This window comes from Adelges cooleyi, unplaced genomic scaffold (genome assembly GCF_023614345.1).
Source record: "Adelges cooleyi isolate 19-005CV unplaced genomic scaffold, UGA_ACOO_1.1 ACOO_flye_CR_arks_rails_tigmint_CR_PRNA_106, whole genome shotgun sequence".
Classification (NCBI taxonomy): Eukaryota; Metazoa; Arthropoda; class Insecta; order Hemiptera; family Adelgidae; genus Adelges; species Adelges cooleyi.
In genome coordinates, this window is record NW_026095759.1 from 117,018 (window position 1) to 230,625 (window position 113,608).

The window sequence follows — 113,608 nt, forward strand, 5'->3', positions numbered from 1 at the left end:
ACAACATTTTTTGTTAAATATTGCCTATCCTTTGTCCCTTAATAAATAGCACTTTTTGTTCTCCTTAATAATAAGTCAGTAAAATAATCTTTATCTTAAGTATGATTCATATAACATCAAGTATATATTGGTATTACAGTATATAAAAGTATTACAGTAATGGCGTAGAATGTACTTTTAAAATTATTTTCTTATTAGTTTTTATTTATTTGGAAGTATAGTTATCGGATTCTAATAAATATTTTTCTACGTTTTAGATACATACTAGACTACGTACCTTCATTCTAATTTTTAAAACTTAAGTCTAGTAATAAATAAATTATGTTTCCATTTCCATTCATTCTAGGGGAATAGATCAGTGATTGCTTTTTTAGTTTTTTACTTTATTATATTTCTTCAATATCCCAAACTTGTTATGATTTATTTCGTTTATTTTTCTATATTATCTACTGTACTTTGAAGTTGAATTTTAAAGGGAATGGTTGAAGGTTGGACCTTCCAAAATATTACCTTGGCTTTCTGATGAGTTGTGGTAAAAAAAATGTAAAGTGGGTCTAGAGAAAAAAAATGAGTAAAGAAAAATGAATTAAAGTGTAATACTTTCTCAGTTAGACATCAAAGCTAAAAATCTTTTACAGCATAAACCAACACAGCAAAAATTTAGCATTGTGTGGGTGAGACAGCGATTTTTTTGGAGATAGCTGTAAAACTTGCACAGTTTGAACCAACCTCAGCAGCTGAAGTTACGGTACAGTTTTCTTAAAAACGTTTTATTTACTGTGTTTTAATTTCTAATATTAGAGTTGGCAAATATTAGGGTTTTTTTTTTTTGTTGAAAACCCCCCAACTGTATTGATTTTTTTGGGTATACCTACATAAATTCATATTTTTTGTTAACTATCAAACATTTAAAGTGTTGAACAAAAGAAAACTAACGATTTCGTCAACTCTACTATTACATTCTTTAATATAAAATATTGGAACGACTGCGATTAATTAGTGTAGTGTTGCAAATCAATACTTCTTACCTAACCTTTATTGCTATATTTATATTATTCTGTATACAAGAGTAATCGAATACGCTTCATGTTTGTACACAAGTTAACTGAACTCGAGACCAACGAATTGTTACATAATACCCAAAGTGCAATCGCGAATGGCGCACCCCCCCAAATGACACCCCAAAATGTATACATTCTCTCCCCGTCCCCCTCGATATTGTACCATAGCGTTTCACACCTGGCTTTTACAAACAAACAATATGGCACGGATAATGTAACGTTTAAAAATAACATCTAAAAAAAAAATATTTATGTATAATATTACAATATATTATAGTAGAGACCGACCGAGTAAAAAGACAACAAAGAATGACGGTAAACGATGATGGTTGTTTTGTTTATTTTGTTAGGTACACAATTTGACCGCGTCAACACCTACATTGAAGAAACGTACATATTATATACATTGTTGTTGAAGCGATTCTGGTGACATATTAATAAAACATTAGGTAAAAAAATAAAAAGAAGGTAATTGCAGGGGTGAATAAGTTAGCAGAAACCGAAGGTATTCTGGGAATTGACTGGAGGGCTGTTATTATTATTATTATTATTATTATTATTAAAGTACATCATTGTAGTTTCTGTTAGGTCGGCACAAGTGTTTCCTTAGCCAATCGCGAATTCCAGGTAGATTCCTAAGCCGTCATCACTTAAGAGACAAAAGACGCTTTTTAATTAAATGTTTTATCATCATCGTCAATGGATTAAAGTTCAAGTCAAGTAAAAGCTTAACAAGAATTTACCAGTGCTTTTATTAATAACATTTTTAATTGTTATTATTCTTTTTCCCCTCGACCGTCTTTGGAAATAATATAATAATCGATTTATATTACTTGCACGTATCAACTAAGCCATTTCCGGTGGCTTACCTGGTTGCCCGTCCACCGGGATTTCAGCATTTTCCCAGAAGGATCCTGTCAGTTATTATCTATGGCGTTCGCGTAGGGCTGTCCAGTATAGTTTATAATTTAAGTTAAATTGGTAAGATAATCATTTTCTCCGGAAATCGATTTACCACGAAACCCGAACTTATCTAAAAGTAATTATTGTGTTCGGTAAGATTGTTTTAAATTAATTGTATACCGTTTATTAATTCATGGAAACCGATGTCTGGACAATTATATACTAGGTATATTATACGGGCAAAGGAAAGTTTATGAGAGTGACTTTTTTAAAAAAAAAAAATCTAATTACCAACTGCCGGAAGTAGACAAATCCACTTTTATTAATTTTGCTGTTATCTTCTTTTTGTATTAAGCACACAAATCGACGGACCAAATAACTAAAAATAGTGCACAGGAATGACTGAAGACACAGAATGATTATATTTGTTAAAAAGTGATGAAAAAAAACAACAAGATAAGTTATTTGAGACTATTTTTCCCTTTATATTAAAAAAAAGGGTCGTGTTAACAAATTGTTAATAAGAATGTTTTCCGTAGAATAAAGGTGTATGACCTTTATTTAGTTTTTTTGTATTTCTGAAAAATTATAAAAAAAAGTAGACTTGTCCGTTTCTGCAGTTAGAGATTTAATTAGTGTTTAATCTTTAATTAAACCTTTGAACGCTTTATAAATGGTAAATTGTACAGAGTTGGCAATAATCCGGGGGTTTTTTTTTCGAAGAAGTTTTCTGCTCAATTAAGTCCATACTTTTAGGTTAGTATCAAACATTTACCCGGCTTAAACAACGAAAACCCAGTGGTTGCTTTTGCTAACTTTGAAATTTACCTACTACTTATTAGTAGTATGATTTTGCATGAATAAACATTAAGGGAGGCGAACTTCCGGTAAACCCCTTTTGTTTGTGCTATAAACGGGCCTTCAAATTAGCTCTCGACAGCACAAAATATCTCTAGGGAGATATACATATAATTACAAGTTACAACAGAATCACGGCCTATTCTCGGTTTAACTGTTTTCATCCAATAGAACTTAAATAAAGTACCCTTTGCAGAATATCAATAACTAACACAACATTAAAAGTATAATTTGTTTACATATTCAGTGTATTTATTAGACGATCCGTACACGAGGTAAAAATATCAAACCTTAAAATTAAGGAGTATTTTTTTATAAGGTTTTTTTTTATAATTTATCTGTTGGGAGAGGGGAATGGGGGTTAAATAAATCGTTAATCGATTATTTAATAAGGTAATATTTTAATAATATTAACTTTGTATTTCAATTGAATGCAATCTGTTTTTAAGGAGTTTTGTATAGGCAATATTTAAGAAAGTAAGAGGTTTTTATAAAATAATATGTCAACCGTGTCAATTAATTAATCGGTTAGTTTGTATAAGTTTTGAGGTGTTAATATTATTTTTTTTTTTCTACGAATAAGAGCCATTTTGGTTTATTTTAGACCACAAAGCCAGATAAAATGTCGACTACATAGGATGGTCCAATTTCAATTCTGCGAAGATATTCGAGTTTTTTGGCTACTTTACTATGGTATGTAGGAAGCCGGTTTACATTTAAAAATTTCAGTTTCTTGCAATTAAACGAATTAAACCTGCAATTTGATCAATATTAAAACCCAATTTTTTCATAAAAAAAAAAACAAAAAAATCAAACCAACCGCATGCAATCCTCTTAGTACGTTATTCGTCTCTTTTTAGTTATTAATAGCTATTCGACTAAATTTGGCTTAACTCTACCCTCCACGTCTCATCACTACGTACATTATATTAATCGTAATAAAGATAAAACTAACTTTGTAGGTGGATTTTCTAAATTAATAATCGTGAATGATAATAAAAATTCTTTCTGTTGTTCGTGTCTACCTTGTGTGTTTTTTTTATCAAACACTAAACACTTATTATAGTAATACTATGTTTTTTTTTAAAATTACACATAAATGAAGTATTGTACAATATTACAACATAGTTGCTTACAGTGAAAATATTTAATTGAAAAAAATCATAAAAATAGAGAAAAACTTGGACTTTTTGGGGGGTGCAAAATTCCTATGGCGTCCCCTCTCTATTTAATGCCAAAACCAATATTAGATTTAGTCGCTGTTCAAAGAACTTGGGCGAAAAAAATATAAACCGTAACAAATTTGAAATGATCATTATTGATTTTTTTCACGACTAAAATGTCGTGGGCGCGTTGGCCCAGAGCAGTGCTGAGGAATTCTACAGCGCGTTCTCCTCGTGGACGGCTTAAACTGTCTTTGGAAAAGGTCGAACAAACTATATTGTAAAAAAAAAAATAAAATAAAAATCAGAGTGCTGCGACAGTGTGCGTGGGCGAGTGGGCGATGTTCTTGTAAAAAACGTTTGGACGGAAAATAAACGACGTGGCACGATTACTGACAGGTAGGTATCACTGCTCGGACAAGGAACAATAACAATTAATCCGAAGATCAAGACGCCCTCGCGTCACGCTCGGGACACACGCCTAATGGTAATCCGGAATGGTTCCCCCTCTTTTTTTTTTTTTTGGTTTTGAATCGAACATTTACAAATGACCGGTGTAGGCATATAATACAGGGTGGTCAACGTGAGTTGTCCGTGTTAAATTTTAAACTTAAGTAACAGCTTTAAAAGTAATTCTCCAAAACTGGCGGTCGACCAGTCAAAATGTTCGGCAAGTTGGTTTTTAATCCAAACAAATTAAACAGGTAAATAGCGGGTAATTATTTTAACGTCCTACGCGCCGTCAATTTTACTCTTAAAATAATTGCAATTTTTTGTTTTTTATTTTTGAAAACATTTTTGTTCGTGTGTAACTACAATAATTAGACAATATTCAATTGTTTAACTCCACACTCCACCCTTCCTCCTAATCTAAAATTAAGACTATTCGTTAAAAACCAGCCAACATTTTCAGTAAATTATTCTTAAATAAAAAAGTTTATAAAATATGTACGTTGCCCTTTAAGTTTCAAAAGTCGATAAAGCCTTAGAAAATACTATAAAAGATAAACATGTTAATATTGTTTACCATAATTGTAATATAATACCATAAACAAACATTTTTTCAAAAAGAAAATCTATAACATTTCAATAATTTAACACTGTATATACGTCACCATTTGAGTTCATGTAACTCTGAAAAAAAAAAAAAAAAAAAAAGATGACAATTTGATTACTATTGTCTGAAATTATAAAATAAAATATACTAAAGTTTCTGGACAAAAAGAAAATCTTCAAAATTGCGATAATTTTTAAGAGAAAAATCACTGTCTTACGTTAGATCGATCACCCTGTATAGTACTTTCTTCCCATGGAGAAGACCGCGGTAAACCTTTACAACACTCACACCGCACTGTAATGATAATATTTTGCTCGTGCTTTAAACTAAAACGGTACCAGCAAGCGCAATGCAGTCCAACTACGGTTTCTTTTATTTTTTTTCTTTAGTGGGCGGAACTACTTCCTATTTCTTTTTTTTCCCTTCTTTATTTATCTAAAGACCGATCGCCTAAATAGTGTGTGCCGGACGTTTTGGACGGGTACTACTTTGTACTATCACATGTCGGCCTGTCAGATTTTCCTCGGGACCTCTTGACTTAATGCTGTACACACACTCGATTGAATTACCTACACTTTTAGCTTCGATGCGGAGCTGAGAGGGTTATTGGTTTTACAGTAATGTGTTTTTATTTATTTTTTTTTTTTTGTGTCCAAACCCACGTTAACCTTTTATCTACCCGCCCGGTTCCTTCATAATATAGCATTTGTATGTGTCATGAACTGTGTATAAAAAGTGCTTTATAAGGTCAAATGCAAAAAAAAAACGTTCATTCCCTGTAAAACCGACAAAAACTTCTCAAAAAAATATGTAAAATTGTTTTAACTGACCGAACGCTATTACTGAAATAAAAATGTTCTAAATTTAATTATTTTAATAGTACTTAAGCTGTTCAGTTAAAAATAAAAAACTCCTTACCTCCCCCCACCGCTTCCTGGAAGGAGTAGTCGCTTTTTATTTATTACATTTCATTCGTGTAGTTTTTGGACTCAACGTCTCAAAACTAGACTGAAGAGATGCTAGTGTTCTCCTAAAATGTACAGTTTTTTTTAAAAAATCTGTAGTCAGACTAGAAACCACCCAAAAACTGGCGTTAATTAATTCTGGTAGATTTTTTAATTTTGTGTTTAAACTCACAAGTTGCTATAATTTTTTCACCACTGGACAGATTTTTGTTTGTTGGGTCTCTAGGTAAGAAACTGCGTTAACTAGACTGAAAGTGGATCTAATGTAGTCCTATAACATGTAAAAAACATATGTACATAGTTAATAGGTACTTATCTCTGCGTAAATGATTTATACCTATATGATATAACTATTAAATATTTACATATTTAATAGTTTTTATAACTACAGACTACAGTTTCTTGTTCCATCCGGGTTCCACGATGTTAACACTTTCGTGTAAAATAAATACCAAAAACCCGCGTATTTCGCCGACCCCCAAACCGCTCGGTTCCCTGTTGCTGGCTTTTTTCAAAAGAAATGTCCACTCTACTCGATAGATAACCTAGAGTTTAAAAATAAAATTACATTTTATTACAAACAATAGACGCGCTGTTTGTCGTTTGCGGTAAAAGCCTTTGGGCATAAAAATACGAGTACATACTAGTAACTTTCACTTAACGAGTAGGGCTTTTTGTCATATAAAAAGATTCGGTCATAAATAACTAATGCGAGTAGTAAACTCGAAGGGATTGTTGTTATATGGGCTTTGTGTCGCTCTTTTATACGAGTATATTATTATTTTGCATGCATGCCCAAGTGAATTGCCTTCGGTACGTTTTGACGCATTTAAACTTTAAACCGATTTATCTCATAAATCATTGGGGGTTTTTGGTGAAAAAATATTCATGCCACCAAACGGCGGTACACAAAAGGGACTGTGGCTACTATTTTCTGATTAGTTTCTTGAACTTAAAAGAAAAAATAAACTGTTTTTATTTTGGGTGGCGGCCAGATGCGGTTTGATTTAGGTCGCCGTCGGTGTATGATTGACGTTTTATTCGAAAACGTAAAACAGTTGCTAAAAGTTCAAGTCCAATCAACGGGCCATTCATCTGGGAAAAATCCAGCGATGCAGTAATTTTGTTTTCACTTACATTTCAAACTTTTCTAGTTCATCAGAATGTATACAGACAATCCCGCCTCTGAATGGGAGTAGGAGGGTGTGGATTCGCCATCCTTTTAAAAGAATAATATTTTGGAGCATTTTTCATAGTAATTCTAAATGGAACGCTGTGAACGAACCGATCTCTTTTTTAATTTACTTGTTATAAACTTGCATGTCAGGACTTTTGATGTTGATGTTTATTTGCTAAAAATAAGCTCTATCCGTTGTTTTACCGAATAAAAACGCATAGCGATGACAGCAAAACAATATTTTAATAATAACTTTAAAACCATTATTTTAATTTTTTAGTACAATCTATTTATAGTCGAGTTATATTTCACTTGAGTCCTGTCGTTTACGCTAGATCTTAGATTATTCTGAATTTTCTTTGCCTATAAATGTATCCATCAAAAAGGTCATGTATGTAGGTATTGTACCCATCACATTTTTTTTAAGTCTTAATTTATTGTACAAAAATATAGTTTATTATTTTGTTTTTATTTTTAAGTATTGCATGTTATGTTTACTTAATTCTGCTATAGACTAATATAATACATTTTTCTAGGCCTGAGTTATGATTCTACTGCACTAGAGAGGGTTGTTAGGGCATGTCTTCAGTTGTGTGTTTCAAATTCTACCATTTATTATATGAAGTGACAAGAGCCAAAAGGGTACAAGTGTTTTTGTTGTTTTCAAAAACAAGTATTTGATCATACACAGGGTGATTCTTTTATCACGGGCCACTCAATATCTCATAGAGTTTAATAAGAAATTACATTTTTTTTTTTTATATTGTTTTTGTACAATGTGATCTCAATTTTTTACAACTTGTTTTGTTTTTACTCCCCTCCCAACTTAGTTTTTTTAATAGCAACTTTTGAAACTTATATAGTAACGCATACATTTCATTAACTTTTTAAATTGAGAATAATGTACTAAACATTTTGACTGGTCGAAAGCCAGTTTCGGATAACTATTTTTGAAGTTATTGAAGTTTCAAGTTCATGGCAGGAGGAAAGGTGGAGTTAGTATTATTTTTATCTGCACGCATTTCCCAACCGCACTTTCCCTCCCACCATAACATTTAAACTTTATACACTATGCGACATTGAGTGGTCTATGATAAAAAAATCACCTTGTATTTGCCAATGAGACATCTCTATTTGCATTGTTTTTTCATAATTTCTCATCTTGTGTTGCCGGAGAAAACTAATGGACATTTTAAACATCATTTTCATTTTGCTTTTCTGTAAAATATTGTATTAAGTTAGTATAAGTTATTATACTTTTACAGATCTCACTACTGTAAAATGTCAATTACAGATAAAAAGTTATTGGGGCAAAACTCGTTTGATTAACATAAGGCCCAGTCAAGTTTAAATTACTTTTTTGATTGACAGCGTGTATAGGTTCGTTTTAAGTACGAAAAGGGACTCGAGTGTTTATAATGCAAGCTAATTAATAGTAGTGCATAACATAACAACCATACTGCTGTTATACCATACCACTACCAAGGGTGGACCTGCCGACGATGGCCTTTGCTGCGTGGAGTAGGCAGCTTTTGTGATAACTCGCCGGTCCGTATAAGGGTGGCATCATCATCCCAAGATGGGTGAGCGGTTCGTTTGTCGCCGCCGCCACCGCAGTCGTCCGGGGCGTATATTAGTACTATAGGGGTGCGAACGCGCGTTGCTCACGACAGAGGTCGTTGCGGCTCGGGCGGCTGGCCGTTCACCACCGCCGTTCACCCCGCGGCCGCCGTCCGCCGTCCGCCACACGGTACACGCATACTCCGGTTCACGGTTACCGCCGCCGCCGCCTCCGCCGGTCGTCAGCGGGAAACCGTGATCTTGTTCGCACCGCCACCGCCGGCACGGACGCCCCCTACCCGATCGTCCTTCGTCCTGTTGGTAGGCCCATGTACAGAGTGCGTGCGGCGGCGGCGGCTTGGTTGATGAGCGGGAGGGGAGGGCGAGGGGGCAAGAGGACGCTATCGACGTTTTGCCGCCGCCGCCGTAGCTGCCAGTTTGGCGTGCCGTGTGTCCGTAAGCGTACACACTGTCTGTCGGTACGCTGCGCGGATTTAAAGGCGCGTTATATTTTTTTTTTTTTGATTTGATTTTTTTTTTACAATTTATTGCGTTTGACAATTTAGTAATAGCGTAGTAGGATTTTCGTGTAAAAATTACATTAATTATTATTATAAGTAGAAAAACTTTTTGTACCAGAGTTTTACCGCGGACGACAATGTCGGGATAATATTCGTTTCGATTCGGCGGTTAGGGCTCGGAGTGCATAATATTAATATTTTATCGCTATTTAAACGGCGGTTGTCCGCTCAACGCGGTTATAGAGCGAGTGTTTTCCGGGTAAAACACACCACAAGACGTTTTCCATCGGTGATGCGACGCCGGCTGCGGTGACGGGACCGCCGGTGAGTTTTTGGTGATTTCCAAAGTGCGGGGACGGCCCGCGACCGACAATGTAAAGGATAACATGTCCCCCGACAGTTGTTGTGTGAAGGTAAGATATTTTTTGTAGTTTTTCTTAAGAAAATAGTCGGCCAAAACATTGTGTAGACGTTGGAAATAAGTTTTGTGTTTTGTGTCTAAAAATATTTCCGTTAAATGCCAAACAGCAGATGTCGTTTCCCCCCTGTCATCCTGATGAACTTTATCTGTTTACCGTTGAAAAACACCTTCAATTTTTTTCCCGGTAATCAGTTCTGTTTCGGCTAAAGTATTTTTCAAGTGACCGTTTGGCTGATAATTTTTTTGTTGAAAGTTAAAATCCAATTTTAGTCGTACTCCGACCACCTTTTACCCGGCTAACCCGTTCTGGTGCAATGTGTGCAGGTCGACTGGACAATACAAATCTGTCTTGCTGTTTATACGGACTTAGAAACCCGAGAAGTGTACTTGCCCGTGCACTTGCGTCGCCTTCTATTGTCCAAACCCTCTTGTCTCGTCGGCGTACCTGCACCACTATAACCTGCACTTGTCTTCGCCATTTAAAAACGTGCGGCGTTGTTCGAGCACGCTTTTGACCGTCTCTAGCAAGTGTGTGTGTGTGTGTGTATGTAATACAATACAATGACGATGATTGGGTAAAAATAATATGCACCCGGCGGAGGGCTGGACTGGGCTGGGGACGATCCCCCCATATTTTTTCGTTGCCACAAGGGTGAACGGGCTCTGTATTTTTACACACACCCTTTTCAAAAGGCATCGCGGCCTTTTCAAAGTTCAAACCGATCGGGGGGGGGGGTGAATGATTTCAACGGTGGATCCGTTTCGACACTACAATCGATAGATATATGTAAAAGATTTAGCCTACGATCGTGTGTCGAGTCCACCGTTAAGCACAGATACAACCCTTGGCAAAAACCTAATATTCATAGATACAACCCTTGGCCAGGGAACAGCAGGGCAACAGGGACACGTGCGACCCTCCCCCTTTGCCCCCAGAAATCCTTGTATTAAACCTGTGCTTGACTTGGGAAAAAATAGTAGAGGTACTCTAGCTAATTTTTAAACAGTAGCGTCCCTAGCATTTCAATACAGCTTACATTATAAAATTTAAATTGAACAATTTTATAAAAATAGGTAAGCTTAAATAACAACCCCTCCCAAACTCCCGTGCATTAAAATACTATATTGTTATAATCTTTTAGGTGTTTAGAACGGCGTTTTCGCCAGCCGTCGAGTGGTATAATGTTGTTTAAAAGCGTACTTAAGAACGTATTACTTACTCGAGGGCAAAGAAGTTAAGCGTGAGAGTAAATAACCCTGTTAGTATTACACACACACACATAGGCCTGTAGGGTAGTATATATACTGTATAATATTAACTTCCGCTCGACGTTGTAGGATCAAGTACACTACTCGACACGTGTGAATTTTGAAAATTTCCGTTGGTTTTTTTTTCGAACAAAATATTTTTAAACGGTTTCTCCGAATTAAACGACAAAAAAAACAGTCGTTTGCAAGACGCGGGCAATGCGCCCCAACAGTATAATAATATAATATAGTGGAACCAATAACGAACAAACGGTGCATATGGGGAAACATCTGGCTTCAAGACAGTAGCGGGTGTTGTGTGTTGATTTAGTGCCTTACCCGAAACCGCGTTCTTCGCAGACTAACGTGTATACTGTATTGGAGAGTATATTATGCATGTGTGTACATTTAGTATAATATGTAAAACCGACCAGTGTCGGTGTAATCCGCAGAACTTGGGACCGCCGTAAAGTTCAGACAAAACAAATATTGTCATAATAATACTGTATTATATATTGTATGTTATGCCGAAGTCAAAATGTAGTACTTAGTCGGTCACCCGATTTTGCTAAAACGCCAACGACCGAAAAATCGGGTTTAAATATAATTTTGTTTAAAAATTAAAAAAACCTTATCGAAAACCGAAAGACGATCAGCTTTTAACCTAAACTAACCTAAGAGAGGAGGAGAAAGAACAATAAACATAACCATACAATGTAGGCCCTCATTTTAATATATCTAATAATGTTATGGTGTTTGACCCAAATGTCCAACCGAGAAACGCCCAATCCCAAAAATGTCTAAATTCACATTTATTTCACAATGATTGAAATACATTTTTACAGTTATGGTAATCGCCTAACAGTTTTTTTGTCTAAATTTCTGTCATTACATAATTGGTTTAATCCGCCTCTTAAAACACAAGTTAGTCTTTATTTTGGATTATTTTTGCAACCAAATTAAAAAATTCGGTTGACAGATTCATTTTGAGAACCTATGAGTCCATTCGTTAAAGTCGTTCATTCGCTATGTCTATGGAAATTTTTGGATTTGGACAGTTTTAGAGTTTTGGCGTTTCACAATATTATTAAAATTTGTTTCAAGCATTAATATATTATTGTTATTATAGTGTTTATTAACATGTCATAACATTTTAAACATACATCATAATATGTATGAAAATATATAACCCAACCAATTTTTATTGATATATCTGCATGGAGTGTGGATACTCTTAACTGAGTTTACTCAGTTACCAGTAGATATTTTTATTTAAAAAACATTGTCTATTGTTATGCTTAAAAGGGCAACACTATATTTATTCAAATCAATTTATGTAAACTCATGATTTTTTTTGACAACTTTAACTTTAATTCCTTTGTATAATATTTCAATTAAAATGTAATCTTATTCGCCTTGTACCTTGTAATAATTTATTCAATCCAACTTAAACCAAGTCTATGTGAATAATTAAGTCGTCTTGCATAGCCAAGTATTTTTCTTTTAGTAATATAATTACAAAAAGTCTTCTCATTTCTATTTTGACATGTTGCATGCTCAATGGTGGTTACAATCGCATGACAGGGAGTCGAGGATGTTTCTTATAGTGCAGGCAATGCTATTGTTTCAATAGTTTTAATGTCGTTGTTAAAGTTTCACTCGAATTCTCAGCCGAACAATCCCAACGGCCAATTCTCTTTGTGGTTTCGGCTCCGGGCGCTAATGGCGTTATTTAGTTATTAATCTCGGTTTGATTAAAACAGTAGCGCGCTTTGAACCCATTAAACCGACCAGAACAAAAGGTAGTCTAAGTTTCACACAAAATCCATCTCTCAAGCCTTTCCCACCGAGAAACACATTCGATTTGCGGGTGGTTTCACATTGATGTAGGTAATAAAATAAAATAAACTTTTTTTGGCCATTACACATTTTTTCGATGATGTATTAACTATAAAAGTTTTCAAACGTATTATTCTTTGTCATTTTTTTTTTTGTTTTTTTTTTGGCATCTATCCAGAAGCGGTTTTCAAAAATATTATACAGCGATAACAGGTAGAGGTGTACACCGTTTAAATTTATAACGGGCCGCATATTATATTATACCATTAAACCCTTATGACGACCCCAAGTTTTTTTTTTGTACCACAAAGGCCTTCACCCCCCCCCCCCCCGGTTGCCTTTGCGAATTTAGAATATTATAATTTATTTGTTCTCATATTGCATGAAAATAGTATTTATTCGAAATCGGTTGGGTTTATCTATACCAAGTTTTGTGTTTTTCTCATAAGTCGTTAACAAAAAAAAAAATAATAAAAAATCCAACGGCTTTTGTACGAAAATCGATCGAACGACCGAGCACACGAAAGAGTGGTATTGTACAAAAAAAAAAAAATAAATAATAAATATCAAATTCATGCGAATCTTTTCTGTTTGAGTATTTGTGTGTAATATATATGTATATGTTTTGTGTCGAGTCCAACAAGCGAAACTTAAGTACATGCCAACCGATGTGTATCTTAACGGGTCGGATCACGCGAGACGTGTTTCTCGTGTCGTGAAAATGTATTAGGTATTATTATTATTATTTTCATATAATTATTGTTATCGTCGAGTCGAAACAACTTGTAAGGCAAGACGACGGACACGCGTTAACACCGAGAAACGGTTATTATTATTTTCACCGGACCTCCGTACAAATATAATTGTTAAAAAAAAAAATCCTTACCCTATGCACGCGTTGTTGTTTTGGGTAATAATAATTGTGTTAATTTTCGAGGTTTAGGGGGTACTCGAGGCCAGTATGAGTAATTGTAATTTTATTAACGGTCTCCTTCGGGAAGAATCCACTTAAAAAGTCTCTAGGGTCGTGGTTCAGTGGTTTTTCCAAATTTAATCACGAAGGGGGGGGGGGGACGAGAAAATCCCTTAACTTTTATTGGAAAATAGAAATAATACGAATCAGACGTTTTCGAAGTGGTTATTTAATTAAATTATTTTTTATAAAAATGTCACATTGCTTATGCTGTTTACGGAGAGTGACACGGGATAGCCTTCCCGACAGTTTGGCCTTGTCGTTTAAACTATAGTTTAGCGTATAAAAGCGAAACGTTTACCGTTTAGATAAGAAATGAAAAGAAGACACAAGGTTACATTGCAGAGATTGAGAGTCGGCTGTCCGGTTGTTTTACATACTTATCTACGTGGCTTTAGCTGACAGACGTTTTAACAAGACTAATATGTTTGCGAATCCGGGGTCTACGGTATCCTAAAAATAAAAATAAAGAAGTCTACCCTAGATTGTCCCTTATCTAGAAATTTCCAAATGGGCGCCCTTAACCAAAACCTTTCGAGCTATGTATCTTGGCCGAGGTCCTACTTTCAAAGACCTATCCAGTTTGGTGTCGTTTGAGAAGATTTTGTTGAAAAAACGAATATAAGCATTGACTTCTAATTGAAGCCTATAAATAAGTAAAAATAAATACTCAAATGGTTTTAAGACTTTTTTTTTGTGGATCTTTTCGGTTCCCCGTTTGAGTAGAGAGTTTTTCCCAATATATTTTAATTGTCCCGAAAGTTTCTATTTTAAAGTTTTATTTTTTAATAAAAAGATAGTTAGAAAGGAAAAACTTACCCGGTAAATAGGAACTGTTAGAACTCTTTGGATCTTTTATCGGCGTCATGGGAATAAAATAATCGGTCACATTTGTACAGGGTTGGAGAAAAAAACATACTTTTGGACTTTTCCGTTGACCTTTGTTTTGTAGCCCTAGTTTGACCTTACCGTGCCCGCAATTGAGATTACATAGCATAGGCAAAAATATAAATTATTCTATAAAACCGTTTCTGAATATTTTATTTCAAGGCGGTATAACCTTTTTTTTTCTACCAAGCTCGACCACCATACGTGTCGGTTAACCTTTCGCGCAAAGGTCTTCTGTTATAATATTTTTCAAACCCGTCGGCATTAATAGTAACTCTTTGGTGGACAAACGCCGTCGAGGAGGACTCCACAATGCTTCTTTCAGGTGCACATGATAATAACAATGATAATAAATTGTTGTTTTCACGACATAAAAGTAAAGAAGTAAAAAAAAAACCCCGACAGCTCTATCCGAATGCTCAAGTCCGATGTTGACAATAGATGTATGTAGATAAGTTTTTTTTTTTTTTTTATACATAATAATTATTTTCTTCTTCCCGCGACGCGTTTATACTTACCGGTCCGTGGTGCTTGTCTTGTGTATGTGTGCGCGGGTGGTCTTCGCCCCCGGTCGCCTTGTCCGGGTCGAGGATTTGATACGGTATGTAGTACGTTGTACACACTGTGTGTACACTCTGTATAATAACAATATAATAATAATTATTATCGTTCACCGTGCATAATATAATATACACATTAAGATAATATGATTATCATCGTCGTCGTCGAAGGGAAACCGTACATCGCGCGGGGGCGATATCCATCAATATTATTATTATTGTCCGATGGGCAAAATGTGTTGTTGGACCGCAAACGTAGATCTTAAAAAAAAAAAAAAATACCTTTGGGGAAAAAATCAAATCTTCCTGTTAACGTGTGCATTCTGTCCGAATATCCGCCGACACCAAGTCAGTCACGCCGTCACGTTGCACGTGGGTCAGGCCAGTGTGTATAATTTGAATGTTGTAGAGCGGTTTTCACTGAACTTGACCGCCGGCTGCGGTGTGTGTAGGACGCGTGTGCACCGTTTAAACATAGACACTATACAAACGAGGTGCTCGTTTCCTATATTATATTGTACTATTGCGCCTTAGATGTTTTTGTAAAGACCGGACGGAAGGACTCGACCGGCACTTCTATTCGACCCCTAGACCCGATGAGGTCTACAAAAAAAAAAAAAAAAAAATGAATAATCTGTGCCCGTCTGAAAAGGTGTCGGTGGAAGTGATACAAAGCGGCAGCAGCGAGCGAGCGGGCTGAAAGATCAGATGAAAATGGAGATTAGATTATGGAACAAACGGCAAAACTATATGTATTATTATAAGTATAGTACAATAGAGTAGAAGAAACGCGAGAACGTCGAGATGAACTCGCAGTGTTGTTAGATAAGATATTAAAGTGTGCACAAGAAGAAGTGATGCAGAGAGTCCCGCAGCGGGGAGGGAACAACGATAGCTGGTGCGAGCTGACATATTTTTGGGCGTGTAAAAGAAAAGAAAATTTAACATCCAAGAAGGAACCCGTGGCAAGAGTTATATGGAGAGCAAAAGGTAGGACGGGCGGTTCTTATTTGGGAGACACGGCAAGGCGTGTAGAGTGGATAGAGGAAACGACGGCCGACAGAGCGGATGAAGGGGATAAGATTGACCGACCCTACTATGTTCTATGTATGCGTTGCACAAGGAGTTAGCTTTTTATAAAAAAAGAACCATACATTTGTTGTTTTTACATTCGTTCGTGTTTGTTCTTTTTTTTTCCCACGTTGTCAAATAAAATATACGTAAAAATCTTTTTTTTCCTTTTCAAGTCCCTTCCAAAACTAAGTCTCGTCCCTCGAGATTGTTCTCGATTCCCGGACCCTTCCTGGTCGTCTTACGTTAAATCGTATCATGTTAAATATGGACCCTAGACGGACGACGTCGAAACAGAAGTCGGTAATGCTGTTTGTTTTATGATTGGGACGTCCTTAATCCGGATTACTTATGTTCGATCAATGAACATGGACAATATATGACCTAAAAATGTCAATAAAAAAAACTGATCTTAATATATTGTAAAGAAAGCAACAATATATGAAAAAAATGTTAAACTTAAAGCACATACTTATTAAAACATATTACACGAAACATTTAAAACAATAAATTAAAAAGTGGTAAAGACCAAAAGAGTATAAATAACTTTTGCAAAATTGTACAGAAGAGCAAAACAAAAATTATATTTTCATGGACGATGCTCATTAGTTTTCTTCAAAATATTTTTTCGAAAATTAATGAACAATTATTATAAATAAAATACAGATCGAAATATTGTAATATTGTATGATCAAAAACTTATTTTTTAAAGAATTTTCACTTGTATCATTGAAATGTCTTATTTTATAAAAATATACTTAATTGGGTTATGGATTTTCGTTATGATAGGAAAATGTTGATGATATTTTCAAATCGTGTTTTGGCTGGAGATTAAGATGATCAGAAATCATTAAAATATGGAATGAAATTAATATAAATCAATAATATTGTTTACAAAAGGTCGGCTTAGCGAAATCTTTCCAGGGTTTTTTTTTTGCTTTCAAATACTATGATCCAGTTTTCTATATTTTAATAATTACCAAACTTTTTGACGTCATTAATATTGTTTTGCTGTATGCACGAGAAGGCCATTCGTTTTATTCTGACTCAAATCTTGTGCGTTGAAATAAAATAATATACTTTAAAAATATGTCTAGATTTGAGGAACTGATTTTAATTTTTAGACAAAGTACATAAATGTAAAGTCGTTACGTTTCAAGCTACCCAAAAAATCACTCTTCTACTTATGTTTCAGGCCGAGAGCTGTAGTTGAAAGTGTGAGATTCATATCGATGATAGATAGGTGGTCTTGTAGTTTATTTGTGTGGTCAAGTGAATCACCCTGTATAATTTTTAACGTGCAGTGTCTTTTACAACATAATACCCGGACAGTATGAAACCGACGCGAGGAGGAGTTGTAAGCGTCACGATCGTCCTCAACCGGTCAACCGTGTATATAAATATATGTATAATAATAATATGTATACATACATCATGTTATTATTATTACTATGTACATTTGTGTGTAATATAGGGTCGTTGCAGGGTGTGCGCCGGATTATGCACAGGAAACGCATTCAGCGGATCGACCGATCGATAAATTTAAAGCGTACCTACATAAGTACGTGACGGGTACATTTCGGAGAAGATAAAAATAAAAAATAAAATACCCTAAAGACTCTTTTCTGGATCGTGTGTCACCGTCGACGTTTAGTTATTCCTAGCGCGAACCTCCAATGGTTTCTGAATCCCTTCATTGTTTGTACACGGAACTGACTCTGCTGTAGGGTTTTCTAAAGCCTTTCAATGTCAGTTATGCCAGTCCCCTCCAGTTTTTAGTACGGTTTAATATAACACACGGTATTGCAGGGCGATCAGACTTATCACATATGATCAAAAACCATGGTTAGGCTAGGTTATGTTAGGTCGGGTTAAAGGGCGAGGCGAAAATTATTAAAAAAAAAACATTTGCAGAGATCTAATATTTAAAGATAACAGTGAAGCGACCCCGAAGGGAAGGAGTATCCGAAAGAAAAAATAAAGGTCGGGTTAAAATGATAATTAGGAAAGGATTTGTTTACAACACAATATTAATTCTAGATTTCTCATAGAATCTAGATTCAAAGCGAATTTATTTAGGTTAGGTATACGAATTACTGAATTTGTCATTGATGTTACTAAGCAGGGTAATTATTTTCAAATGCTCTAATCAATGGTGGGACAATTGCCTCGGTCTAGGATCGTCTTTGATGCTGATAATGATATATGTTTCTAATAAAATACAAACAAATTAATGAAACATTGCAAAATAAATGCAGACGGATAAATTACAAATTGTCACTCATTTGTTTGCTTCACTTCAAATGTTCCATTGGACTATTTATATTACATTTTCCCCGGGGCTGTTTTTTTTATTGGTATTTTGACCGATTACCGTTATTCGCCAATGTATATTTCAAAATATGAACGATGATGACAGTCGAAGAAAATATGTTAAACATATTTTTGTCAAACCTATCATGGTGGGTATGTAATATATTATTATAATACAGCCGAACATTATCGGCTCTTTTATAACGCTTCTGCAGCTCTGAGCATACATATGTCGTTGAAATATTACAAATCGTTGGGTTTTTCCTTGCCTCGTTGGTTTTGGGTGTTTGTGTGTATGTGTTTTTTTTTGGTTTCCCATCAAACTCTCCCCTCGGTTTGCGTATGTGGGTGTGTATTTTTAAGCCTCTGGTAAACCGGGAATTCTTCAATAACGGCCGATGACGCCATAGGAGGACCGTCGCCCGAGGGATATTAGTGTACAAAATCAATAACCCGGTGGTCGGTCACCCCCTCCCCCCTTTCTGGTTTGTGTGTGTGTGTAAATTTTGTAATAAGTGTAAAACGTGCAAAAACGCGGCAGGGAGGTCCGTAACGAGATCTGCCGTGCGGCGAGCGAGCACTCTCAGCTCAAAAGAAGGGTCCTTTGTAGTAGAAGGAGGGTTCGGCCCCTGTATAGGACGTTTTGTTTCTTCGCAAGTTATTAATATAGATATATATATATATATATAAATGTATTAACCGAAAAACGAGTAATCGAAAAACCGCTGTGAAACGTGACGAACACACGGCGGGTGTACAACTTGCCCAAAAGTATGACCCCTAGGGCAACACAAGTAATTGTATCGTGGCTTAAACTTTAATTCGGTCGAAATGCCCAAAACAGCCCAAACGGTGGTAAGTACGTTTCGATATTGTTTTTGTACACACACCGCAAATGCAATATATATATATTTTGCTAAACCCAGTACGACTGTAAATTAAATGTAACACCGTCTACCCTTGCAGTCTGAACGTCTCCCGGTGTTTTGGCACTGCTGGTGGTTGATTAAAAAACGGCTTAGCGCTTACCCTGCCGCCGACGGCAAAATTCGGAACACCTTTTTCCCAAAAGGCAAAAGCTACCAAAAAACCCTCAGAATTCGTCTCGACCTAATGAAATTCTTTTTCGCTGGTTCCCGGAAGTAACAAAATTAATAATGAAAAACGTACTCTAATGGGTTTGGTTTATTTAGTTATCCTAATGTGTATAATATGACATGATGAAAAAATACTCAAGTCATACCTACGCTAAGACCGGAGTTTTTTATTTAAATTTTATACTTAAGGATATGTTAAAAAACAATAAAACACATCCCGTTTGTACAACCAACCTAACTTTTCAAGCAGTCCAGGAGAAACGTCTAGAGTAGCTTTCCTTATTTATAGCTTCGATGCGGAACTTAGAAGATATTTTTATTACAATGATGTTTTTTTATTTTTGTGTCTAGACACACAACAATATCTTTCAAACCGTTTATCTCGGTTCCTTCAACTAGCAAGTGTATAAACCACAAATCGCGTCTAAAAGGTACTGTTGATCATACTATTTAAAAAAAACATAGACATATCTTAACAAACCAAAAGTTATTATTTTAGTTCATGACCTCTGTTAGGTCGGTTTGGACAATTCTTGCTCTACTAGAGGAGACAAGAGTTGCTATATCCTGGGAAAGTGGTTTATGGTGCGATGGTTTCCCGTTGCCTTCCGCACCAGTCGGGTGGTGGCTATTTCTCTCTCCAGACGGTTGCCCGCCCAACTAGGGAAACGGCCAGCGACCGAGATTCGAACCAAAAGTATAACATCAAAAACCCTTTCAACTAAAATGGCGTTAAAACATTTTAAATTTCCTCAAAATTCTACAGCCAACCTTTATTTTTTATTAGACATACCAAAAAAAAAAAAAAAACACACTCTTTGGTATTAGAAAAATATTTTCATTATGTTATAGATTTGCCTATTGCATCAAAGATGTATTAGAAGAGACAGACGATCAACTTTAATACTAAAAATACAATTTTAAACACATTACGGATTTTACAATGCTTTTATCAGTAATTAATATTTATACCTTATACAACAGACAACATAATCCAACCTAACCTAATCAAAGCGTATATTTGAAATTGATATTTCACTTTATTTGATTTCTGAAATTCAGCCGCCTTAAAACAATATAAGTGAAGTTACAAATATTAAAATATTTGAATTATCTAAATGGTAAATAAAACTTGTTAAAATTTCACTGTATTAGAAAAATGTAATTAGGCATAAACAAGTATTTTAGTTTCAGTCGTAGTAAAATACATAATGTCTTGGAAACTTATTACCTAAATAATGCTTTACTTAAACAATATATTTAAACACTATCAAACGTGAGAACTAAAATAACAAATATATTTTTATTTATAATTAAATATAGATCCTAATAGTAATTTAAAATTAGTTTTTTAGTTTTTTTCATTTGGACAAATTAAAATAGCAAATAAAAACGTTTTCAAATACATTTTCAGTTGCCAACTCAAGTATATTTTGAATAAATATAAATAAATAAATGCTGTTTTTTGTACGATTACATAATAATTTAGCATTTTTCGTTGTAAAAAAATCTTGGTTGTCACTCATGTATTAAAAAATTCAAAACTATTTAGGTAACAAATATTTTGAAACAATCAAAACCATAATAATATGATAAGTACATAATAGTAAACAAAAAATGTGTATGTTTAAATAAATTATGTATATTGAGAATATACTGTTAAAAAAACAACAGTTGTTTAGTCATTTAAATTCATTGATCTACATTGACTACAAATGTATCGTTATTGAACCCATAAAGTTGTTAGTGCTAGTTTTTGAATCTGTGGCGTGGTATTTTCATAACTCGCCTCGACACCGACCTTTTTTGAGCTCAGGTAACTTTGAAAGGTTTTTAGTAAGCCAATATTGTTACAGTAAACACAGCAGTTTCTCTCCTGCCTCGTTTTAATATATATATATATATATATATATATATAGCTGGTAAATTCCAGAACATTGTTCGCTTTGATGGTAATGGGATCCGGGAGTGCCGGGAAATCGGGTTTTTGGGGTTGGTCCCCGAATCCTATTACGTATCGACAATGTCCTTTTAAAGGGAAAACAGGATAAGCCGTTTTTTTTTATTACTATTACTGGTGTGTGCACTTTGGTGTGGTTGTTCGCGGCAATTTCTGGAAAACCTTTATGAATTAGTTAACTCGCGTTACTTATGAGTTATGTATACATACATATCATGTACCGCGTGTGCAGTGTGTACACATAATATAGGTACTGCTGCCGAACACAATAAACGTTGAGTATAAAAGCCTTTCCGAAAATCGAAATGTTACCTCTTTCCCTGGCTTGTTACTCCCACGGGTTTTCTTTCTCGCTCTACACAAGTTTACACTGATACCGCCCAAAATTTCTAGACGGGGCTTAACTCGGCGGTAGGTCCTCCACCGATGGTCGGGGGTGTGTGTGTGTGTGTGTACCTACATGATATAATATTATTATGTCGTTCCAGGTAAACAATGACACGAAACATACCCTCTCCTCACCCCCCCCCCTCGCCGTTTTCACGTATACCATTAACGATATTACCATATATATTGCGCCACAATGGTTTAATGTTACACGAAGAGCGGTCACATCTCGTTAGTCGTTTCGATTTTACCGGGGGCAACGTTTTAGTGCATTAAAAATAGTAGGTATATAATATATACAATAAAAAAAAAAAAAAACAAAAAATAATAATATTATCCCGTTCGCTGGGCTTTTGTCCTCGACAGTTTGTGTATGGTACTTCATCGCAGCAACGGTTTTAATGGGTTTTTTTTTCTTCTTATAGTGGAAACACAATACAAACGGATATGGGTTTTTAAAAAGTAGTTTGGGAGTTGCGCCAACAACGGGAAAACCGAAAGTATATACGCGTGTAAAGGACCATAGGATCGCCTTGAAAGAAAGTACCTTTCATTTTGTGTTCATACTACTCGATTTCTCTAGGTTTGGAGTTCAGACCCATTTCAGTTTTTTCAGGCATACTACACTTTGGTATAGGCCCAATAAAACCCTTTTAGTTTTGGATAAATACCAAATATCTGCAAGAATAATGTCAAAATTGAAGAAAAAAAATGGCACCGTAATTCTGGTCTAACTTGATGTTCCTTAACGATCCGTGATTTGTAATTTTTAGGCTCGGTTTTAATAAATTAAAGCTTTTCGAGCTTTAGTATTGTAGGGCCACATTATTTGAGGGTCCTGTGTGGGACAAGGTGAGATTAAAACAGTTTGTGATTATAAGTCAACAATAATAATAGTATTGTCAAACCAAAGTGAGTAAATACTCAAGTTTATTTGTTTCCATTAGTGTGATTTAGTTGGATAGATATTTTAAGAGATTGGTTTTGTCGAGTAATCTTAAACCGTGTTTTTATTGTTTGAAAGAAGAAAAAAAACATTTAGATATTGGAAACAGACTAAGTGATGCTCTCTTCCGATGGTTAAGTTAGGTTAGGTGAAAAAGCCGACCGTTAGTGTTATTAAGAAAAAAAACGATTAAGAGGGGAGAAATAGCAGAGGTAGTATGAGGGAGATAATGGATTAAGATGGATTTTGAGCATTTTGTAAGACGGAAGATAAATCTAATGAGGGGAGATAAACCGAAGAAAAAGTGAGCGAGTGGATGTTATATTAAAATATAATCGCATTAAGATGTGTGCAGGAAAGAAATTAATGGCGACGAACAGATGATGAATAGGACAACTGGGTTCTGTACATGTTTTATTATAAAATATATATATATATATATATTACATTTATATATTTTAATTAACTTAGCTCCGTTATAAAAAAAATAAAATAAAAAATATGCTGCTGTTTCTTTTCTTTTTGATTACCCCTGGAGATAAGTAAAATTTATTACACAAGTATGGTCCATGTTAATAATTAAAACGCACCGCCGTTCCGATCGCCGAGGGCGTCGTTTAAAACTTTTGCTCTCATAATAATTAAGCCGAGTGGGGATGATGAAAATCGTCAAAAAGTTTGCTTATATTCTGGCGAAACAAAGTTGTTTTTTCAAATGAAAATCAACAATTAATATGGCCCAAAGGACCTAACCTATATCTATTTATACGGGCTTCGAAGCGAATCGGTAAATCATTATTAAAAATCGTTACAGGGGCAATAATAATAATATATTTGGTCGAACTTCGGTTTAATTTCCAGTATTCAAGTCTAAAAAAATACATTAAAAAAAAGGAGAAACCGAGAAAAAATATCTCATCTTTTTGACATGGATATGTCTTATGGGCTTCATTCTGAAAATAAAGTTAATAGTATCCACACCTCATGCAGATACATCAAGCTGCAGGGTATATAAGGATATATGCGCTTTCTTTGTTTTATCTTTAGATATACACAGTGTGATAAAAACGTTTTCAAGAAAACTGAGTATACTCAGCTACCAATAGATGATATATAGCATACAATATGATACATTTTTTATGAGAGGAAACGGTTAATGATTTTTTACAGGATTGCCACAAACTCTTAAATTCTTAAAGTCTAAAAGTAAGACAATTCCAGTGTGATATTTATTTTGGCGAAGAATCTTTAAGACTCTCTCTCTCTGTCTCTCAAAAAAAAAAAAAACATCTCACGCAGTAAAATTAGTTCCTCGAATTTGAAACAAGTAATGACACTAAGCTTTATAAATCCAGTATATATTTTTTCCCAGTAGTCTCTCGCTGTAAGTGGTGTTTGATAAAACCCGACAGCTGAAAAATTCATTCAATAGGCTTTTCGACGATTGGCAGTGACTACAGAGTAGAGTAAAAGCTTAACCAACCAACGATATTGAATCTTTTAATATCCTTAACGATAATCGTCTCGGGCGACGTCGCCGGCAAAGGGGTTTTTCTCTCAAAGGAAAAGAAATCAAAGACCGTTTTTTCCGAATCGACGTCAAACGGTTGTCGGTTTAAAAAGTAAGTAACCGTTCCCGGAAATCCCGGTAAAAATATTATTCCCGAAAATCACATAGGTTTACCGCCGGGCTTTAATATTTTTTCTGCCGGTGACAGATCAAATACATAAAAACATTTTCAGATATTAAATTTGAAAACTGTACCCAAAAAAATAATGAAAGTTAAAAGAAAAAATATCCCATTCATTTTTGGCGTAAGGGTTGGGTTTTGACGGTATACGGCCCATGTAGAGAACCGTTTTACCATAAAATTGAAAGTTTTAAAAATCACGTTATTTTGAGCTTATTTGAAGTGATTTGATCTCATTACCAGACTATTCTTATCATATATCTCTTATCAATTGATTTATCCTTATCAATCTCTATTTTTATTACTGTCATTTCTTTTATACAGAATTCAACATAAAACTTAAACATTAGTAACAAAACATGACTAAAACTAATACAATTTAAATTTTAAGAGAAGAAATTATCAAACGAAACATAATATAACAGATTAAACATAATTATTGAGCAAGAATCTTGGCTAGGGAATCATAAAAAAAATAAAAATTACTCAATTTATTGCAATTAGAAAAAAGCCTTTGGAGAGGAGTATGCATAGTGCATACTATATTCTTGTTTTTTGAGTTGAAATGTAAAAGAATAGTGGGGATCTGGTATGTTGTGTAGGGACATTAAAAGGTATTTGAACTAATAGCTCAGGGCAATCTGTATAATTATTTGATAACTTACAAATAAACTTGACATCATTAATAAACCTTCTTTTGGCAAGCTAATCCAATTTTACCTCAACCGCTAAGTCCTCTATTCTTGTATCCAGTTTCCCCAACTTGAACCTTAACATATACAAAAACCGGTTTTGCGTTTTGTCCAGATCTTGCCCATTTTGATAAGGACACCATATGACCGATCCATATTCAATAATTGATCTAACAAAGGAACAATGTGGCATTTTTAAGCACTAAAGGTCATTAAACTCCAAACATTCTAAAAGCTTTATTTTTATGTAAGAAATATGAGAAACGATATTTAACGCAACACCATCAATATTGTAAATAAAAACTGGTGTTTCTTTACGTAATTTGGCAGCATTTAAGGTTGTACTGATGCGCGTGCCGTATTTTGGTTGTTTCAGATTGGACGTTGGCCGTTTGGGCGTTGCTAGACGAGGATCGTTTTAACGACATTACCATAGCGAGAGAGAAATAGAATGAAGACTGCACGAATGTCTTGGGGCGCCGTGCTCGCGGCGGCGGCCCTGACGGCGGCTTTGCGGACGCTCGGTGCCGGTTGCGACGGCGGCACGCTGGCGCCGCACATGCACCACAACATAGCGATACTGCCCAGCGACGTGTACCCCGGGTTCGGCATCAAGCAGTTCACCAGCGACAACAAGTACGCGTACTTCCGGCTACTGGAAACGGGTTACTCGCAGTTCTTCTCCGTGCTCAAGGACGGGCTGCTGATGACCACCACGGACCTGGGGCTGCTGGTCAAGCGCCCGGTCAGCCTGGTCGTGCTGGAAGAGTCGCCCAACACGACCATCACGCACAACATGCAGGTGTTCGTGCTGGAGAAACGGGAGATGCTGCGGTTCTCGGACGACGCGTACCCCGACGGCAAGGTCATGGAGAACCGGCCGCCGGGCACGGGCGTCAAAGGCGTGCCCGTGCTGCACGCTTTCGGCGAAGGCGTGGCCGGGCTGCCCATACGGTACGCCATCGTGGACGGCAACGACGACGGCGCGTTCACGCTCAAGACGGCCGAGAATATCGCCGGCAACATCACCAACAAGTCGTACTACAAGGGCGTGCACCTGGTCACCAAGCGGCCGCTGGACCGCGAACAGAAGCCGTCGTACGACCTGATCGTGCAGGCGGCCGACGGTAGCGGCATCGACAAGGCGTACACCAAGATCCACGTGCAAGTGCTGGACGTCAACGACAACGACCCGGTGTTCTTGCAGACGCTGTACCGGATCAACGTGGACGCGTTCAACCTGGGCCTGGACAACGGGTCGGCAGAGGCAGCCGGACCGGGACGGTACTCGAACGTCGGCCGCGTCGAAGCCACCGACGCGGACGGCGACCACGTGGCGTACAGGCTGTCCGCGCCCAGCTCCGTCGTGGTGGTGGTGCCGCAGACGGGCGAGCTGCTGGTGTCCGACGACGTGCTCAGGGCCCACGAGTACTTCGAGTGTCAGGTGACGGTGAACGCGCACGACCTGCGCACGCCGTCCCGCATGGCCGTCGAACCGGCCACCGTGTGGATACAGTACAACTTCGTGGTGCTCGACGACGACATACTCATGCAGGACTTCAACGTGTACGACGACGCCGGCGACCATCGGATCTACAAGCGGCGCGTCACCCGGGCGGTGAGGCCGACCAAGAGGATCGAGTTCACCGAGACGGACGGCGAACAGGAGGGCCGCAGCGTGTTCCCGCTGGAGAAGGAGACGGAAAAGGAGACGTTCAAGATCCGGGACGAGAACCCGTGGGTGACGGTCGAGCCCAACGGCGCGGTCCGGGTCAAGAAGAAGTGGGACTACGAAGAGCTGGGACCGGAAAAGACCATCGACTTTTGGGTGACCATCACCAACGCCGACGTGGGAGGTATGTTGTATATTATTATTGGTTTTTTTTTTAAATTCAATTTTGCATCATTCGAATTCACTAAAACAACCGTCTTCTCTGACATTGACAATATTACTACATATAGGATGATAGACAACTGTCTTGGAATCTATTGGACAATTTCTTAGGTTGATTGCCATTCAAACAGCTTGGTGAGAACCCAAAATAGGGCACGAGTGACTTTTATAGAGCTTTACGTGATTGTAGAAGACAAGAAAGTGCCACTCTCTAGTTTTAGACATTAAATGTGAGAAAAGAGGATTGTAGAAGCCGGGAAAGAATGGTTTCTCCGCCGTAGAAATCCAATACCAGCCGGTAGAGAGTCTGAAGCCAATTGTTAATCATTCGCTGTTTATCAATGCAAACAAAATTAATGAGACTAAACCCCATAAAAGGAAAAACCAGTTATGAACTCTATGGATGTGAGTGTTGAAAGAAGAAAGGCAAATGGTAGAAGCCGAAACGAGAATGTTGAGATGGGTGTGTGGAATGATTAGTTTAGACGGAATAAGAAAAAATCATCTTAATAGTTTGTGGACACCGTGAGATGCGAATTTTTTGGATCAGAGTACAAAAGTGTTAGAAGTTAAACTGGAACAATGAAAGGAGTGGAAACTAGAAAAAATGGTTTCACAATAATTAGGTCTAAAATAGAATGTACATTGACTTTAAAGTTTGTATTAGAAAAGGAATGGATATTTCAATCTGATATAGACAGAGACAGATAAAAAAAAGAAAGCTTCGAAAAGAAAAATAGGCAATACAACTTTGAGGACGACTTAGGGCAATGCACAGGTTGTAGCTGATCGTTATAACATTTAAGATTATTGTATCGAAACACAGTTATAGTGCTGAGAAAGAAATAGTAGAATGTCAAATGAATGATTGCAATGTGGCATAGAACAATAATATTAGACAATTTGAGAACATTTCTGATAAGTACTTTAAAACTTCTAAGAGCATATATTACCTCTGTCCTATGTAGTATTATTGCAGGTGTTTTTGTTCTCAAACGGTGCTTTTAATATACTAACAGTGTTATATAATATACTAAGCGAGGTGTAGGATACGTTTCTGCCATAGTTAAGTAACCATAGTCTTAAGACAACCGGTCAAGGACCTTAATACAAATAAAAGTATTATTTTACCGACCATAATGTAGAATATTAATTTTGAGTTAGGGTTTTGGGTTTTCAACACTCCGAGCTTTTGGTGAGCACATCTACAAGAGGAGTGTGACCAACCGGGTAACGCGCGGGTCGGGACACAACAGTTGGCCACACTGACCTACGCAGCTGTTTTGGGAATTACGGGTAAATCTCTTTTGGTCTGTGAACGGTCTCAAGAAATGGATATCCGTGATCATCAAGGCGATTAAGATCAACTGCCGTGTCCCAAAGTTTGGCAGAATACCGTTAACCGTCGTCTAAAAAAATAGTATTATGATAACTATAATGTGGCTCACTCGTTTTGGGCGTGAATAATTTACGGTTAAAAAAAAAAAAAACCACCGTTCCAAACGTGTTGAACTCCTCTCAATTTGTGTTTTAATTTACACTAATTGTACAACGCAATTAGTGGTGTTGTGTGTGTACTTTGTATACGTTTTGATTAGTGTGTTTTCGGGGCCGTCCCGGGATAATTAATCGATAATAATTAAGAGGCATACATATGTATGTAGGTATGTATATATTGCACACCCACCTTTGTTTGTTGCGTTCGTGAATATAGATAGTGTTAATAACTAATACATCCAAGCCGGTATATTATGGGCGAGTGATAGCGGCGTACAAGTTGTTGTAGAAAAATAGTTGTACATAAAATTATAACGAGACACGCCGGCGACAGTAAACGGCAATGGTTTTTTTCTTTCTTTCTTAAATTCTCATCAGTCATCTTAATCGAATTATTAAACAACATAACGGTAGTCCGTCGACCGGTGTTTCGATATTTTTTATCACTATCGTTTGTGTACATAAAAATAATTATCGTTAAAAAATTCATTTACAATCGATTGTTTCCGGCTTGACCGTTTTAAACGGCGGTCCGTGACACTGTACGTTTTTTTTTTTTATTGCTATTAATAATAGTAAAACGACGTCGGATTCGAATAATAATAACAATAATTGTTCTTCTTAAAATACACCAAAAAGAGTTATTTTTATTATGGGCGTGAGAACCGTCGGGGCGGCTTACACTCTCATTTTGTATTCTTAACGCGATTATACGGATATAGCAATATAAATTTGAATACCGTAGGATAGGCGCCAATGAACACAATTGGCTGGATTATAATATTATAGCGTCGTCGGCATGCCAACCAATCTCAACGACGGGGTCCTGTATTATGTGTTTAGGTTACATATTGACTTTTCCCCTCAAGACACAGCCCCCCCCCCAAGACTTAAGATTTTCCCATCGTCTTATCTCTGTTCGGTCGTGCGAGCTGGGACGACAACAATATAAATAATAATAATAATAATAATAATGCGATACAAGTTTTCGCAACTGGCGTGCGAAATACACCACAGCTTGGAATATTTTCCTTGTACAAAACATGATTGCGCTTGGCGTTATGGGCGGTGTGCTTAAGATTAATAAAACTTGTGCTATAGCTGCCGATTTATTGCTTTCAATAAAATGATTGCATACGGTATTTCCTTACTACGGAAAATACACTTTGGGTCGGGTTCAAAAAAAAAAAACCGATTACAGCTGTTGTCCGCATTGGAAAAATCATTTCGTCGTTAAGAGGTTTCGCGCCCAAAGCCAAACGGAATGGGAAAAATGTGAATAAAAAAAAAAAAAAAAATGTATATGTAGTTTTATAACTCTTTTGAAAGTTTTCCCCTTTGTGTGTGTGTGTGCGCGTCGATTCTATTGAAACCCTTTCAGCGAACGTCTTAACGTCGTAAAAAGGATTTTCTATTTCGAGAGCTGTCTGCAAAGAAGCAGTGCACCTGAGCCCTTCTATCTGTACTCTTTGTACACGGGTTTATGTCGGCCAAGATAAAACATATTCGGTTTCCGTGTGTAATATGTATTATAAAATACAATTTCGATAAATCCCCCATCGATTTCATCTTTGCCGGACGTGTCCACGGCACTATGACTAATCGGACCGGCCGTCGGTCAAGCGGATCGGTCGACAAAGCCGGACCACGTTTGCCGTGTAACTGTGCAGGAATGACGACGGGGCCAAGAAGTAGAAGACGATTACTTAAGAGAGGTGGACGAACCTCTCAGCTGCTGCTGCTGCTGCTGCTGCTGTGTAAGACACACTAAAAAACAAACCGTTCGAATGACTATTTTTTTTTTTGTTTTTTTCATCCGGTCATCGTACCGGCCGGCAATGACAAACTTGACCGCCGTTTACTTAGTAGACTTGGTACACCTGCAATTTGCAAAAATTCAAACGGTAGATATCGGTTAGGTTTCAGGGTGTATGGATATGGATCAATGTTCAAAACTACACGGTCGTCGGACCTGAGTGATTGTGTTTTTTTTTTGTTCTTTTTCTTTAAGTCTTTAATTCCCGGTTCGGGGAGAAGTCTTCTTCTGCGCATCACTGTATCTCGGATGGACGCGGCTGATTAATCGGCAAGACGTCTATTGTCTAACGACGGTGTTCGTCTTATTAGCCGGCTAGTCGGGCCGGCAAGTATGAAATGGATCCTAATCCGTAGATGTCAACAATTTTTTAGGTTACTCAAACTCGGACGGTGGAAATAATCACCGAAAATAGACATTTGAGACTTTTTTTTTTGCCACATTGATTTCTGTGGTTCCTAAGGGCCAATAAGGGTTCTACCTAAGACGATTAGGTTTCGAAATATGACGTTGAACTGTACGGGCATCAGCCTTGGGTCTGTTAAAAACCGAAAACCGAAGAAAACATTAACAGTGTGCGGCGCCCGTTACTTTAATTGGCCGAGACAAACACCATCATCAGTCATCACGTGTGAATAACAATAATTAAACGTCAATAAGCGGTTTCGGTGTAGTGTAGACGTCCGGCCGACAACGCTTGCCAGGTACTAAGAAATTAATAATAATAATAATAGTTGATAGCCGAAGATAATAACCTCGCCCAGTCGATTATGCCAGTCCGCAAGCCGGTTGGCGTTTGTCCATAAAATATGAACAGAACGCCATAAGTTCACAAATTCGGTTAACTCGTGCTGGCTAAATAAAAAATAATCACTACACTCGGTAATCTTGACCTTCCTGGGTCAAAGGACTTGTATTAATATCCTCTTCTGTCGGTTGCAGTGAAAAAAATGTACAACGGGAACTAATAGTTTTATTAGAAAAAATGCAATAATTTAATATTACAATTGGGACTCAGTTTAATTAAGTAACATACCGTACTGTTTGTCTCGAGGATTTTTTTTTTTTGTAATCACCCTACAAATTATAATAGTACCTAGCAAACTGTTTTGCGATAAATAACGACCGTGCAACCAAAAAGGAGGGCAAACGATTTATAAAAAAAAATAATAGGCTCGTCAATTGCAGACCCGGACAGTTTTTATTGAAAAACTTGTATAAACCATAACTTCAAAATAATGAATCATTTGAAGGTATTTTATTTTTAAAGTATCAAATCATTGATTACTTATAATAGTTAGTTTTTAGAACTTCAAATAATAATAAAATAGTTTTCTATTTTGGCTATTATTATTATCTTCTAATTAATTTAAAAAAAAAACGAGTTTTTAGTTACTAATCCACGTTTTATTTAAATAAAAAATATTCGAGTTTTTTTTTTGTTTAAATCAACTGTTTATTTGCTATTTAAATTAGTTTCATTAAAAAAATTAAAACTGGTATTACAATCACTTTTTTAAATTAAAAAATGTCCATTATAAAAAGCTGTTCTAAGGCAACTTTTCTTTTAAATAATTATTCTAATTTCAATTAAAATAACCGTCGTTTGTTAATTTACTTGGAAACAGTTGTTTTTGTTTATTAGTTTGTCGGGCTGAAATCCTCTGCTTTTGCTTACACGTCTACTGTATAGAGGACTATATTATTCTTGTTCAATAATAATCAATTCATTTCTCGACACCATTGGACACAGATTTGTTTTCTTGTTTGTTCTCCAAACTAGTTGTCCTTTGTAACCGACAATTATTCGGCTAATAATAATATATTCGAGTAAGACGTCCGAGTGTAGAGTTGTTATTATTATTTCACTGGGCGTTGTGATCACACCAATCGTGCTTCTGATCATCGATCAAAAATTGACCCGGATACAGATATTTTGTTCGGTTTAAATATTACGATATTATTATACCTAGTCTCGAAGTCAGAATGAAATAAAACAGATTTCGCGTTCGGTGTGTGTCGGAAGGAGTTATACAAGCAGCGGACTAGGGAATGACCTTAAATATCATACTTAAGCCTAGTGTGGTGTGATGATTAGCTTTTGAGATCTGTAGATCGCCGGTAGAATATCGTCGCGAACAAAGCGAGTGAGACAGAAAGAGACAGTGTTTCTGGAATAAAAACATTATACCTTTTGGAATCCGGTGTCTATATGATGTGATAGTATCTTATATTATCTCAACCTAAACCGTGTACTGTGTAGACTGCAGCAGTAGGATGTGACTCGCGGATGTGAATGATAAATTGTTGTACTTCTATATTATTATTATTATTATTATTATTATGTGTTCTTCTAGGCCACCGACGGTATACGACCATTATTGTTATCATTGTGCGACCGTCTAATTATTTCATGTCGGTTTTCTCTCTCATTGTATTCCACGCTTTGCCCATAATCGGCAACTGGGTCGCGATGATGAACACCGCCCGAGTTAACAAACTACAATGCATAATGGTATAGTAGTAATAATATTATAAACGCGCCGTGTACCAAATTCAATATACTGATAATAAATAACAACAATAATAGCAGGTATAAATGTAATATTATTATTATTTACCTACCTGAGCGCCCCCCCCAAACGCCCATGAGAAAAACCGACGCCCCTGCCGTCCTCGGTCGGCTTAAAACAATAATAAATTCAATATTGTAATTTTGTAAACGTGTAAACCAATATAAATAAACAATAGATCCTTCGATCGCCCCCGTACAGGCTTTAATTTCATTATTCCATGTACGAATCACCGACGCATAAGCACACGTTTAATAAAATTACCATTTTGAATTAAGTATTATTTTATTTTGGTAGGTCAAAATTGGCCGGGTTTTTCAATTTTTAACTCTGACTCGCTATGAATTGAGTTCAGGTTTTCGGTTTTAACATGATTTCGTTATTAAGCTGGATAACATCATTGCGAATATCTCGGTACGCTCTTATTATTGAATTAGGTATTAATAAGGAACAGTCGATAAGAAATGAGTAATTAAACATCTACGATTGCTTATTTTACCAGATATTTTGTGTGATGAAAGGGAGGGAGGGAGAACACAGTGATGATATAATAATATTATACATTTGAATTACTTGATTATCCCCATTCAAAAACTTCATCGTTCGGACTTGAAATTAATTCCAGCATTCAACTAGATTAAAAAACACAGTATTTTCGCGAAATGTGTGTTGTTTTATTAGTCTTATTAGTAACTTGGCGGTTTATTTTGATTAAATTTAAATAATTCATCTTTCATGTTGACTTTAATTTATTTTGCAAAACTTATAATTTTTGTTTACAAGTGTAATAAAATATAGTTTGATATTTTGATGTTTTCAAGAGACCTTATAACGAGAATTACAAACTAAACCTAAACAAATGAACTCTATGAAGCGTATGTTTTCAGTTCTACTTTCAGGCTCAAGTAGGTTTTTCGTCACGTCCATCTCAACATTTTCATTTCAGCTACTTTCATTTTATGGAAGGATCTCTAGACGGCAACTTTCCGTCTCACAATAGCTTTGATGCCTCTTTCCGCCCTATTCAATCACAGTTTCTTCTCGCCAAATTTTCCTCCTCCTCCAGTAGGATAGATGGTTCCAAATATTTCAATTTCTCTACTCTCTATACAGTTTAAGATCTTCCCGACTTTTTCAATTCTCATAAATATACACCACGAGGCGTCTGGTCAAATAGACATTTCTGAGTACTAGATTTAATGGTTTATCTTTCTTATTGACCGAGCCGCGTCCAAACGGCACTAAAGTGTACACTGTAAGTATACTATAAATGTACCGTGAAGCGTCATTTTATTTTGGCTATAAAAAAATCATCCGACGCCGCCATTTTCCGCCTACGAAATTACCGCAATTTTCTTCGAGTGTGTGTATTTAGTTCTTATCGTTGTATATAAGCAGCGTGTGTGTGTTTGGGGTTGTTGGAGAATTCTCCAAGACAAACTTTTGCCTCCCCTTCGTGAACCGTATTTGTGTGTATAGTGTATATATATATTGTCTACCCTTCCTCTTTTCGATGAGTTTCGTCGGTAAATATTTATTCGGCAAAACGATTCACGCATTTGAACACATTTGTATTATGTGCATAAAAGAGCGAGGAAAAATGGCAACAAAAGGGCGGCCTCTGGCGGCAAAGAGTGACGAAGAGGAAGTGGCCGAGCATTTTTTTTCGGGCCGGCATGTGTATAGTGTACAGACTTTGAAAAAAAGAATAATAACAATAATAACTGAATCTCTCCAGCCGCCGTCGACGACCTTTGCAAAGGGTGGAAAATAGCGTGCAATGTAAGTCTGTGTGCACGTTATTATTATTTTTTTTATGCACATTATTGTCGAGGCGGAAAAATTGTTCCCTCGGTAAAGAAAAAAAGGAAATAATATAATTCCTACCCCGGTATATATTTCTTTAATGCAATTTTGTTTTTTTTTATAATTGGACAATGTTTTCCGACCCTTCCGTCGTGCACGGAACACATATCCAAGTTGACAATTACAAAATAACAAAAAGAGAACAAACGTCATCGTGCTGGAAAATAACTACTACACCGTTTTGGCGATTTTACCAGGGTCATACTTTTTTTTTGCTCGCCAGCAGAGTTAGAATAGAAAACTTTTTAATTGCCATCCGCTATTGTTAACCTAACCTAACCGAAAATTGTGTCCTACACCGAACAGAAACTTAGACCAAAGCGGTATATATCATTTTCGTTTTACTATTTATTATTGACACTAATGACGTTGACGTGAGATCTTCCTAGTGAATAGGTACTTTGTTCACTCGGTTTGTCGCTATGGTAAGTAAGCCCATGTTGAACGGTTAGGCTTGGCTCTGTTAATTAAAAACGTTTCATACAAGTGAAAATATTTTTAAAATAAAATCCATTTTTTTTTCTCATCTCTAAATAGATATATGGTCATAATTTAATTAAATAATAATATTATAAAAAAACGAATCACGCAATAATCGAAATAAAAAGATAATATTTTATTCGAATAAATAATTTTATTAAAATAATTTAGTGCAAAATATAAATACAAAATATTCACTCGAATAAATGGAATAATTTATAGTTTTATTCAATCGACTAAAATGCCCAATTCTGTCATTAACCGCACTATAATGACTAAAACATGAGTGCATTCATAATTATACCTTTAAAAGCTAATACAAATTAATCTAAAAATAACTTTCCACAATCGAAACGTATTTCGAAGTGGTTCTCTTAAGTTGTCGATTTTTTATTTTCAATAAACAACAATTGTATTAAGTCATGTTCGTTAAGTTTGTACTTTTGTTTACCTAGTGCTTTAAAAAAAAAAATAATATGTAGACAACCAAATGTCTATTTTTTTTAATTTTTTTTTACATGACTGTTGTTTGATAAACATGTAAAATTAGAATCGTTGAACAGAATTCAAAGTTTTCTTATTCAAAAAAAAAAATTACCTTATCCGTCACCATTTCTTTGTTCACTCCACTCATACTTTTAGAGTGTCTTAATATCCCAATACCGTGATCTTGAACTTGTGTCGAACTACTATTTTTTTTCCTGCCTTCAATCAACAAGTAACCCAAACTATCTATATCGGTTGTTATCTCTATGTTTAGCTGCTAATTTTTAATTTTATAATTAAAATTATTTTATACGATATTATTATATCATCGCAGTTTCTGCTTTGATCTGGTTGCTCTCTGTGGTCTCTTTGAACAATAAATTTTGTGGTGTAGCAACAGGGTCGGGGTTTGTGAAACGCGAGCTTCGGAATATTTGAATATTTATGTGGATAGTAGTGTACGCCTGACAGACGACGGAAACGAATACAATGTTGCTTTTATAGTCGGAATGATAATAAAAAAATAAAAGAAACACTGCACCGAATCTATACAGTTTTCTTGTTAAAGTTCTGGCGCTTTTTATTTATTATTCAACGGTTTCTGCGTACCGAGATGGGTTCTCCACTCGGCTTTTGACGTTTTTCCCGGTAAGACATAAAGCTATATTGTCGTGCACAACCGACGACCATCTAAATAGTCCTTCACTGTTGTCGGAGCGTCTTAATTGAGAGACAGAGTGAGGGTCGCGTTTGTCAGCGGTGTATATTTAAGGAAGTGGCTTAGGGGGCGGAAGTACTCCCCGAAATTTCTGGAAATATGAGTGTTAATTATGAATTATAGTGCAGCTTGGCACTTATTCGAATTTGGTAAATAAAATATGTTAGCCTTCTCCGAAATAAAATCCTTCACTGCTACTTTGCTGGGCTTGAAATTGAGAATAATTTGTTGAAAACATTGGCTGGTTTTGGATTATTACTTTTAAATAACATTAGCTAAAGTTTCTCCAGAAAGAAAATCTACAAAATTGCATATTTTATTTTAAGAGAAGAAACTACGCGTCGTGTCCATAATGAATCACCGCGTGTACCTACACTGGCCGTGTCTATGTGTACCACCTATATGTACGATAATATTTAAATAACTACCAAGATGTGTAATTTCATTTAATCAGCGACCGAAACGCGTTTTAGATCTGATCTGTTAGCGCCCAGCGAAGAAGATGAATTATATAATAATATTTTCATCCGCGGTGTCGACAACGGCGATGGCCGCATTTTTTCGAACACTATAATTACCAGATTTTCCCCTTCCCCTCCCTGATAAAAATGATATAACTTATTCCACCACTACCGAAAAGAATATACTTATTCTTATTATACGTTATACTTAACGTATACAAAACCGTGGCAGTCGGTCACACGCGATTGTGTGCGATGACCACCGGCCTAACCAAAAACACATACGTTCACATCATCGCAATGATAACCATCGCCAGGAATAATCATATAATACAATAATTGACGTGGGAAAACGTCACTATATTATTGTTATTACAGTTATTACTATATATGTAATACATACGCACGGCCGGTTTTTATTTTTCTACCATCATTATGGTTGTTACTCTTGTGACCCGATCGAGACAACAGACCACCGCACTGGACTCGACTCGTCGACCATAGGTAAGGTCGTGCCCGACAACCCATACCTTATGGGTCTATGATGGAATAAAAGGGTTAGGCGTAATGAGTCGTTTTTAAATAAAGGTTTCGGGGTTAAAACCAAATTTGGCCATTGGCGAGTCGAACAGTTAATAACACATCGACTAAACTAGTTACTTTTAAAAATACTATATCCAGTCAGTTTAAATCGACGATGGCTAAGTACTGTTACCTACCTAAAAATTTAATCTTTTTCCTGGATTACCGTCCGGGCAACATTTATTTGTGGTAAACACCACATTTTCTATTAAATTATTTGTTTGTAATAACTTAATATTTAACTAGGTTACTTTTAATTTTAATTTTAAAAAAGAGATCTTTAACATAAATAAGATGTTTAGCTTTTTTATTAATTAACTCGACTTGAACTAGTTTTAAAAATGTAATACTTTGTCAAAACAGCTTTGGACAAAACACTGGTCGATTTATTGTAAAAGCGAAGGGACGTTGCCGTTACAACTAGCACAACACCTCTGGAATTATAAAGCATATGTTTTGCAACGAGTAGTTCATTATTAATTGTTTGCAAATCTATTTTAAATCAGCTTGCTCTTCTCCTTATCAATCAACATTATTGTGTTTGCGTGATACCTCTCATCTGTTTGTCCTCCCTCATCGATCGACATTATCATCTCCGATCATTTAATTGTTTTCTTATATTCCTTCCCTTTGTATTATGTTAATTCCGTGTTCGCTTCGTGTTGATAACAATTACTTATTATTTATAATATTATAAAAACCTATGGGGGCTACGATGAAAAAACAGAACCCGTTTCTCTCAGCGACTGAAGCACAATACCTTCGACGATTTCATCGTAGTGTATCGCATTGTAGTTGTGTACTCCGGTAAATATTATTTGTTTGGAAAAAAATAATAACCTTATAAAGACCGTATAATATAATATAATATAATATATAGTGCGGTGCAGTATTGTTGAGATTGATGTGTATCGCGCAAGGGCGTACGCATGAAGTGCGCTTGTGTGAGTAGATTATATTTGTATTATTATATTATTATTCTTTCTTTTAAACGGCTTTATCTCGGTTTCTAAAGACCCGTTCTTTAGGTACGCCCCCGCCCACCTTTGCCCTAAGTCCTTCGTTCCCCGTTTAGAATCGACGATGGAGTTTTCTTTTTTTTTATGAACTAGTACAATTTTGGATTTCTTTGTTTTTTTTTCCACAGCGGCAAATTCATTACAGCCGAGCACTGCGGTAGATTTTAATCCCGTTCGGGTACGATGTGTACACTAAATCGACATAGCCATCGGTCAATATGAAAACATTATAATAGACTCTCCGGGGTCGGTGTTCGCACAACACAATAATAATGTATAATGGATATTTGCCCGAAAAACGGACAGATGTTGCGTAGGGGTCTATACTGTATTATATTGTACCGTGCCAAACGCTTTTTAACGCTTCGTGTAATATGTGAATCATCCATCCTAGTCGTGGCCTGTCACTTCCTCGCCCCAAGTACCGTTTTCGAGGGTTCTTGCCGGCAAAATGGCGATGGTTTTTGTGTACACCGTGGATTTGCTGCCACGTGCCCCGACGGTCTGTTCCTATCATATATTAAATATACATATATAATAGATACAATACAGAAGCGCACACGTATATTAAATATGCTGCTGCTCAATTTCCATATTATATTATGATGGCGGATAGGTCAAAGATATACAGCGGCTTTGAAATGTAAATCGCGTACCTACTCCTTGTGGTCTAAAGTCAAGCCCGCTGGGCCGCAGCCTGTCGTCACTTTGACATTGACTTATTTAAAGTATTTCCAATTTTGACGGGTTTACTCGAGAAGGAGGTCGGATTACAATAGCCTTGCATCGTCTCTATTCTGCATAACAATATGTTACCGGAAAAACTTGCATAACCTAATATAATATCGTTATTCAATATATTATAAGTATCCTGAAAAATGTATGTAAAAATGAAAAAGGATATGTATCGAGAAATACAAACGAGTGTTAAGGTCACTGAGGTGGCAAAAACCAGGTTTTTTTTTAACCAACCCAGAAAAAATGTTTGGGTATGCATAATCCGAATAAATACAATTTATTTCATCGAGTAAATAGCATAAATACTAAACATTTACTAGGGTTTTTCTTACAAACTCTGTAAGGATGTGTGAGATGAAAAGGCAGATTTTCGAAGGATAGTTTTAGGCGTTCATCTCCATAGTTGCTAACATCATCTGATGTAACTCAAGTAAATGAGAAAGGGCATGTAAGTGAGTGGTATAAGTTGGAGAAAAATAGCAGGATAATAATTAGGTCTAAAAACTGAATATTTTGCGTTCAAGACCCGCAATAAGAATGTATAAAAAAGGATGTAGAGAATCTGTTAGAGAGCGATTGGGATTAGTTATGTTATGCAATTGAGACGGAAAAAGAAAATGTGAAGACTGGAATCAAGTGTGGTTGCGGATGAGTAGAAACTAGACAACAGAAGTGTAGTTTTTAACAGAAGGTGCCATTTAGGATATGTTGCATGGAGTGATGCCTATAGTTCTGTGCAGAGAACAGATTAAGATGGGATGGGAATGTCGAGAGAAGAGATACAAATAAAGCAGGCAAGAGAGAATAGTGTAGATGGATGGATAATATAAATAAAGACGGGCAAATGTGTGAAGTCAATGACAGAAAAATAGAATTTAATATGTTAATTACGGTTAAACGTCATTAATGCGTATCCTCGCTATAATTCGCTGAAGGTTTTTTTTTTTAAATTGTATTTATTTATTATTCTTTTTCGACGGGTTCTATGAATATTCATTGTGGGTTGAACTTTTTAAATATTTAATGGCCCCTTAATTATCAAACAGTATTCCGTGATTGATCCGTTAGATTATAATATTATTATTTTAATATATTATAATGTAATAAACCGTTAAATTAATCAGTATACCACACGACTCGCCGTTATAGTTGACTATAATTTAAGGCGTTGTAAAAAAAAAAAAATAATAAAAAAAAATGACTGCAGTTTTTTTTTGTTTTCTTCCCCTCTGCGATCGTGCCTTTTTGACGCTGCGAAGCCCCAACGAGTGTGTATTGTGTAACAATATATATATAGTAGTTATTACTTATTAATAAGTAATAATATGCGCAAGAGCTATTATAACTGGAGAAAAAAATTTCAACAAAAAAAAAAAAGCATTATAATAAACGGTCTCGACGGGAATTATTATTATTATTATATTAAATTCTAGTCGCCTCGCCGTGTATTGCGCATTCATCATCATCATTATTATTTTAATTGTTATTCGCCCGAATTAGAGTCGACTGCACGACGGAAATGGTTATTTGCAGGGTGTGCCTCGTATGTCTGTGCGAGCATTATTATTATTATTATTATTATTATATTACCATGTGTTTAGCCGGCTCTGCATCTTTCACTTTAAGTTGGTTTTTATTATTGTGTTATTTTTTTTTTTATTGTATTCATACATGTTCGTCCGTTTCCGCATATGAATTTCGCCATGATATTTTTACACACACACGCCCTTTTTCGGTCGCGGCACGTGCCCTGCTACTGCTCACAATCTACTTATAGGTACATATATAAATGTATAATGCCGCATCCGGTTGTTCTCTCTCTCTCTCACACACACAGACTTATTATACGATATAGTACCTACTCGTGTAAGTCCTATCCGGCCGGTACGTGGTCCATTTCGACCGCTAAGAGCGTACAAAATATAAGCTTGCCGCGATGGGTTGTTCGCGGCCCTTTTTTTTTTTTCGTTAGACGCTGTGGTCTTCTTCTTCTTTTGATTTCCGTTCGGATTCCGGGATAGGACGGGAACCGGGAAAGGGAACCGCCGGGGTCCATTCATCGGGGTGTGCACGCGCGCTGGTGCGGCGTATACCTAATAAATATAAGAAAAGTTTCCAAGGAGGCGGAGGGTGTTTTTACACCGGTGCCGGCGAGCGAATCAATACGCCGGCACGGGGGGCGCATGATCGAGGCGGCCGTCGTACCGGCGTCCTTTTCACGCACCACCCTTTTTCGTTTACCTCCCCTTACTTGGCCACCTACCCGGCTTGGTTACTCGTGCACACACGCGTTTTTACTATTTACGATACGGCCACCGCCTGCCCGCACTTGCACCGCACACATTGTATACAGGGTGATCCGAATGGAACGCTCGAGCGCTTGCTGATGTTTTGGTGCCGCGCTGGTGGAAAAACGACCGCAATCAAAGTATATTGTCTTATACTATATTAATGACGCGATGGAAGCAACGAGGAAACAATCCGATAGGGTTAAAATAAAATGTAAAACCATGTCTTTTTGGCCTGAAAAAATGAATAAATATATAATATTATATCTATTAACGTCCAATAGTTTGTTAATAATTTTAAAATATTATAAAACCCTCATGTTTTGCCGGGGTGTTAAATGTTTAAAATAATTAATTGTCGAAATATTTCAAATAACACCGGAAACCTACTATGGTTTATAATACTAAATACTTCAATAATATAAAATATTGTTAAATCATTTAATCTCTTGCAAAATATTAACAAACTTTTTGAACAAATTTATATTTTCCCACTCTTTGGATTCAGTGACTGTTTTATCGAAAAAATGATTTTTAATGATATACTATTTCTACTTGTACCTTTTTTATCTCTTTTTGTCAATTTTTGAAAGGGATATTGGAAAAAAAACCGAAGTAAATCACCCTAAGGCACATAAAAATATTATAATTTTTATTTTGCTCAACTGTAAAATTTTGATTCATACCAGTTTGTCTGTAAAGTGAACTTAATAAAATTACATTAGGTTACACCATTTAAAAGTTTCAAATTATGACAAAATATACGAACAAACTAGAAAAATCATATATTCATTTATTTAACTTTTAGTTATTTTATTTATTTTTTAGTCACTTTTAATAACTCTCTCCTAGTAGTGGTGGCTTTTCTCATTTTTCTGTTTAATTATTTTGATAAACTTGCCTGTTTTTAGTAGTTTCAATATTCGATAAAGGTATTAAATCAAAATCAGTGTTTGAATTTAAAATTGTAGTACAAAATAATACTTAAAAAAATTACTCTCTAAAAGCTCATGATAAAAGTTTTTTAGAATATTGAATATTTTGCTATTTGTTGTAGCGGGATTTTTATTTTCAATATGGTTTTATTTTTTGCTTAATTTTTATTTTTTTATGTTCGTTATGACAACGATGGGTAAAATAATAATAGTTCAACATTTTAATGTATTATAGTACTATTTATTGTTATGTATTTGTTAATATTTGAAAAAATCAATAATTGAAGAAAAGTGGTAATTTTATTCGGGTTTAAAAAATATATATATATATATTGCCACACAATAAATGCCGTACGTGTCCTTAAAAAAAAAGCTTTTTAATTATTTTCTCAGCATTAGCTAATTATCTAAAGCACCTATGAACAGGACTGTGAACTTATTGAATTTAGTATTTTTTTTTTCATTTTCCAAACTTAAGGCGGTCCCGGGTCCCCTCGTGCACACAAGGCGATGCCCTGCTTTTGGTTCATTGTACTTTGTTTGTGAATTCGATCAAACTCCGAAATATGCGATTGCGCCTCGACGATTTCCCTCGAGCAAACCCGGTAATGTCACCGGTTATTACTCAGGTAACCAATCAGCCGGTCGGTTAGAGGAGAAGCGAGGGAGGCCTACTGCGAGCCGGGCGTAATAACAGTCGGTTTGCACAGCCATATGCCTATCATTTCATGCGATCGCGCCCGGTCCCGGATTTAGAGATTTTGTACCCATATAAGCCATAAATATACGAATTTATAGCCGATACATTTTACCGCAGAAAAAACTGCAAACAAATAACCTGTGCAAAATGAGTATAATAAGAGAAACATCCGACCACGACAAAATATTATCCGCAAAAGGGTTTGAACGCCCCAAATGTTAAGAATATATTGTGTATAATTATATTTCCAATGTATTTTAATGAGTGAAGTTAATTAGTTTCCTTCAGTATATATTAAAAATAAAAAATACAAAACGGTCTTGTCGACAAATACTGTAAAAAGTTTGTTATTGAAAAAAATTCCCCCTTTTGCTTCCCATCATTTCTTTTTAAAGTTTTTCCTTCACATTTATACTCAACATTACATTACTGTACTTACTGTACTCTACTCATATTTTACGTTTCCTAAGGGTTGAAATATTGTTAAGTATTTTATTTGGGTACTACGTTTTTGCAAAATAAGAAAATACGGTAAAATAATTATGGCCAATAGTAGTGTACTTACAACATTTTTTAATCAAGCCTTTAAATAAGGCTACTACAACATTTGGGAATCAATTATAATTGTTCATTCTAATGGGTGTCATACGTGGTTTACCTAAGCGCTTCTCTTCTTAATTTTTACAATAATATAAATAAATTAATATTCCTCGTGCAAAAATATAAAAATACGTATCGTTGTTACAAAAACGACACATTTTTTTGAAAGTCTATTAAGAAAAGGAAAATTTAAAAGAATAGTTTCCTATGCGCATTTTTATGTTTCTCGAATCTGTAAAATAAGGGATGAATATGCTAAAAAAATAAAAAAATAAAAGCAATAATAGAAATAATTAGTAATATTTGTGGTTCGTTGTTACTAATAATCAAAGAATACAACCCAATGTCTTCGCCTTCTTCTTTAATATCTGCGCTGCTTGTTTATTATAAAATAGTAAAAAAAAAATTGTTCGATACCCTTAAAATTTAAGAAAAAAAAATACTCTTGAAGTACTACAAGTTCCAATGCAACCACTTTTTATTTTCGTTTATTTTTGTGAATATCAATTTGGTTCGATGTTGAAATGGCATATAAAAACAGCATTTTTTTATTTTTTATAACAAAAAGTAACAAGGGTACTTATCACCGAAAAATATTTAATTAATGTAGTTTATTTCGGTTTTTTCATCTTGATACGGTATAATTGTGGTAAAATAGCAAAATAGCTTAAAAAGAATAATATATGCAAAAATGAACAAATAAAATGTTGCACTTACTTTATTTCATAAAAAACTAAATCAAATTTCTACAACAAACTGCTCGTATATGGATGCGTTTTTTCTTCTATAAAAATATTTTAAACTAAACTAATCAGAGTATTTTTTTCTGGAGGGAGGGAGCTATAATGCTTCTTTGATATTTTTTCTCTGCTTAACTACATCTAAATCCCTTAACGATCGTCGCACGTCGGGCGTTCGGACAACGCCACATATTGTTTGCCGTTTTGTAAGTCTGCTGTAGAAAAATATTGTGCCAGGAAGAAAAAAAAAACACAAACAACCGAATACAATAAGAACATAACGATGATATATATTATGGGAATAATTGATTTTGGACGGTAAAGGGCGCGGCAGGAAGAAAACACAACTACAATATATAATATAAATCCAGCCAACTCAATCCGCGACCGTCATAGACCGCATTCACACTCTGTCGTGTCATAATTATTAACTATAATATATTATTATAAATATATATTTTCTGTCGGTTCTACTCTCTTATTTGCCTCACCTCCGGCAAATCTCGAGCAATGCCTATATTATACTATAGTGTGCCGGTCTGGCCACCGACTAATTGACAACTGGAGAGTAATGAATGTACATACACGCTGGCCCGGAACCGACGTATTGCTTAGGATAGACCAAAGCGAGACTACATCTAACCTTACCGGCCGGCTCTCAAGTGATCCATGGGAAAAACGTTATATCCCCGAGGGCATCTCGGCCACGAGATCCTTTCTTTCTCTCTCTCTCTCTCATTAAGACTCAACCGTACGCCGTTTACAAACACACCCACCAAAGCACAGAACAAAACAAATTTACAAGTCATTATTAAAATAATATTATGACCGTTGCACAAACGCCGCGGTACGTTTTATTGCGAAGTCGGTTAAGGCAATGTTAATTATTCATTAAGAGAGCCACGTTATATAATATTGTAACCATTTCTGAAAACGTTCGTTGTTGTTTTCATTCCGTCCAGCGGTGATTACCGCGTAGATTTGTAGTATTTCCGAACGATTTGCAGCTGTTATCAGTTTACAATGCAAATGATTGATCGTGTATTTTTATAGCTGATGATTTAGACGATACCCGCGTTCGGCCGAGTGCCGCATTTGTCGCCGGTAAATAGCCCTTGCACCGATCGAATTTAACGCGGTTCAATGTTATTACCGCTGACATGTACAAATTGATATCATCAAATTTATTATAAGAACGGTCGGTGGTAACGTCGTGGGGTCTATCGTTCATCGTTACCACCGTCATTGCCGTCGATAATCTATTAACGTTTCCGTTTATGAGTCAAAGACGTCATACCATCATATTATTGATAATCAACCGTATTGCCGAGTACCTAATTGGTAAAAATTAATGTCACTACTAAATCGGTCAGTTTTTCAAAAATGCGGGGTTTCAAAATTAACTCTACAAACCCCACGTGTCTCAGGGTAAATAGTAAACAATACAGGCTTTTGCCAACTATAATTCATAGTAGGATTTTTTTTTTTTTAATTTTAAATTGGTTTTGTTAAGACCCTGAAAATTACAGTAGACAAACAATATTGCCCTTTTCGTTGACCGTCGGTTGCTGTAATCATAAACCCATAAAACGCGCACAGATTGGACGCGGCTCGTTATTAACGTGACGTTTAATGGTCGCCGTTCTATTTAAGGTAGTATCGGCGCGTTTTTAAACAAAACAAAAAAAAATGGAAAAAAAAAGTTTAATGAGTAAAACGACCCGACTCTCCCCGCATACCTCTACCTCTCGTGTGTAAAAACTCGTTTGTTGGGATTATGACATTTTTTTTTTGTATGTGTGTCGTTTTGTTCTCTTGCATTGGAGTGCAAATAGTCGGACTGTGACCGTTTCGGTGTCGGGTGTCCAAAAGACTTGCACGGGATTAGACCGATGACGTCGCTTTTAGGAAGTATCGAGTTTCTTTTTAAAAAACGTGCTTTCCTATGAATAATAATTTAACAGCGCGTGTTCGGCGTGTTGCAAACAATATTATAAAGTTGTAATATCAAAAAAAATTATGTAACGTGGAATTTGTATAACCCTGTATAGTTATTATGGAAATATTCTTGGGCGAACGACGATTAAGTTTTGAAAGTACTTACAAGTGCTTAAGGCCGACCCATCTGCGTAAGACCGGACAACATCGGTATATAACATCATTAAAATATATCCAAGTCATTGTGCCGCATCCACATGACCAGGCGCCAACGATAGGCACAAAACACATTACATTTTATTTATTCAACTGGTTTTGAAGCGATTTTTCCCTGTTGTAATAATTTGTTTTTGAGTCGGTTCTAAATTGAAATGTTTAAAAACTTTGTATTTTTTAGTTTATTATATACTTATTTTCAAAATGTTAATTATCCGGTGGCCAATAAAATTATTATTACCATTATTTTATTACAAATCCGTCGAGTATATTGTTTTAGTAAATAACATAAGAGGGGTTATCATGTGAAAATGAATGTACAATTTGTTGAGGTTACACGAAATAGTATCAAAAGTATCATAAACACACATTAACAGATCCAATGCTACAACAAGATACAGATGTATTTGTGGGAAAACAGTGGTAGTGTCCTTTCCACATCTGTGACACATAAGTGTTGACAGTTTAGGTTTTCAACTCTCCATCAGCTTTTCATTTAATAGTCATTTGTCTTCTAGTAATAGTCGAATACTAGCAAGAAATTTGATTATGGGAGTATAACAATTCAAAATCTTTTAATACCCATTTTGGGACTCGTGTTGGCTTAAATAGTGGAACTGGATTTTTTTTGTGGTTCGACGATAATACACTTTAATTGTTCATCTTTTATATTTATATTTTGTAACAAGTTATTTGGCAATAACATTAGTTCTAGCCTTGATGCGATTATGATAACTGGGTTGTTTTTTTTACTTGAGTAGTCGATTAGTGAAATTTGCTCTTCAGGCCTTTCACACCAAATCACAGTTGTGTAATTGAACTCCAGTTCGGCCAAGATTAAATCAAGAGTAAGAAGGATGTTTGTCCATTTATGACAATTTCTCAGGAGAGCAAAAACGAAATAAGTGTCTACCATTTTAAGGCGCTTAATTGGCCTCGCTGTAATCTTCTTTTTCACGGAATTTCTTTGATTCTTAATACATTCATACATTAGATAATAGCCCCATGGTACCGTTTAGGCCCTTCTTGGCCTGTGCCCTTCAAAAACCTAAACGATGCGCAAAGTCCTTAAAATGCGGGGTGCGCCTCTGATCAAAAGACTGCTGGGCTTTTGTCGGTTAAGCTAGGTTGCACACAATAGTTTTCCGGGTCATCCAAGATGATAGGTGCGGAAAACGCGACATGATCGTTTTAGTGAAAAAGAACGGAATGTGTTATCGTCAGAAATGGCGCCGGGACGACCTCGGCCGATGGTAATATCGTATTTAATGCTAATGCACGTTCTGTCCGCACGTCTGTTATTTATTTCCCGCTTGTCACGTCTGTGCAAAATAAGAATTTTATTCCTCTGGCGGCGACCGGCGTGTGACACTTTCAAAACGTTAGAGTGTGTGTGTGTGTGTATGTGAAGATGTATTGCTCGTTTGTTATTCTTGCCGAAAGTGCCATTATAATATATATAATATATATACATTTATATATGCGTGCTGTTGTTTTGTCGGCTGGGGGGCAAACGAATTTGGATTTCTCGCGAAACCCTAAGCTTTCGTCTCCCATGCCATTATATTGATGTACATAATATATTATTTCAATGCATGTGCGTGTGTGTATATTTGCTCGACGAAACAGCTGTGCTGTGATGTATGACGTACATACGCGATTAAGAGGCATTATACCGGCGGCGGTGCCACCGGTGTGCTTCTGCTGCAAGTCTCGTTGTGTTTTTAATATATAGTGCACACACACGTACAGTAAAGCCCGCCGACGGTTCGCCGCTTTTTAATAACGTCTTATAGCTAAAAATACAATTTATATATATAGCCTAGTGCAGACCCGAAGTTATCGGGCGATGGGCGTTGTTTTTGTTGTTCGAAAACGCTTGAGAAATTTTAATTCGTGGTCCAACGACTTACGGGCAAAAGTTTCTAAGCTATTTCCGAGTTTCTGAGGAATATTTTTTTAACACCTCCCCCCCCACCCTCATTCATATCAAACTGCGAAAATATAAGATAATATAGTCAAGGCCCTGGGCAATTACGCGAGCTCGAATCGTGGCTATGTCACGGCCACACGTTTATTTTTTTTCGGAAGTATTTTTTATCATCAGTTATAATATGTATAGATTTCACAGTCGGTTAAACTTTTTAATACATTGCACTGCTTTCCTTTACCGATTCGTTATCAGTTCGATCACGGGCACTATTGTTTCGGTATTATTAGTAGTTTCAGATAGTTATTCACGGTATAACAACGTACCGTATTTATATCAAGTTGGTCCAACGACGGGTCTGGCCAAGAAGCCCTTTAGGCGTTCGATTGTTTCTAACTGTTATTATTAGTGAAAAACAATGCTATAATATTAAATATTATTGTATTCGAACAATGTGTAGTATTTTTGGAATATTGCTTGGAATGGTTGCTTATTTAAACCCCGCAAACTATTCAGACTTGAGGAATTTCACCCGCAATTATTTATAAATTGTAAACATTTTGCAGCCGTGTATACACTTGGATGTCTAAAAGCGTCAGATGCTCTGCAAGGGTACAATTTCCATAGGCTTTAAGCCAATTTTCCTCGCGTATGAGCATTTTGAATAGTCAATAAAACTACCTAGTTAAATTGTTTATCAATAATACTTTGAAACGGTTTTGCCCCCTCCCCCTCTCTGATCGAGTCCCAACTGGCAGAAATAAATTTCTCATTCCGATGTGTGTGTTTTTTTTTAATTTCAATTTTTTATTTTTTCTCGCCTTATGTCTAAATATAAATATTTATTCGCCAATAACCGTTTATTTCCGCACCGTTTTTGCGTAACGCCGCTTTGCCGACGATTTCGATTATCACGTTTGTGGGTTTTATTTTCATATATTTTACTATTACTGATTACATGATATATATATATATATATATATATATATTTTGTACACTCGTAGGTTATATGTACATATTCGGGCGTCAATTTGTTTTGCGTTTGTTAGTGTGTGTATGTGAATTCGATTCGATTTCGAACCGTCGAGTCGGGTTTAGATGCGTAGAGATTTCGGATTTTTTTTTTGCCCTGTATACATAATTTCCTATTGTTGTTTCCCCATCTATGCGCGTTATTGTGTCGTCGTTACGCACCCATAGGGCGAATTACGTTGTTGTTTGCGTGCCGCTGACGGCTTCGACGATGACTACTGCCGTGCACACTTCCCAGTGCAGGTACAACACGATCGGGCGAAACGGTTTCCGAATGCATACACACACACACACATGAGTGGAGAGTGATTGTATGGAAAAAAAAAAATAATAATAAACTCGAAAAAAAGTAGAGATCGAAAGGACGTTACCGGATGATGGAAAAAAAAAACAAGCGCGTAACGATTACTCGTCACATTCCATTGACACGCGTTCTGCTCGAGACCACGTGAAAATTGCTCCCGGTGCCCCCCCCCCCTTTCCTCTCTGGCTCGCTCTTAGGCCGTCCACCACACCTATAATACCCGTGTATTGTAAAAATATATAATACTGTGTGTTTGTATGTGCCGCCGCAGCTCTCCGGTCCGTTGCAGGCGGCGGGATGCGCGACCGGGGACACTCTCGCGCGGGTATTGTTATTATCCAGTGCGAGAAACTATGAGCGGGGGTTTGCTAATTCGATTGGTCCAGACGAGTCCGATGAAGGATAAATAATAAATATATATATAGATATTGCCCCGGAAAGTTCCGGCCAACGCCTTTCGCCTAGGATTTCGAAGATGGCAAAGGGTCGCGCGCGCCGTCCGGTATCGATCTTGCCGGTCTACCCTCGTTCGTTTGCTGCTGCTTGGTCGGCGGTCGCCTTTGGTTTGGTCGGTGGCGGGAAAGAGGGGAAAAAAAGGCCTAATACAATCGCTCGAAGAAAGAAAAAAAACACCGCAGACACGAGACCAACCGACGTAGGTTTGCACATTGCATAGTAAGGAAATTTAGAAATGACAAACAGCCAGTACGTTAATCTGTCGCGAATTTCGTTTTATGTTAATCGTAAAACTGCTCCGGAGGGTCATTAAATAAAACAATAAAAACACAACCGCCGCGTTCATAACCTTACATAATAGCCGCGGAGGTTATTAAGAATCTAGAACAATATCATCTGCCTGCCCCGACACTATCTTTCCGGCGGGTAAGACATTATCATCTCCCTTGCCGTACGAATAATAATAAAAAAAACATACAATTTAACGTTACACAACCCGCTGCACTTACGACAGCCATTATTTTATAATATCATTGTCAGTTTTACCTCTTGTCGTGTTTTTAGAGCTTTACCCTACTTTACTTTTCATCCTCCATCAGCATTATTCCATCTAAGCCAATCTAAAATTATACCAAAGATACCTCTTGCACGTCCGTTCTTAATTTTGAGTTCTCTTTCCATTCCCGGCATCACACGTTTTCACACCAGGCGTAACAAAAATCGTTAAACATGTTAAACCGAATACCTAAAAAAATCTAGGAAAAAAAGTCCAAAATATGGTGATATGTCATTATTTGTTACATTTTTTTTTTATTATTAATAAATTAACTCACGGAATGTCAACTTTGTTTTAAATTTATTTAATTTTGTCAACTACTTTGCTTACATTAATTTAACCTTCCTTACCTGACATATTTGATCATACAATTAATATGGTGAATATCTGTTAATCTTCATGGTTTTGTTTTGGTCTTTATGTTTGATTACATAAGTATAGCTTTCATATAATATCTTTTCGACATTTTCTTAAAATAAATAAACTTCTTTTAAAACTAAATAAAACTTTCACATTTAAATTGTAAGCGTTTTAAAACACGAGCAAATTCAGTGCACATTATAGTAAGTTAAAAATACCAAGTATCTACAGAACATCCAAGTAATAACATTTTATTATCATTGTTACGGTGCAGTGATGTAGTTATTACAACGATCGTCGTGTTATTTTTATTCAAAAGAAAAAATGGATTAACCAAAAAAAAAAATATACTTTCGACTTTTCCTTGTTACAATTAGTTTTTTTCTTTTGAACTTGTCTGACTTCGGCTTTTTCGTTAAAACATATATCAAAAATTCTCGGGAAATTGTCAAAGACAATTCCTTGCCGTTTATGTGGGTTTCCGAGAAATCGCTCAGTTTTTCAACTCGCCTCGAAGGAATTTAATAACAATTTCGTTTATTGAAAACAAAAATCCAATAGAGCAGTAGCCTTATTCTTAGCAGCTCCCCTTCTATCGTTTTCTCCTCATATTCGCGTTTGTATCATAGAAAGAAATAAAACAATAAAACCGCACAGTTCGTGCGTTCCGGAAATATGAAAATACGGTTTGTTCGACATATATTATCCGGCTATCAAACAAATGTGTAGGTTACAAACGCGCTTTGGCTGTCCATCGGAGCTAAAAATGGGGTTTTCTGGGGCGATGAACACGCTCCGAACTTCCGCATTACACATCCGACATTGAGACATTGGCGCATGCCAATTTTTCTTCAAACAATACAATGTACAAACTTTTATTGCGAATTAACGATTCGGCACAAAACGGTGAACTTAATCATTAAAATGGTATCGCGTCGGTCGAAGGGACGAAGGGTGTATTCCCTTGGTGGAATACACGGGGGATGTGCTTACAACGGAAACAATATATTAGATTATGATGATTTTACAATATACCGGTGACCGGAATCGCAAATGCCTGGGCCAACAACGTTAACGTTTACCGACGCAATCACGCTTGGGATTGATTTGTTTATTGCCGTTCCACCGCCGCCGCCGTCAAATCGCATTACCGTTAATACACCACAGACAGAGCTCTCCTCTACAGCAACACCGGGCTGGACGGCGCATTAGATTAATTGGATTTTTGTTGTTTGTTTTCACTCACCGGCGTACCAGCCGATTTGCGCACCCGATTTGCGGTAAATCGAAACCGATAGTAATAATTACTTTTCGCCGAATGCGTTATTTCAAAAGTTTCCGTCGGTTTGTGTATGTATTTATGCGCGTTTTTCTTTTTAAGGCAAAAACCGCCGGACGGTTTGTTTTTTTGATAAGGGTCGGTGATCGTTTGACGGACATACGAGACCGACCGCCCGGGCTTAATGACTTATGTGGGGCAGCCGTTTCTCCACGAAGCACTGACCCTTGTATTAGCCGCTTGCCTTTAACGAATTCACGATTTGCCTAGAATTAATTTACCGTGTCCCGACATCGTCACGTTAGCGGTTATAGGTTAGGGTCGTAGTTGGGTCCGGGATTACACGACGGTCTGAAGCTGATAAAAAAAAAAATAAGAACTGTCAATTTTCATTTTGTCTTGCATTTTCCGCGTGGACGACAATAATTTTGGAATCGTCACTTTTTCTCACTTGTAAATCGCTTTTCTTAATTGCGTTTGGAGCTAAAACGTTTTTTTTAAATATCAAAACGGCTTGCAATATTTTGCAACTACCTACGTTTTATTTTTCAACCAGGTTTAACGGTTCAATAGTGTATTAAAACTGACAAGAAGGATATAATATCAACAAATGTTGTTTGTAACTTTTGATTTTAGTCGTTTCATAAAAAAATGTAGGTATTGTGGTGTGTTTTGCCCATACGACGGATACTACTCAATGAATAAAAAATAACATTCAAAAGCCAAAACGAGAAGGTGTTAAAACTTCAAAAGAATTGAAAGGTTATACATATATTACAAGTTAAAAGCAGTCCTCTCTTTCGTCGAAAAAAAACTCACTTAAAGAGGGGGAAAATGTTCCTTGAAATTCTAGCTTTCAAAACTTGACACAAATTCCATTACCTTTACGGTATTCTTTGGGGATAACCTCGTTGAAATTATATTCAAAATCGGCAAAAGGTTTTTTCTATTTTTTTCGTTTTATTTTTTTGACGGAGTTAAGGACTAAGGGTCTGAAAACGATATGAAAGTAGATCTAACGGTATACGGACCTTGAACGTGCAATGTTATTAAATTTCGTTGAAAAACAAAAACTTCTCGAGACCCATTGTTTAGCTGTTTAGCTTAACTAAAGACATACGAGTGTATTTTTGTTTTTTAATGAGTTTATCATATTTTTTTGTAGTATTTAATATTTTACACCAATTTACATCAAAGCGTCTTCTTTAGAAATGTTTTTATTGTTGTCAAATCATTTATTGTTTTTTTACAAAACATAAACCTGAGGCCATCGTCAGCAGCAGGCGCTTACGTTTATTTTTTTTTTACTGCACAGCTGAAATAATAAATGTATATTTAATAAACAAACTGATGGTTGTTTTAAACAAATGTAAATTCTCGTTAAATATTCATTTGTTTAACGAATTTTGCTGAACGAAACCAGTAGTGTGAATTAATTATTTGTAACAGGAATATAAAATGAGATTGAACTTTTCAAAATGTCGCATAAAATTACCGCCAACAATAAGATCGGTAAGTGTTGTAAAGTCTTCAAACAAGATAATTTATGGATTGTCTTTTAAGTTCTTGGGCGATTTCGCTCTTTAATCAATTTTACGAAAAAAACAATTATAGATTTCTTATGTGACCGGTAAAGAAAATACCAGGCATATCATATTCATAAACAACGGCGAAAGGGTCGACCATGTGTTTGGTGTTACATGGTGGACCAACGTACTCAACAATAAAGGTTGACAGTAAAAGTTTATTTTACTCTAAAACGTGTGCAATACAGTATGTGATATAATATAAAAATCACTTTAGGATATTATATTAGAAGAGACCTTAACTTGCCACTGAGTTTGCCGCACAGGATCACTCGGTATTTTGACCGTATATCTGCGTACAAAAACGATCCGCCACTTACATCGTTGGGCGAGTTTCAAAGCAAATGGATTGGGTTGTCTATCAAAGACAGTGAAAACGCCAATATACAAGCGAAATTCAACATTAAACACGTGTTCTCGTCGAACGCTTTTAGTAGCATTCAGACAGCCTATCACTTCTTGAAAGGTATCTATACATAATTGTATGTAATGTGTATTTGCCCTTTCTTTGTATGGCAAAATCACTCGATTATTCCATCATCTTCCTCTGCCGTCTGTCTACCAATATTCCGTCTAACCTAGTCATCATTCAACCCAGCTATCTCAATATTCTCATTTCGGCTACTTCCATACATCATCATTCCTAAACAGCATCATTCTATCACACAACGCCCGTATTGCCTTTTTCCGTGTCATCCAATCATATCGAATAACATACACGCCAATGATGTAGGTTTAGACGATAATAAGTTGTCTGTCAACATTGAACCCGGGTTGTGCGAGTGGCCCCGCTGGAACATGTGGTTTCCGGTACACTGGATCAAGGCGGACGACATAAGCGAAATGGAAATGAAAAAAGAAATGATCAACCAAGAGTACCAACAGATTTACAGTACGTCGCAGATCGACCAGTTGATCAAAGAGACGGAGCTTGAGTTCTGCAAGCGATGTTCTAACGTGATGAAAGGTATTCTTAATAAGACCGAAAGTGCAGGTGGAGACATAGTGATCGTTAGCCAACCGGAGAGCTTGCACACTTGTTTTAAGCTACTGCTAAACGACGAAAACGATAAGGCATATGAGCCTATTTCTAAAAGTCACATAGAACGAACGGGATACTGTAGCACGAAAGTGTTGTTCCAGACCAGCTCGTCTGGAAAACAATGGCACACCGATGAGTTCATTATACCTAGGTTCACACACTTAGGAAACATGGCGTACGATGTTCAAATCGTCGTAGAACAATAAGTTGTTAATAAAAATATGAATTAATTATATCAATTTGTAGTTTAATTTAATACTAAATAAGGTCGACAATTCATGTTATACCATATTGTTGGACAAGAAATCGTATGCGTGTAAAGCGAGTAGGTATATCCCGTTTAACAGTCAAAGGAATTTACCGGAATTCCTTCCACAGGGATAAACGAAAAGTGCCGTTAAGTCCATACATAATAAATGTGTTATTTCAAAGATCATTAAGAATCGGAACCAAATTCAAGTTTTTCTCAAAAACTCAGTTGTAGCTTAAATGCATCATCCAAAGTTGTCGGATTAATTTTCAGTATTTGATTGTACGAATTAAAACCCAAAAATTATTACATTATATATTATTAACAAATACTACATTATAAGAAACACTCATTAGAAATTGCCATCCAAAGAGTAACTATTTGATGAGCTACCGGAAAATAAGCAAATAATATGTAAAATTAGGAAATGAAAAACAGCAACTGAATATTTTTCTTCACCTTAGCCAATACGAATGTGTTCGACCAGCCAAATTCGCTCTATCCTTCGTTATTTCTTTATTCATTCCACATACGTACAAGATGTCTTTATTTGAATAACATCTACACAATTCTTCGGTCTACCTCTACCGACCGTATCATCTCAATTTATTCACTTTTATCCTTCTTGCTATTGGCACCACTCCCGAATTTCTTTTTATATACTTATTCGGCATTCCTAACACTATGTTTACCTTGGACTTTTTACTCATCCGTTTCAAAATTCTGATTTCATGCGTTTGCTGCCTTTGAAAATTTTCCTTTTATTCTAAAAGGCAAACTCGTAGCTTGACAACTCTAGGAAAGTATAGATTTTTTTAATTTTAAGCTCTTGAAAAACGACAGAAACCAAACTGCACAGCGGTTTTAATGTGTGTCTTTTTGGTAACATATAGGACTATCGATTTTTGTTAATTCAGAGCCGTCCGTGTTGGACGAGCGGATTACTCGGAAAGTTCTTTCACGGTTTATTGTCTTGTCAATCGAAGCGTTGCGCGTGCTACACTACTTACTTTCGATTGGCGGCATAACGACCGCAAGTTTGGCAAAAGTTTTTCTTCGGTCGCCTCTGCGTTTTCCCTAAAGAGTTTATTGCGGTTTTCCGGTTTTGCATAATATACACTTTGACAAGGGACCACTTATTATAATTTTTTTTTGTCTGCCGGAGTCGTTACGCATAAGAAAACCTTTTTGTGCATTATACCGAGAAAAACTTCATCCCAGTTCATTATGTATACACATATATAAATATTAAACTCCACCGCGCGCCATCGTTTCGGGTGTTCAATGTAAAAGCGAAGACTTTGCCCCAGTTCTTCTGAGTTTTCTGACTCCATAGCGATTTGTACATATTATGTAATATACCTATATTGTAAAGCCGAAGGCAGAACGCACGTTCACAAAATTAATGGATGTAGTCCACAACCAAATGCTTGCCAACCGCGGTTCATAATAACATGCCCTTCCTTTTGAGGATAAGTAAACGATTTGCAAACGATTTTCAAATTTTATTTGATGGTCTAAACAAATTAATAAAACTCGACCTATCATAGAAAGACTAATAAGGTTGCATTTTGCGTACCTACATACGAAAAAAAAAAAATATCATTTCTGGGTTTTTTTCCTTTTTTGGAAATCACCAGGGACGCCCCCTCCCACAGGTGATGTTGGTATAATCTCATAATAATTAGGAGTTTGAGATTATTATATGATTACTATGGATCTTTCGAAGCCGTAACAGAGTTAATTTTTTTGTGTTTACTACAGAAATAGACATTAGCGTACAACAGGTGACCTCGGCCGGCGTGTTTATGGTGTATAATAATTTGACCTACTAGGCATTTTCTTGATGGTTATTTAATAGAATAAGTGTTGCAAGGGTTTTTTTCGTATTAACGTGTAAACAAAAAATGGCAACCGCAGATTTAATATAAATGCATATAGTAATTTACTTTTAAATAATGCATAAATAAAAGAAACGGTGTTGAAATAATGAGACTCTTTGATGAAGGAAATTGGAGCAAAATATTAAAAATATCCGGAGAGGTTAGGGACGATGAGCTGTGTACTTCACAATATTTTTTATTATTATTGTTTTTTAATGGAAAATGGCGTTCTGTTTGTTGTAATGTTTCGAACCGATTTCGTCAAAATTCACAGTCGCAACTGTGAACATTTATTGATATTAGCCAAAAAAAACAAGCTAGATCGAACCATAAATTTGATCAATGTACCTATCAGTAGAGCGGTTTCGGTAAAAAATCATAAAACATTATGTCGACGATCAGTGTACATTACTTTTATTGTTCGGTTAAAAGTCAACACCGGTAGCGCGTTGGATTTGAATAATAAACAGGAAATCGTTTTTAAATAGTAAAAAAAAAAAAAAAAACAGGCGGCATTCAGGCGACCCGACGGGGGCAATGTGGTGTATATTATTATATTATGCTCATAATACCACATCGACCGTGGACCTAACCTATGCGGTGTATCTGACGGTGTAAACGGTTAACAAAATGCACAATATTATAATGGCGCATAAACGGGGGCTGTCGTTAAGATATAAATTCCACCTTGTATGTGTAAAACAGTAAACTTTCGTGTCTGGTTTGAATCATTGCCGACGGTGTACATGTTATAATATTGATGGCGCGAGATAGGATGTAGTTTTCTGTATATTTTATTCATCAAAGCCATGTGCGCCGCTTGTTTAACCTATAAAATTGTCAAACCGTGTACAGCTATTACCGTACTTCGGGCGGCAGACTATAAATAAAACACGTGTACGTAATTTATTTATACACATAGTTTAGGTATTACCCAGCTAATAATAAAATCGTTGCACGCCCGTTAAACCCGGCGCCATCGTCGCGAACGACCGTGTTTAGCTCTATTAATAGCCGCCATGTTTTTTCCCCATGAATAATTCGATATTATGTCATGTCATATATAATGTGTTGCGAGAGGCAAGGGAGAAAAGTGTTGTTGTTGTTTTTTTTTTCGACACAGCTTCTGTTTTTTTAAAAACATCTCATTAGGGTTTCGTGCATTCAGCACGCGTACAAAATGTAATGTGTTTTAGCAAGAAAAAAATGACCACATGCTGCGCGTTGGAGGAAGTGGTGTATAGCTATCAAACGCGACAGGATCCGTCTAAATCGCAAAGGTTTAGACAGCCAAACGCGACGCTCTTGAATTATTCAGCGTTAAATTTCTTCGTACTTGTGCTTTGTCAATTCTGATAGGGCGAAATCCCCCATCAATGTCGTCACGTGTTGGACATGACACGACGACATAGAAGTATCTTCTCCCCTCTGGTGTTGGACGAGCAGACGTAAACCCGTGGAATTCGTTAACCCTTCGCAAAGTTTCATCTGCATACTTAGCAGCTCCTCCGTGTCGCATAGGTTTGAATTGAGTCTTTGTAATTCCAACTCACGGTTAGACTGGATTGAGGGATTAACATAATTTCCACTATGTGTGCCTCGCTTGGGTTTTTCCCGTGTAAACTATACGGGAGATTAAATAATGTTATTCGAGCATAAACAAAATACGGTATTAATGAATTAGCTTGAAAGGTCTTTCGACATTTTCAGGCTTAGTTTGTTTGGTAAGCGAAATCTTTAAAGTGCGTTAAAAAATGTCCAAGTAAGATGAACCCTAGTTCATTTGTCACCCTAGTGCTAGTTCATTGCAGAGTAAGCACAGGACATTTTTCGAACTGGAAATTGTTTTTAATTACCGTAGTAAAGATGTGCTGCCTTTCGGTGGTATCATATTATATCGTTTTGTGGTGAATATTTGTCAGAATTTATGGACGAATTCGGACATAGTGTGTGTGTGCATATTATCTATTATGCATTAGCAAACCACGTTAGTACACTAAACGTCTAGTTTGTTGTTTGTGAAAACACTAAAAGAAAAGGATAAAAAGGTCGTAAAAGTGTCGTCGAGGTTCGAACCGGTGTCGTTAAAATCGTCGAGAAGCCGTTAAGTCGAAATTCGCCATTAATTATGTCGAATATATACATAATTAATAATCGTTATAATACAGTCGTGGGCAGCATAATGATTGTGCAGGCCGAGGAGATACAATTAGCGTCGTAAAGTCGTTATATTAAGCGAACAATACCGAAAGGGACGTTAAATAAAGTTTCCGCCATTAGTAGCGCCGGTATTACTGTAGTAGTAATAAAGTATATACACTTTTGTCATAACGATAATAAATTGATCGGGACTAAAACAATAATACTAGTATAATGAGTCATTTATAACTGTGACAAACTTGAGCATTGAAAAAAAAAAAAATGAAAATCTCAAGAAAACAACACAAATCAATTATTCAATAATGTTTGACCCGATGCGGAAAATACATATTTTTTTTTGTTTTGTATTATTAGAACAAAACAGAACACTTATAAAGATACAGTGTTGCCAATTGTTTTAAATGGTGTGCCGGGCTTAAAGCATAATATTATGTTTAAACGGAGAAAGTAATTTAGTAAAAAAAAAGATTTAAAACTGCGTTGAAAATGATAATTTTTTTAAATTTAAATCCAAATGAAAAAAGAATACAAATAAAAAAGCTGAAAGTTCCGCAATGTCCTTCAAAATAATTATTTTCATTGTACTTTTAACCGCATTGTTAAAGTGTGATAGAAATATTTTCGTAGAATTTGTCAACAATTCAGTAAATAGACTGCCAATTGAAGTACACATGCTCACCAGACAATTTTCTTGAGTGCTCTTTGTATTTTTTGACCTTATACATTTCTCAAAACCTTTCTTTTGGATTCCATACTTTTTTCCTATTTCCGTTGTGTTATGATATAATGGAAATAATTTTTTTTACTAGTACTTTTATTATTAATTCTTATAACTGTACTAATTTTGAGCTAGTTTGACAGTTCTTAGTATTGGAAAAATACTTACCCAAAACCACACATTTACCCACTCACCAGTGTTATGTAGTACAATCAATATAAATATTTAATCATTTTGTTTGTCATCATTTTTTTAATACTAGCCTATTGTAACGAAATGCCGTACCGTTGTTAATAACTGGTCCGAGTAAATTATTAATAGATTACATTACGGCACTGTTGTTGCGTTGGTTCCATTCCCAGGTACGGTTTAATTAATCGCATAATAAATGTTGTGTTTTTTTATTTTACGGTTTTTTTCCCTCAAACCACTCTTTTAGAGCACATCCAACACGGGTCTGAATTTTGTATAGGTAAATCCGTTGAACCATAGTGATCGATCATGATCTCGCATCGGTAAACGACAAACGAATCGACCGTGTCGTTGGGTGTATATATATATATATAATATTATTTTTTTGTTATATTACATTATTATGTAGTGTGTGCGTTTCCCCTGCAGTCATCCAGATCTCTTTTCGGTGCCCGTCTCATCCGAATCGCCCACACATAAATCCCGTGACGGTTACGAATAACGATACAGGAAAGATATTTAATTTGTACACAATCGACAAACACAAAGTGATCAATTATAATTTTATACGTGTAATATCATATGAAAAAAAAAATTAAAATTAAAAGTTTTCCGGATTTCAACGTCATCGTATAAAATGAGGGTTGAAGAGAAACAAGTATAAATTGACTTGACTAGACAATGCGGCTGACCGATGTATATCGGCTGTGATCGGGCTTATATTATTATTATTATGACGGATCATTTTTTTTTTATTGGTTTCACGTATTATGTGGGTGTGCAATGACAATTGTATTAAATGTATTTACTATTAATGGTCTGCGTGCGTGTGTTAGCACATTTAACAGCTTAAGAAAGATATACAGGGTGTATCAATAATACCACTTCATCGCATCTGGACATTTTTGTATTTTATAAAAAAAAATAATTTTTGAAAATCATGGTTTACTTGAATTATGTTTTCATTTTACTGTTTCAAATAACCCGTCGTTTTAAATGTACAAATTTATTTGATTCTATTAGTCGAACCGTCATGTAAATAATTTTTTATTTTCCATATTTCGTCCGAATAAAAGTAAATTTGTAATTCGTATTCGAATACATTTTGGTTTTTAATTAAAATATTTAAATTGAAAATATAAATAATAAAGCCAATAATAATTATTTAAATAATGGCCAGGTCGGTGTCGTACTCCGCGGGAGAGGCTAATAAATATTATTATGGTATAATATTGCGTAGACTGTTTCGGTGCACAGCCGTTATTGGAAACCTAACAGATGAGCTGATATTATATTGGTCTTCCAAAAATATTGATTTAGATAGGTATAAGAATGTATGTATTGAAATATAAAAAGTATATTATTTACCAAGACGGTTTTTACCTATAATGTTATGCTATACCTAACAATGTGTTTCTTAAGTAATGTAACACCTCGACTTGTGGTGTTCATTGTAATGGTTATTTTATAATATTGTTGCACTTATACTAACATTTGTTGTGTTTTTCTTTTTTTTTTTCATGCTAATTCCCGAAGGAGTAAAATGTGAGTATTGCAACTAAAATGGATTTTAACTTTTTCTTTCCAACGTAATATTTTGTGTATTGTGTTCGGTTGTAGTCATTATTAGTTTTGTTGTTATCGATTTGTTCGGCTTTGTGTGTATATATTTTGTGCATGTTCAATGGCATTGTAAATATTGTATTTTGTGCATTTACAATATACTTAACGTGGTCGCCGAGTACTACTTAAACGTATGTACTATACAACGGTATAATACCCGTACAGCATATTATGCGACACGACTAAATTGTTGTGGCTTTTATAAGCTTGTATTGTATTTTTCACAAATCTTTTCATAATCGGTTTTTGTGAAAAAAGAAAAAAAAAATATATATATATAAAGAAAAGCAATTCACCTTTTTGTTAAAGATGGTTGTTATCATTACTTTTTTTTCTCTAACGTTTTAAAGCTTACATGCGGTACCTACTATACCGCTTTGTCGAGGTTTATCTAATTATAATTACACTGGCTTAGAACCCAAACGTTAACGTTACATTACATTCGGTAAAATTAATCGCGGCTTACTTACATAGAGGTACATAGATTAAATTATTTTCGCATTACAATTATATATTGTACACATCAAAGTAGTATTATTGTTACTGACAAGCAAAGTTGGCCTTCACAATTCAAATGATTATGGAAAATGAAAATGTATTAACATATTAACATTTTTTTTTTTTTTTGATAAATAATCAGTTAGAACTTTTCCGCCTTTAAACGGGGTTTTACATTTTTTTTTTAAATTTATTCTTCGTACTTATCTGTTGTCATAATAATATATTAGGCACGGAATATCAACATCATTTGTTCTTTGTAATTTAAATAAAATTAACAAAACAAATTCAAAAGTCAAATCTCAATATATTTTGCCTTGGTTTCATTAAAACTGTGAATTATAATAGGAAATAGGAAAACATATAATTATGCATGTATTATGTATTTTCTATAAATTAAATAATAATATGAATTACGAAATCACCTATTTTGTATGTAATCATTAGTATTATTTACAATTACCAACTAATAGCTCCAATTTAGTCTCGTTATTTTTTAATTCTCAGTATGGCCACAAACGTTTAAAGTTGTAACTCTTTAAAAAATTTAAAAAAACAAAACGTTTTATAATAATGATTAATTATAAAAAATGTTTTTTCTATCACGAAGAAATTAAATTTTCGTTTTGTACTTTGTTTTCGGTATTCTATACATTTCCCTATAAAACGGATTAAGTTTAAATCCGCTTCAAACCTTGTTTAAAAATGATTAATGTAAGTGTGTATTTAAACACGTTTAAAGTACTTACAACTCTATTTAAATAATTTGTTTAGTAATTCATTTAGTACTATACTCATAAGTATATCTTATTTACACGACATAAAAAAAATTAACTCATTTAAATTTAATACAACGAATTAAACAATTTGTTTATTTATTACGTTTCAGAATTTATATTGAATTATTTGAATAATTTTTTTCGTTTAACATAATGTTAGTTGTCCTTCTCAGGAATTACACTTGTAACTTTATTCTACCTTATTTCCTCTGTTGTGATTCTCTGACCTGTGTATTCTTCTTAGAACTCTTTCTTTGTCTCCTTTGACGCCTTTAACTTTATCATGCGGCGTAGTTGTGGTATAATTTATGTTGATTAAGCAAATGTTTTGCATTTTTCGTTATTCATTTTGATTTGAGAAGGCTTGCCTGTGCAAAGAAACGTTGGAAATTAATTTGTGGCAAAAAAAAAAAATGATCTCAATAAGACCGTCGAAGACCTTTTGTTACACAGCGCACAATATTATTACAATTCCGGTCGGAGAATAAAAAAAATAAATTACAATTTAATCGTTATTATTGTTGTTGTTAAAGTCAATTATTCGGCTTCGCACTTCAGTCGTTTATACAGTAGCGCAAATAACATTTTTCTCATGACAATTGACATGAACAGCGGTAGTCAAAATTGTTAAAATTTAAAAAACAAGAAGAGACAAACTAATTTAGCTAAATTCAATAAAATCAGTCTAAGTCTTAGACCGATAAAAGTTGTTTACATTGTTTCCCCCATTTGTTTCCAACAATAGAACTTTGATATTTGCTCACATAATAAGTACCTACCTATCGTCCGTTTTTGTTATGATGAAATACAAAAATTATATATTTTTTGTCTTCTTCGCCTTAATCGACCAAATCAATTTCATCTGCATCTCTCAGTGTTCTGCCTTCATGTTTTTCTGTCCACTTCATCAGTGGCATTTACCTTTTTAGTTCGATCGAATCAACACTGCGAATTCTCTCAAATTTCTCTGCTTGTATACTACCAGATTTGGCTAATGACGTATTTTGATATTATCATTTCAACACGTCAAAATTAACTCATATTTCTCAAATTTCTTATTTATTTTTACCTATACTAAGTACTTTATATAAATAAATTACATATATATATAGTATAACTATATATTCTATAACTGTCTTCGTATGTTCAATTATTATTGGGTTAATTCTTCAGCATTGGTTTAATAAAAAAAGGATAAAATAAAATATGCCACATGCTCGGAGTTTTTTTTTAGTTAATCAACTCATATTTTTATTTACTTTAATAATAACCTTTTTTACCCATCTCCAAAAGTCGAACAACCAATATAAGTCCATTTAAACCTAAGCTAATTGATGATGTCATTAATATTTTGAAAAAAAATGTTTTTGTTAAAAGGTATAAAAATTAACTGTGAACTCAACTGATACTGGATATTTTGAAATAATTTTTTAGACAAGAGAAACTTTTAATTTTTGTCATTAAAAATTAAAAAAATAATTTAAAGAAAACTCTCCAGATTATTATTCGTTTCAGGGAATAGTGAGGTTCGATGGAACGTTGGTCATAGTAGCTTTAGCTAGCTTTTTTCTCGCATAAACGAGTACATAATAGGCGTTTACCATATATTTATTATAAAATATAGTATTATAATATTTTAGTTCCCTCGGGCCGCATCGGGATTTATTAGTAGCAGCGATAGGTAACACAACACCGCACAAAAAAAAGTGTATTTTATTTCAATGAAACAAAAAAAAAACAATGTTTATACTAATAAAATGTTTTTAATGCGGCTATAAATATTAGTAGTACTCTCCCCGGGGCCACTTGGATATAATACGCATTGTGATTTATGTGTTCCAGTCTGGTTTAAACCGCGCCTTTCCATTAGGCATTATAATATACTTAACGTTAGCCATACTCATTATTTAGCTATGCAATGCACTGGGTACCTGTTCACGGGTTTAGGATATTGTTATTACTTATTTATAATTATTGCTGAACCGTTGGAAATGTGTTTTCGTTAAAGTTATACAACTCTTGTATTTTGGACTGTACACGACAGTTGAATTAAACAAATACACATTTATTAACGATAAACCGAATTAAGGATTATAGTTCTGATCTTAATCGAGTCGAGACACTAATTAGGAGCTACTTTGGTAGGAGATTTAACTATAGTAGGTACTAATTTGTTGTCATTTAATTGATGCTAATCGCACCCATCGTGGTCTACGTTTTTGTGCGTACAACATAAAGGCATTTAAGGAAAGTTATCGCATTTTCTCAAATCTGCCATCTTGAATTTTAAAAAAAAAAACATAATATTTATTGCTATAAGAAAAACGTTTAAATACATAAATAAATCTGCCTCTTTTAATGCTAATATTTCATATTTTCTACAAAGAACAAATTAGCCAATTTTTCACCCCAGAAACGCCTTATTGTGATTTTATGTATACCAAAATATATTAAAATCATATTTCTTTAGTCAATATCATACAAATTTTAAAAGATATGAGAAGCTGTGTATTTTTGAAACAAAATAATTTTATCTGGAAAACGATCAAACGTTTTTATTTTAACCGAATTGTTGATTTCAAATAAATGTTTTTTTTTATATAAATTTATATTTTTGTGATTTTTCATCTATTAAAAAAAAACTTGTATAATGGTATATATATAATTCAATTTTATTTATTTGCATACTTTCAGAGTATCTTTGGGTTTTGGGTATACACATGCTTGGTTCAAAAAGGGCCAATCTCACTTTTGGCAAATGGACTTTAAAGTTTTAATTTATCATTATGATTTATGTTAACTTTTTTACCAAACTCTTAATAAGTTATTTAATTGTTGTCCTCAGAGTGCTATTTTTTCACAGTATTTAAAGGATGATTTAATTATTGTATTTAGTGGACCAACTCATTTTCGCCAACAAGTAAGAATTACCCAACCCAAGCAAATAATCATTGTATCAAAGAATCCTTGAGACTTCGTCTGGGTTGTTTTTGGCGGGTTTAATGAGATTGTTTAAAACGTTTGGAATCCAAGTCTGACCAGTCGTTGTATTTAAATTGGAACCTAATTTTGGATAAAAAAAAAACCAAGATTTTTTTTTTACGTTATTGCTTTGCGGCGTTTACGACGAGTGTTTTATTGCTTTTCTTTAGTGGCTTGTCGTATTGTTGTTCTTATTATATTTTCATCTCTGGCACGATGTTATTATCGTTCGGTCGTTAAACAATTTTAAATAGAAAAAGTATTATAATAATTTAAATTATTATTTTTCGGCGGCAGCTACGGCGGCTTAGGTATGATTGGGGGTTATTTTTCTCGAAATATATTTTTTTAATTCGATTTTACTACGGTTCAAAACCATTCTCCGGTTCACTGTGCTTCTTGTCGACCTCGGTGACGCGTTGAAATATTTTGCACTTGATATAACACTATATTGCACACTCTTGCAGATAGTATTCCAAAATAGTACATTTATAAAGACGGATAAAGGTGGTGTATACATGTTATAATATTATATGCTGGACGTGCAGTACATTTTTCGTACCGAAGTTTTAACCCCAGCGGTGGGGTGGCAAAACTGTACGGGCAAGATAAAACATAAATCCAGCGGATTACACAAACGGTTGACGTTTGTGTCTCATATTCTTTTCGCTGCTACTTTTTTGGCAAACTTTCTTGCACAATTGCCCGGCGTTTCGTTATTATTATTGTATAGGCGTGCCCCAGCTTTAAACAGAGGCTTCATCATCGTCTCGTGGCCGGCTCAGGTGCGGTAATTGGATGATACATTATATTTTTTCAAAACGATGCCGTGCTGCGCCCCACGGACGAAATTCACCGAAGCCGTGAAATTCCACTGCTTATGATGATGTTTTACCCTATTTCCTTTCCATCCCTTCCTACCTTTTGTGTATTTTATTTTCATACCTACCGTCGCAGCTTTTCACGTAGATGACGTGTGGCCTCCGTTAGTAATTTAACGTTAACGGATGCAGGGCGACCGGAAATAATTTCAAAATTATACACTCCTAAAGGCGCCAGTACGTTTTTGGCAAAACCACAATAGCACATTAAAAATATGTAAAATAATAAATTACGCGCATTCCTTAATACTAACCCGGCATACTAATCTGTGGTTGAACCGTTAAAATTCAATTAAACGTTATATTTATCAAATACCGTTTGTGCTATCATTTTCAATCAATCTCCCCACGCGTTTTCGGTCTACTCCACACACCTCTGTGTCTTCAAACATCCACCCGCTTCCTCTTCAGTCAATCTTTACCGATAAATCCTACAATAATCTATTTTACTATTTAATTTTCTTCCTTACATCCAATCTGTCCAAATCGTCCATTTGCCTGTCTATTTTTTCTATTCAATGTCCAACATCGTTGCTGGCACCGCTAAAGTTTTCAATTTACTTTAAGTAATACCTCTCTGTCACACAACATTGTCGTTGCCTCTTTCCATCTCGTTTATACTTTATTCTCGAAGGTCAGGTAGGTTAGATTAGCCCGTGAGAATGGGCTTCATTTTCTAATTAGGTACACTCTTGTGTTTTTAAATTACTGCCTTATATGATGTACTGCATGATTGGAAAGTAATCTATAACCAATTACTTCATTATTGGCGCATCGATCCGCAGGGTGGTCTGCATTCTCCACATGAGGTAGTCATCGATGCTAGATACCAAAAACAATTATTACCGTGTAACTATTAATTTCACGTTGAATTCGATACGTCTGATGATTCACGGACAGGTAAGTTGTTGTAACGTTTGTTGGTGTATTAAATTAGGTACATTTATAATGATCAGGTGAATTAATAACTCGAATGAGTGATCAATCTAACGTGATTGATTTATATCCGTACCAACGACACGATTCGATACAGCATCTCAAATGTCTGTAGTAAAGCTTTTTCGTCTTTAGCTTGGTCAGTGATCCTGGTTTTATAAAATTGATATACTCGGAGGATTTGCACTAATGTCTGATCGAGCTTTTAGGTCTCGTCAATCGTTAGGTCAGAATATATTATGTGACATTGTCGGAAACATCAAATGCGCTAATTGGCCGTTAAACAAAAAGTGGTCCGGCAGTTTCGCGTTAATGGAATTTACATACGGGTTTGCGTTTAAATCAATAATCCCTCTCTCTCTCTCGCTTTGGAGATTATTTAACCGTCGGCTGTCACTGGGGAATGCCTTTTTAAATAGGTATGGCTATGGTTGCCGTCACCCGTTTCGGTTTGCACTATTATGTTGTACATTGGATGGGCGGACACTGTTTTGCTTCCATTTGGCCGTCCAATTAACGGAATGCCACACATAACGATTGTGCACGACAAACAATACTAATAATGATGATATCGACGCGACCAACCTGTTGTAAAACCTAACAGTTTTGTCTTTACCGTGCAAATGTAAATGAAAAAAAAAAATAATTACAAACGATGGTGGTTTCGATTTTGCATGCGATTAATCGAATCGTGTAGACTTGTGCGCTAAAACATGTAATCTAGTAACGTTATTAGCATTTTATTTGTTTAGCCGTTATCGTTATTGTCTTATCTATGTTTTTTTGACCGATTCCGATGTAATGTTTTTCAGATACGGACAACCAGAGAGTGATCATACACGTGAAGGACGTGAACGACGAACCGCCTTACTTCATCAACCGTCCGCTGCCCATGCAAGCGGTGGTTCAGCTGAACGCACCGCCCAACACACCCATATTCACGCTTCAGGCCAGAGACCCGGACACCGACCACAGCATTCATTATTTCATCGTGCGAGACAGGAGTACGTATGCTTACACATACACGCCCTAAGCGTATTTGATGTTGTTAATGTTACCTATGTATGATTACCAACTAATTACTACGGTTTTCCGCAGCCGGGGGAAGGTTCGAAGTGGACGAACGGTCCGGCGTGGTGCGTACCAGAGGCACGGATCCGTTTCAGCTTGACATGGAATACGTTTTGTATGTGAAAGCCGAAGACCAAAACGGCCGGATGGACGAGCGAAAGTTCCAGGCCACGGCCGAAGAGCGCCTGTCCATCGTGGGCGGAAAAAGAGCACCGCAGTTCTACATGCAATCGTACGAAGCGGAAATACCGGAAAACCAAAGGAAGGACTCTGAGTGAGTTTGCGACCGTTGTTGGAAATGTGGGAATGAGTTGTATCGTATGATGGGATAGCACGAATTAAAGTGGAATTTTAGTTGATAATTGGATCCAGTCGAAAACTATATGGGCGTGGTCGCATCTTATGTTTCGCTTCTTTTTTTTTTCTAGCATTATATCGGTAAAAGCCAAGTCGTTCGCCGACCGAGAAATAAGATACACTCTCAAGGCCCAGGGTCAAGGCGCCGGTACTTTTAACATCGGACCGACATCGGGCATCGTTAAACTGGCCAAAGAATTGGATTTCGAAGACTTGAGACAGCCACACGTTTACTCGCTCATCGTCACCGCCACCGAAGATTCCGGAGGATTTTCCACTTCGGTCGAGGTACGCATGAACCATTTATTTTGTGTCACTTTTCACTGTACTTTTCATCAAACATAGGTACGGTGGTATCTACTTATGTTAGGCGCGCACTGTTAGAATACAACTCGACTTTACTGTAATCGATTTCAGCTCACCATCCGCGTGACTGACGTCAACGACAATGCACCCAAATTCGAGTTACCAGACTACCAGGCTCACAACGTGGACGAGGACATTCCTCTGGGCACTTCCATACTCAAGGTGAAGGCGATGGACGCGGATTCTGGGGAAAACGCCGAGATAGAGTATCACGTCAGTGACGACCATTTCGCCGTGGACTCGTCCGGCATAGTCAACAACAACAAGCAATTGGACGCTGACAATAACAACGCTTACTACGAGTTCGTGTTGACGGCCAAAGACAAAGGTGAGTGGATGGGATAATAGTGCATCATTAGCTTGTAGTCATATTGAATAGTCTAGCAACAGAAGTCGGTACAGAGAGTTAAAGCTTACAAAGGGAATACAGAAGGTTAAGGCAATTGCTCCTAACCCGACCCAGAGAGTTTCAACTATAAAACCGTAGTAAAATCAATAAATCTAATCCGAATTCTACGTCAGTCGTTTTTAATTTGTTAAACACTTGTCTACTTATGGCCAAAATAATTAACTAATTTCTTCTGCCACTGTCTGTGTGTAGCCTAGGTAGAGGTAAGCCTAGTCATAATTCTTTAATCTAAAGTCATAACTAGATAAGTTCAAAACAACAAGTTTTCAAGACGGTCGATAAAATCAAAGTATCATTTTTAATAAATCAATTATAGACCAAAGTAAAGCTTAAAAAAAAACTTTTTGTATAAATATTATAAAATTACAAATTTCAATATCGTCGTATATAATTATTTAAAATACCGAATTTCCATTATAACCAACGTTGTTTTTTTTGCACAGGTGAGCCCCCCAAGACCGGAACGGCTACTATCAGGATTTACACGAAAAATAAAAACGATGAAGAACCCAAGTTCTCACAACAGGTGTACACACCCAACGTGGATGAAAACGCCGGGCCTAACACGCTGGTCACGACGGTAGTGGCGTCGGACAAAGATGGCGATAACGTGAGGTAAGTTTGTCCAAGAGTTTTAAATTATATACGAGTTATGTAAAGTTCTCATAAAAATGCACTCCAAGCACACACTGATTTTTAGAGGGGTATTTAATCATATATAAAATTTTAGCTTCCATGCGATAGCTGTGAAGGTATTAGTTTTATAATAATGTGTAAATTGATAAAATAGAAAAAAAACTTTTATAAGGCACACTATTTTTGACCAAAATACCACCCTGGTGAGTTATGATGGTATTTTTTTCGATTTATCGCCATTAGGTGAGTTATGAAGATGAATAGGCAAAAATTATGTGACTCATAATTTGGTATGAGAATTTTCTAATATTTGTATTTTCTTTTCTTATATTGATTTCATTGTTAAAATACAAAAAACAAACTGTTTTTCTCAAAATTATCTTAAATCAATTGCAAATAAAAGTATTTAGTCCCGACTTAACAACAAGACAAATAATTGAAAACAATTACTTTACAATCATTTTTATATATTTACATTCTACAAAATCTAAATGTCATACACCTGTATATTATTAAATTTACTAAAATGGCCATAACTACTCTATGATACCTAGGAAGGTAAAAACCGATATTAGTAATTCCTAGTCAGTAAAAAATATTTGATATTTAAATATGGTTTAATCATAAGCTAAGCAACAGTATTAAGTTTTAACGATGCTAAAAGGTTGGTTTAACTAACATTTTAAACTCCATAAATAACTAAGATGATTGACGGTGTAAATCTAAGGGAGCTTACAAAGTTTACACTTTGCAAACTTGTTTTTCAAAAAAATAATACTAAGTCTCAAAGCTGAAGGAAGGATAGCTATATCTGCGCGTTACATTGTTGTTATTTACAAAACAAATCGTTTTGCGCAAAGTTTGCCTTTTTGAATGGCCGTTTCGCTATTATACAGTAATATAGTTTCTGTACACACAACGGCTCTTGTACGCGTTTATTATATTATTAATTACTCTTGAGATATTATTAAATTCCCATAAACAATGTAATCCGGATTATGCAGGTAAAGTAAATGGCGCAAGAAAGCCCTCGCATCGTTGTGTAGAGTTAACGACGTACAATCTTGCTGTTTTCTCGGTAGTATTTACCGTTAACGGTCGTCTTTGTACCATCTTTATCGGATAAGGACCTCCTAACGAGATATTTTATTCACTACAAGTAAATGCTAAACAAAATCGCCATTACAAGTCACCTGTTTCGTTTTGTTTTTACTAATCACGCTGTACATCACGATTTTGATACAAGAATCAAAATACACTTTTAATTGTTTTACATTATTTCTGATGAATCCGTAAAAAAATGTTAAGAAAAAATCCTGTGTATTACACAGTATTATAATATATATTTAATAATTTATAGTTAATACTTGACGCAATACATGGTTCCTATTTTTTGGTTATTTATTTTTAATTTTAGTTATCCTGATATTTTAACAAATAAATACATACTTATGATTACCAATTTATGTTCTTTTTACCTTTTTTTTTTAATATTAAGAAATCAACATATAATTAGGTCACTTTTAATTTGTGTTGGTAAGATAAGTGATAGGAGACAAGTGATAAGAGATTAGAGATAAACAAAAAATAAATGATAAGAGATTAAAGATAACATATCCATGATTAACAATTTTTTTGTGAAGCGGAATTAGGGTTTTTTCAATTTTTTACTCAAATTAATCCCATTTCTTGAGTAATTACCAAAAAAATGTCTAGGCTAAAAAAAAATTGATTTTAGCTAACTCTACTTATTATCGTTTTTCTAACTGTGTTCTTTGCCATCGTAGGTTCGGCTTTGTTGGCAGCGGCACGTCGTCCGGTCAGTTCGTCATCGAAGAGATAACTGGTGTCATCCGTCTGCACTCTAAGTCTATATCTCTGGAACGCGACAAATACGAGCTGAACGTGACCGCCATAGACGACGGCGCATGTTGCGTCAACGGAGCCGCCACCATACATACCAGTACCGCGGTCGTGGTAGTGTTCATCACGGACGTCAACGACAACAAGCCCGTGTTCAGGGAATGTGCCAAGTATAACCCCAAAGTGGAAGAGGGCGCTCCCAACGGGAGTCCGGTGCTCAAGGTAACCCATCGACTTGTAACCTCAAACCTGATTATTGACATGAATATGGTCTACCTCTTGAGGTCATCTAAATAATTTTCGCCGAGGAATATATAGATGGGTAGAGAAAAGAAGAGGGGGTAATAGAACAGAGGTGATCGTTGATAAGAAAATCAGCTGATATTAGTTATCATTATCGAGATAATTGACTGATAAGTGAGGGGCAGGGAAGCGAAAAGAGAAGGAATATTAAGACATATTCATGATCCAATGTAATTCCTTCAAGGGAAAACTAACAATTTGTTTTGCTAACCTTTTATCGTGGTCCTGAACACAGGTGCACGCGACCGACGAGGACAAAGGAGTCAACGGTCAAGTCAAGTACTCAATCGTACAGCAGCCCAATCAGAAAGGTACCAAATTCATCGTTGACGAGGAAACCGGAGAGGTGTCCACCAACAAGGTAATGTGACGCGAGCACTCGCTTATAGGCGCTTATGGTAGGTATCTGACATTCTGTTCTGCCCATGTCAGGTGTTCGACAGGGAAGGCGACGACGGCAAGTTCGTTTCGGTCACCATCAAAGCGACCGACCAAGGAGATCCGTCTCTAGAAGGCGTATGCTCGTTTACCGTCGAGATAACCGACGTCAACGACAACCCTCCGCTTTTCGACCGACAGGTAAGCAACAAAATATTCATTCAACCTCTCCTCCTCCCTTGGGAGATCTAAAATCCTCGATTTCTGGAATGCATATCAGTGGTTGCCGCTTTTATCCCTCGTGGATCAACGTGGTGAAAGTGAACATCACTGTGTGACAACTCAGAGGTTTTTAAAAAATCTATCTAGTTTATACTGCAACCAAAAGGCATTCCTCTTTGAAATTTTTGTTATGACACACATACCGCTCTTGGATGGGATTAAGTATAGAATCACAATTTTTCGATATTCACCCCTTTTTGCCGAATCATAATATTATAAACTTTTGTTGGGAGGTTGTTAACATTATTGTGTAATATTTTAAGGGTATGTTTGAATAAATCATTACTTGCATTTTTAATATTTAAATTACGTTCGTAATCATTATTAAGTAGTCAACAGTGTTGGGCTTAATTGATTACTTTGTAATAAAATTACATGAAATATAACAAAAAAATGTGGCTTGATTTAATTTAAATAATAATCATTTACTTTCTTTTTTTAAATGTGATCATTAATCGTGATTACATTTACAAATTATTTATCTCTGAACTGTTGTAGAGGTGCCCGAAACATTTGTTTAATAAACAGCTAATAATTCTTAATAAGTAAATAAATTAGAAAATAAAATCAAGGAATGAATTTTCAACGATAAATAGATTTTGTCGGAGGGCGATTCGTTATCAGTGATTAACGTCAGCATACTATCGATTTGGATACTGTCCAATAGACAGTACATTTTTTGATGAAAAATATTTGTATTAAAAGTCAATTTTGAATAATTAAAAATATTTATCAAAAACTATCAACTACGTGGGGAAATTTAATTTATTTCCAACCAAACGGTATCTAAAAATATGATGTGATTGTCTTATTTTTGACATGTTAGAAATACGTGGAAAACGTCAAGCAAGACGCCAGCATTGGTACCAACATACTCAGGGTGTCCGCCTCGGACGAGGACGCCGACAATAACGGCGCCATTGTGTACTCGTTGAGCGCACCTTATCCCGGAGACGACCTGGACTACTTTGAGATCCAACCCGAGTCCGGTTGGATCGTCTTGAAGAAACCGCTCGACGTAAGTTTCCAAGCACTAAGCTGTGGTGTCTTAGACTAAAACAAAATAATTCAATATATATATATATATACAACTATAATTATGATAATAATATCTTACACCATTACCGTTTAAGTCTTCGGCCGAACGCGGAATTTATTTACCGATTTTCAACCGAAATACCAAACACAACAACGACCTTTCTCGCCGGTTTGGCTTAACATTTGAGTTGTAATCTTATTGTTTAAGCTACACGGTAGCGAGAATGGAAAATAATTAACAATTTAGATTTCATCATCGGTTTGTAAATCAAAATTGATTCCGCACTCGGCCACGTCTGTTCTGTATAATTTTAGACTTTCGACTAACAATATTAAACAAGTTTTTTTTTTACCAAAAAAAAAAATACTTTTAAATAATAAATTCTTCTCGAAAAATACTCAACTGTACTCAACTGTTGTAAAAAAAAAAAATCAACATCAGAGAAAACATTAGTATATTTATTAAACGCGAAAAATGATTTAATATGTAATTTTTGTTGGTTATGCAAATTAATAACTTTTGCCGGCAACGGCTGTACAACGAATACAGTGGTTGTTACTTTTGTAATATTTAAATTATTCTCATTCAAAGAATGAGGGGGGGGGGAACCGCGAATCAAATATTTAAATGGTCGTCAAATCTGATTAAAGTCGATCCGACGGATGGTAATTTAATAATAACGAATTGCAGTTGAGTATTTTTTTTTTCTTCATGTCGTTACTGTGTAAATACAGTTGATGAAAGCTTTAAACATTTTTTTTTCTACTTCCATCACTTTTCTTTTGTGTTTCTTTGAAATGGCACAAGATTGACTTATGATTTTCTAACGTTATTATTGAAATATATTGATTAACCGCACCGTTTCCTTGTTTTTAACGTCGTTGGCCACCCACACACGGTATTTGAATTTATAAGCACACCATATTATATTTTATTTGAATTTGATTTGCATAGAATTTGTTAAAAGTAATTATAATAATGTCCCCCCACACGTTTATTGTAACGGTTTTTTTTTTAGAAACACTTCGATTTTTTTTTTAAAAAACATTTTTTGTTTTTTAAGTTTTTTAATTTTAATTTTCAAAGTAGAATTTGAAAAAAAAATCAATACTTTTGACCGATATTTTAAACTATACTGTATTGTGTTTTTGTGGAATTTTTTTACCACAAAAATAGTTTTAAAAAAAAATACAGTTTTTCCAGGAATATTTAGAGGCAGGTTTTTTTTAAAAAAAAAAAAAGAGTCTAATTGTTTTTTGATTTTAAGACTTGAACGCCTCGCCAAACGATATTGTGACATTTTTTTTAAGTGTTTGGGACAACCGTACATATGGTCTGTGATAGTGCTGGACTAACAAGATTTTTTTCTTATGTCTTTGTATTGTTGTTACTCCTTTGATTTACATTTTTTTAAGCATCCTATTTGTATTTTTCAATTTTAATATACTTTTTTTTTTTTTTTAAACATCTGACCCTATTGGCCAGGTCAAACGTAGTGCTTACCCTTTCTGTAGCTTTGGACGTTGTCGGAGTATAGTTTTGATTTTTATGGCACACTTTGAGTGTTGCAATTTTAAATTAAGTACCTTACAAATCGTTCAGAGTACTTTTTATTTTTTTTTTTGCATTGCATTGCATTGCGAGTTTACAACTTTTTTTTTATACAAATATATTATTATTGGTGAAATATTCCATTGCGAAAATTGTATAAAATAATTGTTTCGATATATTTATGTAGTATTTAAAAACATGGTTATTATTATGTAATTGTTTTTTTTTAAATGTTCATATTATATTATTTTTAATAATGGAATATTTCCAAAATAATATATTATTATTACTATAATATCCTATACTGTTCGCCAAACGTTTTTAAACAAATCTCTTAGTAGATTTTTGGCTTGAGACCAAGCATATTCTGTCGCTCTAATGTATTGCTTCGTTAGATAGAATTAGGTTGTAGCATGTCGCATATTTATGAAATTGTCAAAGCATGATGTTTGCTACGTGGCGTTTACTTATTTTTATAACAAAAAAATGTTTTAGCTCGTTTTTTTTTTTTTTTGTTCTTAATCAACATTTTCTCCACGCTAACAGGATGATCGCTTTCAGATAATATTACCATGTTAAGTTTGTTTAAAATACCAATTATTGTGCATAGCTGCTTATGTCCCTGATACAAGTAGGCGTGTGGTACTAGGGACATAATCAGTACCAAAATATTTACCCAAACGTTTGATTGACTGTGTTGACAAAACGAATCTATGCAAAAACGGATGGTATTTAAACAAAAATATCCGATACTAACTATTTAAAATTAGTTTTTGTTTTACAATGTTTTAAACAGATTACGAATTTGTGATGTTTTATTTCACGCAGTCGTACTAAATACATACGATTGTATTGTTATAATAATGTATAACATCATTAAGACTAACCACTGGAGTGCTATTTATAGTTATTAAAAAAAAACACGGTTCTATAAAATTATAAAATAAATATCAAATTAGACGTTTCATTATAAGGAGACGAACCAAGATTTTTTTTTTCATTAAAAAATAGTTTTGAAAAACATTGACATAGTTTGTTTGTATATTTTGTTTAAATACTTCTTAATATTTGCGACCAACAAATTACTTTTACCAAATACTAGTACCAGACGTTCACTACCTACAATTTAATTGACTATTATAAAATTTCATGATAGGAACCTATCCCTAAATACTTAAGTACATGTGGGGCTTTTAAAAACTCATCCAACTAAAATAAATAAAACACTGGGACATCTGCACAAGCCGTTAACAATAGCCTTTGAGACTGATACAAAACAAATGTAGTGCCAAAAAGTCCTTACCCGCAAATCCGTTATTTCAAGAAAAATCGAATTATAAATTTTTAAATGTCAGTTCTGCCATTGAGTGGATAATTTTTTTTAGGTTTGGGTTAGTTTTGTTTTTAAAAGAATGTATTGTAATATTCTAAAATGTTTAATGTAATAAAATGAAGTTAAATTGTTTGTAGGTTAAGATTTTCTGGCGTAATGCACCTCATTTTAAACATATTTTTAATAAAAAAAAAAACTTTCAAAATGCTTCTAGAATTTCAAAAAGCTATTTTTTGCCTACCTACCTTGGAAATTCATTTATTTTTTACTAATCATACTTATTCTCTACCTTTATTGGGTATAAATTTTGTTGATGAGGTTGAGATATTTTTTTTTGTTAAAAAAACAGTGTGCCTATTTTAAACGTTTAAAACTGAAGTTTAAAAAAAATCTCAAATTTTAACAATCCTGGCAACAATACCGTTTGTCGACTTGATATTATCATTCCTTTTATTCCTTTCACAATAGGTGTGTAACTGCTACAATATTGTGTCCTTAATTTTCGTCCTACTCGAAATGATTTAATCTCGCGCATAATTACCGCTTTGTGTATTAAGAACACTATATTAGGACAACTCGATTGGAAATCTGCACTTTTCTATCCACTCGCTACAACACAACAATGCTATCAGTTGTCTAGACTGTACAGAAATGCAATTGTGTGACGTTATAGTGTTTAGACATACTTGGAAACTTACTCGAAACGACTTGAGACAACATGACACACTAGAACAATAGCATTACATAATGTTTACCGGGAGCGTACACGTAACTTTCCCGGGGGAACAACACGTTCGTTAAATATTGATAGTCCAGGATACAATTAACCATTGGAGGGTTCTCTATATGTATCGAGTCCCTACTGCCATTCCCTTAGCAAAACAATTAGATGAAAAAACTTTCTCGGTAGTGGTAACGGAGAAAACTTCAGTCAATGAACAACCAAATACGTCCTTTCCTACTTTTTCTTGTCGACTGTTTAAGTCCTTCTAAATTTAACACGACGGTTATACTTAACGCTAAAAAACGTGGTGGCCACATTCTCATTTAGCAATCAGTACAATCAGGGGATTAGAAACTAAGAGTTCTATATCTTTCTACATCTATCTATGACTTTACACAATTGTTTAGAACAATTTTAATTACATTTATTTTGATTTTATTAACTTTTATGTCATTAAATCCAGAATGTCATAATCTATAACGAGCTATTAATTTTTTGTCAATAACACCTTTTGACTACAAACTTAAAAAATATATTATTGTATCGTTGGTAAAATAATGTCAACAAGGCACTTCATTGAATATCAAAATGGGGTATCTACGTCTCAGGGTTATCCAACTAATTAAATTATTTTCCTAATTAATATGCCCATTTAAATAATTTTAATTAAAAATTGACTTTAAGACCCTTAGTTCCCAAGCCCGAGTAATGTTATTTCTATACATTAGTTGTGTGTAGACATAATTGTAGGTCAAATGAGAAGACGGCGGCCTCCATCCGAAAATCTTTGCTTACATTAAGTGTCCTTTCCGATTTATTCTACTCTGTATAGAATTTCCGGCGCTACTGATATTGTTATCATCAACAGTGATATCATCACAGAAGGGAAACCTAGGCTGGGACTGATAAGAATTTGTTTTCGCGGATAACGTATAATTATCACTCAAACACGGTAGGAACTGAAATGATCTACGGTCTATCCATAGTCTATCTACCCGTGTAATTTTTTTTTAAATTTACCCTTTCGGTTATTCTGTAATGTTTCTCACTAACAAATGTTATCACTGTACCGTTTTCTCGGCAGCCTCGTGTGATAACACAAGGGGGGTAACTACAGCTGCTGCGTTTTAATAAAAACGTAAAATAATGTAATCGTAACCCCCCTGCGCGTGTACGCCCCCGGTGTTTATCATACCATCATACCACACTACTCGTACCTCATTATTATCATATTGACGCTTTGATTATATATTGTTTTTGGCAGATTCTTTTTTTTTTTTTTTTACTAATTGCTATACGATTATTTATTTATTTATTTGTTTTTTTTTTTTTTTTTTACTTGTTTTATCCAAACTTTGTACTCAAAAAACTGTTTGTTTTTTTGGGGGCAATTGTTTTGTGTATGTGTGTGTGTATGTATATTATGTGTACAATGTAGCACGAAAAGTATCGTCTGCGCGTAAGAGCCTCGGATTGTGGTCAGCCACCGTCGTCGGCTGAAGTCGATATCGAGCTGGACGTAGTTGACCGGAACAATAAGCCTCCTCTGTGGGAACGCACCGTGTACGGCCCCACGCACGTCAAAGAGAATGTCACAATCGGTACCATAGTGATCTCGGTGAAAGCCAGGTTTGTAATCGTCCTGTTCGCACCCGCCCCCCCCCTCACATCCCTCGCCCCCTTTGTCTAAAAAATAAACCCCCCTAGTCAAAAACAAATGTCGGCGTGTTCAAAAGTATTGATTTTCGACCCCGTCCGTCCTCGTGGACGAATATTAACGGTGTGGTAAACAACGTCATGGTGTGACTATAAATGTCAAAAAAAAATATAAACCTAATTAATTAATATTCATAAATATATTTTGTATATTATATATACATGCTATATAATAATATTGTATAGTATAGCGGTGGTATCCTCTCTACGGTAGGATACGGTTGTTGCTAAATACGATAATATAATATAACATTATTAGGTATGTTATATTCTACGTAATAATAATAATAATAATAATAATATTGTGTGTAATAGCGGTGTATTACGATTTTTTTGTATTTTTGTATTTTTTTTTTTTTTGTTTTTTTTTTCGCTCCCTCACTTCGTCTCACCCCGTTGCGCCCGTTAAACTCTATTATAGCGTGAGACGTACAAGCTGGAAGCAACCGCCCAAGACAAGGGATACCCCCCTTTGTCTAGGAGCGTCGAGGTGCAAATCGACGTGGTGGACCGAGCCAACAACCCACCGGTCTGGGACCACGTCGTGTACGGGCCCATCTACATAAAAGAAAACAAAGCGGTCGGGGCTAAAGTGGTATCAATAAAAGCCAGGTCGGTCTTAAAAAAAAAAAAAAAAAAAATAGTAAAAAAAAAAAACAAAGCAAATAAACGCTAATTTTGTATGCAAAAAACGTGAATTTGTTTTTTGTTTTGACAGATTTATAATAATATGTATTATGTCTGTTTTGCACGGCACTATAATTTAATTTGTGTGTATATATAATTTTTTTTATATATTATAGTATACACATAAGTGTAGGTACGTTTTGTATTTTCATGAAATATATTATATTTTATTATACAGTGTGTATCTGAAATAAATATATGCACTCGTACGCTAAGAATAGAATTTTTAGAATATTTTCTCAAATCATAAAATTACGATAAAACCGGTTAGAGTAAAAAAAAAAAACACTCATTTAGCGATATTTTCCTCAAAATCACTTGACAAATAATTTCATTTAAAAATGTAATTTTTACAAAGTATTTTTGATTTTATGCATTTTAAGATTTCGTATGTTGGAACTGAAAACGGTTATTTTGTTGCTAAATATTTGGTTTGCCTTGTAAAATTTAAATATAGTCCAACAACTTATGTTGTTTACACTATTTTCATGAAAATCCAAACATTTTTAGGGTTTATAATGTAGCCAAACGGTCTTTGACGCCAAACGCTGTCATTGTGCTGTTTCTTGACCTATTCGTTGCCAAGATACATTTTTAGTTAGAAAGACAAATAGAAAAAAAAATTACACTTAGCTTTTCGGTGGTGTAACATATTATACTTGAATAGAGTGACATTTATTTCAGATACACATTGTTTAATATCAAATCATAATACTTTGAACGAACGCGTTGCTGTTTGCTATTTTTATTCAAAACGATGAGATGTGCAGATCATTATTTTTTATTATTTTTTTTTTTTACAGTAACGTATGTTGCTTATGCATAATTAATTTTTTGGCTATACTTTTACAGTAGAACATAATATTATTAAAATACATATATTCCTTTGATTTTTTTTTAATATGAACTTGACTGTTAAAAAATTAACTGAACAGCGAATGACTGAAGAGGTCTGAATTAAGAGTGAATCTAAAGATAAACATTTTTCGTTGAGACAGTGGCCGAATGGCCTGAAACCATTATAGCAGCGAAGTTAGTGTAAGCACTGAGGTTGTGGGGGCTTAAGAAGTTAAAGGCAAGATAGAGTCAAACGAGTGTGGAGAAAAAAAGAGTTAATTTGTTAATTTAAAAAATATAAACGAAACAGTTCCGAGTTAATTAACGCCGTACTTTTTTTTTTTTAGTATTAAAAGGTTTTTTACTTTGTTTTTTGTTAGTATAGCTATTTTTAATCTTTTACTTTTGTCAATCTGTACATCTCATGATTCGGGACTCGGTAGACACAAATTGTTTTGTCATTTTTGAGATCAACTTGACTTGTTCTAGTACATGTTTTGATTTTGGTTTTTTTTTTTTTTGAGTATCTCTAAATGTCAAAATAATGCATGCCGGTCAACATAATAATGATAATAATATTTTTGCACGTCCGCACTAAAAATACAATGCACGCTGTCTATGTGCGGATTTTAATAGAAATGGATAATTAAAAAAAAAAAAACATTTTTAGACCTTTTTTTTTAGACTGTTTTAATTTTTATTATTCCATTACTAGCTGTTGTGTATTTATCAATTTTTTTTTTTTTTACTTTTAACTTCCATAAACCAATTTAAGTACGGCCTCTTTTGGGAACATGTGGACTTTTACAAAAATATTATGTAGGTCAAGACGATTTCCAACCATTAACTTATTAGACGTATATTTTTTTTAAATTTCGACGAATTAACGATTCAATCGAATGTTTTTTTTTAAAGCTGTAAATAATAATTTTACACTACTGGGCGTTAAGAACGGGTGTAACACAATATTTTCACATCAACTTATAACCATCACGTGCATTAGACTTTGTCGGTTAACATGCATTCAGCACTTGTTTGGGAAAACAAATTATGCACCCTAACGTTATAATAATATGTGACTTGATAACAATATTATCCTATATCGTTTTCCTCAAATCAGTTTTCGATAAATTAAACGACAATAATTGTTCATACAACGATAAAAAACAATGTCCTAGAAGAGTTTTCGATGACAAAAACAAAATAAATTAGACGTTATATTTTCGAATAAATATGCTGTACGCTTACTATCAAAATCGAGCCCCGCTTGTTTGAGCAAATCCAATTAAATTATCGTTCGAATTTAAAAAAAAAACACTAATGGGGAAAATATATACGATTATTTTCTGTCATTTGTTTCGTTAAATTATTAGCCAAACCCGATCAGATGCATTATAGTAAATAATAATAGCAGTCATTAGTTTTACTCTTTTATTTTGTTTTTTAATTTGTATTTTGACTTTTGAGTGAATTATATTATTATATATATTTATATCATTATGATCGATCACATTACTTTGTGGTGCGTTTTAGTTTTTATTTTTGTATTCGTTATTATTGTTTCATGATGCTCTACGTTAATAATATAATACCACTATTGTTGTTGTTTTTTTTCTATTGCTTTTGTATTATTATCGTAATAATAATTTTTAAAAGGACCTATAATTGATATCGCGTTTTTTTTTTTGTATTTTGCCAATGGTCTTTTTTTTTGCCGTACAATAAACTTGAAACAAACTAAAAGTCACTAGAACATTCGACTATTTTACATGTTTCAATTTTGCATGAATCCTACATGTATATTTTTTTAAATTAATGGGATTTCAATAGAAACGGCGTTTTAGTAAAAAAATAAACGTGTGAACATTTTCAAGAAACGTTCAAAATCAGTTTGACAAATTAAAGTTTTCTCGAGACATTTGTAATTTATTTTCAACGATTTCCAACGATTAGTGTAACATTTTTTGTATCCCACAAAATCATCAAACGGTCGATTAACTTCAAGAAATGATCTTATGCCGAAATTTTGATTGTCCATCACCTCACGTTCATTTATTTATTTTTTTAGTTATTTTCGTCCCCGTTATTATTTTTCCCCCAACAACTATGTTTTACTATCTAATCGTGGCCGGTAACGTTTTCCAGTTCGGGAATCGAAGGCAATCCGACGGTGTTCTATCGCCTGATGCCTGGCTCGACGGCTCAAACCAACAAGTTCCACACGTTCTACCTGCAACAGAGACCCGACAACGGTTTCACGTGGGCCGACATCAAAGTCAATCATCCGCTGGACTATGAGACCATCAAGGAATACAACTTGACCATCCGCGTGGAGGTATGAATCCGATAAGATTTGATACTGTCTTGTTGTAACTGTCTTGTTGTAACTGTCTTGACACCAACAACGATGTGGTTTTTATTTTCCAGAACAACGGGGCTCAACAGCTGGCTTCCGAGGCGACGGTGTTTATCATGTTGGAGGACGTCAACGACGAGATACCTTTGTTCACGGAACGCGAGCAGGAGACGGTTCTGGAAGGTGAACCGATCGGCACCAAAGTCACGCAGGTCAACGCCATCGACAAGGACGGCACGTTCCCGAACAACCGGGTAAGCTCGCAACGGAAGGGTTTGAGAGCAACAGTTAAGTTACAGGGCCAGACGGGTGAAGAGGCGAATGCGAAATAAGGATGGAATTGAGGGAGACTGGCATGAGTTTAGAGGTTCCAGAGCGTCCAACAGAGACTGGATGTGGCCAATAGGGTTACCGTCTTGGAGATCTGTCCAGTCGTAGTTAACTTGTGACGCCACAATCGCTTCTGGTCACTTGCCATTCGACTCGACGTCTTTGGCATAGTCTACACTGTGAGTCTGTTTGTAACGATTTGTTTTTCAGGTCTATTACTATGTGGTGGATTCGCCGCGTAACGAGGGCAAGGACTACTTCGAGATCAACACCGAGACCGGCGAAGTGTTCACCAAAGTGGTGTTCGACAGGGAAAAGCAAGGGGCTTACGCCCTGGAAGTGGAAGCCAGAGACGGAGCTCCGTCCGCTCGGCCCGGCAACGACAACGCTCCCAATTCCGGTGAGTGAACATGCTCCAGTGACGTCTAGTGATTGGTTTGAGATTATGTTTAAAGCTTAAACGCCATTGTGTTCTTGTGTCTTTTTCTCGACAGTGTCCAAGTTCATCCGCATTGGCATCGCCGACAAAAACGACAACCCGCCGTACTTCGACAAGGCTCTGTACGAGGCCGAGGTGGACGAGAACGAGGACATCCAACACACGGTGCTGACGGTGACGGCTAAGGACCACGACGAATGTGAGTTAAGAAGACCCGCCGGTCTGCCATTAAAACGACTATGACCATATTGTCATGTGTGTGTTTACAGCGTCCCGAATCCGGTACGAGATCACTGGAGGCAACTTGGGCGGTGCTTTCGCCGTGAAAAACATGACAGGCGCCATTTACGTGGCCGGACCGTTGGACTACGAGACCAGGAAACGAGTGAGCGTTAGGTTTAACTGTTTAACGGCCAAATTCGACGACCGTAATACCGCGATAAAGCCCAGTGCCCCTGGCGGGGAAAGAGGATGCACCAAGGGCACGTTCCTCCACCTGAAATCTTGGAAAAACATTGAATTGGAATTTAGGTACCCGGGTACTATACGTAAAGTGTGTACATTGGAATGACCCCGCCGGTAAAACATATCCAAGTTAATACATTTGGCTTGCCCCCCCCCTCAAAAACAAAAGACTGTTTACTCAATCCAACCGTATCCAGGATATAAGCGAACAATGCGATCTAAAGAAGTTAGATTCCAGTGGTTTTAGTTTAACACGACCCTGATCTGACCACCCCTCCTTCGTGCCTTTTAGTTGCATACATACAAATAAATTTCAATAAACACATTAATGATCTCTGATCGACTCGTGTTGTAAAGAAATACAAGCCCTATAATTGTCCATACAAACGTATTACGGTCGGGCGATTAAGTCATCACAACCTTGTTATTATTATTTATCAATATTATTATTATCTATGGTCATAATAACTATCATACGTTTATTTTTTATTTTCTTACATTATGTTTTGTCGTCCTTTTTTTAAGTTTACACATATATCACATACACATTTTAATCATACAGCGTTTTTCGTTATCAGAGCGTGGTTCAACGACTTTTTTTTTTTTTGTGTTGAGGATGTGTACTCTAATTTATTAAGTTTCTTGACCTTCTCGAAGGAAACATTGTTGTTTGATTTAATTTCACTTGGCAAATACAGTCAAAGATGGACATTAACGAGTCAATCTTAAGTAGCTGAAATTAAAAATAATAAGAATAGACGCCAACTTAACTCATTCTCTTATAATAATTTATTTACATTTTGTTATAACACTTATTTTATTTGTTAAAACGATTGTTTTGTTTTAATAACAGCTACATTTTAAATAACAATATTAAATATTGGGGATGTTTTTTAGGGGGGGGGGGGGTCTTATCAAATTTTTGCGATAAAAACATTGTCTGCCATGATATATGGTATACTTATTAAATTATGAAGCTTGAATTTTTAGAAAAAAAACCGATGTTAAAGAGCTGTATAGCCGGTAAAATAATTTTGGAATTAACTCAACTTAATTTAAGACAATTTTTTTCGTATAGCTTTTAACATAACTGAATTACTTTAGGTTTACTAGTATTATTTTAAAAATTAACTTGACCTAAGCTAGTTTAAAAACACAAAAAAGTAATTTCTGCTTAAAAAAAAGCTTCACTGCGACAACTCGACGTTATTCTCGAAGGGCCCAACAAGAACGAGGGAAAAGGCGCTTAGTTTTTGATTTCTAAGTATTTCTCGCTATTAAATATTAAACCCGTGTGTAAACAGAACTCCCAAAAGGTTCAAAAGCGTTGATTGAACGACGGTAAAATTATTTTCATTTGTATTTTTTTTTTTTTTTTGTCTTTTCACCCTGTTATCGTTTCGATTCATTTTTTTGACATTTTTTTACTTATTTTTTATTCGATTTTTTTTTTTTAATTTAAAAATCATAATAATTCCGCAACGGTTCGTTGTGCGATTCGTTGTCTGTTCTAATACAAAACTAATTATGTTGTTCGCCTTGTGCCTTCCTATTGCATTGACGCGCACAACAGTACGAGCTGCACTTGTCGGCGTCGGACAATCTCAAGGAAAACCATACGATAGTCGTGATCCACGTGAAAGACGTGAACGACAATCCGCCGGTGTTCGAACGGCCCACGTACAGGACTCAGATCACCGAAGAGGACGACCGCAACTTGCCCAAACGCGTGTTACAGGTCCTGTTGGTCGATTGACAACCCTCGGCCCTGGTCTTCCCGCTCCTCGCTATAGTTGTGCATGTAGCATGTTTATAGATATACCTGAATAGTGTATAATATTATATTGTCGTTACTATTGTGTACCGTGTGTGTACTAGATTGATGAAATATAACGGACCGGACCGGACCGATCCAGACGGTCGTGTCTGGCAAGAGTAGGGGTGCCATTAGGGGTAATGGCACCACCGGCAAGTTGGTAACGCAACGAAAAAAATTATCTATTTTTGTATCAGCTCCGTTGGTACACCTGGTCGAGCTCTGCAACCCTGTACGATATGCATTTTGCGAGATCAGCTGTTCCCGGGGAAAACCTCAATTCTGAACGTTTTGCTCCTTCAAAATCCCGGTAGCTCCTTGACGTTTAACCTAAGCATTTGGCACTCCAAACCCTAGAAGAAATTTCAAAATCATGTTCAAGTCTACACGTACCTACGGTATTATCTTTTCTGAGGATTTTCCCAAATCACGAGACAAAATCCATAGAACACATCCTGTTGTTATCCGCGCTTATTCATCCAGACTTGGAATTTCTTACCCGTCATTCCGGTTCGGTTCGGTCGGTCCTTACAATGTTAGTTTTGGCACCAACGGCATGATGAACATCTGAAAATCCTGTTTGACCTTATCACACCGCCAGCACGTATTTCGTAGTCTTAATACAAATATGTTACAGTAATATTATACTTGTCACACAAAACGCAACCTCGTTTATCCTGTCGGACGAAATTCAATCTTCGACGCAAAACATAATATCCAATAATAGTTTACGTTGTCGTATGCCTTTTTCTTTTCTTATTTTTGCCATTTATTTGACACCCAAGTATATGTTTTGCATGTGTGTAACGCGTAGTACGAACTGATATTGGCCGCATCGGACAACTACCAAGACAGTAAGACCACGGTGGTGATACACATTAACGACAAGAACGACATGCCACCCGTATTCAACTCGCCGCTGTACGCCACGGAAATGCAAGAAGAACTGGTCGGCAAATATCCGCACCATCTCTTACAAGTAAGTACTAGCCGGGGAGGGGGGGAAGGGGGTGTTTTTTTTTTAATCTGTCATAATCGTCCGGACAGTCGCATGTTCTACAAAAAAAAAAAAAAAACCTACTAATCGAATAACGTGTTATATTATCTTACCAATACTAATACTATGTATCCGTATTATTGTCCGAACGGTGGCTGAACTCCTCAGGTAAGGACTCTTTAGTACATAAAACACACTACCTATATAACAACAACAGCTAATCTGTACTGTGATCGTCTTAGTCCGGCACCGATTTTTTTTTTTTTTTAACAATTTTCATTATTAGTCTACTAGTAGATGTGCGTATGATTTTGTTAGTTTTTTAGTCGCTACGCCTCACGACGACCTACCCAACCACACCTTCAACCACAGTGAATGTAAATTTTTTTTTAACATCTTTTTCTCCGTTCGACAAACAGGTGACGGCCACCGACGGCGACAAGGACCGTCCGCAGAACATCGTGTACTTCCTCACCGGTCAGGGTATCGATCCGGACAATCCGGCCAACAGCAAATTCGACATAAACCGCACTTCCGGAGAGATATTCGTGCTCAAGGTAAACTGTCATGTTATATTTCAATGGCAAGGTAAGATGGTGTTGATCATAACGTTCGCTCGTTGGTTTACAGCCTTTGGACAGAGATCAGCCCAACGGTAGACCTCAGTGGAGATTCACGGTGTTCGCGCAAGACGAAGGGGGCGAAGGCCTGGTTGGCTACGCCGACGTGCAGGTCAACCTGAAGGACATTAACGACAACGCTCCCGTGTTCCCGCAGGGAGTGTACTGGGGCAACGTCACCGAAAACGGAACGGCTGGTAAGTGTCGATTGATCACAGTTGAACTGAACACACGGTTAGTCTTATTGGGGTTATGAAAACCCCGAAAGTTAAGAGTATCCACACTTTATGCAGATACATCACTGCATGGTTATTTCCTGCAATGTAGTATCTGTAACCCAATAACTCTATTAATTCACCTACCTAATCCTTTCATGATCCCACCAAAACTCTTTACATAATCCTTAAGTAATGATAATGACGTCAGCACTGTGACACTTAACATAACTACCTACTTTAGTCTCGAATGTTTTCTATTACTGTTCGTGGTTATACTTCAATTTAAGACATTTGAAATTTGCAAAAGCTTTCGAACAATGTTTTTAATTTTGTTTGATCAGAACAGCAACTAACCAGAAAGTAATATTATCAGAAAGCAATTTTCATAGAGTATTAAGGAATTACGGAGTAGAATAATGGAGGGATTATGGAGGTGAATTAATAGAGATAAGTTACTAGAGACACTAGATTACACGACATATTTCTTGTCATTCCTGTCACACAAAACACCTGACGCTCCCCTCCGCTTCGCCCATCCACAATTTAGCCTATTTTTCACGTCCTCCACGTACACCGTTTCTGGATCGTACTCGGTATAACGTCTTACTGATGGTGTTTGTCTTCGGCAGGAATGGTCGTGATGACAATGACGGCCGTGGACTACGACGACCCGGCCGAGGGCACCAACGCCAAGCTGATCTATTCGATAGAGAAGAACGTGATCGAAGAGGAGACGGGCACGCCGATATTCGAAATAGAATCCGAAACGGGAGTGATCAAGACGGCCGTGTGCTGTCTGGACAGAGAACGGACGCCGGACTATTCCATCCAGGTGGTGGCCATGGACGGCGGAGGGCTGAAGGGCACCGGGACCGCGTCCATCCGGGTCAAGGACATCAACGACATGCCGCCGCAGTTCACCAAAGAGGAGTGGCTGACCGAAGTGGACGAGACCGACGGTTTCAACCTGCCCGAGACGCCCATTCTCACTGTGACCGTTCACGACGAGGACGAGACCAACAAGTTCCAGTACAAGGTAAACCGAGATTGCTTATGTCGACGCGGGTACGGTATCTTTCACACGGCCCACGTGATCCGCAGGTGATCGAGAACAGCGGTTACGGCGCCGACAAGTTCACGATGGTCCGCAACAACGACGGCACGGGCTCGCTGAAAATCGTTCAACCGCTGGACTTTGAGGACCAACTGCAGAGCAACGGGTTCCGTTTCAGAATACAGGTCAACGACAAGGTACGTACACGGTTCGGGTGGGTCCCCCGCGGCGCAATCCTAATCTCACAATTGTCTTGGCGACAGGGCGAAGACAACGATCACGACAAGTACCACGTGGCTTACTCGTGGGTGGTGGTGAAACTGCGCGACATCAACGACAACAAGCCGCAGTTCGAACGGCCCAACATCGAGGTGTCCGTGTACGAAAACGTGGAGGTGGGCAAGAGCCTGGAAACGTTCAAGGCCACCGACCCGGACCAGGGTGGCAAGAGTAGAGTGTCGTACGCCATCGACCGCGCGTCAGACCGCCGCCGGCAGTTCCGCATCAGCCAGGAGGGCACGGTGTCGATTCAGCGGCAATTGGACAGAGAGGAAACCCCCAGACACCAGGTACGTCAGAGAGAGAGAGAGAACTTTCATGTCATTTTCGCTGCAGACAGCCGTGTAAAGTATGCACGACTTTGTTTACTCGGTTCTTTGTTTTTCAGGTGAAAATTTTGGCCATCGACGACGGTATACCGCCCAAAACGGCCACCGCCACCCTGACGGTGATCGTGCAGGACATCAACGACAACGCGCCCAAACTTCTGCGGGACTACCGACCCATGTTGCCGGAACACGTGCCCGCCAGAAAGGTGGTGGAAGTGTTGGCCACCGACGACGACGACCGGTCCAAGAGCAACGGGCCGCCGTTTACATTCCGAATGGACCCGAACGCGGACGACGTGATCCGAGCTTCGTTCAAAGTGGAACACGACCAGAGTGAGTACATTTAATGATTTCACAATAGCCTTTTGCATTATTGTTAACAACGGATGTCTGTTTCCGGTGCAGAGGGCGCAAACGGCGACGGAATGGCCGTCATTTCATCCCTGCGGTCGTTCGACCGGGAACAGCAAAAGGAGTATCTCATACCGATAGTGATCAAGGACTCGGGCAACCCGGCCATGACCGGCACCAGCACGCTGACCGTCATCATACGGGACGTGAACGACAACAAGATGCAGCCGGGATCCAAAGAGATATTCGTCTACAACTACATGGGCCAAGCACCCGAAACGGAAATCGGTCGGGTGTACGTGTACGACTTGGACGACTGGGACTTGCCGGACAAGAAGTTCTACCCGGACAGCGTGGAGCACCCGCGGTTCAAGCTCAACGACACCACGGGCATGATCGTCATGCGCCACGGCACCCGCGAAGGACAGTACGACTTGCGGTTCAAGGTGTACGACAGGAAGCACACGCAGACGGACATATCGGCCAACGTGACCGTTACCGTGAAAGAGATATCGCACGAGGCCGTCATGAACGCCGGATCGATCAGGATAGCCGGGATTTCGGACGAGGACTTTATCAGGATATGGAACTACAGGGTAAGACGATTTCTTCGACTAGAGATAATCTGTCCCAAGTTTGGGTTTCGGTCGACCAAGTCGGTTTTTTTGACACGGTTTACTTTGGCACACAACCGGAAAAATCGACAGCGTTATACATCCTTTTATCCTTATACATCCTTATATATATTTAAAAAAAACATAAAATGTCTCCCGTAGTTGCGGACTCGTACACAAGCTGTCAGCTCCATCTCAAGGTCCAACTCCTTTCTAATGTATTTTCCCGGTTTTCAGACGCAGAGTTTGGTCAGGAGCAAATTGGACAGATTCAAGGACAAACTGGCCGACATACTCAGCACTCCCAGGGACAACATTGACGTGTTCAGCGTTCAGTTGAAACAGAAATATCCCCCTCTGACCGACATCAGGTTTTCGGCTCACGGTTCGCCTTACTACAAGACGGTCAAGCTCAACGGTCTCATACTTATGCACCGCGAAGAGGTAAATACAAGCACATAGTATAATGCAGTGTGCACGGTTAATGACCGTTGTTTGTCTCTTAGATCGAGAAGGAGGTGGGCATCAACATCACCATGGTCGGCATCGACGAGTGTCTGTACGAATACGCCAACTGCGAGGGCAGCTGCACCAACGTGCTGGAGATAAACACCTTGCCTTACATGGTGAACGCCAACAAGACGGCGCTGGTCGGCGTCAGAATCGATTCTTACGCCGAATGCACTTGCGGGGCCCGGAACTTCTCCAAGATGGACACGTGCAAATCCAGCCCGTGCCTGAACGGTGGACGGTGCACGGACACCAGGAACGGGCCGGCGTGCGAATGCCCGGCCGGTTACAACGGACCCAGGTGCCAGCAGACGGCCAGGAGCTTCAGGGGCAACGGCTGGGCGTGGTATCCGCCTCTGGACATGTGCGACGACTCGCATTTGAGCCTGGAGTTTGTCACCAGGAAAGCGGACGGACTGATTCTCTACAACGGGCCGATAGTGCCGCCCGAACCCGAAGAGACGTTGGTGTCGGGTACGGATGCTGCGTTTTTCACTTGCTATTCGAATGCATGTTTAACATTGATACGCCTTTGTGTTTGCAGATTTCATTTCGGTCGAATTGGACAGGGGACAGCCGCGTCTGCTCATCGACTTCGGCTCGGGCACGCTGGAACTCAAAGTGAAAACCAAAAAGAGCTTGGACGACGGCGAATGGCACAAGATAGACGTGTTCTGGGACACCGAGGTTAGTACTTGGTGTAACCGTATTTTTTTTATATGATTTTCCATTTTTTATTTCTCATGCGTCTCTGTTGTTGCAGAACGTACGTCTGGTGGTCGACAATTGCCGTTCGGCCGACATCTCCGAGCTGGAAGACGGTTCCCATCCGGACTTTGACGACTCTTCGTGTCAGGCCCAAGGCACCATACCGCCGTTCAACGAGTTCCTGAACATCAACGCGCCGCTCCAGCTGGGCGGCAGGTACATACAGGACTTCGACCCGACGCATTACCACTGGCAATCGGCCCCGTACGGCAAAGGATTCGACGGATGCATCAAGAACGTTTACCACAACAGCAAAGTGAGCATTCACAATAACAGTCCTATTACTACTAGTTGTCTTTACTGACCACTCTGTTTCAGCTGTACGACCTGGCGCATCCCGGCCTGTCCCGCAACAGCTTTGCCAATTGCCCGCAGACCGAGGACATGTGCTTGCAGTTGGCCGGCCACAGGTGCACGATGCACGGCACTTGCGTGGGCAGCATGGTGGAGCCGCGGTGTGAGTGCGATCCCGGTTGGTCGGGCACCGACTGTCTTACGCCGACCATTCCCACGACGTTCCGGCCGCAGAGCTACGTCAAGTACGCGCTGTCGTTCGACGCCGACCGGTTCATGACGAAAATCCAGTTGCGGTTCAGGACGCGCGAGGAACACGGCGAACTGTTCCGGGTCAGCGACCAGCACAACAGGGAATACGCCATTTTGGAGGTGAGTAGTTTTCGACCTTTCCGTCGACCAGTAGAGTAGAGTAGGTTGACATCACGTTGACAAGGATATGTGTGAAAATTTGTCCGTCACGTTTCGTGTCACAGTGCTGACGTCATTATGGATTATGGAGGGATCATGGAGGAGGAATATGAAGGAGTATTGAGGAATTATGGAGCAGGATTAATAGAGATAGATGGTTTAGAGAGACTAGATTGTAGGACATATCCATGTATTGATGTATCTGCATGAAGTGTGGATACTCTTAACTTTATTTTATTTGTCGTCGGTCGGTTGTAGATCAAGGACAGTAGACTGCATTTCCGATACAATCTGAACAGTCTGAGGACCGAGGAGAAGGACGTGTGGCTGAGCGCGGTCATGGTGGACGACGGCAAGTGGCACACGGCCAAGGTGTCCAGGTACGGTTCGTCGGCCATTCTGGAGTTGGACGGTGGCGAGGGGAAGAACTACAACGAGACGTACCGGTTCGAGGGACACCAGTGGCTGGTGGTCGACAAACAGGAGGGCGTGTACGCCGGCGGCAAAGCCGAGTACACCGGCGTCCGGACTTTCGAGGTTTACGGTGATTTCCAAAAAGGTGAGCACGCCTAATTAATTAATTAGGTAGACCTAATAATGTGGCGGTCAATAATATTATAATCATCGGTATTGTCAGGTTGCTTGGACGACATAAGGTTGGAGGGCAAGTATTTGCCGCTGCCACCGGCCACCAACGGCACGCAGTGGGGCCAAGCCACCATGGCCAGGAACGTGGAGAGGAACTGCCCGTCGAACAAGCCTTGCGCCAACGTCATCTGCCAGGAGCCGTTCGAGTGCGTGGACCTGTGGAACTATTACGATTGCACGTGCGGCGAAGGCCGCATAATGACTTCGGACCGGAAAGGATGCGTGGACAAGAACGAGTGCCTGGACAGTCCGTGCCACAACGGCGGCGTGTGCCTGAACCAAGATCCGCGGATGCGGTACCGGTGCATATGTCCCGACGGGTTTTGGGGCGAGAACTGCGAGCTGGTCCAGGAAGGCCAAAAGTTGAAAATCGGAATGGGTGCGCTCGCGGCCATTCTCGTTTGTCTGCTGATCATTTTGAGTGAGTAAAAGTGGCCGCCACCACCACTCCACCCGGGAGTGTGTCGCGCGGTACACAGCCGTTGCCTAACAGTGTGTGTGTCTGTTTTTACCGCAGTTTTGGTCTTGATGTTTGTCGTGTACAACCGCCGGCGCGAGTCGCACATCAAGTACCCCGGGCCGGACGACGACGTCAGGGAGAACATCATCAACTACGACGACGAGGGCGGCGGCGAGGACGACATGACCGCTTTCGACATCACTCCATTGCAAATCCCCGTGGGCGGATCCATCAACAACATGCATCCGCAAAAATACAAATGTGAGTAAACCGGCTAAAAAGTCACATTTCTAGGGGATGTAATCAGTAATCATGATTGATTACACCATCCAAACATGACTTTTAATCATAGAAAACATAAAAATAATAATAAAGCTTGTACACATTTTTTGTCAAAAATTTCCTATCTTTTGCCCGCAAAATAAATAGCGCTTACTGTTCTCCTTTGCAACGTACCGACCTGTTATGTTTTTCAAGTAATTCAACTATGTCGTGCCACTTGTTTTCAGATCCGACCTTGCCCAGAGGCGTTGAGCCCAACGTCGGCATATTCATCGAAGACCACAAGAAGAGAGCGGACGGCGACCCAAACGCACCGCCTTTCGACGACCTCAGGAACTACGCGTACGAAGGAGGCGGCAGCACCGCCGGATCGTTGTCTTCGCTTAACACAGGCAGTGAGATCTTTTCGGTTTTACCCACTTGACCCCCCTCTGACCGTTAAATATACATATTTAATTTGAAATCCAAACCTAAACCCTTAGCTGATCTCTTATTAACCGTCTCTTTTCACGATTTATTATCAGCTGTCCCTTATCATTATTCTCTTATCGGATGTCTATTTTTATTAATCTCTTATCACTTATCATCCGTCTCTTGATAGGGGCCGTTATCAGCTGTCCCTTATCACTAGTTCTTAAGTCCAAGCATCCTGAATCCAATGTTTCTTATCAATTATCCTCTCTCGGCAGCTGTCACTTAGTTGATTTTTGGGAAACATCTTTGTGCCACCATTTCTTTGGCAAACGAAAGAACAAATTTCACTAACTGATCGGTTTATACAGGTACCGAAGAAGACCACCAGGACTACGAGTACTTGGTGGCCTGGGGATCTCATTTCGACAAGTTGGCCGACATGTACAGCAGAGACCTCCCAGTCGATCTCGACCTGGACGACGAGCAGTAAACTAGAATATGACGAAGATGATAAATGACAAATTTACAACGTACAACAGCTGCTGCGACAGCTATTATTAATTGATTAGTCGATCGAAAATTGTACCTACTATTTTTTTTTTGGGGGGGGCTACAAATGAACTGAAAATCTAGTCATGATTTATAAAATAACTATTTTTTTTTTTTTTACTTATTTATAATTATTATTGTTTTTTTTTTTTTTTTATACCTAACAATTATTTTAAATCATTTTTAATTTTTTTTTATTTTAGTCGATCTCAAATTCCATTTCGCTGCCATTCGTGTGTTTTCGTATCATACCTAATATAATATTATATATATATATATAATATTATCATCATTGTAATAGGTATTTAAGATACGGTCGGTTTTATATTATTATTATTATTATTTATATCTTCTATTTTTTATGACTATAATTTGATTATTTTTTTTGGCTCGGTTTTTTTGATATATCGATTCGCAAACATTATATTTCACCCCAAAAAAAATAACATTAAGAACATTTTCTACTTGTATTGGAAACCCATTTTTCATTAACGCTATATTTTTAAGGGTTTTTCCGTACAATTCAATTCAGTATTTAGACAAACACCGTCAAATTACATAATACATAGCCAATTACTATTATTTTGTACACATAATACCTATATATATATATATATATATATATATATTATATTATTAGTAATAAGGTATATCATATGTATATTATGTACAATGTATACAACATAATATGAATGCAGGGGCAAATACTACTACTATTTTTTTTTTTTTTTTACTGTATGCTCAATTTCTGTTTATACAATATTGTTGTATTGTATTATATCTAATAATATTTACATATTATATATAACTTTTATATACTGTCAGACCGAAAGTATAATATAATATTGGTTGTAATAAAGATTTTTTAAACGGTGGCATTAGGTAAGGTTCCCCCAGCCAACGACCATACTATAATGAACATCAATTTTTTTATAATATCTACTACATTATTACATTATATGTATGATAAAACTATTTAATCAATTTTTTAATAATAAAATAATGGATAACAATATTATGGTTATTTGGCACACATATCTCGAGGCAACGTGACTCGAATACTTAAATTATTATTATTATGAAATCAATCAATCATATTTATTTCTATTATTAATAATATAATATTATTATTATCATCACCACCTAGTCCACTTACCGCCTGTTTAGAAAAAATTGCACTAAATTAAATAAATAATAATATCTAATTGATTAGTCAAATTTGGTTGTTGTTTGTAATATTATAACAATTACAACAAAATTCTTAGTACTAAAAAGTCTCAATCGGTTATATAGGTATTCAATTTTTTTTTACACGCACATTTACAATAATATTTTTCCATCCCCTCGCACGCCCCCTACCCCTCCCTTTCGAGTTTGTTGTTATATACATATTTTTACCTAGATATTATTATATAATATACTACTACTACTATTATTACCCATTATTACCTATTATTATTATAGTTATGATATATTATTATAGATACATTTATGGTAGCGTAGACCTTTGCAAAAAAATCTCGTCCTATAGAATATATTTAACCCAATGTTCCATTTTCATATATATAAAAAAAACAAAAATGTATTTATAAGTTTATATTATATAATATATGTACCTACCTACCTAATATTATTATACGATTAGGTTTACAATTATTTATTATTATTTTTTAACTAAGATATACTCTTATTTATATTGTCTTACTTTTTTTTTTTTACATTTATAAACAAATGTATAAGGCATTATTTTTCATATAAGGCGGTTTCTGCGAGAAAAAAAATGGCGGCATTAAAACCACACTATTATTACTATATTGTTATTAATCAAATAGGTATTATTGTAATTATTACTACTGTACTATACTAATTGTATGTTGAGATGCACTGAAAAATGATCAAATTAGTTAAATCACTTTTTTTAAGTATTGTACACACACACAAACACTCCCACCCACCGATTAAAATTAGTATTATAATTAATAGTAATAAATTAATTAGCATTTGAATGATTTCAATCATTGCATCGTCGTATATTGTGCATTTAGTAAGGTAGGACACGTTTTTTTAAATTTTTATTAAATAATCAGATTCATTCGAGTCTATGAACTATTATATCTATTGATTGATTAGCTGTAAGATATTATAATATATTGTATTTTTAATTGTTTTTATTAGATCAAAAATAATTGTAAACATTCCACTTGAAAAACAAAAAAACCGCGCCCCCGTTCTGTACTTAATCTCTAAAAAAACGATACAATTAAATATGATATTAATACATCTATTGTGTATTAGTATTTGTATATTAATTGGCAACTGCTCATTGACTTTTGTATGAATTTATCTTTTGATTTTGCTAAACATTCTCGAAGAAAACAACCCGGCAGGTATCTTTTTTGGGTAATATTCGACAAAAATATTTGATTTGATTTAACTCAACTTAATAAATAGTCATTGATCGACTTAAGACATCACATATTATGTTGGTTTTGATAGAATAAACTATGTTTTTCTTAAAAAAACCTATTCGATTGTTGTTGTTTTCAGTTGTAGGTTGGTTTTTTTTGTCGCCAAACAAGTTCAATACTTTAAAAAAATTTCATTTAGCATTAAAGAAACTTTTTAAAATCTTTTAACAATACATTTTGTAAGCAATATTTGGGAGAGACCATTTGTTTTTTTAAAGGATTTTTTTACCACAAAGTCGATACTTTGTGTAAAAGTTAACAATCAAAATTGCTTTATTATTGTGTTCTTCTCTAGTATACAATGTAACATTATTATTGTACTCGAGTCGTGGATTACTTTGTCGAAATTACCCAAAAGGATTGTCGTTTAGTCGGTGGGACGATTTTCAATTGGCATTTTTCTTTGTCTCCAGTCTTAAGTTTTTCCATAATTATTGTTTTTTTTTTTTATGTAATAATACAAAAATTAAAATAGGCTACTAGTCTTCATGGTTATTATTGATTATTTTTTTTCAGTATTATATTTTATAGCTAACAATAAAATATATATAAGTGTCTAGTCACCCGTCGTACCAATTACTATTATTTTGTATTATTTTGTATGAACCAAACAATTTTTGGTTTTTTTTTAACCTTCCAATCGTGTAACTATACTTAAATGCAAAACAAAATCACTATTGATTATTATTGATATTGTACTCTTAGTCTTCGTAGGAATAGTGTATAGTCTATAAGTTTATTATTTATAAATCCAAGTAGTGTACTATTACGTCATAATATTATATTATTATTATTATTATAATTAATAAGTTAGTTTAACGATAAGTATATAGGTCTAATATTATTAAACGATAAGCGTAAGTTTGATTACGAAGCAAAGATAATAGATTAGACGAAGAAAATAAAAACAATGTAAAAACAAAACTTGTAAGGCAGCACCGAAAGTGTTTATTATGTAATAAAGCGCGTTTTTCATGTGTAAACATTGTATAAACAAAAAAAAATACTGATAACAATTAATTAGAATTAAACATATATAACGATAAAAATAAAAGTATTTGTAAGAGTAACCCGTTTTTTTAAAATTGTTTTATTCGCCTAGTCCCACATTATAATAGCTTGGTGTAAATATTTAAGAGATCTAAACCAGCAGAGTCTGAATCAAGCTCAGTAAGAAATGACCAACATCATTAAGGTATCCGTACAGTGTGATGGAATCATCTGGCTGAGAAGTATACAAAAAGTTTAAAGAAAACAAGGCAACTGACAATATCGTTACCCAACATAAAAACAGATTCCCAGACAATTGTACAATTTATAAGAAAACAGTCTAATAACTAACAAAGTAGGTGAAATATAACAAACCAAACTAATGGTAGTCAGTTGGCTCAGAGTTACTATAAAATAACATTAAAGAAAACTCCTTGTTGGTAAAGACTGTACTTGGTTTAGACTGTTCTAGTACTTCAGACCAGCAATTGAAAACGTTACCACAAGCTATACATTTACATAATTTGTTACATAAGTACTACAACAAATGTTGTTATAAATGATTGATTGTATTGTGTCATTATTGACTGTGTTGGGTATTTATTTAGAGAAAACCATACATTTTTTTAAATACTAAATAATCGATTACAAATATAATTACAATCGATGGTACAGTAGTAATGTACCTAGTTGTAATTTAATATTACACCTTCCAAGATTTTCTATACAATAATAATACAATGTAAATGAAAATAATAAAGACAATGATGAGAAAAAAAAATTACTGTACTCTCTTCTTGTACTAAATTTGCCCGACAAATTCGAATAAAACACTAACAAAAGTAAACAATAGGTGTATGTTTAATGTCGTGTCAGGGATAAAGATAATATTATAATTGAATATAATTTTATTTTTGTTTCTAATATTATAGTCCTAAACTTTTACAATATGTAATATTACCGACTGTTATATTTGTATTGTAAATGTTGATTGTAACAAAAACACAATTTGTCCATGGCGCAAAAATAACACACAACCAATAATAATAAGTAATAATAATGGTTGCTGGAATACCCTCGAGAAAACATTGCGGTAATTGCAATTACATTGATAATAACACGTTACGGTCGTTGTCGAAACAATGAAAATTTAACAAATAATAATTATTGTGAATCGCAATTATTATTATGCACTTCACGTCCCAATTCCCATATACCTATTTGTTGATCAATTATCGCATAAAACAAAAAAAACTCTTGCAACTATATCACATTGAAATACTTACACGAAGCCTTCGATCCTACAGTGTGTAATGTGCTTAAGTAACTTGTCCCACTAACTTGGAATGGTCGGCCTGCATATAACACATGTTAATTATTAAACTCGTGGTAAGTAAACTGTCGGTCGTGGACTTGGAAATAAAAAGAAGAATAAATTACCCAAAAGGATTGTTGTTTAGTCGGTGGGACCATTTTCGCAATTGGTTTCTTCTTTGTCTAAAGTTTTTCCAGAATAACATGATTTTCGTATGTAACAATACATTTTCTTCTATTTCCTTGACCTAACTGTGTGTCTGTACACTTTATTATTATTACACACAAGAAACCGACTATTAGTTGTTATTCAAACGGTGTTTGCCCTGTAAAGAAGATATATACCTCCACCAGGTCTCAGGAGAAGTAGGTGGTGATTTAATAACAGAGAACATTGTTTAAAAATAAAACATGGTTGAAACACTCGAAACGGGGTGCAGATTATTTTGTGTATCACAAAATACATAGATATAAGATTAGCGAATAAAAGGTGACATAAAAATAAAAAAAGATCCGTTCTGTGTATCGTTAAACATAATAATATATAATAGTTAATACTTTTATCTTAAACAACTAAACTAACGTCTATAATATTATATATATATATTATATTATTCTTAGTAAAAATATACATTATATGTATCTTAATAATATACACATATAGGTATAGTTCCTATATTATTTTTTATACACCGTACAATATACCGTACACACTGGGTGGTGTCTGTGCTTAGGCTGCGAGGTCGGTTTTCTTCTCCTTCAAGAATCACTTGTCTACAGTGATGATGCCGGACTCGACTCCCACCCAAAATTCTCCACCGTTCTTGGCCACCGTGTACCTGTAAGCAATAACACATTGAGATTTTCACAACAAATCATAATATTAGCAATTCTAGAACAAATTATATTATAATTTTGTACATGAATAATTCTGTACATGGCACACAACTTTACTCGCTAGCTTCGTGAGGGAATTATAAATATTTACTATCATAAAAAAACCAATATGGAGACTAATAAATAATGCCGTTTTGTATACCTATTACACATGCTTAACCTGTTTTAAAATAAAATTTTAAAAAATGATAGTGTTTTGTAATAAAACTCGACAAGTCTGCTATTTGCATTAGTTGTGTAGAAAAAAATAAAATAAAAAAATTGTCAATCAAGGACGGCGGTATTTTGAATAACGGCGGTGCGCAATTAATTAACCCAATTTAAATATTATTTATACAATTATTTTGTGTTATAATAATTTATGTCGAGAAATTAAATCAAAACCACTTTATGGAAATAGTTAATCGATACTAAAAAAACCAAACGAGTTTACGGATAACTTTTGTTTTGTACAAATTTAAATAACATAATTATTGCTATGTTTTAGTTTGGGTTGTGCGCGTTCAAGAATACCTAATGGAAAATCCAAGGACAGTGTTGTTGTTTGAAACAATAATTTCCAATTGATTTTCAGGACAGGAAACTAAAGTAATTTCAGTGGTACCTAATAGCCGTCCAGACAACTGCTAGATCGTGTGGACGTTAAATTCTTCAGCTCCTCTAAACAATAGTTGCAAAAAGTAAGTTTACACCCGGATATTGTATCCTGCGGTATTTTTTTTATTATATATATATATAGGTATATACATCTCAAACGTTATTCAAGCGAGAATATTGTAGTTGGACTATTATTATTATTATTATGGATCAATGGCCGCGGTCATACATCACACAGATTCGTTTACCTATATGTATAATAAATAATAATATAGTAGATATCTATGATTTACGCCGTGCCCTTGAAAACGCTAAACGATCTATCAATTATCGTGTGTCTTAAATACAACAAGAAAACGGTCTTATTATATATATAAGAAAAAAACAATAATAATATTTTTCTGACTTGTGCACGGTCGCCTGCGGCTAGACAATACTCGTTTGCACGCACGGAGCAGCTGCTTGTAGGAAGTCTTCGCACCAAAGTATCGTGCTTTGTTTGCCGTTTAACTTGTGTAACCGATATACATCTTAAGCACGGTTTGTGCACGCACTGACCTTGGACAAAACACACACTCGGGTCGGTCGGCACAACCGATTACATGCGATGAACCTACTGCGGTTGTGTTATTATAATATGTACCAATTTAAATAATTATCATAATTTCAGTACTCGGACGAGTCGATAAAGCGGTAAACCGTAAATCTATCGAAAGAACCTACTGACGATCACAAAGAAATAAGAATACAAATATGAAATATCGTTGAAACCACAGAAAAGAAACAGCTATACAATTATTGCTTTACATGGGCTCTTGAAAATGGTCGACAAACGGACAGTGCTGGTAGTTGTTGGGAAATTCTCATTTTATTCGTTCGTTCCGGCTAAACTGTTGGCACTCTACAAACGCGGAAAATGGCGACGACGCGACATTGTTGTCGGTGAACGACGTTTAATAAATGAACAGTGTAGCCATGAATCAAATAGAAAAGTTTAAAAACAAGTTCTGGCATCACTGGCAATGATATTATGTCTGATCGATTTTTTCATGAGCTCTAAGAATCCCTTCTGCTTAGAACGGGAAGGCCATTTTGTGACGACCTATTTACCATTGTATGTTATATCTATACACATCAAATAATAATAATCTATAGATACAACATTATAGTGGTGTAGTCTTAAAAAGATGGCTGCCCCGTTTTTGTGTGGTAAGTACATTTCCCGTGTTAATTTTTATCAGTGTCTGGGGCTTGGCTAAACTTCATTTCAGATGTTTTTTATTTACTGTCAAAAACCAGCGTTATGACTTGTGAAATTCAATTTTTAGTACACGCATAATACAGCTGTTGTTGGTATAATTTATTTGCACAAAATATTTGCGACGTCTTCACGACACACCTGTATAACATAAATTAATTTGTCAGGCACACACTTTTGTTCTGTTTACCTGCACAAGACGGTAGCAAGCTTGTGACAAAAACAAATTATATTGTCATCATGATTGAAATACCTATACAAGGTTATTGCACATTTACCCATTCTTCGTCAAATATTCGATGATAAAAACAAACATGTCAGCGTAAAGGCTAGCCAACCAAACCAAGTATATAAGTACACAGTAAAATATATAGTAATAGTAAAGTACACAATAAAATTGATATCCTCTGCCATTTTATTTCTGAAGAAAACAATTCGACACCATGTACAATAACCTGTGTAATTCAACCATGATTGTCATATTATCGTTTTACTTCCTTAATATGTACAAATGAATTCTATCTGGGTTGTACGTAAAATTACATATATAATATTTGTTTTATTATTTTATTTAGAAAACCGGTTAATTTGTCTTGTCTGAAAATGTGTTATTTGACGATAATTGATTTCAAGACGGCCTTCCGGCAAGCTTCTGCGACCACACGGAATGGTAAAAATATCTGGTTTTAAATAATAATAATAATAATATTGAATAATTTTTTTTTCATATTCACGCTGTATATCTAAATCCGTTTCCCGGCCAACCAAGGCAAACGCACTGTCAAGGGTGTAACTTTCACGTTTCAATAGTTGTACGAATAACAAAAAAAAAATGATTTAATACTTTTAAATTCTGCTCAATACTTAGCAATTCACATCAATTTCACCTTCTTCGTTCCCACATCGTCATAAAATGATTGTTAGCTTACTAAACTACAATGGGAACCAAAATTGTCTCTTTGTTGATTTACTTGCGATAAATTAAAAAAGAAAACGTTAAAAAAATGTAAAAAAGCATCTTGTTGTATAAGTAAATGTATTAATTTTTAGTGGCAAGAAAAATTGGCAAAACAAGGTCTTTAAATTCAAAATACTCGAAATTAACATATTTTTCATTCGGGCATTATTTTACATAATATACTTTGTTAAACTCATTTTGTTTTCAACGGCTATTATTTGGCAACAAGTAAGGTCAACTTAATACTAAGTAGGGTAATTGTCAACGAACGAGACAAGCTATGCAAACGCAGCAATTAACAAAGAAAAACCAATTTTCTAGTTTCATTAAGTTAATACCTACGTTAACATACCTAATAAATATCTTTCAATTACAACTAAAAATTATCGTTTTTTTTTTTCAATTGTGATTACTTTTACCTCATTTGCTTACACAAGTATCCCAATTAAGTAAAATGACAGTTTAAAAAAAACATCATTATAAAACCAGTATCTTCTTCGCTATTGCATCGAAGCCAAAAAAAGTATTCAAATTTTAAAATGTTTATACAGTACGGGGATGATAATATTATCCTTTTGAGAATTACTCCACATTATACAAGTGGGCCTAACTTAAACTGACCACAGAATTTGAAAAGTTACAATACTGACAATCATCATTATTTAACGAACAAATAATATTATCTATTGTGTTATTCGTACCCAGGCGGTCAGTCAAAACGGGTCTAGTCCAAATTTCGGCAAAAATTATATACTTTAATGGTATTGGATTTTTGTGGGCAATGTTACTACTAATCCAAAACGGTCAAAATCCTGTTTTTCCGGTACGGTCGTTGTCGGTAGGCCAAAGACCTATGTGTGTCTCAAGCGCAGCATATCTTGCGACACAATATTGTGTGTGCTCACTATAGTTATAGCAGCCATTAATTATTATTGTAGTTGAACGTATATATACCTATACCTACTCAAGCGGATCGTTTCAAAAGCGTATGTTATATGTGTACACACATAGGTATACTTAATACTTGTCATTGGCACATCTAAAAGAACATTATAATAGTAGATAGTCCTAAAACCGGGTATGCCGGGTGAGGGACGACACGGGTTACGCAAGTAAAATGCAAATGACCGTATCATGATATGTGTGTCACCAGAGGAATAAAATTAACACCGTATACAATATAATATATTACTATAATCATACTGTAATAATATTATAAAGAACCAAACACGACACGGACCTAACCTAACCGTTTCCAGATGTTTTGATTATTATATGTTGTCATAGTATTCAAAATACCGTTTGACCAATTTTTTTTTAACTATATAAGTATGTAGGTAGGTTGCTTAGAAAAATCTCAAAAAACCTATTTGGCGATGGACACCTGACCGGTACAACAAGGTCGAATTCGATTCAACCGAGAAAAAACAGTATAAACGATATTAGTTGAACGGCGGAAATCTAACATAGTTGTAAGAGAGAGAGAAAGCGAAAAATAACAATTTTTTTTAGAATCGTTTTCCATTTTTATCCATTGTCCTCGGCCAATGGCTATGAATGGACGTATTCGACTTAAGTCTAGTTAGCTAAGTTGTTCATCGCCAGTCAGTAAAGTGATTCCCTATGAAGTATGAATTGCACACTAACAACACTGGTATAAGCATAACGTGCTGTTGTAGCCGTTCTAGTCGTTCTTACCTGAATTTAAAGCTGTTTTTCAAATCAGCCGGCGCATGCCACGCCATCACGAGTCTGCCTTTTTCCGTGGGATTGTTATGAGTGATGGTGTTCTGTGAAAATAAAATAAAAACAAATAAATAAGCCGGTACATAAAAGGCAAAAAAAAAATGAGTTCGGGGGGCGGTTGTGGGTCTTTAAGAAAACCGTATAAAAATATTAAAGATAAAAAAAACAACCTGATACAAATAGTAAACATGAGTATAATATAAAATAGGATAGAATACGATACCCTATAAACACTATTGTATATAACGTATCGCCAAATTAATAATCAATGTAACAGAATGTACAATAATTTCATTACATGTTAATTTACTTTGGTCATATTATATTAGTGTATAAATGTTTAAGTTTGAAAAAAATACTTGGGGGGAGCATGGGAATAAAATGGATATGACTCGAATATGCCGGGTTATGATTGAATCGATTAATGTAAAAAGTGTCTTAGTCCATGACTTAAGCTTTCAGAAAACAAAGAAAACCTGTTTTGTATGTTGCAATAGATTTTTTTTTCAAATTCAATACTTATGTTAGGTATATAATATATTTTTTTATCGGTTCTAGTAACGCCATAAAGGCCGCGTTAACGTACATCAGTGCTTTGAGGAGATGTCAACAAGAAGAAAAAATGATGAACATCTAATTTTGGATTCGAAATGGGAAACATAAAGCTCTTTTTGTATAATTATTGCGTTCAACTATGAACATTGGCGAAACTAGGGGGGGGGGGGCAAGGAAGTTAAGTCCATTTAAAAAAAACTCTGGAAGCTCACTCAGAATTTCAAAAAAAAAAAATTATAAACTTTACTTGGGGGCTATGCCTGATCAGTTGCTGATATTTTTTTTTGAGCTTGAACAAGTCAAGTTTTTTATTTATAGTGTGTTTCTTTAAAGATACACCACCCCATATGACTAATTCAATAGTTGTATCTTTAAAGATACACTGCCACGTTGAGCTAATTTTATATGTGTATCTTTAAAGGTACACTACCTCGTAGATCTATTAAGATAAAAAAAAAAAACAATTTTAAATAGTATTTTATGATTTACGTAGAATAGGTATTAATCTTTAAAATATATATAAGTATGTTTTTTTGTAATAATTAAGAAAAACTATTTTAAGAACATTTCTTAAAAAAAAAATAAGCTAATAATGCACCCACATTGAAAAATTGGTATTTTATACACCGTAATAAAATAAAAAATACCTATTAGAGCAAAACAATTAAAATATATCTAATTATTTATTATTTTTATAAAATGTTAAGTTTTTTACTATTAGGGCAATGTATCTTTTTAGATTCAATAACTGAAACGGGGGTATAAGGTGATGTATCTTTTTGGATACAAACAATAATTCTGGCGTACGAAGCATAGTGTCTTTTAGGATACATGAGTTTTTATACTTCAATAACTAAATAAGTGATTGACTTTATTTCAATATTATTAAAATATTTAGACATACATGCTCTGATTTTAACAGCTGATATTCAGGTCTTAAACTGTAAATCAAATGTGTTGAAAATCAGTCACTGGAATATTTATTTCAGTTTTGTGTATCTTTAAAGATATACACCGCCATGTTTAGGGTTAAAAGTATTTGGACATTCCTAGCCAATGATTGCGTCAGTAAAAAACAAAAAAAAAATAGTTAAGTTCACTCACGTTTCCTCCCGCACCCTTGGAGCAATGCAGGGCCAGCACTTTGTTCTTGAACTCTTTGAGTCCCGTGGCGGTGGGCACCGGCATGAACGTGCCGATGGGGTTGTGCGTGACCTCGTCGCGGGCTTGCATCATGAAACCCTTGAACTTGGTGCCATCCTTGGCGGACAGCGACAACACCAGGTTGCCGCCGGGCTTGACGGACTTTTGGTTGACCGACAGCGTGTAAGGCGACGGCGTGGTCTTCGGGCCGACGCCGTGCTGGGGAGTCATGTCTTCGCACACTTCCGTCGGCGCCCCCTTGGCGTACCCCTGGACCGTGGTCATCTGGTAGGCGAACGCGCCCAGAGACACCAGCAACAAGGCGGCCTTTGCACTGTGAACCGTCGTCATGGCTGCCAAAGAAAAAAGAACACATTTTTTTAAGAGTAAGACCTTAAGGGATGGTCGGAGACACCGCCGTCTCCGTTTGGGACTGGGAATTCCAGAGCGACATCAACGCTTCCGCATTGGTTGTTGGTATAAAGCGCATGTTTACAATAATTAAACCCGCCACTCACTCTGGTATACCAACGAAAACATGGTATAAACCAGACTTCAGGTTTAGCGCCATAACTGTAATTTAACGGGACAAGCGCATCCGGTAAATTTGTCAAAGAATTAATTATATATTATTACATTTAATAATAACGATTTTGACCAGCCGATATTTAAGTGTAAAATATATACATATATATATTATATATATATATATATATAATTTTTAAATGGTTATTGATGGTTATTGCACATGCCTTATTTAATTACAGTTACTCAGCATCGCCTAAGACCAAATGGTGGTGCCTACATTTTGATTTCTAACAGTAATACTAAACATTAATATAGCGTTTAAGTCGAGATGGCTAATCCGAAACTGCTTGCGTTGTATTTAAAAATATAATTAATATATTTTATATATGTAGGTATTGATTTTTATACGTAAACCAAATTGGTTTTTTTTTTGACGAGTTAGGAAATATAATTCGTTTAATTTACGGGTTTAAATAAATACAAATTTCGGTTAACTAAAAATAATATATATATATTTATAACTCGAAACTTTAAATGTAATCAGCTAGAATTATATTGAAGAAAAAATTATATTTTCACCTTATTTTATTCACACGTTAAATTTGAATTTGATTAAAGAATAACAATATATTTTGCTCAATTTATATCTTTTTAAAATAAAAACAAATCAAATCAATTAAAAACAACTAATATTGTTATCAATAAATAATAATAACTATAATATTATAATACAAACGATTATAAATGGATGTATCGCTTTGTCTTTGTTACCTGCTATTGTGTGCGAATAATATATGGACGAGATGAGAAGTTTACAAGCACAAGTGAAGCACGCGGTGACTGGTCGAATACTAAACGGTGTGCGACCAACGGTTATAGTATTATATTGACCGGTATGATTGTAGGTAAGTATAAGTATGCAAGTATCTTGCCGTTAAATTTATTGTTCATGTATATAACATATATTTATTTAGTTTGAGATTGGTACACCAATAGAAGAGTGTAGTACCGTCGTCCGGGCAAAAGAAAGGGAATCCGACCTTGGAAGTGATTAATGAGTTAATTATATTATACTATTTTATTGTTAGCCGTGCCGTCCTTACTGACAATAATAATAATACCTATTAATCGAATATCACAGTATAGAATATACCAGTTGTGGTTTTGCTCGCGAATATCCAGAGAAACTAGTTATTTTTGTTACCCCATCCGAACAAACTAAATTAATATGCATAAAAAAAATACTTTTGGTACCTATTACAAATATTAAAGCCAAATGTCTCTCCGTGTCAACTGACTGACGTCCTTTTGGTATGAAATGTGTAGTTTAAGTTGTTAAGTCATCATGATGATTGAATTTAAAGTTGTATCATAAGCGACACTGGACGACAGACAGTAAGACGTTCCAGAATAGCAATATGAGTTTGGAAAAAAAAAGTGTTAAAAAATTATTATGCTTATTCACTTTTATGGACAAACTTTGTAATTTCTATTACAAAACAACAGCATTCAGGCCAGCTGAAAAGTGTTTTAATCGGCCGAATTTTGACTAGACACTAGACTACTGTTTTAGAACAAAGGCTTTTATATTATTATAGTCAACGGCCTTGTGTAATTATGTACCTATTATTATATATAATTGCAAATAACACTCATGACTGGAAGAGTGATAAATTAAGTACTCATCAGTCATTGGCGCAAATGGCGGGGGAATGGCTCGATGAGCTTTGTTCATTCAAAATTCTCACACAATTTTAACAACCGATGGCAGATAACCTTCAAGGCTTATGTTTTGTGTTTGAAAGTGTTTTGACGAACCACCAAAATACCCCACGAAATATTGTCTACTTAAGATGGTCCGTTTTCAGTTCTTAAAAGATGTACAAGTTCATTGGTTACTCATCTAGGTTTAATGTTGGTAACGGTTGTTTTGTTTTGTTGTAAAAAAAAACTGTTGCGATTTAATTGTGAACCATTTTCAAATTTAATTAATAAAATTGAATTTTTTAAATCAAATCTATTCAGTAATGGGACCAACCAAAGTATCCTAATTTTGACAACTACTTATAACGGTATTCCAATTCAAAAATCAAATGAAAATTCATAATCTCATCACTTAGTAGTAGACATTTTATTAAGAAATTACTGCCCATAAAAAGAAAATAATAATATGTTGTTAATGTTGTACTGAAAGTGAATTCCTGTCGCGCCATAACATTAATTGTACAAGTGCCAATACGGTTCTCGGAAAACCCAATTAACTATAATTACCAGTTTCATAATATTATGTTAATTAATTATTTATTGAGTTCAGCTGTATTATTATGATGTCGTTAGGTATAAAAATGTATACCTACACTAATTACATTATAGATTGTGTTTGCCTCGACAACGGCATAACTAAAACAAAAAACATGATTTTTCAGAAAACCCGTTTAAATTTATGTATTACGTAATGTGTTATTTATAAGTAAATAGGCAGTACAATATTAATCAAACATACATATTCGTATAATATGGTATTTATTTTAATCCACGAACCATAATTAATACTAAATCGCATTAATCTGATGTATTTTTAAATATATATATATATAGGGTGATCATTTTATGGCGTACCATTCAATGTCTCATAGGGTTTAATAAGAAAGTATTTTTTTTATCTCAATTTTCCCCAATTGTTTTCTTTCCATCCAACGTACAGTGAGTAGGTATTATTTTTATTTGCGTGCACTTCCCCTCCCATCCTAACTTTTTAACTCTCATAACTTTAAAAATAGTTGTCCAAAACTGGTTATCGACCAGTCAAAATGTTTAGTACAGTTCAGTTAATGAAATGTAGGTATGCGTTTGCATTTAAGTTCCAAAAGTTGCTATCAAAAAAACTAAGTTGGGAGGGAGGTGTAAACAAAAAACAAAATGTAAAATTTAGATCACATTTTATAAAAACAGTATGAAAAAAAAATTAAATTTCTTATTAAATCTTATGAGATATTGAGTGGTTCACACAATAAGTTGATCACCCTGTATAAATATATATATATATGTATATTTAATTAATATTTACACGATTAGATACAATAAATCAATTTTATGTACAAAACGTGAAAGGCAGAGAAGGAAAGACATCCAGAGATGTCACCCGACTAAAGCATTAAATATTTAAATGTTATTTTTAAAATATCAGGCCGATTTAATAATAATTCGGTTCAATCTGGTGACCAAACAACAAATCTTAAAAAATGATCCTGTCTAACCGCATAAGCCTTGCCTTACACTACATAATATGTATATATTTTATTTTTATTGTTATATTTTAATTTTTATAATCTGAAAATACAGATGTATGTCGTCCGAAACGCTATTTCCAATAGAATGTCTTATCCATAAGTATCAAAACGTACCGCATTTCATTGAGGATTTTTTAACAATAATATCCTTACAGTGTACACTAGAATTAACTTACAAGTTAACTTCCTCGTAGGGTCAACCCTTGTAAAATAACGAATTAAACATAATTTTCTTTTAAGTGTATTATTTTTACTGTTCCTGAAATTGTTCCGAAATCAGTTTTAGAAGGAATAACTCATTGAAAACTCAACTTGAATTTTATTTTAATTTGCGAAGAAAGGTCTAACCGTTAACAAAGACATACATTATACTAGCAAAAAAATTTTTTGTAGTTTAAGTGATTAATGTAAATTGAGGTCAATAATGGCCAAGTATTAGGTATAAAAAATTGTATTAATGTAAAGTATTTACAGCAGTGTTACATATGTTTAGCAATTACAATAAAAATATTCGTTTTCAAACATTTCCATTTGTTTCGATTTATTTAATTTATAAGGTGTAGATTGAACGTTTCAAATATACCAAAATAAACAACTAACAAGGACTCAGAAATGTCAGGGATGTATAAGCCATAAGGACATATTTTATTATGGAACTATATATGTATTTATATTAAAATTCTAGCATGCACATATGGTATAAATAATGTTACAAACATTTTTTTTTTCTAAGAATCGACGGGTGTTTTTCCTTTATATTTTTGAGGCTTTTCTTAATTCTATATACCCTCCAAACTCCCCTTACTCGACTGACATTATAATATGGGACCACTCCTTATCGAGCACCGTTTTTTTTTATAAGAAAATATCGTTATAAGATACCACTCTACCTCCCCTATTTTGAAGGTATTATTCGAGACCTTTGCTGTGTATATGGACAGCCGCCACCGTTAAGGGGCCTGATTTTCAGTCAAAAAACAACTCATCCTACTTAAAACCAGAACTTACACAAAAATGCAGTTTTTTACATTCAAATAATTAATTAACTAAAAATAATTTTTAAATTGTGCTACGATGGATGCCTTGAACATTTCACGAAGAATTCAAATGTTTTTTTCAAAACTTAAACCAAAGTAGTTCTTAGGTATAGGGAAAGGTGAGGAAACGGGAATTGAAATATCTTTGGAACTAAATGTTCAGAAATTTCGTTACTTCTTGAAGTCGAACGATAAACTTGTTAGGTATTATGTATATGATTTTTAAAATTAAATTAAATATATTTTTTAAAAAAATTGCAAATGACCGCCATTACCATTTACCCCATCGTTTTTGGTTGATATTATCAGTCTTTTTTTAAAATACATGTATTTACTTAAAAGCTATAATATTTAGGTAGATTATGTGCATATATAGCTTTAATCCTTGTAAGTATTTTAATAAAATTGAAACATTCTATATAGGAAAAAATTTTAAATTCTTACCTTGAGATGATTTTCAATTTGGAAAAATGTTACATCAATTGTTATAACAAAATAGATAATTTTTTTTTGGAGGGGAACAACATGTTTACCGTTTTGAAACATCTGGTATTAGGTTTTGGTAACAACAGTTACCAAATTATGTGCTTATCTAAATGTTAGCTATCATATTTAAAGAAATATCTTCCCTTAACCCTAAGTTCTGTTTAAAGTAGAACCTTATCATTATGTCCTATATATTATGTTTGTACAAAAAGAGATCCTACGTGCGTTGTAAAAATTTAA

General features: G+C 35.7%; 2 protein-coding genes across 4 annotated transcripts; one reads left to right on the plus strand and one right to left on the minus strand.

The window, feature by feature from the left end:
* Positions 1 to 26,288: 26,288 nt before the first annotated feature.
* On the plus strand, positions 26,289 to 96,186 carry LOC126837245 (neural-cadherin). 3 transcript variants are annotated; one of them, XM_050571093.1, is made up of 34 exons: positions 26,289 to 27,207; positions 69,158 to 69,349; positions 69,444 to 69,690; positions 69,845 to 70,061; positions 70,191 to 70,467; positions 70,992 to 71,163; positions 72,972 to 73,269; positions 73,586 to 73,711; positions 73,783 to 73,929; positions 74,837 to 75,028; positions 80,096 to 80,286; positions 84,043 to 84,232; positions 84,325 to 84,507; positions 84,794 to 84,983; positions 85,078 to 85,221; positions 85,292 to 85,407; positions 87,061 to 87,225; positions 88,720 to 88,857; positions 88,931 to 89,117; positions 89,768 to 90,174; positions 90,240 to 90,389; positions 90,456 to 90,761; positions 90,860 to 91,133; positions 91,206 to 91,747; positions 92,003 to 92,209; positions 92,272 to 92,749; positions 92,820 to 92,962; positions 93,039 to 93,299; positions 93,362 to 93,709; positions 94,007 to 94,307; positions 94,386 to 94,817; positions 94,914 to 95,117; positions 95,366 to 95,533; positions 95,921 to 96,186. In XM_050571093.1, the coding sequence occupies exons 1-34, from the start codon at positions 26,835 to 26,837 to the stop codon at positions 96,040 to 96,042; spliced, it is 8,088 nt and encodes a 2,695-aa protein (XP_050427050.1). In that variant the 5' UTR covers positions 26,289 to 26,834; the 3' UTR covers positions 96,043 to 96,186. The 3 variants fall into 3 exon arrangements, with proteins under 3 accessions (XP_050427050.1, XP_050427057.1, XP_050427045.1); XM_050571100.1 differs by having other exon boundaries at positions 95,366 to 95,530; XM_050571088.1 differs by lacking the exon at positions 80,096 to 80,286 and adding an exon at positions 80,795 to 80,985.
* A 5,386-nt stretch (positions 96,187 to 101,572) lies between these two features.
* LOC126837327 (putative defense protein Hdd11) lies at positions 101,573 to 109,469 on the minus strand. Its single transcript, XM_050571194.1, has 4 exons — positions 109,327 to 109,469; positions 107,989 to 108,380; positions 106,282 to 106,373; positions 101,573 to 101,712 (listed from the first exon to the last, which is right to left on the minus strand). Exons 2-4 carry the CDS (start codon positions 108,376 to 108,378, stop codon positions 101,640 to 101,642), a joined length of 555 nt encoding a protein of 184 aa, XP_050427151.1. The 5' UTR covers positions 108,379 to 108,380; positions 109,327 to 109,469; the 3' UTR covers positions 101,573 to 101,639.
* Positions 109,470 to 113,608: the final 4,139 nt, after the last annotated feature.

Coding starts and splice junctions, on each gene's coding strand:
- LOC126837327 (XM_050571194.1), bottom strand. CDS start 108,378: ATGACGACGGTTCACAGTGCAAAGGCCGCCTTGTTGCTGGTGTCTCTG. Junction 106,374..107,988: donor CCAAGGGTGCGGGAGGAAAC/GTGAGTGAACTT, acceptor TTATTTTCACAG/AACACCATCACTCATAACAA. Junction 101,713..106,281: donor AAAAACAGCTTTAAATTCAG/GTAAGAACGACT, acceptor TATTGCTTACAG/GTACACGGTGGCCAAGAACG.
- LOC126837245 (XM_050571093.1), top strand. CDS start 26,835: ATGGCCGTCGAACCGGCCACCGTGTGGATACAGTACAACTTCGTGGTG. Junction 87,226..88,719: donor TGCCCAAACGCGTGTTACAG/GTCCTGTTGGTC, acceptor TTCGACAAACAG/GTGACGGCCACCGACGGCGA. Junction 91,134..91,205: donor CAAAGTGGAACACGACCAGA/GTGAGTACATTT, acceptor TTTCCGGTGCAG/AGGGCGCAAACGGCGACGGA.